The 144,179-nt window shown below is 42.0% G+C and overlaps 1 protein-coding gene and 1 long non-coding RNA gene across 8 annotated transcripts; one reads left to right on the forward strand and one right to left on the reverse strand.

Annotated features, from left to right (window-relative positions):
- Window positions 1-4,827: 4,827 nt before the first annotated feature.
- On the reverse strand, window positions 4,828-96,259 carry ARHGAP25 (Rho GTPase activating protein 25). Of its 7 annotated transcripts, none has more exon segments than NM_001266047.1 (11): window positions 4,828-5,674; window positions 8,165-8,697; window positions 11,709-11,905; window positions 13,025-13,146; window positions 14,668-14,741; window positions 18,244-18,376; window positions 24,189-24,396; window positions 43,779-43,895; window positions 49,705-49,792; window positions 56,601-56,800; window positions 95,406-95,860. In NM_001266047.1, coding segments are annotated over 11 exon segments (1,941 nt in total). In that variant the 5' UTR covers window positions 95,467-95,860; the 3' UTR covers window positions 4,828-5,466.
- LOC144333759 (uncharacterized) lies at window positions 69,865-95,844 on the forward strand. Its single transcript, XR_013402752.1, has 2 exons — window positions 69,865-86,997; window positions 87,146-95,844. It is a non-coding gene; the product is annotated as an uncharacterized LOC144333759 (long non-coding RNA).
- Window positions 96,260-144,179: the final 47,920 nt, after the last annotated feature.

The raw sequence follows: 144,179 nt of genomic DNA on the forward strand, positions 1-144,179 counted from the left end.
CTTCAGTTCCTAGCTATGCCACATTGAGACCTCAATAAAAGAGGTTTGATTGCAATCAGAAAAGAGTTGATTTGAGATTTAAAGGAAATGATATGGGTACAGTGCTCACCAGAAAGTATTAAAACGGCATTTGTTGCTTATTATTGGTAGTTATTGTCGTGATATTGCTACTGATGCTGAACGAGGACTCAAGACCCAGGGTGAGGTTTAGCATGGGCTGGCCTCAGCAGAACTGAGAGGACATCAATAAAGGGGAGAACAGAGAGAAGGAAGGAGGACAAGTGCCAATTTTGAGCAGGTATCAGGTGTGTGTGTGGGGGGCAGACCATTTCTCCATCCACCCTGAGAATGAGTCCCCCTTTCCCTTTTTAAGGCCTGATTTTTGTACCCTCCCCTATCATAGGCGACCAGGGCCCCACACTGCAATACTCCTAGGCGACATCCATACTGTTTTTTTGTTTGTTTGTTTGTTTTTTGAGATGGAGTCTCGCACTATCACCCAGGCTGGAGTGCAATGGCAAGATCTCGGCTCACTGCAACCTCCGGCTCCTAGGTTCACGAGATTCTCCTGCCTCAGTCTCCCGAGTAACTGGGATTACAGGCACACACCACCACACCCGGCTAATTTTTTGTATTTTTAGTAGAGACAGGGTTTCATTATATTGGCCAGACTGGCCTCGAACTCCTGACCTCGTGATCCGCCCACCTTGGCGTCCCAAAGTGCTGGGATTACAGGTGTGAGCCACCGTACCTGGCTGACATCCATACTCTTCATCTGTTCTTCCACCCACAGTACAACTTATCTGGCCAGGCTCTCATTCCTTCATTACACAGCTTTCTGCTAGGAATCAGATAACTACTATAAGGATGATACTAATGATTAATGGAAGCTTCATGGAGCCTCCCAGAAAGATCACGTTTGTGGTTAATATTCCAAAGGCTACTGGTAGGGATTTCTCAATCTAACGTGAGTCTGAAAGGGAGATGATTTTCATCAGAGCTATTCTCAGGACTCTTTAAATCAGGCCCTCAAGCTCTTATCTTCTTCGCCTGTGTATAGAGTCAACCCTTAAAGCAAGTAAACAGTGTCCCCATATATTTAGGAATTCTCAAAATCCTTGGATTTGTTCATACTAAGCTACCATTAAATACTGATTTTTTAAAAACATCTTTGGGCTCACTTTTCACCATCTGCAAAATGGATATATAACATAAATCCATTCTGTATCTTTAATCGTGTCTTATCCTAGATGAATAAACATATGAAAAATCAGCCTGTAAATCAGAGAATGTAGCTATGTTAACTGGAGATGGGAAAGGGGAACAGGTAGAATTTATATTATCATTAGTCATGACTAAAGCCAAACTTAGCAGTTTTAAAATTATTTAACCATCCTGACTGCATATGGGAATCAAATGGGAATTTTTCTTTTCTGTACCAATTCTTAGGCCCATCCCCAAAGATTCTGATTCAATCGTCATGATGTAAGATCTGAGCATCAGAATTTGTTTAAAGTTCCTAAGGTAATTCTCTCGTGCCACCAAGACTGAGAACCAGTGTTTTACACTAGTATTGGGAATACACAGTAGCTGAAAAACTGGCATCATATTAGATGGGTCTTGGTTGTGATCATGAGCTGAGGAGAGCTCTATATTCTGGAAGTACTCAGCAAGGGGGTTCAATGGGGTTCACACCATGGTTGCAGTTTAGGGGAAAGAACCCTTAGAGAGAAAGCAAGAATCACAAGAATCACTGAATCATGGGTTAGAGGAGCCCTCCAAAATCACCTCCTTCAATCCCCTTCCTAATTTCTGTGTGAGCACTGGCCATTTAATTTATGTTTCTGGCCCTCGGTTCCCCTGTCCATTAAATAAACAGGTTGAATTAAATACAATCGGAGCGTTTTCCAGTTTTTATCCTGTGATTCTAAGAGAGTTTCCAGCATCAGAAGGAAAACAAGCTACAGTTACACAGCTGTGTTGATATTCTCTGCTTATTCCCAGTTGCCCTGGGACATCGTCTGAGCCACAAGCCCCCTGGCTTCAGCTTCTCCGCCGCCACGGCCAGATGCCAGCCTGAGCTTCTGAGTGGCAGCTGGAGCTCCACCCTCAGGTCCTCCCTCCCAGCCTTCTCTGGCAGGATGAAAGGTTTTGTGTAATTCTTGTAAATGCAGCCTATTTTAATTGCAGAAGCAGCCTCCAAGTGTTTTTTCTGCTCTCCAGCAAGCACGTGACCTGACCACTGCTGCTATCTGGAAAGGAAGTGGTGGAATGTGGAAGTTTACAGGGCGTTCGTGTACACACATCTTCTGGTCCAGAGCCTGTGGAATCCAGCCAGCTGTTGCTGTGCCACTGTGTTCTCTGGCCTCCTCTCAGCGGTCTTGGGCAGCCTGGGAGTCTCCTGCTTCGTGCTTTTCTGAAGGGACAGGCCTTTGAGCAGAGTTTTAGGAAGTTGGTCAAAACAGCAACAACAACAAAATGTTTATAGTTTACATCCTATGCAGCTGTCTCTGCACTAAAAGTGCCACACGTGGTCTCTCCAGACTGCAGGCTCTGACCAGAATCCACTGGAAGGGGAATCATCCCAGCCAATAGCCTAGTACAAATTGTCCTATCCAGTATACAGACTTACTGGAAAAGCATCACATCTGCCCCAAACTTAAGATAAGAGTACCCTGATAAGGGACAGGCTTGAGGTTCTGACAGAAAAGGAGTTTGGGAGGGAAGAGGGCAACAGGTTTTCAAATGCACATTGAAGACCTTTCTAGGTTCTCAGCCCATGAGCAAAGAGGAGAGTGGGTAACATAGAGGTGAGGGTGTGGCTGGGAAAAAGGCAGATTTGATGGAGTCCTTTCCATGGAAGGGCTCTGAAAGTACAGGTAGCTGCTGCAGAGTCCAACAGCACACCCGACACAGGTCAGTCTCCAGGTATTGCCTTCTAGAACCTGGCCCTTTGGTCCAGCTGAGGCCTGGAGCTACCCGGTCACGCAATCACATGCATGCCTTTTGAGGGCATTAAAACAGACTCCAGATCTTCTTTTCTGGCCCTCAGGGGTTCCCTCCTCCCAGCCTTTTCCAGCAGGATGAAGGGGTTTGTGTGACCCTTGCACTCATAAGGTCCCAGGGTCCTAGAAAACCCCGTTTCTCGTCTTCTCCTTGTATGCAAGGTGGCACAGGAGCAAATAGTGGCAACTGAAGCGAGCCAGACTCTGCTCTTGATCGTGAAGAGGGATTGACACTTGCAGGTTGTCTAGCGCTTCTGAGGCCAACATCTGCTTTGTCGCCTCATAATACTGGTGGAAAAAAATAGAAAGAGAGACATTGCCAGATCAGTAGGTAGTTGGAATTCAAACATGGCACTTCCACTCAGCATGAACTCTGGCTTCCGGACCCAGCAAGGTCCAATGACATGGGCCTCAAAACAGACTTGAGAGCCTCCTCTTTGTACCTTCAGACAAATGTTTCCTTTGGAAATTGTGACAGCAGCCGCTTCCATATCCAACTCTGTTTTAGCTCCCAAAGAGTCAGTGTGAGGAATCCAGTGGGAGAACACAAGGAGATGTGCCTGGCAGAAATGCAGGCACTCACTAACGTCAATCAGGTGGTCAGTAAGTGCTTCCGTGCTTGCTATTCTGTAATTTAAAAACACCTACAGCTCAGGAATCCCAACACTTTATTGCTTTTCTTACGAATGTTGTAGATGAATTTCCCCTCAATCTTCTGCAAGCAAGCCTAGATGGGAATGCTGTAAGAGTTGCCCACCCTCTCCATCAATCTGGTCCTCAAAGGGGCTGGCGTTGGTGGAGCAGGCCTTGAGTAGTGGGACCAAGAAACACTGATGCTCCTGTCTGTACTTTCCCTCTGTGGGTAATAAGTCATGGCCACAGGAAGGCAGGACTAACCAGAATGAAGAAGACAGAAAAAGGAATGACAGAGGAGGCCCACGTGCTGGGGAAGGCTAAACTCTCACTGAGGCAACCATAGATTCCAAACCACTAATTAAGCCATGGGGCTTCAAGAGTTCAAGCACATTTATGGGAGCAATGGGATGAAAGACGTAAATTTGATACAGGTAATACCTGCTGGGCAACTGGGTCAGGGGTCTCCAGAGCTGAAAGCACACTTAGGAATATCTATTGATCTTTGTTTTTATCTCATTATTATTCAATTCCTGTTCTGTGTGTTTTATAATATACATTATGGAGTACTATAGTAGTACATGTATATAATTTATAAATAAATATATTGGGGGGGTGTATGCTCAAACATTTTCTGTTGATGAGGTACCCAGTCAAAAGAGCTTGGAGACCATCTAATTAGAATGGTAACAACAAAAAAGGACTCAACCAACCTACTTATAGGTCCGGGGCCTGACCAGGGCCTCTGCCAGGCTGGCTTGACATAGAAGGGGAAGAATCAACTGTCCACTGGGAAAGCCCCTCTCCCACCTATCATCCAGTGCCTGTTGTCCCTTGAAGGGTAAAATCATTTGCATTTTGGTGAAACAGGAAAAAAGAAACTATTTTAATGACAATTCATGTCCAAACCCACAACAAATCGTATCATAGTAGGAAGCCTTTGTTCCCAGGCCCTCCATCCACAATTAAAAAGCAAGTAGGGACTAGATTGTATCTTCTCATGTAATCCCCACAGCAATTGTGTGAAATACAGAAGAAATGGGGGCTCAGGAAGTATAGAAACACCTGTCCCTGAAAGGCAAGTCGGGACTGAAATGCAGCCCATGCCCTGCTCAGCAAGCCATCTGCCTCAGGGGAGCAGTGTCTTGTGCTAATTCTCACAAAGGTGCTGTATGGATTAGCAATAGCCTTGCTTTTTAATTTTTGCTTTATTTGAATATAATTTTCTCATCAATTTTGCTTGCATAAATACAGTTTGTTGCTTGTTCTGGTTTAGCCTAATAATAAGTTGGAGAAGACCTGGAGAACGGGCATCATGGTGGGGTGGAAAAATGGGGTTCTCACTTCAGCAGATGTAGCCCCCCAAACACAGCACTCCATGGATGAGGACTCAAAAGATGAATGTCATTTTCTGTCCCTGTGTCTCAGAGATACCCTGAGGCTGTCTGACAAGGTGAGCTGTTCCACACAAAAAACAAAGAATTAATCACACCTCAGCTCAGCCTGTGTTGGGGCCAGTCTATTGCCTGGGTCCTGAGATGTGCTGCCTTGAATGTCTTCGTTGGACATGGTCATGCCTGAGACTGGAGTGGAATAACAAAATCCATTTGAATACAGCGATGGACGGTCAGAGATGTCCACACACATCTCTGTTCACCCTCACCTTCCTGCAAACTCTATTCATTTATTTATGGAGAAATTTAATGTTTCCCTCAAAATATCCTTTCCCTCTCAGAGAGTAATTTTGTATCCCCGTCATCAGGTAGCACTGAGAAAGGGGTCAGACTTAGGCCTCTCTCGGGCTGTCCTTGCAGTACTCCTGGGATCCTTAAGCCTCGGTCTTGGGTTCCTTCATGGATTTGACAAATTCCTTGACTTCTTCTTCCAAGGCCTTGTTCCTCTTCTCAACATCCTCCCGGGAGCGCTCCATGTTGCGGAGGCTGATCTCTAGGGCTGCAAACTTCTTCTTTTCATTCTCCAGCTCTTCATTGAGCCTCACCACCTTAGCCCAAACGTCATAATTCTCCTTCTCAAGGCTACAGGGAAGGAAAGAAAAGAATGAAAGAATATGGCAATTCATTCTAGGCTCTTCCTTCCCCCTTGCTCACAACCTGCTGTTCATTTTACTTTTCAAATCACAAGACCCTTATCCAATCTCTCAGCTATGTCCCGATGATGAAGATGTCCCAGGAAAACTGAATCCCCACAGCACTTCTGAGCCCCTCCTTTGTCATTTAACACCATCTTGTGACATCTATTGTGTTTTGTTTTTTTTTTCCATGTCATTTTGTTTTGTATCTTCAACCGTATAACAAAGTCTTTGAAAGAAGAGATCAGCTCTAATAGATCTACATATTCACTCCCATAGCACCTTGTATCAATCCTGGAAGCCCCATCCAAATTCCAGATTTCTCATACCTCTTTTTCATGAGTGCCTCCTCATCCTGTGTCAATGGAGAGCACAGACCAGCACCCTGTCTTATTAAGGATCTCCTGGGGACCAAGATTTGGAGAAACAGAGAGAACTGCCCTTTGGGGAGCCATGATCCTGGCAGTCTCACCCTCTCTTCTGAATCCCATGCCAGGTGAAAAATCTGCGGGATTCCTGAATTGCCAGGATTTTCATCGTTACTGGCCAAAATCCTAATGTAGTGGCCCCCTGCCAGGCTGTGCTGAATTAACTCTTAGCAATGAGTATACATATGCTGATTGTGTGACTGGAAATCTATTTCAGAATTTCATTCTGTAGAGTGTGCCTCCCTTCTCTCCAAATGGCCTGCCCATTTGCACAAGGGAGACTTGAGCTCCCATGTGAGCCCAAAACTTGGGTTCTACCTTCAAGGGCTTTGGTCTATTCTGTGGGTAACAATCCATCTTCACAACTTTGCCTACCCCGCCTATCTCTTCTTAAAGCTAAATTGGTCTCATTCCTTCTGACCCTCTCATTACAAATCTACTTTTCTTCTCCAAGTTCTCTGTACCCCTCTGGTTCTGGAAGAAATTCCAAGTAAGGCACTGTGCTAGATCCTGACCATGGGTTCCAGTGGGAGGTGGAATCTGTGTGGGCTCAGGAGCCTGGGATGGGAGGCTTCCTCGACTGGTGGATTCAGAGGACTCTGTTCCATTCAGAAGGAGCAGCCACCTCTGTGGCAGCCAGTTCTTTTCCTACCCTGTTGAAGATACTCATGTTTGAGTGCAGCATGAGTTTTCTATGGGACTGCTTTGATCACTGCCGAGATGTCACAGAAGTCTTTAATTCTACAAATGATTGGTTTCAGGTTCTTAGATAAACAAGCTACATTTTGCTTCTGGATGGCAGCTCTCTGTGTGGAACAATGAATGAAGGCTCACAGAAGCCTTCCCTTCAGATACCTGAGTCTGCACGGACTAAGACGTAGCCATAAATCTAAGAGCCCATGAATTCACATTTCACTGCCTCATGACTAGTGCCGATATGGGCACAACTGGATCAAGGTTTTCTCTCCTGAAAACGAATTTGCTGGCCAATCAGTAGTGTGAAAAATATTTCAAGAAAATACTCTACTTACCCAAGAGAACAAATTGTGTGCACGGATCTTGGGAATTTGCATGTGACAGAGGCAATAGCTGCCTAACTGGCCTCCCACCTCTGTTTGCCCCCTGCGGGCGGTGCTCAGTGGGAAGCCAGTGAGCCAATGAAGCATAAACCAGGTTGAAACCACCCAGACTCAGGCTTTCCAGTGGCTGACAAATCCCTACGGCATCCTGGCCTCCTGTACTTCTCCACCCTCATCTGCTAATCACTCTCCCTGACCTCAGGCGGCTTCCATTCTTGCTGGGTGGGGCCATGGGGGACTGCTCCTTTCTCACAGCCTCAGCAGTGGCCATAGTCATCTCCCATCTACGCACCTGACTTGCTCCTCATCTCCTTCAGGCCTTTACTCACCTGCTGCCTTCTCAGGGAGGCCTTCCCTGATCCCCCTATTTTACATCGGAACCCGTTCCTTGAACTTTCCAACCTCCTGACCCACTTTATTTTTCTCCACAGCACTTGCCATCAGCTGACATAACATATATTTTATTATATATTTGTATTGTCCATCTGTCCCCACCAGAAGAAGTTCTGTAAGTGCAGGGACTTTTGTCTCTTGTTCAGTGCTATACCCTAACAACTAGAATGTGCCTGGCACAGAGGAGGGGCTCGAGGAATGTTTGCAGAATCCACGAATGACCTTAACATAAAAAAAATTATTTCCTTTAAATTAATTAAAGCATGTTGATTCTTAAAGAACCACTGTTTGGAGATTATTGATTAAGCTACTTAAGCTAGATATTGACATTTCCTAAATCTAGTCTAAAGTTTAGAGTGTTCACCAATTTAGTCATCTCATTGTTCCCTTTACTCTTTCCTTCCTAGACCTGCTATAGATTACTGTCTTCCCCAAACTGAAGCTCTATGATGTGATTTCTCTGGCGGGTGGGAACAATCCCTCTTATCTCCAAAGATGGAAGCCAAGTGCCTCTCAGTGCCCCTCTGTCTGACTTACTTTTTAATCTGTTCCTCATACATTTGCTTCTGTGTTTCTATTTCCTTTCGTAGCTCTTGGACCGTCCTCTGCAAAGAATCAAGTTCTTCTTCTCCAGAGTTCTTTTTTCCAGGCCCAGTTTCAGAGTTCGGACTGGCAAGAGTATCTCCCTTGGAGTCACAGGCTTGTGAAGAGAGAGCACTGGCTTCCTCCCGAGGGGACCCTGGCAGGGAAGGGACATTATCGTAGGTGGAAGTCCGCTGGGAGTCAGAAAGTTGGTGCAAGTCTTGAGACATCGTTCTCCTGTGCCCTTCCCCTGCCTTAGCCTCTGAGGAAGGCGACCAGAATTCATTTTTAAAGATCTCCATTTTGCTGCTGTTGGCACCTTGAAAAGCTGATGTCAAGAAACATTTCCGGTTAGGGAGTGTTTGAGTCCTTTTACGAGGCTGCATCTTCCAATCTCCTGGCTTCTCCCTGGGTACTTTGCTGCTGTCCTCCAGAAATCCATCGCTTGGCTGCTGTCCGGTGGGGCTGGTTGTATCAGAGTCGCTTGTCTAGAAAAGAAACAGACATGGATGTCACACGGGTTTTCACCTCTGTGTGTCATGCTCCCAAGGTAAGGATTAGAGACCCCAAAACAAATGTTCCCTGGGAGCATACCTATGAAATTCTTAATGTATCACATTAGTTGATTATCTGCACTGGCATTTTTTTCCAAAAGGATATTGCACTAAAGGAACTATGTTCTAGAGAGGAAGTGCTCACCAAAATCAAGTGTTTGTTTGTGGTTAAAGAGTCCTAAAGTAGGATCCTTATGTAATCTTAGAATGGGTGGTCTCTGTAACTATGACTAAAAACCCGGAAGCCATAAAAGATTGATAAATTTGACCTTTTGATTTCCATAACTTAAAAAATTAAAAAGAACAAAAATAAAAACAAAGTAACAAATCACCACATACCAAACCAAAAAAAAAAAAAAAAAAACTGGCAAAAAATATTTGCTATGCATATCAGACAATTGGTTACTCTCCTTAATAGATAAACTTCATAAAAGTTGTGACGGAAGAGATCAACAAGCAATATAATTATGGGCAAAGGGCAAGATCAGGCCGTTCACAGAGGAAAAAATGAAGCTAGTCCTTGTACATAAGAAAAGATGTTCAGCCTCTCTAATAATAAGAGAAACTCAAATTAAAATTAAAATTACTGAAATGCCAGTTCTCACTTATTAGATGAGCAAACCCCCAAAATTTGACAACACACTCTGTTGGTGAAACTGTAGGAAAACAGCTCTTTCATGCATTGCTTCTGGAAGTGTAAAAAGACACAAACTCCAATAATTTGTTTCAAAATCACACAATCAAATCTATTTACCTTCTGACCCATCAAGCCCACTTCTGAAAATTTATTTGAGAAATACATCTACCTGAGTACAAAAGGAGGTCCCAAGGTTATTTATTACAGCTTTGTTTGTAATATGAAGAACTGAAAGGCTGGGTGCAGTGGCTGACGCCTGTAATCCCAGCACTTTGGGAGGCTGAGGAGGGTGGATCGCTTGAGCTCAGGAGTTTGAGGCCAGTTTGGGCTACATGGTGAAACCCTGTCTCTACAAAAAATATGCCAAAAAAATTAGCCCAGCATGGTAGTATGCACCTGTAGTCCCAGCTACTTGGGAAACTAAGGCCGAAGGATTGCCTCAGCAGGAGGTCAAAGCTGCAGTAAATTGTGATCATACCACTGCACTCCAGCTTAGGCAGTAAAGTGAGACCCTGTCTCAAAAAAAAAAAAAAAAAAAAGAAAAAAGAAAAAGAAAAGAAAAGAACCGAAGGCAGTCTGTTCATCTATAGGGACTGGTACATCTACAGAATGGGACACAATACACCTCCCGAAAACATGAGGTCATATGAGGTAGCTGTCTATGTATTGACATGAAAAAGTCTCCAGGATACACTGCTAAGTACAAAAATGCAAGATACAGAGTTGTGTGTAAGAGTGTGTGTATGACTGTATGTGTATGTGTGTGACTGTAGAGAGAGAGAGAATTATAATACATTTTGTGTAAAAAAAGAGGTAAATAATTTATACTCATGTCTTCTTATATTTTCATAAAGGAACATTGGAAGGATAAATAAGAAACTAAGGCAGAGAGGGATGGGGTGGGTGGGAGGGAGCAGAACTTCTCAACGTATACCTTTTCCTATCTTTTTGATTACTTGAACTATGTGCTTATATATATTTTTAATGAAATTATAAAGAAAAAGGAGACAGAATATGAGACCTAAACATAAAATCAATCACTTGTTGGCCTTTTGGCTAAGATCAAGTGAGACCTAAACATAAAATCAGACAATCGGGTTCAAGCCCTCCCTTTACCTTTGTAGCCAATCACTTGCTTCAGAAACCCCACCTGGAGTTAGAGGCACCTGGGTCCTGAAGGGAGAACTGGATCTGAGTCCTCCTCTATAACAAGCTAGTGCTACTACACTGGGCCAGCTTCTCAACCTCTCTGAGTTTCTGCTCCTCAGTAACACAATACGAATGACAAATTCTGCCTTACAATGTTATGTAACATGAGGACTCTAGAGGTGAGCAGTGTAAATTTCCCAGCATAGTGCCTACCCACAGAAATCAATAAATGGCAGAAGCCTATTAAATGAGTACAATAATAGCTATTCTCAAGGACTGTGGGATGATCTTGTTACATGAAGTATGAGCGTTTTTAAATTTTATTTTAGTTTTAGAGTGTTAGTAGAATGCATTGCATCCAGAAAGACCTATCCTAAGAAAAATCACAACTACCACCCACTACCTGCCTTTTAAACAAATCTTCAGGGTTAACAGTACTGTAGGTAACTTGAATCATCTGGTCAACTAGAAATCTGAAATCCATTTTTTGGCCACACATAAAGATCAAGCTACTATATAAAGTCCACATGTTCTTTGTAAAACTATTTGTTCCTATAAATATATAAAAATATTTGACCTTTGTAAATTATTGCCCTCACATAGTCTACATTTCAGAGTCAGCAGAGCTTTTGGACATTGGGAACGTGAGTTTCAACCCTTCAGCACAAACGTGGGGGCTGACATGGCTGAGACTGCTTATCGAGGAATGAGAAATATTACACAAACACATGACATACTCTGAGAAAGGAATCACGTTTCATGGGTTAGCAGGAAACCAGTTTTCTCTGGACATTCACCCGGAATTTTCAACAATTCCCACCAAAACATTTACAATGTGGTATACATTTTTTCCCATTGAACTTCTCTGGACTGTATTTGAGCCTTTCTTTTAGAGTGGGCTTCAGTGAGGACCCTCATTGCTCAGTTATTGGGCGACTGGCACACTTGTCACTCACCCCCCTCAAAGATGCCAGTAGAAACTAGATTTGGAAAGAGGCCAGGCTTTCAAGGTATGTTCAGATGAGTCTGTACCAGCTGTGCCCACTGACACTGCATCACCTAAAACTCCCCAAATTGCCATCCCAGAGCGGACCTTACGTGGGATGGCCTGGACTAAAGGAAGAACCCAATGGAAGCAGAAAGGTTCTCTGTGCCTTACCATGCTACTGAAGCTGTCTGTCCTAGAAATTCGGAGGTCTTCAGTGGCATCCCAGCCCACAGAGCTTCGGGCCACTGGAGCTTTCTTGGGGTCGTTTTTCTGGGCAGGAGGTGATAGGGGTATATCCTTGGACTTGGGGAAGAGGACTTCATGGTCTCTGATCATCATAGTCATCACTCTTTGGATCTGAGGAGTCCCTGAAAGAAAGAAGAAAAAGATCTATAGTGTAGTGTAGGAGGCAGGTAGTTAGTCCTCAAGGATTCCCACCCGTGGATGTCTCCAAACTCAGTTCTAAAACTACGAGGCCCAGAAGGGCCTCATTTTTCTTCTCAAAAGACCCTTTTTAATTGCTTGGAGTTGGAGATTATGTTGAAAGGGATGGAATAGAAGGACATGGGAGTAGAATGAAAGAGGGAGCTGTTTCAGAGGGAGCCAATAGTCCACTGGATTAGTTTTTGATCAGGAAAGTAGGCAATAAAACAGCAGAGAAAATAAAGACATCTTTCTCTCCTGATGTGGTCCTCAATATGATCTATGGTTTCTTATCAGACACACAGCAAATATGTGCCAGGCTTTCTGCCCCCACGCCCATGGCAGATATCAGTACTCTGTGTCAGGACACAGCTTCAGAAGCCTGCACAGCACAGCTTTATAAGCAGCCTTTTTGTGGGCTGGCTCATAAAATGAAACCTGGCTGGGCACGGTGGCTCACACCTGTAATCTCAGCACTTTGGGAGGCCAAGGCGGGAAGATCACTTGAGGTCAGGAGCTTGAGACCAGCCTGGCCAACATGGTGAAACTCTGTCTCTACTAAAATTACAAAAATTATCTGGGTGTGGGGGTGTATGCCTGTAGTCCCAGCTACTTGAGAGGCTGAGGCAGGAGAATCACTTGAACCCGGGAGGCAGAGGTTACAGTGGGCTAAGGTCGCACCACTGCACTCCAGCCTAGGCAACAGAGTGAGGCTCCAACTCAATAAATAAATAAAAATAAAATAAAATGAAACCTGCTTGCTCAATCTGGCTTAGGGTATGTAAAAGTAATAAAAGACTAAGAAACACTGGCTGGCTATTTTTGTGCTAGTCTACTGTACTGTGGGACCATTGGGCAAACCCTTGACCTCTGTCCTTTGTTGTGATCTGAAAAATAGACACAATTCCTGCCCTGCCTACCTCACAAGGCTATTGTATGATTCAGATGAGATAGATAACCAGCTGAAAATGCTTGGCAAACTGCAGAGCAGTGCACAAATATCAGGGGGAGTGTTGTAATTGTTACTTCCGGTGTACCTGCTTTCACTATGCGACCAGCCATACCTCTCATGATCACGGCAGGGTCTTCGACCTTCGACCTGATGAGATTCACACCAATCACAGTAGCCAGGTTGTCCACACTCATCTTGTTAACAGCACAGTTCAGCTGTATTTCATGTAGGAACCTGCAGGCAGCCAAGAAATCCCATGGTAGAAAGCAGGAAGTAGCCAGGAGGAAGCACTACAGGGTTCCAGCGAGAACTCAGGGATGGATCTAACGCTTTCCTCCCAGTCTCAGGAATGAGACCAGCCTGCTCTGCCCACAAGAATTTAGCCTCTTCCTGAAAGACCCAAGACCAAGGAAGGAAGAGAAACCAGGGGGTTCCTGCCCAGCTGCTGGGGTGGGGGTTGTGGGAGGTGGGTGGAATCACATAAGCAAGAGACAAGATCCACTTCCAGGACCTCAGAATGGACTAAAAAAGGTAAAATGGGTATCTGACCATACCCATGTCTTGCCCTGATAGGCTTATCTCCCAGCTCTCAGCACCCATCCCACCCAAGTCTCCAGAGAGGAAAACTTTATTGGTAAGAAGATTTCAGGGCCAGGGAATCCATGATGCCTCCTTGTTCTCATCCTCTGATTAGAGCACAAGCATTGCTAATTCTCAGCAGGTGCTCCATAACCGATACTGAATTTTTGCTAAAATTCTACCCCTTTTGAGGCACAAAGCTCTCAGATTCACTGTAAAAATAGGGAATTTCTAAATACACTCTCTAAAAACCATTTAAAAATGGATAGAATGAAGCAACACAATTTCAAATACAGAGCAATTATTAAATAAATGGTGATGTGTCCAAATGATGAAACATTATGAAATATTACGAAGTTATTCATAATCCAATTTTATGACATAGAGAAATGCTCATAATAAAACATTAAACCAAAAAAGCAGGATATAATCCTTTATATAATTTTGATTTAGAATAAAATATTATTCCCCTATATTTATATTAAGGTGTGAAAAGATCTATCATGGAGAGAAAACACCCAGATGGGAAAATGCCTGAGTGTTAACAGTACTTATTGCTGGTGAAGGGATTGTGGGTCCTTTTTATTTCTCGTTTACCGTTTGCTGTATCTTCCTCGTTTCCAAGTCAAGCAAGTATGACTTTTATTATCTAGGAACTACAACAAATTACTTTTTAAAAATAAAAGACAAAATTCAGATCAGTCTGGGATGAAGATCCCAGTTCCCAGCCCAGCCCAGCCAGATCTGGGTCAATCCACAGCTAGAGTTGCCACAGGGGTGGTGCACAGCAGATCCCCAGAAAGGCCTGAAGGAAAATAACCAGCGTGGCCCAGAATGAATGTCTCCCTGGAGCTAAGCTATGGCTCAAAGTCACAAAGATGGGAGATCATTCTAGAATCATTATAGGGATTCTGGGTTCTCTTGCATGTCCCAGGACTCTGAGCAGTGCTTAGGCAGGCCTAAAGGGGGGAGCACGTTCATTTTTTGGGTCAACCAGGTTTTCAGAATCCTTGAAATTATACAGGAAGCTACTTCGGTGCTACGTGAATACAGCTGATCTTCCAAAGTGCTGGACCAGAATCTCTGTGTTCACAGAGGTGGTCCCTCCTCTTCTAACTAGGAGCTTCTTTCCGATGGGGTTGAAAACTGTAGAGTTGATACCAGGGGGCCTCTCACCTGCAGATGTAGCTCAGGAGACTATAGTTGTCACGAGGAAGGATGGAGAGCTGCTTCATCAACTCCTGCTGAGCCTGGGAAGAGATTTACACCAGTAAATCATTTACCAGTAAATGAGCCTGCCCACATGCCAGCAAGGAGACCCTGGAACAGAATTGGTGTATCTGTGAAGAAACAACACTTTGGCAGTCATTCCTGTCCCTGTAGTTTTGTGGGTTTAAAAAAAAATTGGAAATAACTCTAAATTCTCTTACAATTTTTTAAAAAGGGTCATAGTTTTTTTTGTTTTTTTGTTTTTTGTTTTTTTTTTGACAAGGAGTCTCCCACTGTCGCCCAGGCTGGAGTGCAGTGGCCGGATCTCAGCTCACTCTGACCTCCGCCCCCCGGATTCACTCCATTCTCCTGCCTCAGCCTCCCGAGTAGTTGGGACTACAGGCGCCCGCCACCTCGCCCAGCTAGTTTTTTGTATTTTTTAGTAGAGACAGGGTTTCACCGTGTTAGCCAGGATGGTCTCGATCTCCTGACCTCGTGATCCTCCCGTCTTGGCCTCCCAAAGTGCTGGGATTACAGGCTTGAGCCACCGCGCCCGGCCAGTTTTTGTTATGTATACTTTTTATTTATCTGTAACTATGACACTGCACCCCACCTTTGACTGTGAGCTACTCTAAGGAAGGACTGTTGAACAACTCATACGTTAATTGTTTGCTTAAGAATGCTTGAGATGTAACAATCCAATAAAGAATAAGACCACAATAAGATATCTCAGAATCACTTTAAGACTGGTGAGAAATGGAGGATTCTTCTGAGAAGGATTTCAAGCACTATGGCCTAGCTGAGACCTGCTGGCTCACAGAGACAGGCAGACCAGGCTGGAGGACGGTGCAAGGTTAGACTGTTCAAGCTCTGCAATGAATGACCATGGATGTCTGACAAGGTCTACCAGGAATGCACGAGCCAAAGAGAAGAGGGACAGCGAGCTTTTCCGTGTTCTTTTCAACCACAGCTGCCTGTAGGGTCTGTAGTCACCATATGCAACATGGTGCTTGTGAGAGTACACAATTCACTAGCCGGACATGGTGACGTGCACCTGTAATCTAAGCTACTCGGGAGGCTGAGGCAGGAGAATTGCTTGAAACCAGAAGGCAGAGATTGCAGTGACCAGAGAACGCGCCACTGCACTCCAACCTGAGTGAAAGAGCAAAACTCCATCTCAAAAAAAAAAAAAAAATAGAGAGAGTACACAATTCACATGTGGTATGCAGGCACTCCTCAAACCTGAGCGGCTCTCCTGCAGAAAACGCACCCTCCAGCCTTGTCAGCCTACACGGAGCAGCTTCTGTAGATGTTGACCTTCTTAGCGTAGCGTCAGCTTCATGCTAAGATCCTTTTGTCAGTTGAGTCAAGTAAATTCATTGCAAAGGTTGCTACAGACTCACCCCTCCTAGCTGCCACCTCTGCCATGTTTTCACCAGTGAGAAGGACGTTGGTCCCTGTGTGTAGACATGCATTGCCACAGATGTGGAAACTCTCAGAGATGCTGAGGTTGAGAAAAGCTGGGAGATGCAAGTCTAAAGTGAGTGCAGGGGTGGGAATCTTACTGTCAGAACGGCATCTAGGTGCTTCCTTTGCTTTCCCCAGAACCCAGGGGTGAGATGCAATCTGAAACATTTATCTTTTTAGCTGCCTTTTAAACATTATTCCATAAAATTTTATTACTTTCACAATAGTGAGCAGACACACCAGTATAAGTTAAGACTTTTCATATCCCCTTCTCCCTCCCCCAATAAAATTCTTAAGTTATGCACAAAATATCGTGCCTCAGATCCATGCAATCTAATTTTTGTCTGGAAAAGAGCTATAAAACCTGTATCATGTTAGCCACATCATTATTGTTCTCTTCCTTTCCTGAAATATAAAGTCAGCTTTTCTCTTATGTCAGGATCTATTCAAATCATGATGCTCCCCCCATCCTCAGTCAGGGATGGAAGTTCTCACAGCTGTGTTTTCTTACAGGGCTAGGGTGCTATTTCTTCATTCATTTTAAATAAATATATTCTATGAAGCAGGCTATCTCATACATTCTGAAGTATGGAAGATAATAAACCTTCCCTTATATTGAAAAAAATGTTAAAGTCACCCACCAGTATCATATCCCTGGGTCCTCAAAACAATCCTAGGCAGGCCGGGCGCGGTGGCTCAAGCCTGTAATCCCAGCACTTTGGGAGGCCGAGACGGTCGGATCACGAGGTCAGGAGATTGAGACCATCCTGGCTAACACGGTGAAACCCCGTCTCTACTAAAAATACAAAAAAAAAATAAGCCGGGCGAGGTGGCGGGCGCCTGTAGTCCCAGCTGCTCGGGAGGCTGAGGCAGGAGAATTGCGCGAACCCGGGAGGCGGAGCTTGCAGTGAGCAGAGATCTGGCCACTGCACTCCAGCCTGGGCGACAGAGCCAGACTCCGTCTCAAAAAAAAAAAAAAAAAAAAAATCCTAGGCATGGTATGATATTATCATGAAAATTATCTAAGTTTGTGCTGTTCAATATAGCAGTTACTTGCCACATGTAGTTACTTAAATTTAAATCAAAATTAAATAAAATTAGGAATTTGGCTTCCCAGGTGCAGTAGCCACATTTTAGATGCTCAATAGCCATGTGTGGCTGGTGGTTACCATATTGAAAGGTGCAGATATATAAAAGTTCCATTACCATAGAAAGGTCTATCGGTCTAAGTAAATAAACTGAGTCTTATAAAAGATGTATAATCTGTATAATGGAAAAATCAAAGTTAAATCTAGGTCTTCATTATAGATTTTTCTGTGCACCACTTTGCCAGAGAGGGCTTTTAACATAGTCATTGATAGAAACATAAACTTCTTCATGGATCACTTGGATTTGAAAATCTTGTTTAAAAATCATCGAGGTTTATTGTTGTTGGTTGGGTTTCATCAGTTTCTTTGGTTGGTTGGTTGATTACAATAACATGAATACAGTGTGATCCCTGTTGACTACAAGGCCTCTCTAGAAATAACTTACACAGGATCAAAAATCCTGCTGGTGAACTTGTGCACTCTCACAAGCATATTACAGATGGTGGTTACAGACCCTACAGGCAGCTATGGCTAAAAAGAACAACAATCAAAAAACCTTCCCTATCCTTCTTCTCCCTGGGACATGCATTCCTTGGATGACCACACTTGACACTCAAGTTGCTGTGGAGCTTGAACTATGTGACCTCGCACCTGCCTTCCAGCCTGTGGTTGTGTCCCAGCAAGTCTCAGCAAGGCCATCGGGCTTAAAACCCTCCTCCGATGTATCCTCCTTTTCTCCCTACTTTTAATGTGACCCAGCAGTATTTGATTATGGTCCAATTCTTTACTGGATTATTACATCTCATGAAGGCTGTGGTTTGCCAGTCATCATGATTGAGTTCATATGCCTTTTGTTGCTGAGGAAGTTGCATTTTGACTATCTTACCAAAAAGTATGGGCCCCTTGACCCACTGTTGTCTACTGGAATAGTGTCCAGAAAACCAATCACTTTCTTCTAAAGCAGGACAACTAACTCTAAGATGCAAACCTTTGCCTCGTCCGCATTCGTGAGCTGTCCACAGAGCAGGAACCCTTCGTACTGGCTCCAGGGAACCACGGGCTCTGGGAGGTCTCGTAGGTAGAGCTTTAGCAGGGAAGCCACAGTGTGCACATCTGTGTCTCTGGAATAAAAGAAGCAATGCTCTTTGAAACCTCTTTGAAAGAAAAACCTTAGGATGTTCGTCACTTCCATCCTGATGATTCAGTGACTAGAACCATAAATTACAAAGGGAAATTTTGCAGAGGAGTAGAGTCTGATAAAGAAGAATCAGACCAAAACATTGTTGCTAATTCACCCTTCTGGAACAACAATGCTGAACACATGTTCCTCCATCTCTTCCACCCAACTACCTCAAAGGTAAGTTCAAGGTCTACATTTTTACCAAACCTTCCTTAATGATTTTCGTCTTTATTGCTTTCTTCTTTCTTCAAGTCATTTTAATGCCTCTCAATTAGCATTGTCTAATTAGTCTCTAATATTGCTTATGTTAACTCCTTTATATCCTTGGTCCATTCATCTCTTTAATCTTCCAGAGTGCTTAAAATAGTTCTGAGGTTCACTCACGTATTTGCTCAATAATTCACTCAATCAATAAGCATTGAGAAAACCTATTAGGTGCAAGATACTGCAAGATACTTGTCAAGCACTGGGATTTCAGTCGCCAATCCCAAAGACATCAGTAGCCATCCAGTCCAGGGATGGAGCCCTGGCCCCATCGAGTCACAAAGCTGTGGAGACTCAAGCATTATAAGGTCCTTACAATACTGTGTGGTTAATGCCATGATATGGGAAGCCCAAGACTCAGGATCCTATGGAAGTGTGGAAAAAGAACACCCAAAGCAGAGATGGGAACACGTAGATGACTTCTCAGATGAAAGAGTACCTCAGATGAGCTCTGAAAGGCAGTGAGGAGTTAAGGCATGAGGCAGGCAGCCTGTGTGTCAGCCTGGAGCATGAGGAGAGGAGGCCTCGCCATGGGCCTGACTGACTGAAAGAGGCATGGCTCTTCAGTTCGGCTTCTCCATTTACAGGAGGGCTTAGTAAGTCATGGGCCAGGAGCCAAATCTGTCCCACTACCTCTGTTTGTACAGCCTGGGAGCTAAGAATTATTTTTACATTTTTAAATAGCTGGGGGAAAAAAACACTCACAAGAAGAAGAGTGTGTCATGATGTAAAAATTGTAGGAAATTCAGATGTCAGCATCCGTAAGTAAAATTATAGAATAACACCACCACACTTGTTAATTTATGTGCTGAGCAGAGTATTATAGTTGCGGTAAAGATCATCTGGCCTGCAAAGCCTAAATATTTAATATGTGGCCCATTAAGAAAAGTTTGTTGACCCCTGGCTTACAAGGCAGTTGCATTGATTCTGCAATGCTGCAAGAGAAAATAAGATTCGCTACCATATTCCTGAAGTGGATTATTGAAGAAATGTTTGTTTATTTCATATTGATAAAACCTGGCATTCTTAGGTAGCAGCCTCAGTAGCACTGTGAAAAGCTGTGATGTGGCAAGAGGTCCAGAATAACCTTGGAATGTCCTTGATTTCAGTGATGAGAAATATAGAATAGGCTGGAGGACATGTCTCCTGGTCCTAGGAGGGAGGGGAGGGGTGGATCTGGACAAGAGGAGGAGAAGGGAGGCATCTGAGGCAACACTGGGCTTGATTGTAAAGCTCTGTATTGGTGCTCTGTGTGCATTTTATTTTGGTTTTGACAACCAGTTTGTGGAGCTGTCTTCTGAAAAGGCTCCCCTCTTTGCAGCCTGTGAACTGTACCTCAGTAGGAGAACACGGGCTGGCACAGAGCCCGCTCTATGCTCCATGGCTGACCTCCGGAAATCTGGGGTAGGAACCGTTCATTTAACATGGGGATTCTGGAGAATCCTTCCCTGCTGAGTCACTGCCCAAAAATACCCGAGGCAAAGCCAGGCTAGGAAAAGTACTTTTGTCAAAATATGTTATGAGACGTTCCTGAGAAAGTGGCAGCAAGACAGTCAGCTGACAATTTGCAGGAGCAGAATTCTCCCAAAGTCCAAAAGTTGCATCCTCCTAAAGTCCCTACACTGCAATCCATCCATTTGTCTCTATCAGCATCCTGGGACTCCCATTTGATTGGGACCTCTCCTTCACCCCCATCCAACCAGTCTTCCAAATCCCTTCAAACCTATTCTCCTAAAGTCACGCTGATGCTTGTAAGCCCCTCCCCTCCTTTCACTGCCCTATGTCTCCAGATTCTATGCTCTGCCCACTCTAGGGCACAGCCCTGAACACCAAAACACACCAACGGAATGAGTGAAGAAAACAGAGTTTGAAATGGAAAAAACAGCATAAATGGTAAGTCAAGAAACTGGATCCTGGCTGGGAACAGTGGCTTACGTCTGTAGTCCCAGCACTTTGGGAGGCCGAGGTGGGTGGATCACTTGAGGTCGGGAGTTCAAGACTAGCCTGGCCAACATGGCAAAACGCTGTCTCTACTAAAAATACAAAAATTAGCTGGGCCTGGTGGCAGGTGCCTGTAATCCCAGCTACTCAGGAGGCTGAGGCAGGAGAATAACTTGAACCAAGGAGGCGGAGGTTGCAGTGAGCCAAGATCACACCACTGCACTCTAGCCTGGGTGACAAAGTGAGACTTGGTCTCGGGCAAAAAAAAAAAAAAAAAGAAACTGAATCTTTTGAAGAGTGACAACAACAATAAAAAAGACACCTAGACAGTTTAATCAGGAGAAATTTAGACAGCAAAAACATCCATCATTAGAAAAGAGAAAGGGGTTATAAATATAGCTACAGCATGGATACTTCAAAGTAATAATAAAAGAACACAATTAGCTATATAAATCATCTTACAACACTGAAACTTATAGAAAGCTTCCCAGTTCATTTCACCAAAAATAAACCTGACAAGCCATGCCCACTGCTGGGCCTAGCTAATTCCTCATTCTTGTTTATTGGGTCTCAGCTTAAATGTCATTTTCTTGGGGACCTCCCTAAATACACCAGACCATGTGAAAAGCCCCTGTTCTAAGTTTTCATAGTATTGAGTTTCCTTTTTAGCACGCAACACCATGGAACTTATACAATTATTTCTATAAATTTTTGTTTTACTGTGGGCACCCCATTGTACTAGGGCTAACTCAGACGTCTATTTTATGGTCTAAATTTGTAACATTATTTTTTTCGGAGTTTGCTGTTCCTCTAACCCAACAGAACACCTTAAATGATTCTTTTTTTTTTTTTTTTAAATCAAGGGCTAAGAGCAGGTCAGGAGCCAGGTGGCTTCTGGGTTCAACAACTGATGCACTAGGCATTACCCAAGACTCCTCAGATGGTTCTGCCAGCCCTTCCCTGGAGGCATTGATGCTTGTAATGTGGCATGTCTGTAGGTGCATTTCTCACAGACACATAGGGGTGAGAAGTGTGTTGGCTTTGTAGCAAGGCAGTGTCCATCCTGGTAGAAACTTGGCAAGGAGATTTTAAAGTTCACATTTTTGTGTCTAAGGAGACCAGATAGACCTGCACTAGTCTCACCAAACAGCTCCTTTGCTCACCTTCATTCTAGGAGGTAATGGGGGCATCTTGGGGCATCACCTTCATTCTAGTGAGGTAATGGAGCATCTCAGCACACAACCAATGCAGAGGATCTGGGTGAGTTCCCACAGCCGTGAAGTTGGGGACACCAGGAGGGGGCTCCTTGCTCTCCAAATACCCCTTCTTCCACCCACTGACTCCTACAATTCCTTTTATAGGAGGCAGAAAAAGTTACAACCGTAGCTTCTGTCTCCTGGTCTGCTCGTGACTCTGAAAACCCTCCCTTTCCCCCTTTCCTGCCCTCTTTCCACCCCCTTTCACACCGCCCCTCTTCTCAACTCCCACACACAATTCAGGTCAACACTGTCTCAAGGCTGGTCTCTTCCTCTCCCACTCCCAGGCCAGATTCACTCTCAGGAAATCATCTAACACTGGTCACTTTCACTTCAGAGTTAATTTGCCAGTTTTGTTGACCTCTCTTGAGTTACTGGCTTTGTCAATTCTATGATTCCAAAGTCAAGCTGATCCCTGTAAGCCCTCCCCTCCTTTCCCTGTCCTATGCGTCCGGCATTCTATGCTCTGTCCCTTGCAGGGCACAGCCCTCAACACCAAAACACACCACGGAATGAGAAGTGGGGGAGTATAAAAGGAGGTGGAGAGAGGGCAGGAAAAGGGGAAAAAGAGGGTTTTCAGAATCATGAGTGGAATAGGAGAGAGAAGACCTGGTCTCTCCTAAATATGCTCAAATGTAACTAAATAATAAGAATCAAATAAGAGCCAGTCACACCTCCCAAATCAGACTTGTCCTCTCAAGGGTTTTGTGGACCTAAGAGTTGCCCCTGCGAAGCCCCTGAAAAGCCCCCAATGACCCTTCCTATTTCTGGATGTGTAAACTCTACCCCTCACTTCTAGGTGTGGAGATGTCACAAGGTAAGGTAATTTTCCTCCTTCCAGTCCCAAATATTTCAAAATAATCAAAAATTCCCACACCAACACCCACGCCTACTCTATAGTGCATAGGCTAGAGCCTAAGGCAGTTATTTGGCAAATCCTAGCAATCACCTCTATTCCTTTTGGCACATTGTATGGCATTGCTCTAGCAACAACCCCCCTGTATCTTTCACCAGGCCAAGGCTAACCCAAAACATAAAAAGAAACTGAATATAAAGGTGGTGAGCACAATGGAACAAGCGCCTGATATCAAAACGCAGTTGATGGTGCTGCTGAAAGTCCCCGTGTTTGATGCCCATAATGGGCTGTTGTTCCAGTAAGAACCCCATCTCTTGCTTCCTAGGGTGCTAAAATATAGCACCTGTGGGAAATTAGCTTATTACGTATTAAGGGTAGGAAAGACACCCCTGTGGTCGTCCAAACTACAACCGTGGCCATAAGCATGGAGAGAAACAAATAGATCCCAGAGAAGCTTTGGAGGAAAAACAGGCAGCGCTGGTGATTAGAGTGAGGGGTGAGGGAGCTTCTACACAAGATGACACTTAGGTCTTCACAATTTTCTCAGAATCAACCCAACCCCATTGTCCAAAATAAGCTTGGCAACTTTCGTTTTTGGAAACTGGATAGAGTTCAGGCCCATCTTACTAAACCTTGGTTTATGGGCTCCTAATTTGGAAATAGCAGTCAAACTTACGCCAGCAGGACAAGTTCACGCAGGCAACTGGGGAAGAGACTGCACAACATCAGGTGGGGATTTTACTAGCTGAGTGTGGCAGAGAAGGAAACCTCAGCTGAGTGACTGGAGAAGGTGGGGAGGAAGCGGGTGGTGGGAGGAAATGTCACTATGCCTCATATGCCCCAAACAGGGCTGGGAGACCTCCACACAGAAGACTTAGGAACGCCAGGCTGCCAAGATATCAGGATATGCTCCTGCAAAAGGGCTCAGAACTGACTCAGAATCACGTGGTATTGTGATCTTGGAAACTAACAAGAAGTCCTGGTTATAGCCACTTCTGGAATGCTAACGAAAGTCGCTGGTGCCCTTGGATATGGATCTGGTGCATTCTCCACCACACCAAGTGTTTGTACAGCCAGCTCCACTCTTCCATGTTCCTCATCTGTCCTGAAGGGTGGGCCTCAGGTTAGGTCCCATCTTTCTCCCCTCCTCTGCACGACCCCTTCTCCTGTGCCCTAAACATCACCTGAATCTGCCCAGCAGGATTCCAGTTGTGGTTCACATGATCTGTCACATAAACTATCTGCATACTCTCCTAACTGTGCTCCAGTCTCCCAAAATCCCAATCATGAGCAAAACAAAGGCTCTTTCTGTTGCAAGCCAGGGCTCTTAGAAGTGTCTATGCAAGTCCCATAGCTCAACTGGAATGGAGAGGCCCTCCCAGCCAAGCGAGGCAGAGGGGAGGGCAGAGGTGGGACACTGCAGCAGGGCAATGTACCTGTCAAAGGAGGGCCGCTCCCCAGCATCAAAGGCATCTCTCAGCTGCTTCACCAGGTTGTCCTGCCCAGGCAGACGGAAGATGCCCTCTTCATTCCGGCCATGCTCCAGGATGAACTCTGCACATTTCTCCACCAGGATGGGCACCAGATGGGGGCCGAATTTCTGTTCATAGGCCACAGTCTCATCCAAGCGCTGGCCAAACACCGCTGAGGAGAGAGCAAACAGAACCAGCCCGTCATTCTGTGCTTCCTTGGATGAACTATTTCTTGACTTTCTGTGTCACCTGTGACTTCACAGGTTTTATTGCAATGATACTAGACAAAATGTGGGAGACAAATCACTCATAATATTTCCTGAAACTATAAATACGGGCCTGTAAATTTGAGGCAGTCTTTGTCAGTCTTTTTATATTGACCCACATTTCTTACATATTTAAAATAACGACTGGCTTTTACTGAATACTTTTTGCTGGGAATTGCACACTTTTTGTCCTTTAATCTTGACAGCAACTCTATGAGGTGGTATTAATGTCACACTCACCTTACTGTTAAAGACACTGATCCTTAGACACTTGCCAAGGTCAAGCAGCTCACAGCATGGCACAGTTGGGAGTCAGGCCTAGGCAGTGAACTCCCAGCAATGTGCCTTAACCATGGCAGCAAGCAGGCCGTTTTGTGTCCACTTGCGTCAGAGAGTAGTAAAGCATAACACAGTAAGGCATCCCCCCTTAGCCACCGTCAACTGTAGTCTGAAAATATTACATGCAAAATTCCAGAAACAAACAATTCATAAGTTTTAAATTGCATGTCATTCTGAGTAGCATGATGAAATTTCTCATGGTCCCGCTCAGTCCAGCCTGAGATGTGAATCATCTCTTTGTTTAGTGTATCCACTTTGCATACACTGCTTGCCCAGAGTCACATAGTAGTTGTCTCAGTTATACTTAGTAGTTGTCTCAGTTATAAGACTGAAAAGACACAGCGTATATAGGGCTCAGGACTATCTGAGATCTCAGGCATCCACTGCGGTCTGGAAACATATCCCCCAAGGATAAAGAGGGCCTACTGTAGTCTATCACATAGATGTCTCATAGCACTAAACCACTGTGGAATTTAAAATAATTTAGGTTGTTTACTATGTCCTAATTATAAACATTGCCACAGCAGACATGTTCATTCACCTGGCAGAGATCCTGGAATGTGTGCCGTTCAATGCATAATTTCTAATTAATTAACATTTGGATGCATGAACAAAAGCGTTTCATTCTTTTGAACTATTTCCTCAGGACAAATTCCCATGTGTAGAATTACTGGGTCAAGAGGTTTGAACATTTTTATAACTTGATGGTATGCAAATTGCTTTCCAAAAATATTTTCCCAAATTACCCTGCCTCCAGCAAAGCAAGTGTGGGCCAGTTCCATCCCAGCTCTGTCCGAGTGGAGAAACTTTGCTCCACAGTCTCCCCGCCCCAGCAGTGTGAGGACACGAGTTTACAAATCAGGACCACCACTGCCTACCCATTCTCCCACCAGGCTTCCAGGCCCTGGAGGTTCAGAAGACAGGCCGTGGCTTCTGTCCTGTCCTGCTTGACTTTCCCTCTGCCATAATCAGGGCTCTGCTGCACCCGGCACTTCAATCCCTAGGACATCCGTTTGCAAAGTCACTTGACTCTCCCCATGATTCTCTCTCTCAGGTTGGTCCTCTCCATCCCATCTCAAGTTCCTGTGGATTCCACCCGTATAGAGCTGTACCAGGCTCTTGACTTGCATGTTCTTTTCTGCTCCCACCCACTACCCAGGCTAGGCCAGCCTCCTCTCTCACCTGTAACTGCTGCAGTCTCCTCTCTATCATGTTCGAAACCCTCCTGCTGCTTGCCTTTCTAGAGCACCGCTCTGCTTGAGTGCCCTTCTCTTGGTTTTCAGTAGTCATCTGCTTCTCCCCCAATTGCCTCCGTGATGTTTTTCAAATAGACACGTAAAGCCCTGGCAGTTTGTCAGGGCCTCCTCTTTCATCACATCAGGTGTTGGGAGGCGAGAGTGGAATCTAGACGGAGCTGAATAGGGGGCCTCTGTGTTCCCCACTACCACCAAATCTGCTTGGCTGTTGTTCGTTTCACTTATTGCACTGCAGTGAGACTGTGATTAAATACTTCTGTGGCTAAAGTTTGAGAATCAAGGCTGGCATTCCTCAAGGCTTGGCACCCACCTGCTTTCCTGGCCTGATGTCCTGCCATGCCCCGAGAGGCATTTCACCCTGACGTTTCCAAAACATAATGCTCTGCAGTCTCCATGTCCTTGAACAGTCTCTTCTCCCTGTCCAGTCTGCTCTCCCCCTTCCCTGGCGGCGCCAATTCTCTTTGTCCTCCTTGGCCCCTCTCAAATACCATCATATCTGCCATGCCTTACTGACACCCAGATGGAGAGACTACATCCTACTCTGTGCACCAGATTGCTTCTTGAATATCCCAATCCTTTCCATACTCTGTGATCATGATTTGCATGTACCTGTGTCGTCTGCATGATTGTAAGCCCCCTACTACTGGGAATAGGAGGAAGGGCTGTTTTCATCCCCAATGTCTAGCATAACCCCTGGCAAAAGGTAGACAGTCAATGACTTTTGCTGAAGGATTTAATGAATCAATGTGTCTTTAAGCAAGTATTTTCCATGACTAATGGTTATTCGGCATTTCTTTAGTTTAAACACTAATAGGAATCTCCTGGTATATGAATTCAGCTTCACGCTAGCATGCATTGAGTGCCCTGCCATGTGCCAGCACCAGGCTCCATGGAATGGGTTGTACATACAAGGGGCATGGAAGACCTGGTTCATGCTTTTAATGAGTTTGCCATCCAGTTATGAAAATAACGTAACAGATGGACTGTCTGCCTTTGAGGGGTCACACAAAACGTAGTGAAAAACAATTAGAAAATTTCAATAGCCATATGGAATTAGGTTTCTATTTGTCTGTAAAAGGAGCTGGACACATCTTTTCACCAAATTGATAGGACATGACTGAAATAATCTGACTTAAAACAGACCACATAGCATCTGGAAAGTTCTCTTTGAGAGGTCCAGAGAGGGGCCCTTCAATGGGAGAGGCAGATGTCTCCTGCAGCAGTTGAAACTCGGGCTCCAGAGGTCCACTGGACTTGATGGGGAAAGATAGCACAAACACAGTGTAAGGATGTGCACAGAGAAGTCAAAGCTTTCAGATTCAAGCTCCATTCCTGAGGTCTTATAGCAGATGCTCCACCTTGCAGGTGATTTGGAGCCAAGCTCCTTCTTACACCTTAATGTGTGTCTAGTCCTCTAGCTTTTCTCCTCATCCCAGTCTATCAGCCTTGTCCTGCCTTCATCCTCTATTCCTCTCACACCTCAAATGCAGCCCTTTTGATATTAATCTCACTCATACTTTTTTTCTTCAACATCCCCACCCTGCTGCTTCCTACTACCCTCTGCATGCCTTCATCAGGCCATTGAGAGCTACAAGAGACCACGCATAACATATTGTGGAAATTTATCCTTCCAATCTCTGCAAGACATTGGTTCCAAATTTTCACCACTCCTCTTGAGCTCCCCACCCATTCCCTCACTTCTCTGTCTCAACAGGTGATCTTGGCTCCTCTTTCCTTCCATTACCAAACGGAGGGTTATGAGTGAACTCCCTCATCTGCAGTCCCTGCCTTTCCCATCCTTTCTCCTCTGTGTTCCTGTTTTCTCCCACAGGAAGAAAAGGGCCCTATCTTTCATCTAGGATGATGCTTTCCTGAACTGTGGGTTCCATTCCTTCCACCTCTTCCAGTACTTACTCTTTCTATCTTAAAATTTTCTCTTTCAATTGAAAGATCCCACGTGAGTCTAGGTCTTTGCCATTTATGAAAGAATAATCTCCCACCTCAGCTCTCATGCAAACAACCAACATTTGCTTTCCTTCTCTTTACCATATACTTGTAAAAAATTGTGTCTACTTCTAGAGAGATGTCTGCCCCACTTCCTCACTTATCACTCACTACTCAGCCTCTCAACCCATCACAATCTTGTTTCATTAGCCTGCACTTCTTCACTAAATCTGCTCACTAAGATTTCTAGTGCTCTCCTAATGTTCATTCCACACCCTACTTACTGATCTTCTCGGAAGACTGATGTTACTTCTCCTTCCTCTTCAATACTTTCTCCCTACATTGCAATAAATCCAACCATTCTTGTTCTATTCTCATGTTACTGATGACTCCTTTCAGTGTCTTTGACTGTGCTCCATCTTCCACCTGCTCCTTTGGTGCATCATTTCCTGGGATTCCAACTCAAGCTTCTTTTCTTCTCACTCTAGTATTCTCCTTAGGAAAGTGCATATGATTTCACACATTTAGATATCACCTATAAACTTATAACTTATTAATCTGCATATCTGGTCCAGATCTCTCTCTCTCTATATGTATACACACACACACACACATAATATACATATGTGTATATATGGATATATGTGTGTATATATATATACACACACACATGGATAGATAGATATAATTTATGAAAGAATAATCCTCCACCTTGGCTCTCATGCAAATGATCAACATTTGCTTTCCTCTCTTTACTATTATACTCATAGAAAAATGTGTTTTATTTTATCTTTATATATGTAGCTATATCATATCTATTTCCATCTTTTCTCTCTCTCTCTCTTTTTCTCTCTCTCTTTCTCCTCTATAACCATAAGTTCAATGACTAATGGCAGTTCTCCCAGTATCTTCTCTAATCTCACTATCATCCCATCCCTAAATCACTGCTTCTCCTGTAGCCTTCCTCAAAGGCAATAGCATTCATTCCATCACTCAAGCACCAGGTACTCTCCTAGGCACTGAAAATGCAAAGCCATTAATACAAGGTACCTGAACTTAACTAATCCAATTAGCAAAATTGTGAGCATTAGAATTATCTGCAACACTCTTCACTCTCTCCAAATAGGTTGGTACATTCTTCTTCTTCTTTTTTTTTTTTTTTTTTTTTTTGAGATGGAGTCTCGCTCTGTTGCCAGGATGGAGTGCACTGGCACGAACTCAGCTCACTGCAACCTCCTTCTCCCGGGTTCAAGCAATTCTCCTGCCTAAGCCTCCCGAGTAGCTGGGACTACAGGCGCCTGCCACCATGCCCAGCTGATTTTTTGTAGTTTTAATACAGACGGGGTTTCACTGTGTTAGCCAGGAAGGTCTCAATTTCCTGACGTCGTGATCCACCCACCTCGGCTTCCCAAAGTGCTGGGATTACAGGCATGAGCCACTGCACCCAGCCTAGAATGGTACATTCTAAATATGCTTTAAACAAGCTCCCTATTCTCACTGCTGTTGCCTATATCATTATAATGGTTTCTTTTGCAACTCCATTTCTTGCAAATTCCTTCCACCAGAATTCACAAAGTCATTCAACAAATGTAGGCTGAGCATTTGCTGTGGGCCAGGCTCTTTGATAGCTAGAGAGTATGATAGGATGAATGAAAAATGGTCTTTGCTTTTAAAAATTCTCAAGAGAATGCCCTTCCTCCTACTCTCCACCTGGAAACCCAGTCTTCTGAATTTGGATGTCTTCTCAGAGAAAACTGGTCACTCTTTCCTCTACTCATAGAGCTCCCTGTGTGTTTCTTGATGTTATCACTTCTCATGTAATTTTATGATGATTCTTTTAAACATCCCTCTCTTCCACTGGACTGTGGACCCCTCAAAGGCAGACAGTCTATCTGGCTCAGCATCTATTTTCAGAACCTGGTATATGATGGACCTCAGAGAGCTGTCACTACCTGCTGCCTACATTCCTCCCATTCTCTGGCCCTTTTCTGCACTCAGTACTTCCCCAAACCTACTCTTGTCAAGGAGACCAATGGCCTTTACATTTTAAAATCTGAGGTGAAATTCTCTGTCTTCATCTTAACTGCTCTATCAGCAGCATGTGACACAGCAAGTCACCCCCTCCTTCTTGGGACACTTTCTCACGTGGCCTTTGGTACACCAGTCTCTCTTGGTTCTCCATGTGTCTCATCAGATGCTTTTAGCCTCCTCTGAGGATTCTTCCTTTTCTTGCTGTCCTCTAAATGTCGGAGGGTCCCAGGGCCTCGCTTCCTCATCTGCACACTTTCTCATAGTCTCACCACTTTAAATATCAACCATATGATGAAGACTTTGAACTTGTCATCTGCAGCCTAGAAATCAGTCAAAGCTATTCTCTCAACAAGAACCAACCACTGGATGCTCTGGGGACATCAGGACCAACAGTGTCACTTCTTACATGAGAGAAAAATCCTTTTTTTTTTTTTTTTTTTTTTAGCTTGGCTAGGTCAGGTTTTGTCACTCTTAATCTCAGATCACATGAGGAGTTTGGAGTCAGAAACATCCCTGGAACTCCAAAGACCTGGTCCTGAGTTCTACCAATGTCTGACCTCTGGGTCCTAATTGTCACCCCTTTGGCCATTAGCAGAGCAGTTCCAACTTAATAGGTATAAATGTTCATGAATTTATTATAATAATTGTATGTAATATAATTACCATAAAGTAATTATAATATATGTAATATGATAATTATAACTATTAACCAATGTAATTAATTACATTAATTTTATGCTGAGAACTGATCCCTGATACTTTCTTTCTTTTTTTTTTTTTTTTTTTTTTTTTTTTGAGACGGAGTCTCGCTCTGTCGCCCAGGCTGGAGTGCAGTGGCCGGATCTCAGCTCACTGCAAGCTCCGCCTTCCGGGTTCCCGCCATTCTCCTGTCTCAGCCTCCTGAGTAGCTGGGACTACAGGCGCCCACCACCTCGCCCGGCTAGTTTTTTTTGTATTTTTTAGTAGAGACGGGGTTTCACCGTGTTAGCCAGGATGGTCTCGATCTCCTGACCTAGTGATCCGCCCGTCTCGGCCTCCCAAAGTGCTGGGATTACAGGCTTGAGCCACCGCGCCGGGCCGATCCCTGATACTTTCACATGTGCTATCTCATTTAGTCCTCATGAGAACTCTACAAAGTAAGTATTACTGTTCCATTTTACAGATAAGAAAACTGAGATTTGAATCAGGAATTTTTCTGAGGTCATATTTACCCTGTGATTCTATATTCAGGGCTTTAATTCCTTTTAAAGTTTAAAGCTAATGGAATAAAAGTTCAGAGATCATAAAGTCTCAAGGGGAGTCCTCTAATGCCAGACTATGCCAGCCCATGCCAGCCCCACCTCCCCTCAGACCGTGTTCACCTCGTCTCCAGTCCCCAGACCTAAAATTTTGGACCCCATCCTGAGCAATCACAGAAGGGTGAGACCTTACTACCACACTAGTAATTGCCCTGGCTCTTCCCACAGTCCATCCTCCACCCCTTACCACTCAACCCCTTCCTTAGATTTGCTGGAAAACTCCAGGAAACTGGGTTGGTTTGGGAAAGTGGAAATAGAAAGAGCAACTGTCACCTCCCTCCCCACGTTGGTCCTCCTTTGTCATCACTCAAACACTCCTAGGATCAAGACAAAAGCCCCTCCCCACCCTGCCTCTAGCCCAGCCCAGGCCTGCGGGAGAGTACCCCACCCCCATACACACTGCGCCTGCCCTCCCGGCACTGATACCTGCTTCCCAGGGGCTCAGTTCCAGAAGTGCTCCCCACCCCTGACAAGAGAGGGAAGAGGCTCTGGGAAATGAGTCTTTTAGTAGAACAAGTGAACCACAAAATAAAAAAGAAATACCTTTCTTTCGGAGCTTGGGGGTTTTCCTCCTGAAATCCCAGCAAAAAAGCAGTGCCAGGGCAGGAAAGCCACAGCCCAGTTCCCACCGCGGCATCCTGGGGATGTGAGGCATGGCAGGCCGAAGACTCACGCCTCCGAGGAGCCAGCCTCAGGCCTTCCCTCCTCCCCAGACTGGAAGAACCCTCTTCTCTCACTTCCAGATCACCACATGCTTGCAAATACTGCTCAGGTTCTGACTCCAAAAAGGAAACCATGGGATCTGTCCGCACCTGCCCCAGCCCTCCCGGCCCTCCTTTCCCCCGCACTTCCCCTCCCCACTCACCTTTACACACAGGACTCTCCAGCTTTTAAACAGTGAACATAAAGCTGTCAAGGCCCGCAATAAAAATAAGTGCCTCCTTTTACTTAGCAGCTAATTGTCAACTGCCATTCAGGGGATACCTCCAAGGTGAGTTAAAAAAAATCCCATGCAGGAACCCTTACCAGCATTGTTCCATATATCAAAGTGTCTGGCAGAAACACAGAATTTCACTTAGCGTTTATGAAGCCAGCCCACCATTCCCTGGAAATGCTTTCAGAGTTGCACATGGCTCCGTGGGGGCCTTCAGAGATAATGATCTTGAAGGTTGGTTGTTGGGTAGACTGAGATGATTTTGTCCTCCTGATGAGTACATATAGTAAATAGTGCAGCAACCCTATCAGACATGCCCAGGAGAAGGCAAATGGGCTCTCAGCATTATGGGGAAATGGTCAAGGTTGTCAGGAAGGGCCCTGGGGCTGTCTCATGCTGCCAACCCAGTGTTTATTCTCCATTCATTCATAGGCCAGGAATCGCAGACTCGTCTGACTCCACATTCTGTCTGCATGTCATATTCACTCCCATATCCTGGCAATGTTACCTCCAAAACATTGTACAAACCTGTTTGCTTTTCTGCATCTCCACTGCCACCACCAGTGTCCAACCCACCATCTGTCCTTTCTGCCTGGACAATGGCTTGAGTTTCATATCTGGTCTCCTGCTTTCATTCTGATCTGCCACCTCCAGCCCAATCCATTTTCCATACAGCAACTAGAATGATCTTTTAAATAGAATCTGATTTTTTTCACCTTCTTGCTTGAAAGCCCCAGTGACTACCTATTAGCTGTTAGGATGAAGACAAACATCCTTAACAAAGCGATCTCCACTTTTATTACCCTCCCCTTACTCCAGAGCCTGTTCTTCTTTCTGTCACAGGACCTTTGCACATGCTATTCCCTGTGACGAAGACACCATTCTGCTTCCCCCTTCTCTGTCTAGTTAGCTACTGCTGGCCTTACAGAGTTAAGCTTAATCATCACTATTTCAAGGAAGCCTTCCCTGACCTACTTGACAAAGATATTTTTTCCCCATATGGCGTCATGTGTTTTTCCCACATGGCTCTTTTCACAGTTGTAACTATGTTTTCCCTTGGCTCTTTAAAAGTAATTGCTGTGTCTTCTCCTAGTTTGTGAGCTCCTTGAGAGAAAAGATTTTGGCTTTTTTTCTCTCCTCTCTCTCTCTCTTTCTCACGGTCGTGCCCCAGTGTTAGCATAGATCTGGGGACATGGCACATATTAAAGAAAGAGTTGTTGACCAAATGAAAAAATAAGTATCTGTCTGTTGCTAGCAGCTGGGGGCAGGGGAGATGAGGGAATTCATGGAAATAAGTAAACATCATCTCTTTTAATATCGAATGTAGCTGGTGAGAAAGACCAGAACACGTGGAATAACAATGACTGCACACCCCTCCAGGCTAAATTGTGCTATGGATTGTGAAATCATGCTCGGAAGGGTGCAGAGAACTTAAAAGAATGAAAGGAGAAAAGAAATCCAAGGTACATAACAATTCAATATTTACATACCGTATACCTCCTGTTGGCAAACACGTAATGATGCTTAAAATACAAGATCTTCTTTTTCAAGATGGCTGACTACAAGCATTTCCAGTAATCTCATCCACTTAGAGGAACCAAGCTAGTGTGCTGTCTCATGCTGCCAACCTAGTGTTTATTCTCCATTCATTCATGGGCCAGGAATCACGGATTCATCTGACTCCACACTTATTTAAATGCAGTGTTCAAGAAGGAACTTGGGAGTTCAGCAAAAAAGTGAGAGGAAGCTTTGAAATCCAGGAAGAAGGAAACAGGAAGGCTGTGTGGCTGAGGCCAGCTGGGAAAGGGGAGTGAATCCCCCAAATGGGAAAGGGTGAGTGAGTGCCTTTCTGCTGTCCACTTTCCCACTGGGGAATTATACAATCCAGGCCGTAGGAGAGCACCTTGACTCTCCCACACCATGAATCTAACTTGGGGAGTGGCAAGAAGACTATGATGAGGAACTGCTCCAGGGAATGTCCTACACCCTTTTTGAAACCTAACTGACTGCTGTGGGACAACATTCTGGATCCGAGCTCTTACAGACTGTGCATGGGGGAACGTGGGTGGTGCTTGCAGGACTGGGGCTTGAGTGGGGGATGAACCCCTGCAGCCAGTTGTGAGAAGCAAGTGTGGAGTGGGCTCCAGTCACTGGCATTGGAACTGGGCACACCACCATCCCAGGTCCTAAGCAAAAGGAGAGTTGTTGTGGAGGCTTGGTCTTCAGCTGAGTGGCATCTCCTATGGCCTAGGGCTGAGTTGTGGACTAGATGCAGCCTGCCAGGACTGACTGGGTGGCCAAGTTGGCTGCCATAGCCAGGATGGAGGAGGGAACTCTGCTGGGACTGGGGTGTGAGACAAACGCAAGTCTCATTCCTGTGGGCCAAACAGTGGCCACTGGGACAGCCCTATCCTCCCTATCCTAAGACTTTAGGACAGCAAAGGTTGCCCCTCACCAAGCATTTCACAAGGGGCCTAAGGACTTCCTCTACCCCCTAATCAAGGCTGGTGCATGCATATGCCATTGGAGGGCCTGAGTACAAGCTTGCTTGGTCCAGTTCTGCCCAACTTTGTCCCCTACTCTAAGACAGAGTGTGGGATCCAGGCTCCTGGATGTTCCACCACCCAACTACCACCTGGGTTACCCAAATACCTCTCCTGGGGAACAGAGGTCAGGCATAAATCTCCATGCTACCCCCACAACTGGTTCTTACCTGCAAATACTATCTACTAGCCTGGAGGCTGGCCCACGCAGCCCATTGAAACAACTGCTAACACAAAAGCACGGAGCTTGAGAACTAGAAGAACACTTCATGACCACTGCTACGCCCACTGCCCCCATCATCCTCACTGCCCAAAAGGTCAAAAGCCCACTCACCTGCCCTGTATACCACTACTACAATCAGCATCCAAAAAAGCCACCCACAGGCCCAAAAATCGGCCTGCCTGGAACTGCCAGTACAGGTGCCAGCATATGCTGCCTGAGGTCACAAGGAAACACACTTGGCCCACCACTGCTACCACTGAAACCTGAAAAAGTAACCAATAACTGCATCCTAACACACTAAGGAATCCAGATACCACTAAGGCTATTTATGACCAAGGAAATCATACAGCATCTTCACCACTGCACACACTAAGAAGCAAAGCCAAACGGCCCTACCCAACCAACATCATAGTCACATCTTCAAGAAAAAATGTCCCCACCCCATAATGAATGTAAATTCAAAAATAAGAGGAAGTGACTATTGCTTCAGATGTGCAGAAATCAGTGTAACAAGGCAGGAAGCACGAAAAAGCAATGTAATACAACACCCTCAAAGGAAGACAATAATTCTCTAGCAATAGCTCCTAACCAAAAAAACTCCTCAAAATGCCAGATAAAGAATTCAAAATATTGATTTTAAGGAAGCCTAATTAGATGCATGAGAAATCTAAAATCAATACAAAGGAATCAGAAAATCAATTCAGGATATGAATGATAAATTTACCAAGAAGATAGATACCTTTTTAAAAATCCAAACAGGAATTCTGGAACAAAAATACATTTATGGAAGGAATTACAGAAAACATTCAAAAGCTACAACAGTAGACTAGACCAAGCAAAAGGCAGAATTTCTGAACTCGAATACAAGTATTTTTAAATAACTCAGCCAGGCAAAAATAAGAAAAAAGAATTAAAATGAATGAACAAAGTGAGTCATTTGGAACTACATAAACCAACTGATATAACAATTCTAAATACATATGCACTCAACACTGGAGCACCCAGATGCATGCAACAAGTATTACTGACCTAAAACTGAAAAACAGATTGACAGCAACACAATAATAGTGGGGACTCAACACCCCATTCTCAGCATTACCCAGATCATCTAGACTGAAAGTCAATTAAAAAGTCTTAAATTAGACTTTACACCAAATGGGACAAATAGACATTTACAGAACATTCTATACGACAATTGCAAAATATACATTCTTCTCAACAACACAGGGAACATTCTCCAAAACGGGCCATATGTCAGGCCACAAAACAAGTCTTGGCAAATTTTTAAAAACTGAAATCAAGAATCTTCTCAGACCACAGTGGAATAAAACTAGAAATCAATACCAAGAGGAACTTCAAAAACTATACAAATACGTGGAAGCTAAACAACATGCTATCGAATGATCATTGGGTCAATGAAGAAATTAAGATAGAAATCTAAAAATTTTTTAAACAAATGAAAATACAAAAACATACCAAAACCTGTAAGCTACAGCAAAAGCAGTGCAAAGAGGGATGTTAATAGCATTAAATGCCTACATCAAAAAGTAGAAAGAGTACAAATTAACAACCTAATTTCAAACCTCAAGAAACTAGAAACTAAACAACAACAGACCAAACTCAAAATTAGCAGAAGAAAAGAAATAACAAAGATCAGAGCAGAACTAAATGAAATAGAAACCAAAGAAACAATACAAAGGATCAACAAAATGAAAAGTTGGCTTTTCAAAAAGATAAACAAAATTGTTAAACTTCTAGTTAGACTAACCAAGAAAAAAAGAGATCCAAACAAACAAAATCAGAAATGAAAAAGGAGACATTACAACTAATACCATCGAAATACAAAAGATCATCAGAGATTATTATTAGCAACCAGATGCCCACAAACTAGAAAACCTAGAGGAAATGAATAAATTCCTAGAAACATATACTTCCCAAGATCGAAGCAGGAAGAAATAGAAAGTCTGAAGAGACCAACAATGAGTAGTGAGATTGAATCAGTAATAATAAATCTTCCAAAAAAGAAAAACCCAGAACCAGATAGATTTACAGTTGAATTCTACCAAACATACAAAGGCAATCTAATACCAACCCTCCTGAAACTGTTCCAAAAAACCGAGAAGGAGAGAATTCTCCCTAACTCACTCTACAGGGTCAGTATCACTCTGATACCAAAACCAGACAAGGACATAACAACAACCAAAAAGAAAACTACAGACCAATATCCCTGATGAATATAGACTCAAAAATCCTCAACAAAATACTAACAAACCAAATCCAACAGCACATCAAAAAAATAATACACCATGATCAAATAAGTTTTATATCAGGAATCTTTGACAAAGTCTGTATGTATACGATTCAATATACACAAATAATAAATGTGATACATCACACAAACAGAATTAAGGTAAAAACCATATGATCATCTCAACAGACACAGAGAAAGCATATGTTAAAATTCAGCATCTGTTCAGAATAAAAACTCTCAACAAACTAGGCATCAGAGGAACATGCCTCAAAATAATATAGGTCACATGCAACAAATGCACAGCCAACATCATACTAAATGGGAGAAAGTCGAAAGTATTCCCTCTAAGAACTGGAACAAAAGAGGGATGCCAACTTTCACCATTCCTACTCAATAGAGTACTGCAAGTGCTACCCAGAGTAATTAGGCAAGAGAAAGGAATAAGAGGCAACCAGATTGAAGAAGAGGAGGTAAAATTATCCCTACTTGCTGATGATGTGATCTTATATCTAGAAAAACCTAAAGACTCCACCAAAAAAACTCTTAGATTTGATAAATGCATTCAGTAAAGTTTCAGGATACAAAATCAACATACAAAAATCAGTAGCATTTCTATACAGCAATAATGATCTAGCTGAAAACAAAATCTAGAAGGCATTCTGATTTACAATAGCTATAAAAAATAAAATACCTAGGAATATATTTAACCAAGGAGATGAAAGATCTCTACAAGGAAAACTGCAAAATACTAACAAAAGAAATTGTAAATGACACAAACAAATAAAAAAATTCCATGCTCATGCATTGGAAAAATCAATATCATTAAAATAATCATACTACCCAAAGCAATCTACAGATTCAATGCAATTCCTATCAAAATACCAATGCCATTTCTTCACAGAACTAGAAAAAAAAATTCTAAAATTTATATTTAACCAAAAAAGGGCTCAAATAGCCAAAGCAACCCTAAGCAAAAAGAACAAGGCTGGAGGCATCATATAACTTGACTTCAAATTATACTACAAGGCTGTGGTAACCAAAACAGCATGTCACTGGTATAAAAACAGACACATAGATCAATGGAACAGAATAGAGAACCCAGAAGTAAAGCCACATATGTATAGTCAACTGATCTTTGACAAAGTCTATAAGAACACACCCTGGAGAAAAGACACCCTTTTCAATAAGTGGTGCCGCGAAAATCTGATTGCCAAACGCTGAAGACTGAAACTGGAGCCCTGTCTCTCACCATATACAAAAATAAATTCAAGATGATGAAAAACTTAAGTGTAAGATCTGAAACTATAAAAATGCTAGAATAAAACCAAGGGAAAACTCTTCTGGACATTGGTCTAGGCAAAGAATTCATGACTAAGGCCTCAAAAGCACAGGCCACAAAAATAAAAATAGACAGATAGGACTTAATTAAGCTAAAAAGCTTCTGTACAGCAAAAGAATCAACAGAGTGAACAGACAATCTACTAAATGGGAGAAAATAGCTGCAAAGTATGCATATGATAAAGGACTAATATCTAGAATTTACAAGGAGCTCAAATAACTCAACAATAATAAAACCAAATAATCCCATTAAAAAGTGGGTGAAGGACATGAGCAGACATTTTGCAAAAGAAGACATACAAATGGCCAACATGCATATGAAAAAATCCTCAACATTAATAATCATCAGAGAAATGCAAATAAAACCCACAATGAGGTAGCATCTTACACCAGTCTGAATGGCAATTATCAAAAAGTAAAAAAATAACAGATGTCGGTCAAGATACAGAGAAAAGGGAACATATACACTGTTGGTGGGAATGTAAATTAGTTCAACCTCTATGGAAAACAGTATGGAGATTTCTCAGAAAACTAAAAATAAAACTATCATTTGATCCAGCAATCCCACTACTGGATATATACCTTAAGGAAAGAAAATCATTATAACAAAAAGATACCTTCACTTGTATGTTTCTCACATGATTATTACAATAGCAAAGATATGGAATCAACCTAACTGTCCATCAACAGATGATTGGATAAAGAAAATATGGTATATATACACAATGGAATACTTACTGTTCAGCCAAGTAATAGTAAATATGACATTTCAAAGAATGAAATCATGTCTTCTGCAGTAACATCAATGGAACTAGAAGTCATTTGTAAGTGAAACAAGGCAGACACAAGAAGACAGATATCACAAGTTCTGACTTATAAGTGGGAGCTAAGTAACGTGTACACACAGACATAGAGTATGGAATTACGGACAACAGAAACTCAGAAGGATGAGAGGATGGAAGGGGGTGTATGATGAGAAATTACTTAACAGGTACAATATGAGTTATCTGGTTGATGGGTACCCTAAAAGACCTGGCCACTACTACACAATCTATGCATGTAACAAAATTGCACCTGTACTCCATAAATTTATACTAATAATAATAATTTGAAAAACACAGGACCTGTTTCAGGACCTTAAAATTGGGTTGGGTAAAGGAGAAAATGTAATGCATTGTTTCCTGGCTCAGCAATAGCCTGAGCAAAACCTCAGATGACTCATCTCCGGAGGAACAGGACAAAAGCAGGTCTGGACAGAGTGACGATTTGCAATTTGGACTCCTTGCTCCCTGGAGATGGGACAAGGACCAGGTTTCAGTGTGGAGATCCAGAGAAGGCATGCCTGTCTTACTAAAAGGAGGGAGTAGTTTGGAGGAAATGGGCAAGAGTAAGCTGAGAATGAGTTTTCAGAAGTCACAAACCCTTAGGAAAGGGTGGCAAGAAATTAGCCCACTGATAAGAAAAAGGCTGAAACACCAGTGTGCTGCCCTCTAAGGTGAGAGGAACACTCAGAGCCAGCTACAGGCAGGAGAAGCCCTGAGGAAGAAGTTGGGAATGCCACGAAGACCATGTAGACCATCTCTCCAGTCAAGGGAGAAAAGAAGCCCAAAAGGGGATGCAAGCCAGAAGAGGTATCAGCTCTGCACAACTGTCACCAGAGTAACTTCTAAAATTTAAAATTGGGATTCATTCCCTAGGGTGTACAGATGAGCTACAGGTGTCTGAAAATATTTTGCTGTCAAAAGCAAAATTGTTTGTGTCTAGGTATTTTTCTGGGGAGAGTTTCTATAGCTTTCATCAGATTCTCCAAGGGGGGTCTTTGTACCATAAAGAGCTTCACCAAGACTCACTACTGACATACTTGGAGAAAGATAGTATAATTCTAGAGGGTACAACCCATTTACTGAATAACTTCTCAGATAAGTTGATCATCATCTAACAGAGGAGAGCCTACTGAGGGAGCAGAACATAGTGCTGCTATGGGAAAATGACGTCATTCTTTCACCTATTAGATTAATAAAGCTCTATTGAGCACTGTTTAGATTCTGGTATATGGTACTGTACAAAAAAAGAGAAAAACAATTCCTGCCAAGTAGATTGAAGCTCTCCTTCCAGTGAGGGGAGTCTAGCTAGGGACAAAACAAACGAGTAAAATATTTAGCACATTAGAAGAGGGTATGTGCCAAGGAGCAAAGCAAGGCAGAACTGAGGGGTAAGGAAGGGATTCAGTGTTAAACAGAATGATAGAGGAAGGCTTACTGAGGTGATGTTTGAGCAAAGACTTGAAGACAGTAAGGGACCAAGCCATGCAGCTGCCTGGGGAAAGAGGATTCCAGGCAAAGGAAACAGCAAGTGCAAGGACCTGAAGGCAGGAACACAGGTAGGATGTTTGAGGGGGCTGGTGAAGCTAGAATGAAATGAGCATAAAAGAGGGTTCTAGAAAACAAGGTCAGAGGGGAAATGCGGGAGTGGGGGCGGCGGGCAGACTGTGCACTATAAGATCATTATAAGGCTTTGACTTTTACTCTGAGTGAGAAAGGAAGCTATTGGAGAATGCTGAACTGAGAGGAATCTTGATATGACAGGTTTAACGGGCTCACTCTGGCCACTCTGTTGAAAACATTTTGTAAGAAGGTGGGGGTGAACATGTGGAGATGAGTTTCAAGGCTAGTGCTGTAATTTGACAAGAAAGGATTCCATCTCCGTCGGGTTGGTAGTGATGAAGGTGGTGGGAAGGGAGCAGGCTCTGGGTGGAAAAGGCCATAGATAATTTCACAAAGGGCTAGAAAGAGGTGGCAGCAACATGTCTCAGTGACTTCACAGTATTTGGGAGGCATGACCATCTAGTCAACCCATGTTAGAGGTTCTTTCCAAGTGGCAATGTGCTGTGGCAAAGGAGCGGACCCATGGGACAGGTCGTTTGTCCCTTTAAGACCAACATCCCTGACTTACAAATAGTAAGAACACATTTCTGATTTGCCCAGTGGCCTCAAATGAGACTATATACTGTCTTAAAAATGCCCTCACGTTCTGGGATCTATGATTTTGGATAGTAACTTTAAATACGGCTGGGCACAGTGGCTCATGCCTATAATCCCAGCACTTTGGGAAGCCGAGGCGCGTGGATCGCCTAAGGTCGGGAGTTGGAGGCCAGCCTGGCCAAAACAAGGTGAAACTCCATCTTTACTAAATATACAAAAATTAGCTGAGTGTGGTGGCACGTGCCTGTAATCCCAGCAGCTCAGAAGGCTGAGGTAGGAGAATCGCTCAAACCCGGGAGGCAGGGAGGTTGCAGTGAGCCGAGATCGTGCCACTGCACTCCAGTCTGGGAGACAGAATGAGACTCCATCTCAAAAATAATAATAATAATAATAATAATCTGAGATGCTGCATCAGAGGCAACACTGTTCTTTGAAAAGTAAGTGGTGTTGCACTCTGATTTCCCCTTCTCTGGACTTTCCACCGCCTACAGGACTTATGCTTGACTTGCTCCTCAGGTAGTGGTCTTGGGGTGCGGCGAGGGTGAAATCCCCATGTGTATCATGACAGAGTACAGCAGTTCACTATGGCAAGGCTCAGTCAAGCATCACAGTAGTCACAGAACCTAGTGAAAGTACACGGATACCATTTTGACTCAGAGAGCAGGTGCATGATTAGGCAACATCCACTACCCTTGTCTATGCAGATAGCTTAAAACACTGGACTGGATAAAACAGAAAAGGGTGGCTCACAATCTCATAATCCAGCACAATAAGGATGGTCACAGCTAAGATCTTCCAGCATGTTGGCTAATTACGTACCTGCAGGTCATGTGCTCCCAGAGAAACAGACAGGGTAAAATCAATGCTAATGTCCCCTTTCTTGGTCCCAGACTCTTATAAAACCTCTTGGTAGCTCCTGCTCTTGGTTTCTTTGAGAAGCTAATGTGTTTAACCAGCAAATCTCTCTTGGTTGTTTAACATCATTGGATACAATTTCTATTTGTAACCAAATAAACTCTGACATGTATCAATTAACATTCCATAGCAACTTGGGGAAAATGATTAAGCCATAAAATCAAAGGTACTAAATTGCATATAAATTTTAAGTGTGTCATTCTGAAAAAAGTGTGTAGATGTAAAGAGCAAATGAAAGCAAAACACAAAAATGCCTCTGGTGGAGTATTTTTTCTTTACTCTCCACAAAATTATTGTGGTATTCTTGAAATTTCTGAAATAAGCTGTTGGCCAATGAAATAAATATTTAATATTCAAACTATGAAAGCCTCCCTAAATGATTTCCAAAATAACAGACCACACAGTCAATACATAATTATATACTTAAGGTTATCTGGAGTTGACACAAGTAGGCGTGCTCCTAAAAAGTTGAAGGAAAATGTTAACTTGAGAACTGTCAGTTTTTTTCATATTTTTGTAAAAGGAGGGAAACATACTAGATTCATATGTTTGTTAATTTCAGATGGTTTTTGCATCTGTTTTCTTTAGTCAGGACCCTCCTCAAATGTGGAAACATCACCAGGATTCCCAGAGAGCTCTAATTCTTGAGTTGTGAAACCCAGAAAAGTGTTGAATGCTGAATTCACTGTACACCTGCAAGACTTGAGACACAATTCCTGAACCTTTCCCCAGTCTGATCATCCTTCTTTTGGACAGCAGCTTTATTTTCCTGCACTGACTTACGTAGCCTAACTTATGCTTTCAGCATAGCTCTTGCCATCAGTTCCCAGAACCAGGCCGACTCGTGGTGCTGCGTGAGCCAGTGCTGCTGGGGACGCAGGGTCAGCTCATCCAACCCATTCATTTTACAGATGAGAGTACTTTGACCCAGAGAGGAGAAAGGACTACCTCCGGATATCATACACATTTACTCAGTGCAAAAGACTTGCCTTCTGTCCAGTTAATTTGGAGATGGCTCTTTGAGATGACCCGGGTGGTGCAGGGGGTGGGAAGCTAGAAGCTCTGAGCCCACTTTTCCTCCACATTTGACAGAGGACTTGGCCATGGGCATGCAGATAACTGTTTTCTGGTTGTCTCCCTTGAGCACTGCTCAAGGAGCTATCACATCTGGAGCTACTTCCTACTCCCTGAGATGTCATAGGCACCTGCCCAGGAAAGCCTGCAGGGGTCCTTACCTCCACAGGGTGTGCCAGCAACTCTCCTGAGGAATTTAACCCACTCCTCCATCTCTGCCTGGGAGCTGGCCATGAGGACATAGGAGTCCTGTCCCATGCGATTCTGGTCCCATGAGGCTGGAGGAAGAAGTAGCACTTGTGAAGGTCTTAGAGTGATAAGGGTATGAGAGCAAGGGGAAGGGAAGGGAACAAGATCTCAATTGATTTCTTGGTTCAGTGAATCACTACCAGCCAAACAACACAAATGTGTTGTCTAATTATCCTCAGTGGACCTGGATATCCGGGCACTCTTACTGTTTTTGCTGAAGCTCTAACTCTACAGACAAATCATTGAACACAATGGTTTGCAATTGGCGTAGCTGGGGCTGAGGGCTGCTTTCATTAAGAGGACAGAAGTCATTTCCTGCCAAAAGGAAAAGGAAGTTCGTGGTGCAGTTTCAGCATGGAGGAGACAATTCAGCCCATAAAAGTTAGAAGACCTTAGATCATCACGCCAGTCACGGATACTTTCCTAAGCTAGCCTTGAGCTCAGTTGCGGGGGTAGGGTAGGAGATGACAACCTCAGGTGGGAGTGACAGTGAGTACATGTGTGCTTTTTTCATAAAATTCGTGCTTGGTGTTCATATTTCTGCTCTCCTGACCACACAAGACCTTGCAAATGTAGGTTCTCAATACTCAGTTAATGGATACATGAAACTTGTTAGAACTTTCTTTACCATTTTCACTTCAAACCTAAGATTATAGATAGGTGTAGTGTTTCCTCGGTTGGTGTTCTCAAATGGACAAAAAAGGTGGGAGAAATTGAAGGCAACAGAGAGCAGGGAGAAGGAGATGAAGGGAAAGAATGTGGGAAAGTGAAAACTAGGGAGAAAGAAGCAAGAGAGGGAAAAGAAGAGTATCAAATACAGGTCTTAGACCATGAAGTTAGTCAGATCTGAGACTTGAACTCTAACTTCATCCATGGACCTGCTTGCAAATGGAAATCCTCAAAGTTGGGATTTTCTTTAGTTGGTTAAAATAAAAAGGTCTTAGCAGGGACAAGAAAATAATAGTGATCCCTTTCAATTATGGGATACTATTAAATTTCAAAGTGCCTTTGTAAGCATCAACCCATTCTTCTCACAATGGCAGGCCATCTCCCTCAGAGAGCTTGTTCTAGCTGAGTAGTTGTGCCTAAACCTGTATTTCCCTGCAGGGCAGGAAAAGACTTTCAAATCACCTTTGGTTCTGGTCTCTTGGACCTATCTTAACATCACTGAGCCTCACCTTCCTTCACCCTTTGGGATAACCTGATTCTGAATCCATCTTGTCATTGGGTCATCAGCTTTTCTGACTGGAAGGCTCAGTCCATTAAAACCCTAGGCATTGAGAGTATCCTGAGAACTGGATGTTTTCAGAAGTAAAATGATAAGTTAAAAATACTCAGGGAAGAATGAAAAGACCCTCCAGGAATTGCAATATCCCTTTGAAATAGAATAAGGAGTTAGTATTATTTCCATTTTATAGATAATAGAACTGAATCCCAGGGATGCAAAAGCACCAGTCCATCAGTATCCAGTGAGTTGCTGCCAAATGCAGGGCAGGTCTGTCGGTCTCCTTACTCCCATGAAAGATTCCACTGGCCCATATTGCTTCTAAATGTGACCTTGGACAAAATTTATCTGGTGTCTTTTCCCCCTCTCTCTCCACCATGCCTCAACTCCAGTCAATATGTTGTTAAAACATGCCTTCTCAGTTTACCCTGAGTCCTGGGAGGTCCTTTTGTTCTGTCATGAGCAACCCCACTGGGAAACACCCAGGTCTCAAGATGTTCCTGAATGAAGAGGACTTCCATGGACTAATTCTTCTGGTTAGGAGAGCTGATGACCTGATGACAGGATGATTGAGAATCAGATTGTAGCAAAGAGTGAAATAATGTGAAGCTTGATGATATTAAGATAGGTCCAAGAGACAAGAACCAAAGGGGGTTGGAAAGGTTTCTGTTGTATTTGGGCATAATTGGGGTGCTAGGACAGACTTTCATTAAGAGGAATTGACTGACATTAATACAAAGCTCATGAACAGCAACTCTGACCTCAGGCACAATTTATCTGACTTAAACACAGCTTGTTCGACATGTGTTACCCATTGGGCTGTTTCTCTTGTTGGAAATGGACATCTCTTCTTTTCTTAATCTGCCTGAGGAACTCCTGTCCATTCTTTAAAACCCAACTCAAATGTTACCTTTTTTAGGGACCTTTCTTCCCCCTACTCCAAGTTGAGTGGAGAGTCCTTATTCTATTATCCCTTAATATCTTGTTCTTACCTCCATCACTGCAGTAGCTAAATTGTCTTGAGCAATAGTTTCCTTACAGGTGCAATGGAGATATTATTTAATATGTCCAAAACTGATGCCCTTACCCCCCATACCCTGAAAAAACTTGCTACATGCACAAATCTCAGCAAATCCATATTTTCCACTGTTTAGGCCAAAACTTTGGAGTCAATGTTGATTTCCTTTTCCCACATCCAATTAATTAGCAAATGAAGCCCTCCCTACCTTCAAAATGTGATCAGAAATTGCCTACTTCACAGCCCTTCATCATTGCTATCTCTGACTTGGATTCTTGCAAAAGCCTCCTCACTAACCTCCTTGCTCTGCCCTTGCCCCCACTACTTACTTTTATTTTCAATTCAAAAGAATTTTAAAACATGAGTTATGTCATGTCACACCTCTGCTCAAAACATTCCAGTGGCTTCCCATCCTTCTAGCAGAAAAGCTAAAGTTCTCACATTGCCTACAACTGTCTATGAAATCTGTGCCCACCCCTGAGCAAATGTCCTATTTTTGTCTCCTGCCATCACTTCACTCTAACCACACTGGCCTCCTTGACCTTCCTTGAACATATGAAATAGACTCAGAGACTTTGCACTGGCAATTTCCACTTCCTGGAATGCTCTTCCTCCAGCTGTGCTCTTAGCCGACTCCCTCATTGCCTTCAGATCTGTGCCCAAAGGTTACCTTCTTAATGACACAAACTCTGCCGGCTCTGTTCACAATAACCAGTCAACCGTCTCAGCCAGCACCTTCTCTCTCTTTGGTTTAATTTTCCCCATAATTGTTATCCTATCAGAAAAACTACATAATTTGCCCATATATTTGGTTTGCTGCTAGTCTCTTCCCACATAAGGTGCATGCAGGCTGCTTAGTTCTTTGCCACATTCCCAGTCCTGCAATAGTACTTGGCTCATAGGAGATGCTCAATGAAGTTGTTGTATAAATGAGTGACAACAGATCATAAAGTGGTATGAGAACTAAATGAGATAGCATATGCAACAGAAGGAACAACCTCTTATCCCTAGTGATTCCCTGGGGTGGGAGGAGAATAGATAGTTATTCTATGAAAGGTCAGTAGCGAGAGGGAAGCCTACCCTAAATTGTTGCCTGCCCTCAATTAAAAAAAAAAAAAAACTAGCATGACTACAATTAAAAGTTTCTGTGTGGTGTTTGTGCAAATAAAACTGGTGATCACAGAGAGAGGATCCTATCTAGGAAGCCCATTTCTTATACCAGCATTAGCTGCGGAGAATCATCTTGCAAAAGAAGATGATAAAAAGAGGAACTCAAAATTCTCTGTTATAACATGAAGGATGTCTCACTTTAGGGTTGGGTGGAACCTTGGAAGATGATGGTATCTTTATGAAAATGGTTTCCTATCTTATTATTACTTTAGAATTATTTGTCCTTATGAGATGTGTGTGAGGTGTGTGTGTGTGTGTAAGAGAGAGAGAGAGGCCGGGTGTGGTGGCTCACGCTTGTAATCCCAACACTCTGGGAGGCTGAGGCAGGTGGATCACAAGGTCAGGAGATGGAGACCATCCTGGCTAACACGGCGAAACCCCGTATCTACTAAAAATACAAAAATTTATCCTGGCGTGGCAGTGTGCACCTGTAGTCCCAGCTGCTGGGGAGGCTGAGGCAGGAGCATGGCATGAACCCGGGAGGCGGAGCTTGCAGTGAGCCAAGATTGCACCACTGCACTCCAGCCTGGGCGACAGAGCAATACTCTGTTTAAAAAAAAAAAAAAAGAGAGAGAGAGAGAGAGAGAAAAAGAATCTGAGAATTCCTCTAGCAGGCCAGGAGACTGTTGCGAACATGAATGATAATGAGAGAACAAATCTTCCTCCTGCACTGGTATAGCAATTTGAAGAGTAGGTATTTTTGGTGCAAAGCCCACAGTGAATCTTCAGCTGGATCTCTCAGTAGGGTTACTCTAGATTGAAAACCCAGGCTTTAGGACACACATGTTACCATGGATGGTTGTGTCCCATGAATTGCACTGGGAGAGGCATCCTAAGAACAGAATAACCTTTGTGGAAAGGGAGAGAGCTATTCCTAGTGAGGAGAGACTGAAAAAGCAGGCTTTCCTGCTTTTCCTCTGAAGAGAAAGAGAGGAAGATAGACCTTCAGATTAAAAAGCAAGGGAGGATGGGAACAGTGTCTCACATCTGTAATCCCAGCACTTCAGGAGGCTGAAGCAGGTGGATTGCCTGAGGTCAGGAGTTTGAGAGCAGCCTGGCCAACACATGAATCCCTGTCTCTACTAAAAATACAAAAATTAACTGGGCATAATGGCATGCACCTCTAGTTCCAGCTACTCGGGAGGCTGAGGCAGGAGAATTGCTTGAACTGGGGAGGCAGAGGCTGCAGTGAGCCCAGATCGCACCACTGCCCTCCAGCCAGGGCAACAGAGCAAGACTCTGTCCCCACTTCAAAAAAACAAAAACAAAAACAAAACAAAACAAAAAAAAACAAGCAAGACAGTGCCCATGAGGGGACCATCTAGGAACTTAAAAATTTTTTTATTTGTATTCTATAAATGGTCATAGCCAAGTTTAGGATTTTTTTTCTGCATTATAATTATCTCTAGATTATTCCCAAATATCAAACACTGATATGACATGCACTGTATCAAATGCTTCATATTGATTTCCTTATTTAATCCTCACTATCATCATTATTATCCCCATTTTATAGACAAAAAATCAGAGGCAAGGAGAAATTAAGTAACCTCTTACACAAATAGTGCCAGGGTCAGGGCAGGCTGGCTCCAGACCGGACACTTCTAACCTCTATGCTATGCTGCCTTCTCCATCAACTTTCTTAAGCACACAGTCACCTTGTGTGAGTGGGAAGGAGAGGGGGAAGAAAAGAGGCACTCAGGGGCCACGTGGCCTCCCCTGCTGTGGTCAGTACAACAGTAGCAGCAAGGCTACACAGTCAGACTAACCTCTAGTCCCAGAGCCCCTGGCAGGGCTAGGGCTAGCATAGGAGCAAGAGACAGGGAGAAGGGTGGAAGCATCTCAGCATGGCAGATTCAGGAGCATGACCCAAACTCCCCTTGTTCCAAATGCATTCGAGGAAGGAAACTCTTGATTTGAAAGAGGCACCCTCCAATGTGCCAATCATGTGTGCAATGGTGAGATGCAATGGGTGGAACCATCTGAGGCTGTTGACTTTTTATAATTTTTGACCCTTCGAAATGGCAATTTCACATGGTTCCATTTACATTTTAACTGTTAAATTTAATGACCTACTCACCTTCTAGACTGAGTTCATTTTAGTGAGTAGAGAAGGTGCACTTTTCATGTCAGTGGCTCAGTGCCTTGTACAGTACCTGGCTCCTAGCACACACTCATGAAATGCTTACAGAGTTGAACAAAATGCTTACCTACTTATTTCATGGGCATTATTCAAGCACTTGATACTAGTTAATAAACTGCAATAGCTTCATTAACTGTATACAGAACCACTGTGGGTTCTCAATAGGCTGGTTGGTTAGTTAGTTGAATGAGTCTCCAAATATAGCTTTGACTTCTAGAATCCAAAAGTAAAATGGGAATTTTACTTCTGCATTGCACCTCTGTCCTACCTGTTGTGGCCTACCTGGAATGATTTCAAAGACAAACTTCCCAGCTTCTTCTGGGTTTGTGGCGATCTCCTTGATTGTACTTCCTGGTAGATGCATGCAGCCCTGAAAGATGAAAAGTCAGGCCTTAAGGATAAGCAGCAATTTAACGCCTATAAACTAAAATTGAGTTGGAGAACAGATAGGATAATGATGGGATGGGGTGGAGAGTAGGAGGGTAGGGACACGGGAAGCTAGCCTCCCAGTTTTAATGGGGCCCCTTCAGCTGCTCAGGCCTCGGGCAAATTAAAGGGCAGCTATTCCAGAGCAAACCAGATGCCCAGAGAAAGACAAGGTTCTGATATAAGAATAAGCTAAGAGAGTTCCATCACCAGTACTTGCCTCTTCCCACTTTTCCAAGGACCCAACTGCATGGTCAAACGAGACACTTGGTCTTTGTGAAGGCAATGCTGAGGCTGGGGAGACCATACTGCCTGCCAGGCTGCCAGAGGGGTTCAGGGAGGACTGAACCACTCAGGTCACCATTTGAGGGGATGGGGTATTGAGTAGCAGGTGCCTGCATCTTCACTAACCACCTCGAATGTATTATTCATTTAGTCCTTCCAGCAGGCCTCCAAGCAAAGTATCATTATGCACATTTTATAGGTGAGGAAAAGAGATCAGAAAGCTTCTGTAATCTACCCAAAGTTATAGAGCTAGTAAGTGCCAGAATAGTAGTTGATCTCAGAAGTCAGTCCAAAGCCAGCGCTCTTCACCATCAAAGCTGAGGTGGTGGGAAATGGTCCCACCACCAAGCCCAGATCTATGAAGGGTGACTGAGGGTTTAATAGGATTTGTGACCTCTTATACACGGATATATTATCAGAAAAACAAGCCACTTCCACCATGTGTGTGCATGGTGCTTTATCACTTACAGTGCATTTCACTTGGGATAATTTTTTTTTTTTTTGAGATAGAGTCTCGCTCTGTTGCCCAGGCTGGAGTGCAGTGGCATGATCTCAGCTCACTGCAACCTCTGCCTCCTGGTTCAAGTGATTCTCCTGTCTCAGTCTCTCGAGTATCTGGCACTACAGGCGCCCGCCACCATGTCTGGCTAATTTTTTGTATTTTTTTTAGTGGAGATGGGGTTTCACAGTGTTAGCCAGGATGGTCTCGATCTCCTGACCTCGTGATCCGCCCACCTCAGCCTCCCAAAGTTCTGGGATTACAGGCATGAGCCACCTCGCCTGGCCCACTTGAGATAATTCATTAGACCCCCACAACAGCTCCATATCCAGAGCACAGCAAGATTTATCACTGCCACTTTGCAGATGAGGAAATTGACACTTTGAACGTCTAAATGACTGCACAAAGTGAGATAGTTAAATGTGCACTGGATCTAGTTATTCAAAATTTATACCTCACTGGCTGTTGAAGGTAGCAGGCCTGGTTCTGAGTTGAGTAAACACACATGTCTTTATTTCAAAACAAAGTACGGGTGGAGACGATTGGTGGCAGAGAACACTATAAAGGCAAAAGAGTCTTAAGGATATCTCAGAAGTAAGATCCACTCAGGAGCCTAAGAGAATAAATGTGTCTTGAGGATCTAGAAATAAAAATGCCTAAGACTGAGAAAGAACAAGACAAAAAGGAAGAGGAGGAGGAGGGGAAGGAACAGAAAGGGCAGGAGAAGGAAGAAGAGAAAGAACAAATGGGAGGAGAATGAGGATGAAAGACAAGGAAGGGGAGAAGGGGGAAGGGGAAGGAGGAGAAGAAAAAGCAAATCGGTCTAGAAAATGGAATTCTGCAATTCCTCTACATTCCTCTAATTTTATTATTTAAAAATAACCTCCACCTACATGGTCCTCACCATCTTTAATAAATCACATCAATGCCTTCAGAAAAAACGACCCTGAGGTTGTGCTGCTGAGCTACTTTGGATGAGTTATGGTGCCAGAATAAAAGGCCTTGTTGCTTTAAGACAGGACAGAGCACTGTCTGGTAAGGAGAGAAGGAAAGGGCAATCGCAGAGGTGTCTGCCTCCCCTAAGTACCCCTCTGAACTGTCATTTGGTACCCAAAATCATTTCATTAGAAATCGTAACAATAAAATACTAAAAATATACATGCCATGTATTGAGCAGTCCTAAAGTGTCTAACTCTATGCTAATTGCCCTGAATATATCAGCACATCTAATCTTCATAAGAAGTCTAGGAGGGAAGGACTCTTATTCTCCCCCATTGGAGAAAGGAAGAAGCAAAGCTCAAAGAAGTTAATTAGCTGACCCAGGATCACAAAAGCTAGATAATACGAAATCTATGATTCTAGCCTCAGTCAGTGTGATTCCAGAATTACAAATAAGGCTTCACTTACAAGTCCCACTTGCTGAGAGAAGTAACAATCAGAGTTAAACATGTTCACACCAAGGTGTAAATGACTAATTCCTCGCACTCAGCATGAGAGCCTTGAACTTCATAAATGGCAAGAGGAAGGCAAGTAAGAGGAAGAGACACCAGTAGGGGTGAAGATGGGGACACTAATGGGGAAGGAAGAATTGTTCGAGGAAGGGAAGGGCCCAAGTTGCCCAGAGCCACTTTCATGTACTTAGCAAGTTGACTGGGGTGAACTCTGTATAAAGATGGAAGGACAGAAAGGTTTATGCAGGAGGCCACAAGTCCTTCAGCAGTAAAGCAATGGAGACAGCTATGGCAGTGAGGTGCCAGAATATCTAGAATTCTCTAGCTATAACTTTTAAATCTATTATAAATTCAGGTAGAACTACATTTTAGCCCAACTCCTTGTTAAAGCATTTTTCAAAATGTTTATATTGGCTCATGAGAACTTAACTGTTACATTTTAAGCCACTTAAATACAGCTATTACTAAAATTTAAATTCTATAAGCTTACAATGAAATATTTTCTACTAAAAAGGTGAAGATACTTAAATTTTACAACTTTCTGATTCTTTACTATATTTTGCTATCATTTCTGCCGTTGTGGTTACTTCCATCTATTCTATCTGTGTGGTGGAAATGCTATACAATGTGGTTCTATAGTATGTCTCTTCTCAACTCTGAGTTCAGTGATATCACGTTGGTAGCTTGCATCAGTCATGATGGGAGCATCTGCTGCACAGAAATTAGCAAATGTTGCACTTCAATCAACTCTCCCATCAGAGGGCCCATTGTTAACTATTTACCGGCACGCCGCTGATAGACAACCACTTGTGGCGATGCCTCGGAAAACAGACAGATGAGACAATGGGACCACGGGTCTACCCTACTACTAGGATTGTCTGAGGCCATCATTGTAACAGAAACTTGAGGGCAATAAGCTGAGATTCTGTTCGAAACAATTTCCCTGACAAAGAACTTTCTAGAATGGTTTATATAAAGCTAGTTGATGGACTTACACAGCCTTATACTGTTAAAACCGGACAGGATCTTTCTGAGAACTCAAAGAAAAAATGCACAGACTGCCTTCTATAGGGCCACAGGATTCCCCAAAAGCACATACAGGAAAGTCTATCATACACAGTTCCGTAATTTATTTACATTCTCCTTTGTCAGACGCTAGGTCCAATGTTTCTCATTATAAATAGCATTTAATATTCTTATTATTTCTTTTGGAACTTCACAGACCCAGAATCACTGTGTCTAAGGGTATGACAATTTTTTGTGTTTAGTAAATCTGGCCAAATGACTTTCTAGAAAGGTTGTACCAGCCGACCCACACATCACCAGTGTAAGTGAGTGCCCTTACGCCTGATGCTTCCAAGATTCTTGTGATGTTTCTGTTTTTTGGTATCTTGGGGGATAGGATGTTTGTGTGCATTCTTTTTAAATTTACAACTATTACACTTAAATTTTAAAAATATTTTTAAAGAAACTTTAAAAATTGTATGTGTAACCCCAGTATTCAGAGATAACCACCGTTAACACTTCGGTGTATGTCTTTCTAGACCTTTTTCTATAAATACAGATTCATGATATTTTTTCCAAGAATGGGATTAGTATACACATCACCTTCTGTTGTAAAGTGCTTTTCAAAGACAATATTATGGACATCTTTCTATTTCAAAAAGTATTAATTAGGAGCATCAATGTCTGAATTGTATTTTATTGTATAGACATGTAAATGTAGCCTAATATAAGTTAGCCCCTACCACTGGGCATTGTTGTCATATCACTAATATAAACAATGCTGTGGGGAATCTACTTAATTATTGCTTGTGATAATAGTACAGACATCAGCCCAAATTCCTAACAGTGGACAATTAATTAAATAAATTATAGAGCATTCATATAATAGATTGTTTTGACATAACTAAGAATTATATTATAGAGTCATATTTAGTGTTGGGGCCAATATTCATGAAGTATTTTTAATTTTTTCATCAAATAATATTTATTATACTAATTTTGCATTTATAATAGATGAGTTCCTAAATACATACGTATAGGGAAGGTTGAAAGTAGAGGGGATGTAGGTGGCTATTTCTTACTGATGGGATTGTGAATAATTTTTAAAGCTTTTGTAATGAAACTATACATATCAACATGCAGTAAAATATACTATTCTTTCTAAGAAATTATTATTTTATTCCTAAAGGTTTTATTTTTCTATTTTTCATATCTGAAATGAGTGTTGGATTTTATCAATGCATTTTTCAGCCATCTGTTGAAGGGTTGTGTGGTTTTGCTTACTTGACCTATTGATCTGATGTATTACATCAATAGATCTCCTCAAAATAAATTATCCTTGTCATCCTAGAAGTGTTACCTAATTATCTCAGGCTAATTTAGTCCTGAGAAGGCTTTGGGTTTCTTCCTCCCAGAAGTAAAGAGGAGAAGCAAGAGCCTTCAGATATTTATTTTACCCTTTGACATGAGTTTATGTTTTTACAAAACAGTTTTTTACACCTGCTTTATATCATTTGATCCTGTGACAAATGCAGGCCAGGTAGTATTGTCTGATTTTATAAAAGAATAAAGAGGGGTTCCGAAAAATTAAATAATTACAGGGCCAAACAGTGGTGGAGCCAGGAAAGAACACGTCCTTTGATATAAAGTGCGTCTCGCCCTCTACACTTCATGGAAACACACTCAGCTGCCCCTTTCATTGATGTGGGGTGGCCACACCTTACTGCCGTCTCCCTTACACTCTGCAGACAGGAAGGCTTCCTCCATCGCCTTAAGACATCAACTATCTTAGCCTGGAATTGCTTGGCTTTAATAAGGTCTGGGGTGTTTATAAAGAGAAGGAAGGCTGGTTACCATGGACAGAACACTAGGCAAGAGCCCAGTCTGTGGTGGGATCCCTGTGATCCTCCTCTGGCCTCTGCAGTGACAGACACTCAGAATTCAGAGCCCTTAAATGGAGGAACTGGTTAACCGAGTCCTGCTGATGTGTAATGGATTCTCAAGCCTGCCCTTAAAGAAAACTGTCCTCTTCCAAAATGACCTTTTCACTTTGGTCCCATCCACCCCCAATATCTACACACTTCTTGTCCTCACCTTTCTCGGGATTTTGTTCTGACTCCAGAAGGTTCTAGAGTCAGTCTTCCCGAATAAGCTCCTTCTGGCCAAGCCCATACTTCCATCTCCACAGACATGAGTTCTAGGTGGGTGACCAGCTGTGCTGGATGTCCTGAGACATCCAGTTTGCACCTGGGATCCTGGGGTAATTGTTCAGAGCATCCTCTTTTATTCTCGCACACCACAATGGCCAGAAAAGCAATGAGGTTGGCCGAAGAGACCTAGGCCCAAGATTTAGGATTAAAGCCCATTCTCACAGCCTTATCCACTGCATCAGGAAATCCTGTTTGCTCTACTTTCAAAGTATATCCAGAAGCTGACCATTTTCCTCCAGCCCACAACTCCCACTGAGCCCCTAAACATCATAACCCCTTACCTAGATTACTTGAGTCTTCCCCCTGCTCTATTTTTGAGCACAGTAGCTAGAGCTGTCTTTTTACAACTTAAACCAAAAACTGTCACTCTCTGCTCAGAGCCCTGCAATGCCTCCCTGTGGCCCTCAGTGTGAATGCTCAGGTCCTTACAGTGGCTTGCAGTGCCCCAGCAGTCTGTGCCCCTGACCCCTGACTGCCCTCTGGCTTCTCAGACCTCATCCCCTCTGATTCCTACCTGCTAGTTCTGCTCCTACCACAGTGCCCTCCTTGCAATTCCCCATCCAGGCCAGACATGCTCCCTTTGGGGCCTTGGCACCAGCTGTTCTCTCTCCGCCTGGAACACTCTTTCCCCCAGAGATCTACCCAGCTTATTCCCTCTCCTCTGTAGTTTTGATCCCAGTGTCACCTGCTTCATGAGGTCATTTGACCATCCTTTTAAAAATTACATCTTCCCTTAACTATTGACACCTGCTAGCTCATCCTATTTTTTCCTCACAGAACTAATCTTTTTCCTAACAAATTACATACTTTTCTTATTTGTTATGCTTATGTGTCTTTTCCTCCATATTCTAAGTTGTGTGTGGTAGAGATTTTTTTCTGTTTTGCTCATAGTTTATTTCAAGTACCTAGAACAGTGTCTGGCATATAATAAATGCTCAGTAAATACTTACTGAACAAACAAATCAATGAGTCCCACAATCGGTTTTCCTGAACCCAAATCCACTTTCTCTGAACCCTTGACTGAGTGTCACCACCATCACCACCCTGTTGCCGGTCTTGACTTAGAGCCACGTGTAGGAAACTCCACAATGCCCATCCTGGGACTTCCTAGAGGACCACTCTGTCATCTTTGCAACTCAGTTTATGTATCTAGAAAATGGTATAAAGGAAAAAGCAATTTCCTTTCCAACGGGTGTGTCTGGTCCTATTAAGAAGGCCCCTGTGAGTTTAAATGCAATCCCAGCGGACTCCAGGCCCGCCTCCTCCGTGCCTTATGAACGGGACAAACAGCCTGGCTGGTACCTGGGGCTTCGTGTCCTCTTCATCCTTGTAGTAGTAGAGCTGCTGTGCCCTCAGCACAAAGTACCTCTGCTGCCAGTTCTTCACGATGGACCTCTGCTTCTTCAGCCAGCCCATCTTGATGGGCCTCTCCAGCGGGTTGGGGGTGGACGATGGATGGAAGGCCGCCATCTGCTCGCCAGTCATCACACTCCTTGACCGAGCTATAGAGAGGAAAAGACAGGCCGACTGACTGAGGGACATGGGGCAGTGAGCAAAGAGTGGGCGGAGAGGAGGGAGGAACCCCAGAGGGGCTGAGAAGCGAAGGGGGCACGACAGCCAGGTCCAGTTCAGGGGTCCGGATCTGAGCCAGAGAAAGTTCCCCCTGAGCCAGAGAAGCAGCCGAGGGGCCAGCTCCCAGTCAGGGCCAGGCCAAGAACAAAACCCAGGCGGCGGCCAGTGGCCTGGTACACAGGCAGTCCGGCACCGCGGCGGGCCCCGTCATTCTGCAAAGCGAAAGGTTGGCTGGAGCCTTCTGAAGAGGAAGTGGCCACAGCATCTGACAAAAGGTGCTTCCTTTTTCCTGCGTGGGAGTCAGTATCTGACAAGAGAGAGGAGAAAATAATGCCTCACTCTGAAGGCTCGGGGTGAGTCCCACGCAGCTGCAGAGGCCGCCGGAAGCTGCCCCGGGCACTCTTCCACAGCGGCCGGCTAGAGGAGGGGCCACACGCCACAAGCTGTGCTAGCTCCGACCTCGCTGTCGAATGCGGGCCTCCTCCAGCGGACCCCACTCAAACCCCAGCCCCCGGCCACAGGGCCAGCCTGCAGAGAGTTGGCACCTTCTGAATTCTCCTGCCCAGTGCCATTCTGTCCCCTGTCCACGGAGAGTATCCCAGCCCTTTATGCTGTACAAGCAGCTCGCTGCTGCTGCCTTCCCATTACCTTTAGTTAGGTTGTCACTGCCAATAGAACTCAGAAGCAGGATTTGAAGCCAGAGCCCCTTGAACCTACTGCATGGTATAATTGGCTTTTATTTTCACACAGGAAGTCTGCTTGTCATTTGATTAAGTGCAGCCTGTACCTCCACATCTTGTCTCCATGGTAACTCCCACCCAGGGCCACTCTCTCCTTTCCTTCCCTACCCAGCGATCCATCGATCATCCTGGTCCCCATTCAACACTTCCTTCTGAGCCCCACCTTCCTTCTTTCCCAGCCAGTTCAAGGATGCCCTTGTCTCCTTGGACTGTGCTGCCCTCCACACTTGCTAATACCCAGTGTCTGCACCCCTCTACTTCTGCCAAGTGTTGCTGGAGGAAGGCCTCATCTTCCAACCCCCTTTTTCAGGTTTTGTCCCTCCCTGGACCACTCACGACACAGCTAAACTAAGCCATCAACTCTACTCTCACCCCATTTCATTTCACCTGATTGGAGACTAGTTCTACCTTTCCTGACTTTTTGACAGTGGATAAATTATGCTTCTCTGAGCCTCGGCTTCCTCACTTGCTAAATTAGGATAATAATACTTCCTAGTTTATGGAATTGTTGTAGAGATTAAACAAACATATGCAAACCACTTAGCACAGTCCCTGGTCAAAGGTAAGTATATGCTACTCTTACTATTTTTATCAACAGATGACTTTACTTCCTACTAAAAGGATGGGGGTCATCACTGAGAGCTTCTTCAACTTCCCTCTTCACTTGAAAATGTCATTCCATCATCAAGCTTCCTTTCTTTCTTCTTTCCTATCTTTAATGCATTAAATTGCCAACACCTCCTCATTGATTTTGAAAAATATATTCAGCGGGTACATATGCTGGTTTGTTACATGACTCCATTGCATAATGGTGGGGACTGGGTTTCTAGTGTACCCATCGCCCAAATATTGAACATTGTAACCAACAGGTAATTTTTCAGTCCTCACCTCCCTCCTGCCTTCCCCACTTTTGGAGTCCTCAGTGCCTATTATTCCCATCTTTATGTCCATGTATACCTATTGTTTAGCTCCCACTTATAAATAAGAACATGGGATATTTGATTTTCTGTTTCTGAGTTAGTTAGGATAAAAAGCCTCCAGCTCCATCCATGTTGCTGCAAAGGACGGAATTTCATTCTTTCTGATTCCATTATTTCTATCTCTTTCTACGTCTGTGATTCTCAGTCTTTATAGTCATGGCATACTTTCAAACACTGGAGTTTTATATGGTATTACAGAGTCTTTCTGTAGCTATCTCCAATTGTATCTAGAGTTATCACCCTATTTCCACATTTCGCCCTTCTGTCCAATATTGCTGTCTGAAGAGGACTCCACTGTAACTGGGCTCCCTTGACCCTCACAAGGGGTCTGAGTTCCCGTAATATACCCTTATACCTGTTTCCATCTGGCAGTCACTTCTTACCTCCCACCAGCGACCTGGTGAGGTCATACTAGGTTGTATCCCAGGTTGCAAGAAGTATTTGATTCAGCATCCCACTGGACAGACATCGTCATAAGAGTGCTTATACTCAGATGTAGAAAAGGTAATTTGATATTTTGATGACAATTTGGTAGCTTGCTTACAAAGGATTTGCTTTATATCAGGGTGTCTTAGCAGCCCAGTTAAGAACTTTATCTGAGATCTTGCTCCTCAGTTACTTGCGATCTTCAAGGCCTTCTATCTGTAATTAAAGAGCAGCCACTGTGGGCTGATCACTTGCTCTAAGGCTGTGGAAATGATCCCAAGGGAACTACAGAAAGATTTTGGCAGATTACAATGTGGAGGAGGAAATTTGATGGACTGTATACAGCTCTGTATCTCTGTAAGTCAGAGACTGTACCTTGCAAGGACTCTTATCTGTCCTAGAAAGAGGGCAGACAGTAGGTAAAAATGAAAAAGGTAGTTTACACGCAAAACTTTTGGAGAAAATCAAAGAGTGATTTATTCCAGCAGATGCAGAGGCATTCTCCCCCACCTCAATAACCTCAGTGAAGTCCATCCCAGTGTGGCTTTTGTGATCATCCAACTGAAGCAACATCAGATATGAGAGGGAGGACCCCCCTCTAGCAGTGGCATATGAGGAACCTTTACTTGGCTTCTGGGGTGATGCTATCAAATGGAGCCAACTCAGGAGTGGGGGAAAACAGGGAGGTGCCACATGGTGGCTAGAAGGACTCAGGCCCCTTGGGCCACCCCCAGAGGCCCACAGACATCGTTAGGACCACAGTGGGGGTTAGGTGAAACTGAAAGTCTCCAACAGCATTGAAGAAGTGGGAGGGGGTTAGGAGAAGAAAAAAAGATACTACAGATTGGAGAGAATTCACTCAGCATAGAAGAAATTAGTTGCTGGTATTTTGTTCATAGTTTTGTGAAATGTTTCATGCTTTGTTGTGGCAAAAACAGCTATAACAAAAACAAACAAACAAAAAACCCTCCTAGGAGCACGTGTGCATTGCAAGAATGACCTGGCAAAGGCAGGAATAAGTGCGAGGATCTTATGTTCCCAGACCTGGCCAAGAAAACCTTTGATGCCCTTGTGGCAGAAGGCAACCACCTTGTCTGCCTAAATCTGATCAAGGCTCTGCCTGGTCATGTTTTATATCCATAAATGATACCACTCACTCTACATCCAACCAGTGTTTCTTCAGTGCCTGTTAACATCCCACCATACTTGATATAACTATGGGCAATGGGCCACCTGTTACAAGTTAGAGAGTGGGGATAGCTCAGTACAAACTTCCACACTGCTGGAATTAGGCCCAAACCCTGGGGGTAGGGAGACAGCTGGGGTCTCAGATGAGCTAGGGATTAAGCAGGGGCACTTTCCATCCCATGTGCAGAGCCATCTCCCTCCTTAGCCCACAGTGTTGCTCACCAGCCAGGCCTAGCATGAGATGATTAAAATAGCTGAGAAGAAAGTCTGGGGGCCTTGAGTTTGTCTTGGTTGTGATTAACTTTTCTTGTTAGGTTCTTTGAACAGTCTCTCTTCCTTGTGGGTGTGACTCGTTCCGGATAAAGTAAACAAAGAGATCTGTTACTATTAATGGAGCTGTTTCTCATAATGAAAATAATAACCATGATAAGCTTCACTTGTGAGCCAGTCATTGTACCCCGAGTGCACGTTCCCAGCCCTTCAGGAAGGAGGCCTGAACCAGGCTGAGGGTTGGAGAGGGGGCTGCAGGCAGACCAGGGCGGCAGGGGGGAAGGTGGGAAGGCAGTTGCTCAGTGTTTACTGAACACCCCGGGGCGAGTGAGAAATGAGGACCTCAATGAGGTTAGAAACCTCACCTTACTCTAGTAGAGAGAGGATGAGAAAGCCCCTAGCACTGCACTGTCTAGTATAGTAGCCACTAATCATGAGTGGCTGTGTACATTTAAATGAATTAAATAGGTTACATTAAGTTAAAATTGACTTTCTCTGTCATACTAACCATGTTTTAAATACTTGGTAAGCCTGTGTGTTTTTTGGCTACAGTACTGGACACACAGATAGAGAATATTTCCATTATCACAGACAGTTCTGCCGGTCAGCACTTGCCAGAACCTGAGTGCTATCATTACAAAGCGTGGGGTGGAAATGCGCCATAAACGTGAGGCAGCATTTTATCAAATAGAGAAATCAAGCTGGAGGGCCCAGAGAAGAAGATGCTTTAGGTGACAGAGTGAGGCATTCAACCTTGATTAGAGAGGTGGTAGGGAGCTATTTCATATTCCTGAGCAAGGGACGCCCATGATAAAATATAGTTGTATGACTGGACTGTTCGTGTTGAATTTTAGTCTGCAGGTGAGAGACAGTACTGGAAAGGAAAGAAGAGAAATAGAAGAAGTGCCACATGCCTAGGGATGTTGTTTCTGCAGTAGAAGTTAGCTGCTTTTTGCCCCAAGATGGGGCAAGGGAAAATTAAAGAAGGAAGTATGAACAGAGAAGTCAGCTGAGAAACGTTATTACTTCCTTTCTTCATCTTCTGCCACTGAACCCTCAAAATAATCTGCTCTCAATTCTGACTCAGTCTAGATTCTACTTTGGATGGCTGTAAATGTATGGGCGAGGTGTGAATAGTTCTTTCAGAGCTGGGGAAACAATTTCAGGTATTTTCTCAGTATGTTGATATGAGCCGTGCATTAGTTTGGGAACCATGTTTAAATGGATTTGAAAAGGGAGTAGAATTTGCATGGCTTCCCCCAGCCCTCTCTTCTGAGCTGTAGACCCATCCATCCAGCTTCTTAACCCACCTCCATGAGAATGTCAAGCTCATCATGCTTACCACCTCATCAAACTTACTACCTTTCCCCTTCTCACCTCTACCATTCCTCTTGCTAACACTGACACACACGCCCAAACCTGCTTTACCTCCGCTGGTCTCTCTGATGTACTTGAGTGACATTCTCCCAGCCAACCAATCAGCACAGAAGGCTGCCTGTTCCTTATATTCAACACAGACAGCATTGCTTATGACGTGAGCCTTCTAAAACAGAATTCTAATCATGTTACTTTCCTGCCTAAAAGCCTCTGATGACCCCCAACACCTCCCTCCTAAAAGATGAAGGCTAAACTACCATGGAGTTGGAGTCCTTTGTGGCTTTTTCTGCTACATTTCCTGCTCTTTCTCCATACCCATCCTGCACTTCATCCAGGACAGCATGCTATTCTCTCTGCTGGAATGTCCTGCCCCCTGCCCCCACCTACATCCAATTTGACCTCTTGGAAAACTCTTACTTGTCCTTCAAGAATCCCTTCAGGCCCCACTTGCTGTGAGAAGCCTTCCCGGCCCTGCCAGACTTAGTTGCTCCCTGGCTCTGGACCCTTGTCACTGGGGACACATGTGCATCGTAGCCTTCATCACCTTGCTTGGTACTTTTTTCTTTCCCTGTCTTTCCTCTCCACTCGCACTCTAAGAAGACAGGGGTACTGCCTTGATGTTTGGCCTTGCTCATCCTTGTATCCTGCACCTAGCACAGTGCCTAACAGAGAGAAGGAAGGAGAAAGTAGCAGAAGTGCACAGGCTTCTACATACACAGCCTTGGGTAAGCCATATTCTATCTCTGAGGGCCAGTTTCCTCCTCTGTTAAACTGTGATAATAACATGTATCTCGTGAGGTGATAAATCCATAGGGATTAGTAAGGATAAGTGGACAGGTCCCAGCCAGTGCCTGCTTCTTAAAACATGGACATTAAATGAAAGCTATTATTATTAACATTATTATTATAGTATGGACTCAATTTTATTCTAAATGAGAGAAAAGAAATAAAATATTAAGGAAGGGAGGGATGAAAAGAGGGAGAGAGACTGAATAGAGGGAGATTAGCTGGACATAGCACAATATCCCAGATGCAAAGTCAGAAGCCTGGATTAGGATGGAAGAGGAAACAATATGAGAGGCTAATACTGAGAGGACTCAGCCACCTGCTGAACAAGGAGGAGCAGGAGACAAAGATATTTGTGAGGTTTGGGGTTTGAGTGGCTCAGGTAAGGCAGCTTTCCCCATTCATTCATTCAAGATTGAGGACTTGACATGCACCAGAACCATTTCGGGTCCTGAGGATATGACATTAATCAGACATGGCCCTGATGGATCTAGGAGACCCATTCATGGAAGCAAGGAAGGAAATCAGAGAACAAGGCCAGTTTGAACAGTCGGGTGAGCCCAGGTCTGGACATGATAAAGTGTGAGCGGGGACTGAGAGCTTCAAGCTTCCCAAGAGTTTTGGTTTTGATAAGTAAGGCTTATGAATTAAGAAAGAGATTAGGGGGAGAAAAGAGGTGCAAGTGAAAGCCAGGAGATTTGAGTGACATGAAGATCTCAGACCAGAAAAGTTATATGCACAGATGTTCAGAAACCAAAGAAAAGATGGCATAGAGGAAACCAGCACAGAGGGAAGCATTTCTAACTTGAGGCTATGGGGATAAACCGAGATGCAAGACAGAAAAGGGTACTGTTTTCCTCGGGATTTTTAGTAAAACTCCACACCTCCTAGAAAAGCATCTGGCAATTGAAGCATCTTGATAAATATTTGCTGAGTTAATAAAATAAATGTTTTAGAACGAAATGTGAGCCACCATGCAGGCATTTTGTATTTGCAAGAAATATTGGCCAATTTACCTATTGGTGGGATTTCTGGATATATTCACTGTACTTACTTGAGCAGAGTAGCTGATGGAAGATATAATCCCTGATCTAACAATAATGAATATCAATAGTTACTTATGTGTTGAGTACTTACCATGAGCCAGTCACAGTGCAAGCACTTTATACAGCTGTGTCATTTAATGCTCATGCTCTTTAGGGTAAACACCATATTTTCACCCTCATTTTTCAGACAAGGAACCAAAGCTCGCAGAGGTGAAATGATCTGTTCCAGTTAACAACTAGAAATCTGATTTCAAAGCCCGAGATCCATACCTAAGCCACAGCCCAGAAAGGAGCATGTATTCTTGTGGTAAAGAGAGGCATCCACATTGGAGATGGAATCCATGTCTAGTGATTCACAGGGTTAAAGAACCCAAAGTGAAGTGGACAGGAGAGACCATGCCACCCTTCACTGAACTGGGAACAAAGCCACTGTTCCTAACCTATCATGTGAAGCAGCTGCCTCAGCCCCACCCATTTTGCCTGTAGATTGTGCACAGTTTTGTGCTATTTCCGCCAGTGTATGCTCTGCAAGGCTCAGTAGGCCTTGAAAAAACAGTGACAGATAAATGGTACTGAAACCTCAAGCCCACCACTGAGGCTGTGCTGACACTCCAACAGGAAAATGGACATATTAGGTAATCCTACCAGCTGCTACTCAAGCTCATGTGAAGAGACCTAGGGATTCTGAGCAAGGCCCGGTGTGGCCGAAGCATGGGAGGGAGAGAGACTGAGCTAAGCTACTGTGGGCTGGCAGTCAGGCCCACACCACAGCTGAGGAGGGAGCCTGCTGGGGAGCTCTCTGAAACAGCAGACCTGGCATCACTACCACCTGAAAATGATAAACAGATTCATACGTTCCTGCCAACACCCTGCACACATACACACATGCAAAGCCCCTACCACATTCACACACACATACATGCAGACCCCCCACCTGTCCTGTTGTCAGACTGTGGGATGGTGGCCCTCAGTTTCCGTCCAGAAGGAAATTAGGATGTTTGACTTCAGAAACTTCAGGCTCATTTTCTGTATCCCTTTTCTGTCTTCAAAGCCAACGGCCCCCCATCGAAAAGCGCCCATCATTCTTTTGAGTTTCATTGTTAACTTTAGTATGAAAAGCACTGCCCCTTCAAAAGGCATCTTAATGTGAGACTGATAACAGCAAAGGAGCCTTCTCTCTGTACCCTGAAATTAAATCACATGGGTATTCCCAGGGCACTCACCCTTGAGACAAATTTGTATAACCTAATTCATAGAAATATCTAAAAGTCATTCCCTAAATGCCTGCCTCAATACTCTGGAATGGGGCAGATTTAATTTTCCCATGTTCTATGGATTCTAGAAATGCCCTTTATTGTTTGACAAGTGACTATGTCAACCTAAAGGAAAAAACTCTGCTTTGGAAAGTGGCTTGGCACCAATAGCTATGTCTTCTGCAGGAAGAGGTAAAAAATGCTGTCTTGGTAGCAATATGAGACAGAGAGAGTTACATTATCTTTGTGTGTGTGAGAGAGAGAGAAAGAGAGAGGGAGAGAGAATGACAGGGAGTGAGAACGAGAGAGAGAGAAAGAAAGAGAGAGGGAGAGAGGAAAGAGAATGACAGAGAGTGAGAGAAAGGGACAGAGAGAGGAGTACTGGCTTTCTGTTTCTTCTTTCTCATCAGCAGCTCTGGAAACCTGAGCCAGGAACAAATATTGCAAGGTTTTTCTGCACTCCAGCAAATTTGTTTGACCTAGGATGCCTCTCCAGGGCCACCCCTCCAGTGTTCATGTTTTGTGGCTTTCATGTTTCTTAGGAATTTAGAGTGCAGTTGCCTCTTGTGGGTCTGCGTGTCTCCATCAGTTGCAACACCTTACCCGGCCCTCTCTGCCTATCTCTGCATAACAGGAAGCCACGTGTAAAAACAAGAAGCTTGCGGAATCATGAACGTTTCCTACTGAACACTGCCCCAGAGCTGCCTCTTCCTCAGCACAAGGCAAAGTGGAGATTTGGCAATCAGAGGGCAGATTTCTCTGGGGTGACACTGTAGCTGCTTAACTGCATATGCAAGCTACCTGCTTTCCCAGGCATGAGTGTAAAGGAAGAACAATTCTCATCAGGTAAGATTGCAGGATAATTAGTGCAGTAAGCTCTGCCCAGCACCCTGCTGGTGTGTTAAATTAGGAATAGCAATCGAAGTACGGACCCCTCCATTGTCAAAGCTAGTCATTTATTTTAGGTAAGAGGTTTTGGTTCACTGGTCACTAGCATTCATAAATAAATAAGTGCGTTAGGATGCTTGAAATATTTGTATTGCATAAGCATGGATGAATTACACGGCCTGAGTAATTCACAGGAAGGACCCTTCCAGGACAATGCTCAACTACTGGCAACTACCATCAAGCACTGGCCCTCGAGGAGGCCACAAGCCCTTACATCCTAACAGGAGTCACTCCAGTCAGTTTCTGGGGCCTCTACAGCTCTTAGGGAACAGTGATTTTAAACTTTAACTCTACTGAGAGTTAAAGTGATCAATGAACAATACTAGCAGTGGGGTGGGCCCAGGAAACAAGCCATAATGTGTTTCTCCTATTCTACAACCTGATAAAAAGATTCCATTAAAAATGGAGACAATTTGATCATGGATAGAGGATAGATGATATCAACGAATTATTGATTAGTTTTGTTAGGCGTGATCAGGACAATGTGGTTAGAAAATAAAATTTCCATAATTTTTAAGGATGCATACTTAAGCATGGGGAAAATGTGTCTAGGATTCGTTTTAAAATATCTTAGCATAAAAGGGAATAAAAGAAAAAGAAAAGGATAGATAAAACAATGTGACAAAATCTTGTGTTGCATTTCAGTAGTGGTTCTCCATGGGGGTTCATTATATTTGCTCTGTTGATGTTTGGAATGTTGATATAATAAATGGCTTTTTTCAAGATTCTATTAGGCTTAAAAATAAATTCACTAGGCTTGTTTTTTTTTTTTTTTTTTTACACGTCAACTATTGCTCTAAACTTCAACTTGTCCATTTTCCAAGGTTTGCATTTCAGACCTGTTACTCCTCAGAGCACAGCAGAATGACACTGCACAGATGTTACACCACTCACATACACATTCCCTCCCAGACAGATCCGCCTCCATCCCCCTGCACTGTCACTTTATCAGCTGATGAATGGGAAGAACCGAGGAACTTACTGAGGCAGCCAGTATGGATAGTATCTCCTGTAAAGTCAGCTATTACCCCAACACTTACTGGCAGAGAGGGAGAAAGGGCAGTAGAAACCGGAGGGAGCCCGAGGGTGGTCTGCAAGGGAACTTAGGAAGGAATGACCACCTAGAATTCTAGGTGACCTCATGGCAAGAGCTTCCATTTCCAAATTTCCATTAAAATGACAAAGGGACTAGTTCAGTAATAATAAGGGGAAATCTAAAATGAAAGTAAAAGTAAAGAAGGATGCTATCTGCATGTCATTTGGGGGGAAGAGGGATTTCTGCAAGATGTAGAATAGGCAAGACTAAACTGAAGACAGCTGTTGTCCCACAACTCAATGCATATGGAACAGCCTGCCCCAGAGGCTGTGGAAGGGGCCCAAGAAAAACCTGCACTAACAACGCCTGGAGAGGAACAGCAGCAGCATGGAAGCAGGGAACAGAGGGAGACCTGAGAGCTACTTCCAAGTGTACACAGAGACCTGGCTGGGGCATGTTATTTCCAGTTTACCCTGGGTGCCCAAAGTCAGGCCAGACAAAAAGTAACAGCTCTATCCTGTTGGCTCCTCAACCAGGTCACAATATCAGTGAGAACAGAGGGTGCCTTTCCAACTAACCTGGAGCTACACAAGAAGAAAAACAAGAAGAAAATGAACTTTTCCTTCAACAGAGAGGGGAGCTTTTTTAACCCCTTAACTAGATGCATCTTAAAAATTACACATAAGCTTGCCATAGCACCCAGCAATTCCACTGCTGGGAATCTATTCAGGGGATGTGAAGGCACATGTCCATAACAGTTTTTGTATGTGAATGTTTCTAGCAGTATTATAGATGATGGTCAAAACTGAAAACAATCCGGAAGCCATCAACAGGTAACTGGATAAACAAAATGTGGGAAAGCCAAATAAAGCAATACTACTCAGCAACACCAAGGAGCAAAAGACTGATTCATGCCGCACAATGAACCTCGAAAACATTCAGCTAAGTGAAAGAACCCAAATGCAACAGACAACAAATTATATGAGTCCACGCACAAGAAATATCCAGAAAAGGCAATTCTATAGAGTCAGTGGTTGCCAGGACTGAAGGTGAGAGCAGGGATTGATTGCAAAACAGCTGGAGAGAACATTTTGGGGTAATAAAAATGTCCTAAAACTGGATTGTGACAATGATCACACAACTTTATAAATTTACTAAAAATCATTGAATCATACACTTACAATGAAGGAATTTTATGGCATATAAATTATACCTCAATAAAGTTTTTAAAAGAAAGATTAGAAACTAAATAATATATATAACTGCCATACACACAAAAAAAACCCACCATGGAAACAGTGACAAGTAGAACAGTCTCTGCATAGAAAAAATGAGAATAATTTTCTACACCTTTTATGCAGTGAAACATGCCAGAAACATGCCAATTAGAGATTTTTGCCTGTTTTGCCACTCAAATGTCTAGAATATTCCAGGAATGCAAGAATACCTCAATATTTAAAAAACTAATAAATGGTTCAGCCCATCAATAATTTAAAAAGTTGTATGTTTTCAAAGATTATGAACTTGCTTTTGATAAATTCAACATTAGTTTATATTAAATGTTAGCTATAAAGAACAAAAGATCACATTCTTAGGTGTTAAAGAGTATTTCAAACCAAAAAAAGGGGAGGGGAGAATTGAAGGAATGCTCTATACTGCTGAAAATTCAACTACAGAAAATTAGAAGAATTAAACATTTTTAGGATTCAGGCCAAATATTTGCTTGGTGTTTTAACTGTATATGGAAAAATGATGAAATACAAAGGAGAATCTTCAAAGAAACAGAAAATGACACAGCAGAACATTTCTGATGCTTCTACTGTGTCATATAATTAGGAGCTGTGAAGTTTATGAAAATTTTCACTGCTGTGACACTTTGCAATTTTGTTAAAGATGTTTTAGAGTTTGATAAAGAAAGCATTCTAAAATTCATGAAAGATGAAAAAATACAAAACAACCAACATCACTGTCTTGGTTACAGCTAGTGACTCGTGAAAAAGTATCGAGATTTTACTTTTTCATAAAATTGTATTATTTACCAGCATTTCTATCAACTTTGGGCTACACTTCATGGTACTTGAGTAAGGCTTTGCAGAATGCAGTATTTTCCCCGTGATTCAGCCACTGACATCTGGCAGTTCTGTTTCCTCTTCAAAGCTGTCAAACATTATCAGCTGCCTGAAAAATGCTTTAGGGGGTTTCCCTTTTATCACCCAAGGTCCTCACAAAAATGTCAGGACTTATTTTGTATGTATCTGTGAGCAACTGTAGTGTTTCTGTCTGACCTGGGCTTTCTTGGCCCACACACTAGCCTCTGCTTGACATTTCTTTTTGGCTGGCCACTCCTTCACAGTTCTTATGGAAGAACTAGAAGAATACCACTTTTGTTTCTTTTTGCTTTTTCTGTTTGTTTTTAGCCAATAGTCACTGAAGAATCAACTAAGCTTTTGTGCAGAGGGTAAAGAAGCAGGTACCAGAGATGCACAAACAGGAGGTAAAAGAAGAAGAACCATGAGGGGGTGACTCAACAGGCTAACACCAGGACCCCAGGATGCAGTCCCAATTCCAAATCCCTCTGGCTTAGCACATCTAATAGCATACGAGATCTTTTGAAGGTGAAAACTGAGTTGTAAGATTTGACTTGGGCTATTTTTCTCCAATTATAACTTGTGCGATTTGATTTATTTTTTCCCAATTATTGTTATTGCAGTAAAACACACATAAAATTTGCTATCTTAACTATTTTTAAGTGTATAGTTCAGTAGTATTAAGTAGATTCACATTATTGCGCAACCATCACCATCCATTTTCAGAACTCTTTTCATCTTGAAAAACTGAAATTCTGTACCCATTAAAGAGTTAACTCCCTTTTCCTTCTTCCCCTATCCCCTGGTAACCACCATTCTATTTTCTGTCTGTAAGAATTTGTCTACTCTAAGCACCTCATATAAGTGGAATTATACAGTATTTGTCTTTTTTGAAGCGGCTTATTTCACTTAGCATAATGTCCTCAAGATTCATCCATGTTATAGCATATTGCAGAATGTCCTTCTTTTTAAGGCTGAATAATATTCTATTGAATGTATATACAATAGACATTTTGTTTGTCAATTCATTTGTCAATGGACACCTAGGTTGCCTCCATGTTTTAGTTATTACAGATGATGCTGCTATGAACGTGATGTACAAATATCTCTTCAAGACTCTGTTTTCAATTCTTTGAGTATATATTTAGATGTGGAATTGTGGGATCAGGTAGTAATTCTATTTTTAATTTTTTGAGGAACTGCTATACTGTTTTCCGTAGTAGCTGTAACATTTAACATTTCCACCAACAGTGCAAAAGCGTTTCGATATCTCCACATCCTTACCAACATTTGTTATCTTTCAGTTTTTTAACAGCAGCCATCATAATGGGTGTGAGTTGCTGTCTCACTGTAGTTTGGGTTGCATTTCCCTAATGATTACTAATATTGATAGCATTATTTCATTTATTGTCCATTTGCATATCTTCTTTGGAGAAAGGTCTATTCGAGTCCTTTGCCCATTTTTTAACTGAGTTTTTTTGTGAGGTTTTTTTTTTTTTTTTTTTTTTGGTAGAGTTTAGGAACTCCTTATATATTCTGGATATTAATTCCTTGTTAGATATATGATTTGCAAATATTTTCTCCTACTCTGTTGATTTTTTACTCTGTTTGTAGTATCTTTTGATACATAATTTTTTAAATTTTCAGAAGTCTAATTTGACTATTTTTTCTTCTGTTACCTGTGCCTTTTGTGTTGAAGCCAAGAAATAATTGCCAAATTCAATGTTGTGAAGTTTTTGCCCTATGTCTTCTTCTAAGAGTTTTACAGTTTTGGGTCTTGAATTTAGTTCATGGGTCCACTTTGAGTTAATTTTTGTATATGGTATGAGTTAAAGGCCTAATTTTATTATTTTGCATGTGGATATCCAGTTTTCCTAGCACCATTTTTGAAAAGATAATATTTTCCCCATTAAATTATCTTGGCACCCTTGTTGAAAATTATTTGACTATACACATATATGTGAGGGTTTATTTCTAGACACTCTATTCTATTCCATTCATCTGTTTCTGTCTTTATGCCATTACTACACTGTTTTGGTTTACTCTAAGTTTTATAAGTAATCATATAATTTTTGAAATCAGGAAATGTGAGTTATCCAGCAATGTTCTTTTTCAAATTTTTTTTGCTATTCAGGATTCCTTGAGATTCCATATGAACTTTAGGATGAGTTTTTCTATTTCTACAAAAAAAAGTCATTGGGGTTTTGATAGGAATTGCATTAAATCTGTAGGTTGGTTTGGATACTATTAAGTCTTCCCACCTAGGGAGCCTGGGATGTCTTCCCATTATTCTATTCTTTAATTTCTTTCAGAAATGTTTTGTAGTTTTTGCAGTTTTGTAGTGCAAGTATTTCACCTCCTGGTTAAGTTAATTCCTGGTATTGTAAATGAAACTGTTCTCTTAATTTTCTTTTCAGATTGATCACTGTTAGTGTATAGAAGTGCAACTGATTTTTGAGCTTTGACTTTGTATCCTGCTACTTTGCTGGGTTTATTAGTTCTAACAGCTTTTTGGTCGAATCCTTAGGATTTTCTACATATAAGATTATATTATCTCTAAACAGAGGTAAGTGTACTTTTTCATTTCTAATATGGATGCTTTTTATTTCTCTCCCTTACCTAGTTGCTCTGTCTAGGGCTTCAAGTATTACATTGCATAGAAGTTGCAAAAGTGGTCATCCTTGCCCTGTTCCTGATCTCAGAGTAAAAGCTTCGAGTCTTTCAACATTGAGTATGATGTTCACTGTGGGTTATTTAAATATGACTTTTATTATATTGAGGTAGAGTCCTTCTATTCTTGGTTTAGTGAGCGTTTTTATCATGAAAGAATGTTGAATCTTGTCAAACACATGACTATCATTTGAGATGATCATATGTTTTCCCCTTCATTCTGTTAATGAGATGTATTAATGAAATTGATTGATTTTTCTATGTTGGATCACCCTTGCATTCCAAGAATAAATCCCATTTGGTCTTGATGTATAATCTTTAAACGTGCAGTTGCAGTCAGTTTTCTATTGTAGCATTTTGTGGAGGGTTTTTGCATCAATGTTATAAGGGATATTGGTCTGCAGTTTTCTTGTAATATTGTCTGGCTTTAATATCACGGTAATGTAGAATGAGTTAGGAAATTTCCCCTGTTTTTCAATTATTTTGAAAAGTTTCAAAGAGACTGGTGTTAGTTCTTCTTTAGAAATGTTGTTGTCTGGCTTTAATATCAAGGTAATGTAGAATGAGTTAGGAAGTTTCCCGTGTGTTTCAATTCTTTTGAGAAGTTTCAAAGAGACTGGTATTAGTTCTTCTTTAGATGTTTGGTAGAACACACTGGTGAAGACATCAGGTCTTTACTTCATTAGGAGATTTTTTATTATTGACTGAATTGCCATGGTTAAAGGTATACTCAGATTTTATTCTTTTCTAAATGAAAACTATTATTTTACTTTAGGCTTGATAGGTTTTGACTTTCTAAGAATTTTTCCATTGAATCTAGGTTATCAAACTTGGTGTACAATTGCTTATAGTACTTTTATAATTCTTTTTATTTCTGTAGAATAGGTGGCAATACCCTCATTTTCATTTCTGAATTTAGTAATTTGAATCTTCTTTTTTTTTTCATTATCTATCTACCTAAAGCTTTGTAAATTTTGTTGACTTTTTTGAAGAGGCAAGTTTTGATTTTGTTAACTTTCTCTATTATTTTTATATTCTACATTTCATTTATCTCTGTTCTGATCTTTATTATTTCCTTCCTTCTGCTAGCTCTGGGTTAGTTTTTCCTGTCTTTTTCTAGTTTCTTAAATTATGAAGTTCATTGTTGATTTGGGATCTTTCTTCTTTTTAATGTATTTAAATCTATCAATTTCCCTCTTATTCCTGCTTTCTCTGTTTTCCATAGTTTTGACATGTAGTGTTTTTTTTTTTATTCACCTCTAAGTATTTTCTAACCATCCTTGTGATTTCTTCCTTGATCTATTGTTTAATAGTGTATTGTTTAACTTCCACAATTTTGAGAATTTTCTAGTTCTCCTTCTCTTATTAATTTCTAACTTTATCCCATTGTGGCTGGAGAAGATACTCTGTATGATACCTACCTTTTAAAATCTATTGAGACTTAAACTGTGTCCTAATATATGGTCTATCCTAGAAAATATTCATGTGCACTTGACAAGAATGTGTATTTTGTTGTTGGATGGAGTGTTCTGTATACGTCTCTTAAATCTAGTTGGTTTATTGTGTTGTTCAAGTCCTCTATTTCTTCACTTATCTTCTGTCTGGTTGTTCTATTCATCATTGGAGTGGAGTATTGATGTCTCCAACATTATTATAGAACTGTCAATTTCTCCCTTCAATTTTATCAGTGCTTGCTTTATATATTTGTATGGTCTGTTATCAGATGTGTAAATGTTTATTATTGTTATATCTTCCCACTGTACTGAGCAATCTATGAATGTATAATGTTTTTCTTTGTTTCTTGTAGCATTTTTTAAATTTAAAATTCATTTTGCTTGATATTAGTATAGTCACTCATTCTCTTTTGGTTACTATTTGCATGAAATATCCTTTTCTATCTTCACTTTCAATCTATTTGTATCTTTGGATCTAAAGTGAGTCTCTTGTAGACAGCATATAGTTGGGCTGTTTTCTTATCCATTCTGCCAATCTTTGTCTTTTTAATGGTGAGCTTAGTCTAAATTACATTTAATGTAATTACTGACAAAGAGCAACTTACTTCTGTAATTTGCTATTTATTTTCTACATACCTTACAGCTTTTTTGGCCTCCATTCCCTGCATTACTATCTTCTTTTGTCTTAGTTGATTTTTTTGTAGTGAAAGGTTTAGCTTTCTTCCTTCGTGTGTGTGTACATATATATTATTTAGCTATTTTCTTTTGTTTACAATTGTGATTACATTTAATATCCTAAAGTGATGATATTCTACTTTAAATTTATATAAACTTAACTTTAATAACATACAAATACTCTGCTCCTTTAACATCTCTGCACCCCACACCTTTAAGTTGTAAATGTCTCAAAATTACACCTTTATACACTAATAATTTTTCATGTCTCCACAATTGTATAGTAAGCAAAATGTGAAATTACAAACCAGACTGACAATCATGCTAGCTTCTAGACTAATAATTGTTTTTAAAATGATTTGACCCTTAAATCATGCAGAAAACCAAAGGTGGAGTTAAATACCATCATTATAGTAATTCTGACTTTTATAATTGTAGATGTATTTACCTTTGCTGAGATGTTTTTTTTTCCTTCATATGGCATCAATTTATTGTTTAGTGCCCTTGTGTATCAACCTGCAGGAAGGACTCCATTTAGCATTTACTGCAAAGACAGGTAAAAACTCCTTCAGCTTCTGTTTATCTGAGAATGTCTTAATTTCTCCCTCACTTTTGGAGAATATTTTTTCTGGGTATAAAATTTCTAGTTGACAGCCAAAAAAACAGCACTTTAAGTATATCAGATCACTACCTTCTGGCCTTCAAAGTTTCTGATGATAAATTTGCTCATAATCTTATTGAAAATCCTTTGTATGAGACAAATCAGCTTTCCTTCACTGCTTTCAAAATTCCCTCTTTGTCTTTGACTTGTGATGGTTTGATTATAATGTGTCTCGATGTGGGTCTCTTTGAGTTCATCAGCTGTCATTGAACTTCTTGGATGTTTATATTCATGTCTTTCATCAAATTTGGGAAGTTTTCCATCATTATTTCTTCAAATATTCTCTTTTTGGTTTCTTTCTTATATTTTTTATCTCTTTTTTGATATTTTCATTTAATGCATACATCATTTTCTTGACTTTCTCCATATTTTCCTTCAGTTTTTTAAGCATCTTTAAGATTTTTTAAAAAGTGTTTGTCTAGTAGATGTGCCACCAGGTCTTTGTCAGGAACAGTTTCTGTTGGTCTTTGTTTTTTTCCCTTGAGAGGGCCATACTTTTTGGTTTCTTTTTATGCCTCATAATTTTTTTGCTAAAAACTGGATATCTGAATCTAATGATATGGTAACTCTGGAAATCAGATTGTCTCCCTTCCTCAAGGATTTGCTGGATTTTGTTTGTTTGTTGTAATTGTTGTAGATTGCCAAGGATCAGCCCGAGCTGCAAACTTGGAGTCTTCTTAGGTCTTTTCTGAGCCTGCACCTTCCCCTGGGCAAGTACAATGTCTTTCTAACTTACCCCATATATGTGGTTGCTTTTGAATGTCTTAGTCTTCAATGTCTGGCTCCCAAAAAGGGAAAAGGAGAAAAATGAAGGAGACACGGGAAAAGGCACATGCTCTTTAAATCCCCTGGAAGTTACCATGCGTTGCCATTTCTTTGTCTGTACCTCTGTTATCAGAGGCAGGAATCAGTGATCACAACATAGATCCCTGTTATTTGTAGGACAGGGTTCATTTTTCCCATTCTGGCTCCTGCACGTTGAGCACAAGCTGCTACTGGAATGTATGCACATCTGGAAAGCCTGCCACAAGGCTGGGGTAGATGATGTGTAGCCACTATTGTGTTAAGAGCTGAAACTCACTGAAATTAAGTACAACTCACTGTCCAAGCCTCCTTCTGGAAGCTGCCAGTTTTGATTAGACACCAGGGTTCCAAAATAGATACATCAGACAGACTTGGAAAGAGTAATTGTTGTCTAGGTAGGGGGACAGATTCAGCCATCTTCACATAATTCTCTATGGGCTATGTTTTAAGGGTATAATTTCATTAAATTTAATGCATATACCAAATAGTGATTCATCAAACATAAAATAACATGTTTTATAATAAGCTGGTTTAGGGCACATTAAGAAAAGAAATAGTAAATATCTTAATGTATAATTGTAGAAACTAAAGAAAGAGAGTTGCTCTGTGTGCTCAAGAATGAAATCAAATTTTTCCCTTTCAACTTTTTAACTCAACCATTACCCCTACTCCTCTTTCTTGGCATTTTCTTATTGTATCAACTGTGAAACGAGCCTACTTAAAATCAGACCCAAGAGAGGTAGGTAGAAGTTGTACTCAGACTCAAGAAAAAGCATGCAAAAATTTCTGTTCCTTTTAATATATGAAAAGAGGTTTCAAAATACAAATAGATAAATGTAGCTAACTAATTGACTTTAACATTAAATTCAACTGATACATAGCATTTATTATGTTATACCTGGAATTGATGGATTGGCGGGGGGTGAGTTTTCAGAATGCTATTTTGAAATAACTTGCATAAATTTGAAAAAGAGAATCCAGTATGATACTTTTTTTTTTTTTATTTTGGAGTGTTCTGCCATAAAAATAGCACTGGTTATTACAATCTTCCAGCACTTTTCTCTGAGTGATAAAAGATATTTTGGAAAATGTGGCTTTTATGATCTTTGGGAGGAGGCCTGGAAAAGGAGGGTTGAGAGTTCAGAGTAACACAGGAAATCTGTGTTTATAATGCTTAAGTGTGTGGGTGTGTTCCTGTGGGCAGTGCTGGAGAGAAAAAATAAAAGAAAACGCATGCAAACCATTGCAGGCAGGACTTGAACAAAAGACTCAAAGAGTCTGTAATATTTATGAAATGTATTCAATATTTACAGAATATACTGGATTGAGGTTATCAAAAACAACTCTTGACACCAAAAGCACAATCCATAAAAGAAAAATGTGATATTTGATTTCATCAAAATTAAAACTAAGATAATGAAAAGCAAGCCCTAAGAGAGTGAAAAGCAAGCCATAGGTTGGGAGAAAATATTTGCAGATCATGTGTCTGAAAAGGGACAAAACTCAACAATAAGAAAAAAAGAAAATTTTTTAATGAGCAAAATATTTGATCTGAGACTTTACCAAGTGAGATGATGCCAAACAGCATTAGTCATTAAGAAAATGTAAATTGAAATCACAATGAGATACTACTACAAATATATTAGAATAATTAACATACATTTTAAAAAAACTAACAATATCAAGGATCAGTGAGAATTAGAAACAGCTGAAATTTCTGTAAGTGGCCAGTAGGAACAAAAAATGACATAGCCCCTCTGGGAAACAATTTGGTAGCTTCTCATAAAGTTAAATATATACCTATCATATGATCCAGCAGTAGCACTCCTCAATATTTACCCAAAAGAGATAAAACATTATGCTCACACAAACTTATAAGCAAATATTTACAGCAGTTTATTCATAATGTCTAAAAATTAGAGACAATCCCAATATCTTTCAAGTGATGAATAGATACATTCATACAATAGAATACCACTGAAAAACAAAAAAGGACAAAACTATCTATACAAGTAATAATATGGATGAATCTCAAATGCATTATGTTGAATAAAAGCAACTAGGTTTCAAAAAACACACATTATAGTTTCATTTATATGACATTTCGAAAAAAGCAAAAGCATGGAAATAACAGATGAGTGGCTGTCCAAGGTTTGGAATGGGTGAGAGGGCTGATTAGAAATAGATGGGAGGAGGAAATTTTTTACAGTGATGGAACTCTTGATTGTGGTGGTTGTTACCTGGCTGTATGTATTTAACAAAACCCATCTAATTGCAGATCAAAATGAATACATTTTACTGGATGACAATTTAGAAACATTGTTTTCATTTGCTCACATTTGTTGCACATTTGTTACACAGAGCTGACATTCTCACCTTCTCCTGACCTTCAAATGTTTCCACAGATAAGGCAAGTTCTGAATGAAAAAAATAAAGTGATGTTTACTATTCTATAGTGACTTGTTGAGGTAAGTAACCTGAAAAAACATGGGAATGTGGGAAAGACTACATTCAAGAGCAACATCAAGCTAAATCTACCCCAGCGATCAGGGAGTAACATTTCAGAGTGGACTGATAGCACCCCTTCATTTAGCTTGCTCTTTTCGCAGGTGCTAGGGAAAGCCATGCGATGCCAACAAGCCCACACTGCTTCAACTTCCTGTGAAGAAAGCCCTACCATGATCCCCACCCACATTATTTATTTTGGTGTCCTGAACAAATAAGAAAATGTAGCCAGTAGTGTTTTCCTTCCATAATTCAAGTAGCACTGGGTTTTGATATAAAGGAAAGCAAGATGCTGGGCAAGTTGGTGTGGTTAAAGAGCCTGCACAGGAGTTCTCTTGTGGAAAGTAGCAGAAAGTCCACTCATGTTCAGGAGCTCTGGGATCTAGTCTTGATTCTGCCATACAGTAACTTGCTGTGTTACTATATGAGCATTTCACATAATTTCTCTAGGTCTTTATTTTCCTATTGTCTTAGTTAATATCGTGGTTGCAAGAAACAGATACCAAGTCAAGTTGGTTTAATCTAGATACAGATAAATAGAAAGATAGATAGCCAATAGTTCTCAACTGGGCGGTGGTTTTATCACCCACCCATCCACCCCAAGTGGACATTTGGCTATGTCTGGAGGTATTTTTGGTTTTCATGTCTGGGAGGATTGATACTGTCATCAGTTGGGTAAAGTCCAGGGACTACCCTACAATGCATAGGATGGCCCCCAACAATAAAGAATTATCTGGATCAAAATAGTGATGAGGTTGGGAAACCCTGATATCTATGTATGTATATATGTATGTATGTATGTATGTATCTATCTATCTATCTATCTATCTATCTATCTATCTATCTCTTTGTATCTATACTATGTATATAATATTTATGTGTCTGTAATTTTTAAAGCATAGTATATTATTTCACAAAATCTAGGGAAATTTGGGGGGTTGGAACTCATCGCACAGGAAGAGTAGAAATCAAGGCAGATTTTGCAGGTTTTGAGTTCTCAACAGAGTTCAAAGGCCTTCTTCTTAGTACCCTCTGATTTCCAGGACTCACTTACAAATGCCTATTCTCTGTGAACCTCAGACTGAGGGGAAATGAGAAAGACACAGCTTGAGGCAGCTGTTCATTCTACTCTAGTTGGCTATGTCCAAGAGGGAGTGTTCAAGCCAAAGTTCAAGCCAGTGGCCATCCTTGGAGATTGGGTCAGGAGCCCTTAGGTGGAGTTGGGAAAACAGCCCTAAAGAGGCCCATTACATTTATCTGTAAGGTACCAATAATGCCACTGCTCCTCTGGAAGCCTACTATCAAATAAAAGGCTGTGGGCCCCAGGGGAACTTGGAAACAGAAATGGCAGGTGTCTCCTTTAAATGAAATTCATAATATTTCTCTCTTTTTTTTTCTATCTTGAAGAACAGATTTCATTTTTTACACTTCTATAGAACAAATGGAACCATGACTTATGTTCCACAATTTCCATAGCTGATTTCATGAACTTTAACAAGTTTTCTTTATTTATAGCAGTCCCAAACTTTATTCCCTTAGAGACGTCAGGACGTGGAGGGTAATTTTGCTGCCTGCCCTCTACGCTTTAAAGACCAAGTGAATTCAAAGAACAGTAAATCCCTGCTCCAGCACAATAAGTGGGGTCCAAAAGGATTTTACGTGGGGTCTATAATTCAATCAACTATTCATGGTCGCGTTATTTTGAAGCTAATGAAATGGCTGCCAGGAACCTGCACTGCTTGCCAGTGGGTAGCGCCAAACGAAGCCCATCCCAAACTTGGCTAAGTTTGCCGCCATCTAGTGGCCACTCCCAGCGTTAGTTTACACCTCGCAATGAACAGGATGCGGGCCTGTGGCTGGCCAGGACGAGCGGGCCATTCTAGGAATTTCCCGGTTAGTTGTCGCTCTTGGATTGGTCCAGACCAGGAAGACTAATTATTACAGGATTACTTAATAAGGAGCTTTTCTGTACTTGGAAACATAAAGCAATGGTTTTAATCTTTGTGAGATTACAGGCCCCTTTGAGAATCTGCCTATATGCATATAATTTTTCATACAATTTCTAGAGGGTTATGGGCTTACTAAAGCCAATCCATGGACACAAAGGGAAAGACACTGAATATAAACCTGATACATATGTTAGCTTGGTGTACTTGTAAGCCATTCTGAAGTCGTTTGGAACAGAAAGGGAAAATGGCAAGGGCAGGTGTGAGAAAAGGAGGAAATCTACTGCTAACTGGAGGATAGTAAGAGTCTTACTGTCCTCTAAAATGTGGCAAATGTCCATGGCTCTTTAGTTGTATTTATACATGCCATGTATCTCCACCTTAGCTTTCCACCCTTAAAATTGGTTCCTTTTTTACATGCCTGAGTTTTTCCTGGGGCTTCCTATTCTCCTCTGGTTTCCATCCAAAGTTGCTGGTGGACCAACAATAGGTTTGGGTTGGGAGTGAGAAGACTTCCTGGGATTAGGCTAGCACCCCCTATTGGCTGGTTGAGTTAGCAAGTCTTGCACCCTCCCCGGCTCAGCGTGAGGACGAGCATCCTTTAACCCCTCTTAGGATGGAATGAGACACTGTGTACAAGTGAAAGACACTGAAACAGTCAGAAGCAGTACACAATTTTTGGAGTCTGCAATGTCATTCCAAAAACAAGTCCTTCTAAGATAGTCCATAGGTAATTCAGGCTTAAAGCGGGTGAAATAAATGTCAGCTGGAATTGCTGGGAAAGAAAGGATGTATTGTTCTATTTTCCATGGGCCTGTTGACAAGCGGCATTAATAACTATTACTAGCGCCTCCTCCCCACTACTCACATTATAAGCAAGAAGCTTTCACTTTTGGTTTCAGTAACCCCCTAACACATCACTTTACCTCATGGACTGTTACTTTACTCAAAGCTGAACTCTGGAATATTAAATAATGTCTTAATGTATATTTTTAGAAAAGAAAATTTTGCAAAACTCAAAACCACTACAATAAAGTAACACAACTGCAAACATTTTGTGAATGTGTTGCCATTGTGCTGTTTCTCTGGGTCTTAGCAACACTTATGGCAGCAGATCACAAACTTTGCTGCATATCCAGTCACTTGGGAGCTTAGAAAAGTTCGAATACCTAGACCACAGCCCTTGTTACTTAAATCAGTGTCTCTGGAGTGGAACCTGGGTCTGGAGAATTTTTTAAACCTCCCCAGGACAGCCACATTTGGTAACCACTAACTTAGTGGAGGAGTTGAGAATGTTCAGCTGAAGCACTGAGGCTGCCTTTGCATGATTCCCTTTGGCCCCAGGGTGACTGCTCTGATCAATAAAACTATCGACACTCGCAAGCACTGGGGTGCTCACAGAGAAGAAATTAAAGGCCATGAAAACTGCAAGATGGGAAATGGTTAAGAGGCTTATAGTGGAATCTGGGCTTGAAAGGGAGATAAGAGAAGTGGATGAATGTGAAATCCAGGTAGGAGGTGGACAGGACTGACGGTGCGGTCAGTTGGGGTAGGGGGAAGTCATGAGGCCACGGGACGGCTCAAAGGTGACCTAGTTCCTGGGAAACAAGGTGGCAGAATGTCAGTCAGCTACGTACTTTGCAGAGCCCAGTGCAAAATGAAAATGTAGAGCCCCTTGTTCAAAAATCATTAAGAATTTTAGGATGGTCACAACAAAACATCAGATTCAGCATGGAGCCCTTCTAAGCATAGGGCCCAATGCAATTGGTCCTCTTTTCCACCCACACCATCTTCCGCTTGTTCCTCCTCCTTCTTCCATCTGCCTCTCCCTCACCCCTGTATGCTGGTGTCTCTCCCTTTCTCTCTAAGCTTCTCTGTCTTTCTTTCTTCCTCTCCTTTGCCCATCCTCACCTCTAATCACAGTTACCCACTTAACCTAACTGCCCACACTACAAAACTGAGGTTTAACTTTCATGTTTGGATTCCTGAGTAGGGCTGCTTTTCCTGGGGCCGCTGAGTCTGAAGGATTTCTTTGCCCACACTTGAGTTTCAGTCATCAAGAAGACTTTGATTATAGGAGCAAGACATACCCCTTGTAGCTCTGTTCAGCAGTCTAAGCCTTAATGACTTAAGCCCTGACCGCCCTCGGGGATAGCTAAATGCTCAGTTACCCACATGCTGTTCCAAATTAGCTTCAGAAACCGAAAGCCCCACTTCCCTCTCCATAAAAAAGTCAGAAATATCTCTCTGGACCAAACTGTTGTTCAATCACTAATAAGGACAGGAAAAAAGAAATGCTTCGGACTCATTTTAAGTTAGTTAATTTCACTGGGCTGGAGAAAAGTTAACAGGCCACAGACAGGCTATTTCACAAAAATCTCTTTGATACCTGTAATGTGCTGGAAACCGTCCTTGGCAGTGATTATCTAAAAGTGCATGAGACAGGCAAAGTCTTGCCTTCAGAAGCTTACGATCTAGTGCAAACATGCAAAGGAATGAGATTGTTTCAGGCACAAATAACAGTATAAAGAAAAAATGTAAGATAATGGGATAAAGAGAGCTTGGAGTTGCAGGGGCTAATTATAGCTAATTATACTAGATGCTAGGGTCAGGAAAGACGTCTTTGAAGAGATAATGTTTGAACTAAAACTGGATGGAGTAGAGGAAAGGCCCTGGTAAGATCTGGGAAGCATATTTCAGGAAGAACAGCAGACAGGCCTTGAGATGGTGTCTATGAGCACTGGGTGTTCAAAAAACTGTTAACAGAAGGAGAGTGTGGCTGGGACACAGAGTGGGAGGAGCAGAGGACTAAAGGTGGGTGGACAGAGAGAGGCAGGGGCCTGATCCCATGGGCAGGGATCATGAGTCTGAATTTAATCCTAAGTATACTGAAAATTTTAATGAGGAACTGACATATATGATTTCCACTTTTAAAAGATGTCGAGTCTGGCCACCATGCAGAAAATACATGGTCCAGGACAAGAGTGGAGGCAGGAAGCCAAGTCAGCTAACTATTTCCTAGACCAGGCAAGTAATGGTGGTGTTTACAGCATTGGAGATAATGGAAATAGTCAGATTAAGGACATAAATTGGTGGTGAATCCAAAAGTCTTTTCTGGTAGATTAGATCTGGAGTGGAAGGGGAAAACATGAGTGGAAGATGACTCTAGGTTTTTAGCCTGAGCAACTCTGTGAATAGTAGAGCCTTTTGCAAAGGGCAGGTGAAATGGGTGTGGAGGGGTGGGAAGAGGGATGATTCAGCATTCTGTGCTGGACACACTGGGGGAGCGAAGCCTGTGAGATATTCAGGTGGAGATGTGGGGCCATCCAGAATCCAGAAAAGAAGTTGGAGCTAATGTATGAAAGTTAGGGTAGGATTTAAAGCCATGGAAAGAGCTTTAAAGGTTTTAAGGTTGGATAAGAGGACAGGTGGACTGAGCCCTGGGACCGGGGCCAGTTTCACAGAAAACCTGTACAGTCATAAAGGGCTCCATGCTTAGATGGTCCCTGCACATGGTTTAATGATTTGCTGTCACTATCTTGAAAGTCTTAATAATTTTTGATCAAGGGATCCCACGCTTTCATTTTGTACTGGGCTCCACAAATGATGTGGCCAGTCCTGCTTGGGATACTTCATTGTTGAGAGATCTGGTAGAGAAGAAGACCTCATGAAAGCAGACTCAGAAAGAATAACTAACGAGGTAAGGGAGAGCCAGGGGGCATGGTGTCAAGGAAGTCTAAAAATTTTTTTTCAAGGAGAAAATGCCTGATGGTGTCAAATGCTGCAGGACAGTTGAGTAAGACGAGGACAGAGGATTCACTCTTGGCTTAGCAAGGTGTGGATTATTAGGGACTTTGATTGGAACCTTCCTAGTGGAGTAGCATGCACCAGTGCTTAACTGGGCTGAGTGCTGAGGAAGAAGGAATCAGATCTATCACTTATATTTGAAAGCCTATGTCAAGAAGATGTCTACATGGGGGTACCTGTCTTTTTTTTTTTTTTTTTTTTGAGATGGAGTTTTGCTCTTGTTGCCCAGGCTGGAGTACAGTGGCCCAATCTCAGCTCACCACAACCTCTGCCTCCCAGGTTCAAACAATTCTCCTGCCTCAGCCTCCTGAGTAGCTGGGATTACAGGTATGCATCACCATGTCCAGGTAACTTTTGTATTTTTAGTAGAGACAGGGTTTCTCTGTGTTGCTCAGTCTGGTCTCGAACTCCCAACCTCAGGTGATCCGCCTGCCTTGGCCTCCCAAAGTGCTAGGATTACAGGCGTGCGTCACCGCGTCCGGCCCTGGGGAGGTCCCTGTCTTTAAACCTATGCCCCTTCTCCCTCCATCTCCAGCTCCATTTTTCATAGTCAGGGGCCTCACACACATGGATGTGGACACCCCAGCCCAGACATCCGAACTTTGTTCTGGGCCTCGCTGCAATCAACCATCTGCAGAAAAACCACTGGGAGGACCTAGGAAAACATTCTTGCAGCTCCTGGCCATCTGCGTAGGTAATTTCACAATCTCAGATGGTCTAGAAGGCAGGCAGGGCTCAGGGTCTAGGTGTGCATGTCCCCTTAACCAGACTCTTTGCACTGTGGGGAGGAAGGAGTACAGATGGTGCAAGAAAAGAGCAGGACCCTCTAAAATACATGTCTCCAATGGAGGCCCCTGTTGTCCAGGCCTATGGGCTATACTGGAGATGAAGATGTGGGTAGACGAAAGCTTTTCGTGGTAGGAAAATTGAGTAATTCTCACTTAGTTGTATATATTTTTCTCTATGAATGTTATCAGCGAGAGTGACGGCAGAAGGAAGTGTTAAGGCCTTGAGGGGAAAATTTAAAAGTAGGCATAAACGTTTTGGGGAAAATGAAAGTGAATTTACTAGGTATGTGCTATAGTTTAAATGATGGCGTCTCCTCCAAAATTCATGATGAAACTTCATCTCCAATGCAACAGTAGTAAGAGCTGTGGCCCTTGGGAGGTGATTAGGTCATAGCAGCTCTGCTCTGATGGATGGCATTAGGATCCTCATAAAAGGGCTTGAATGAGTGCGTTCACCCTCTTCTGCCCTTCCCTCATGTGAGGTCACAGCACTCCTCCCTTTTGCCCTTCCATCCCTTTCTGCCATGTGAGACCACCGAGACAGCATCATCTACAAGGAATGAGCCTTCACCAGACACTGCTCTTGAAAGCACCTTGATCTTGGACTTGCCAGCCTCCAGAACTGTGATAAATAAAGGTCTGTTCTGTATAAATTATCCAGTCTCAGGCATTTAGTTACAGCAGCACTAGTGGACTAAGACAGTAGGTGTGGTAAGTTGGCCTGGCTATGTCGAGTGCCCACCTCAGATGACTGGTCATAAATTCAAAGTGAATCCAGGCAGCTCAGGGGTGATTTTCTCCAGTGATGTTCAGCTGTCCAGGTACAGGCACTGAGAAGGTGGATTATTGGGTTTAAATAGGGTTAGGGGTTATGATGAGGAGAAATGGCCAGATCATTTAAGGCTGCATGTTCAGTAGTAGATTTCATGCTAGTTATGAATCTGTGGTAAGGAGGACCTAATGCGGTGACTGATAGTGAAAAAATGGGACCAATGGAATGGTGGCTTACTGAGGTAATGTCAGAGAATTGCTAGAGTGGGTGAGCTGGGCACATAGGATGTGGTGGGCACAGAGTGGGAAGTCTGAAAGTGAGATTTCAGAGGTGGTACAATTACGGGGGTGACGTGGTTTATTTATGACTACGAGTGGCTGAGCTGGTTGGAGGAAGTATTATCTAACAACTCTGCAAAGGAGGTGGAACTACCGGCCCCATTTTTCAGATGAGAAAACTGAGACACGGAGACATTAAAGTGACTTGCCCACAGTCAAAGAAGTGAGGAAAGGTTGAGCTGGAAATCAAACCCAGGCTCATCTGCCTTTAGAGGCCTCATTCTCAAAGACTGCCTCCTACACTCAGGTATGGCTTCGTGGTTAAGTCAAGTGTCCTTTTTTGTTTTTCTTTCAGGAAATGATTTTTATCTGGAATCTTACTTTTTATCTGTGAAGACACAAAGTTACTACAGTATCAATCACTTTCATTACCATGCTGGGCATTTCAGGCCACAGAAGAATGAGATTGGGATAATTTTGTGCTGGCCAGAAAACCGGTTAAATTTGGGGTTTTCTGGGGAGAAATAATGAAAATAGACCACATTTATTGGTGGAAATGCAACTGTATTGTCTGCGGGCACTCTCTACTGGCTCTAAACCAGAAATGACAATGTGGGATTAGAAGCTTGATTTGTGGCTTTTTGGAAGGAGCATACAGACTTGAATGAACATGTAATAACTTGCCCCTTGTAGATATCTAGGGGCTATGGCTCAAGTGGGGCAAGAAAAGCTTTTGTTACAGAACAAACCCTGTGTCAGCTTTTTAAATGTCACAGTCACAGTCACGCTGCATATGTCTAATTCCCTTTAGTGGGCCAGCCCTGCTTCCTCAGAGTGTCTCTAATGAGACTGTCAGAATCCTAATCTTTTCCATCTTCTTACATTCTGAGCCTAGTAAAGTGTCCAGCACATAGTAAGTGTCCAATAAATATGTGTCAATCAGAATAGAAGAAAAATGAGCAAAACAGTACAGTGTCACAGAAGGGAGAGGGACTAATTACACCTGGGTAATTCAGGGAGCCTTCCCAGGAGGAGCTGGGTGCTGGCCATGGTAATGGGGAGGGAGGAGTAGAGTTGGAAAAAAAAAATCCAGAAAGCAGAATAGCAAACTTAGGGGCCCGACATAGAACCCACAAAGGTAGGAATTTTTGTGTGATTCTAGAAAGAAGTACCTTACAATACACTGACAGATGTGGCTCCTGATCTTTCTGGAGAAAATGTGAGCAAGACTAACAGATTTCATAAAAACAGATGGAGGAAGCTAGCATGACAGTTTCAAGGAGGCTGAAAAATGAATTTGGAAGGACTTCTAACCATGAGTACTAAAAAGAAAGAACAATGACTCCAGGTTTAAAGATATTTTCTCCTAAATCAATTTTTGCCATAAATTGTGTGGCTTCTCAGGAAATTCAGTTCAAGAAACATACAGAGCACCTATCACAATCACAGCTTTGTTTCCCTGGGCCTAGAGAGCTGATTCTAGCATTACTTTCCTGGTTTTCACACTGAGTTCCATGTCCCAGGAACAGCCTGAGTCCCAGACAAATCAGGCCAGCTGTCACTCTACCTGGGAAGGAGAATGCGGACCGCTCAGAGGAAGAAGATCAGTGCCAAAATCAAGATCAAACAGGTTGGTCTCAGGACAGAGCACAAGGGCTGGGCTGAGAATGGACTGGAGGTGACAGCTCTCTATCTGCTATCATCTTTACTCTGAGTTGTCTGCATAAGAAAATTCCTTACCCACTAGTAAAGTGGATTTCTGGTTTCTGAATGACCAGGTGCATGGAATCAAATGCAGAATGACCGTCAAAGGGGAAGAATGCATGCACAAGAATCTTTGGGTAGCATCAGCAGAATTGAGGACAAGAAAGACGGGAGCCTCATTTTGAAGGTCCTGCTCTTCCCCCCACAATTATATCTACAAATAATGATCTGAAAGAGACTGGTACGACAGGTACAGGCCTCTTACAGCTAATAGGAAAAACTGCTCTGCCACTGCTGTAACCCACATGTAAGTGATCACAAGCAGTTAAACACTGAGCCCCTGAAGCCCAAACAAACAACTTCCAACCTCACTTCAGTGGCCAGAGGTACACGTGACAGTAGGAGACGGTCGACAGCTCTGGAGGAGGAAGCACTAGGTCATGAAGGAGGGTCTTCCACAGCAAACAACCTAGAGTCCCTTTGCCTGCCCAAAGCAAGGAAAGTTTGAGGAACTGCTCCTGTCATAGCACAGAGACAATGACACTTCTATAGCAGGCATTCTGCAGGAAACTTACCAGAAGCTATCATTATCTTTATTAGAAAGTCACAACTCAGGCATTTTACTGATTTGGAAAAGAACTGGCAAAAACAGACAAACAAAATAAAGCAAAAAGGAAGAAAACAAGAACAGCCATGCAGACAAAATTGACACAAGTCATGCAAATTGAGAAGGAAGTGAATATGTGGTATTTGGAAGCATAAAGAGTAAGAAACAGAACATGCCAGTCAACTGCAGATCAGTATGTGTGCTGTGAGCCAGGAACAGACACTGGGCAGGAAAGGAGATATCTGAAGATGTTGTAAAGACCGTATGTCTAAAGAAAAGAATGAAGAACTAAACTTAACCAAGACAGACAACACGCTGGCACTGCTGGCTGTGCTTTTCACCAATGACTTAATTCAAAGGAGTTGATATCAGATCTCCATTATAGCTGATGTCCATTACAATAATGATAAAATGATAATTACTAGTGTTTATAATGCACTTACTAGATACCAGCTCTTATGCTAAAGTTTGACATAGATCATCTTCTCTTATCCTCACAATAACTGCATGAGTTAGTACTAGGATTGCATTCATTTTACAGTTGGAAAACCTGAGGACCAACGTCACACAGTGACCGACTGATGATACTGGGATTCAAATTCAGACAATCTGGCCCCCAAGCCAGCTTTTTAACCACTGTGTGATAGCTGGCTCATTCCATTATGGTAGTTTACACTTTGCCAGAAAATTCTTTTTGTAAACTTTATAAAATTATTTTAAAATATTAAAAAGTATTCACATCAGACTCAGGAACTCTATATCGTACTGCTTCCTCTTTCACTTTGAAACTCCAAACCAACAAGGAAGCAAATGGTTCAGCCACCATAGGCCAAAATTCCAGCAGTGGGGTATGGCCAGCCCCATCCAGAGCTGAGATCCATGTGTGCATGTTTTGGGGGTGGATGGGTAGTATGGTGTGGAAAGTAGACAGTGCAGCAGCTGTCACCTTAGTTAGTCACAGCTTAAGGAGAATAGATGGTGGTAGCAAAGTTGAGCATCACTTTTAGAAAGGTGGAGGGGTGGTGAGGGGTGCTCACAGCATGACAGGCACAGCAGGGCAATGCTGCTTAAGTACCTATCACATACAGGTGAGCAAACACATGTTTTATGATGAGTAAATCAATGAGTGAACGAAATGAAATGACTGGTCTGAATGTACTGAAGATTCCATAGTTTTATGTAACTCTAGGGAAAGAACATGAGTGGTTATGGGATTGCGTTTTACTTTATGAACTAAAAGAAATAACTTTTAACATTTTAATATTCCTTGAACCCTTCTTAGATAAATTGCAATGCTCAGTCACTACTAAAAAGTATAAAATCTGAAGCTGAGTGTGGTGGCTCATGCCTGTAATCCCAGCACTTTGGGAGGCTGAGGCAGGAGGACTGCTTGGGCCCAGGAGTTCGAGACCAGCCTGGGCAACATAGTGAGACTCCCCCATCTGTATTTTTAAATAATAAAATTTTTTTAAGTATGGAAATTATTTGTAATGAACACATAAACTCTGATCAAAGGCAAAGTCGAAAAGTATGCTAATCAAATGGGCGTTAGAAGTTGTGACTGAGCTTCTTGGCAGCCAAGACAAAGAGGAGAACACAGCAAGTAGCACTCCTGTCTTACTAGAAAGGAGGAAGCACTGCAGTCCCTCAAAGAAGATAAAGTTATTTTCTGAGCACTGAATTCCCAAGCAACTTTCTCACATAGAGTTATACATAGAAGCCGCTGGCATTGTCCATTCTTCCTTCTCATGTTTCCAGTACAATTAGGAGCAGATTTCATGAAATCATTACTTGCAGGAAAGCTATAAACTGAGGATCTAACATTAAAAGACAACTCAGTGAACCCTATTCTGTGAGCATAGCAAGATAATGTAATCCAAGTACAGCTTCTAGTCTGATCTGAGGTTGGAAATGAGACTGTCTATAAAGAAAGGAAACAGATGTTTGCTGAGCACCTAACATATGTCATATGCATGAAATATTTTCTTCCTCTCAGCATATGTGTTACTAGTCTCATTTGTAGAAGCTAAGCAACTTGCCCCAGATTCACTGCTGTTTAAAGCAGAGTCCCAAGTTCATGCACACTTTCCTATATCATACGTTCTCCTTTCTTTCACAATTTTATCAGGAAGAGTCAATGGACAATTTAGCCCCTTTCTTTGGGCAATTTGAGGTTATTCTCCCCAGTGAGGGCCTAGAGTGCTGGTGTTACATACCTTATTAAGAATAACTCATTTTGTTCAAAAGCCAAAGGATCAGTTAGTTGTGGGGTTGACTCATATCTCCATGTTCAGAAATGTTCATGGCTCTTATCTCAAAGGAAGTCCATAGTATTGAAAGCTGTAAACTTCTCTGTTTAAATGGCCTGGGAAATGATTATTATACTCTCTTTTTAGTGATCAGAAGAACTAGAGACTCCCCGTGGACAAGATGTTTACACTGCGACCACAGCATGGGTAGGAACTGGGTGGCGGTAAGAGAGACCCGGATGGAGAGAGGGCTCCAGGCAGATGAGAAAGAGCTGGAAGCTGCAGAAGGGAGGACATGGCTGAAGTCTCCGGTATGCAGCAGGGGAAGGGAAGGTGACAAGAGAGAGGTGGGCGGGTAAGCAGGGCCAGATCATAAAGACTCCATTTAATTCCTTCATGCAGAGGGTCTGTACATAGTATAAAGCCTTCTGCTTCTCCAAAAAAGCAGACACGATGTGCAGGAAAATCACTGTGAGAAAGACGGCAAGTCTGGGGCGCCCTCAAGAACATCTGCACCCAGATCTCAAGGAAGGTGAATGGCAGTGATGGGAACAGGGGTGTGGGGTCAGAATTCCTCTTAGGCACTATCTGGGGCTCCCATAGTTGTTCTCATCACAGCACCTCTCTCACCACTTTGCAGTTGTCTCTGCCCCCACTGAACAGTACGCCCTGCAGGACTATCTTCATATTTCATATTTAGCTCAGCTTCCTGGCAGCCAAGACAAAGAGAACACAGTAAGTTGCACTCCTGTCTTACTAGAAATGAGGAAGCACTGCAGTCCCTCAAAGAAGACAAAGTTATATTCTAGATCTGGCAGGCCTATGGGTATCATTTTTTTTTTCTTTGCAAAGTGACTTTTGGTTTTTAAACAAGCTTTCAAAGAGAAAAAGGATGATGAGTAAAGCCTAACACACGAAATGTCAATTATTTTCTCTCTTTGTAACTTTTGTATCTCAGTTCCTGTCTGGGGACTCTACAAAATTTCCATGCCATCCTCTGAGACAGAATCCCCACAATCTGCCTGTGCCTCACTGTGGCTCTCCGTCATGCTCTTCCAGGTACTATTTGGTCTCATTTGCTGTGACCACAAGTGGGACTTTGCTTCTACTCTTTCCTCCCTCCCATCTCTTGTATCTTAATACAAGTTCAGACCACTCGACCTGGGTACACCTTCATGCAAGATTCTTTCCTCAAGCTGCCTTGTGTGTGATAGGACCATTTTCATCAACTTATTTCTCTCAGTTGGTCCGAGCATCTTTCCAACACCTCCACAGTGGGCCTTACTCAAAAGGACCACATTCCAGCTGGTGGAGTCCCCATAGAGTTCTCCCATTGGATGCTATATGAAGATGCTGCATAACTGTGAGGTGTGAGACAGGGAGATGGCAGCACTACCATTAATGAAGTGACTTATAGTGATGTACACCCACGCCAGGGCCATTGGGCATCTTAACCCTGGCCTAGTTTCAGACACATAGGCACCAAGAACCACCGAGTTAGCCTCTGCCAATCCAAGTGCACAGTCTCAGACAAAGTACAGAATCTAAGTTGACCTCGTCTGGCATGTATAGAGAGAATTTTGTGCATGAGTGGGTATAAAACCAGGTCCTATCGTCCCATCACCACTTAGGTTGGTCCCCACTCTGCTGCTGCTGCAGAAGGCCCAGAGGTGACATCAGTCCATTTTCTTCAAATGGCCAGAAGGCTGTTGGCCTGGGCAGCAGGAAGCATGCACTTGGTGGAGAGAATTTAATTTATGCCTAAATGTTAAGTCAACAGCAACATATGGATAGACATTTTTACTTAAACAACCAATAGCAATATAACTTCTGCATAAAAACAGAGTGGGCCCTGGAAGGAGCAGCTCCCTTGTGTAGCTGTTCAGTGTCTAAGGAAGGCCGTGTTCATATTCTTTTTTTTTTTTTTTCTTGAGACGGAGTCTTGCTCTGTCGCCCAAGATGGAGTGCAGTGGCATGATCGTGGCTCACTACAACCTCCGCCTCCCAGGTTCAAGCAATTCTCCTGCCTCAGCCTCCTAAGTAGCTGGGATTACAGGTGCCCACTACCATGCCCAGCTAATTGTTTGTATTTGTAGCAGCGACTCTACTTGCATGTGTGGGGATCTTTACCAGTTGGAGGCTACTCATGGAAAGCAAAGACTTTGGGCACAGCAAACAGACCACATTCAGTCCATAACCCAGGCTGGTCTGCTTAGCATATGGTAAGTTTGGTAATGAATTGTAAAGAAAGCTCTCACCACTTTCTGATGTTCAGAAAGCTGAACGTCAAACAAGCACAAATCGGTTCACCATGGGCTATATAGTTTCAGGATTCCCCAACCTGGGGAACCTGCATTTCAGTGTTCAAATAAGGCACAAAATGTGCTCAAGTAGACTGGCCTGGTCATTGGGAAGCCATGTAACTCTTTCAAGAAAGCCCTGTAACCTGGGACTGGAGGTCCAGAAAGTCTGGACCTGTCCTCCAGTGATGACAATTCAGTTAAAAAGTTACATAAATTAACAAGCAAAATATTTGAGTAACTGCGTGAAGGCAGTGAAAAGCTGTCATAATTCTAAAATTGAAGATGACAAAGGATCAAAGGAAGAAGTGTGTGCTCTTGGTTCCACCTCAAGTCAAGACTGTTTTGCTCTGCATTTTCCTTTTTCTTCCAACCCCTATTCCCACCAGGATCAATAGGTCAGATGCAGGAAGGTCTGTGACTTTTTTTCATCACTGCATGAATATCTGTCAGACTCATGGTAGTAGACTCAGGTGAGTCTGCCATCCAGCAAGACCCTCTTCAGCTCTGAGATGGAAGTACAGTGGAGAGTCCCGCCCCTCGCTCTCAGAGACTTTCACTTTCACTCCAGCTCACAAGATTCTGGAAACTGGAAGCATAGCTCATCAAAAAAAGCTAGGGCCCCTTTCCTGGGTCACATTCTGTGGCAGTGTCTTCTATTTCACCAAGTGCCCATTCTAGTGTCCTTCCTAAGCTATGGCCTGGCTCCCTGAGGACAGATCTCAATAACAGCCTCCAAAAAATTGAGCTACAGAGTGAATCATGAGTTAATATTTGGGTTCTAGTCCCAAGTGACCTTATATTCCACCCTTTTGGTGATCATCTACTCCAGGAGTTCTCAATTAGAGAAGATATTACCCTCATCCCCATCCCCAAGGAACACTTGGCTATATGTAAAGACAGTTTTATTTGTCACAACTGGTAGTGGTAGGGGGGTGTTACCATCTCCCAGTAGGTAGAGGCCAAGGATTCTGCTAAATATCCTATAATCCACAGGACAGGCCCCACAACAAAAAACGATCCAACCCAAAATGTTAATCGTATCTAGGTTGAGAAAACACTAAAACCACAGATTGTCAGCTTTCCTGACATAACTCCCAGTTCCACAGGTCTTCCCAACAGAGGTAAGTTTCTTTGATATATTGGTAAGCCAGTTCCTATAGTTACATCTGGACACAGGATACTGGAGAGGGGATTGGAAGTCCTGTGACTGAGTCAGGGGCTCTCCCCCATCAGAGGACTCAGCTTATGATCTGAATTCTAGTTCATGTGACACTTATAAATGCATCCTACCGTAGCCCAGTCCTTCAGGGTAACAAACTTGTAGATAGCATGGATAATGACAAGGGCTCCTCTGTATTTCATTATGTCCTTATTATTATTTTTTCATTAAGTAATACTAAATAACACCATCTCCTTGTTTTTGTTGGCTGAAACATTCATTCAGGCAACAAATATTTATTGTGTGTCCAGTTAAGTCCAAGCACTGTGCTCTGTACTAAATGGGTGATAACTGTCTGCTGGGGCTAGTGAACACAGACCACAGTACCTACAGCAGGAGTTCTTCCTTGGGTGAGGATGAAAGTGGGGGGTGCTTGTTGAAATGCAGGATCCTGGGCCTTCCTCCAGAGATTCTGATTTTGTAAGGATGGTGCCAAGAAATCTGCATTTTTAGCCAGCACTTGATGTGAGTCTGATATAGGTTATCTATGGGACCATGCTTTAAGAAACATTGGTAAAAATCATGAAATTCATTCAATCAAATCCCAGACCTGAGTATACACAGTCTTGAGCTGTAGTGTGGTAATTTCCTATATCTGTGAAAAAAAAATCATTTAACTATTAATTGTCTCAACTGTCTCATTTTTTAAAACAAAAGAGTGTAAGACCCTAATAACCTGTGTTCAAACACAGGTGGAGAGAGGGCAGAATGACCTTATTTATGTAGAAGTAGGACACTTTCAAAGGAACAGAACCGTATAATTTGTATGACATACATTGAGCATTAGCCAAATACATTGGTATCAATGATAGTTAGGAGGAAAATCTCTTGCTTATGTAAGAGGTACGAACACTATTTTTTCTCTGAACTGACCTCAGCATACAATCATTCATAGCTTGATTAGGGAACACTAGTCTCCCCTGGTTATCAAGATAAATGGCTTCTCTGATTACTCTGTTTTCTTTCAAATCCTTTCTCACACCTACATCATTAATGCTCCGCTTGTGACTTTTCAATGAAGCACTTATTTTAGTAGCACACTTAATCCCTTTAGAGGTTCAAATCTAAAACTTGTTCAAGCAGAATTCCTCCAAGCTGTTAGAAACACCTTAATACTTATCTATGTCTAATATCAAGGAAGTTATCTCATATATGGCCGAGATACATAAATGTAGGCAATCGTTTTCAGCCCAGTTGCTCTACCGTGAATTACTGTGACCAATTTAGCAATAGAAGAAATCAATGTAAAGAACTTCACAACGAATATATAGATTAAACTTAATGTATCACTATCATCATTAGAAGGACAGGGTAAGGATTAAAGGACAGACTATCTCAGAAAATATGCAGTCTCCCTTAAAATAATAATAAATACATCTCTTTTCCAACTCATCTAAGAATTCCCTCCCATTCTGTTCCTTTAATTGTATCTTTATTACATAAGGTCTTCATTATACTTTAGTACTTTTTTATGTTCCTGTCTTGTTTTTGTTGTCTACCTTTTGCTACAAATAATACACCTTGACTCCTGGGCTCACAAAACAGAACACCCATTGAATTTACTTACAGATTGAGCACCTCAAAAGACTCTAGTCTTTGTGCTCCTGTTCAGAACCATTCAAAATATGGATGAGTTTCCAAACAGGAAGGAAATGGAATATGCTAAAAACTCACAGTTTGGTGTGTAATCTGTAGCCTTAAATCATCTGAAGTACCCCAGATCCTGTACACCAAGAAGTTCCATCCCACTGTTTTGTCCAAATGAAAGAGAACCCCCTCCCAGCATTTTAGAACTTGGACCTGGCATGCCAACTTAAATGCAAATGGTCCCTCAAACTCAGATTTGCTGCGATATCCATTTTTAAGTAGACTATGCTCCCTGCAGACCAACATGCAAATGGTGCTCGAGTATACGTAAGAATCACAGAGGCAACAAAGACAAGACACCAACCATACCTATTTTCGCAGCCTCCACTTTCAGGTTGAAATCCCAGTTCCTTGGCAATTTTAGGGACATTTTGCTTCCAGTTTAAGTGAGTAGTTAGTGAAGCGGTGAGTCTGTCACTGTTTGCGCCCTTCTTGTCTTTTCGCTCTTTCCCTCTGTTTTTGTGTCTGTTTTTGTTCCTCCTTATGATTGCTTCACAAGCAATCTTAGGCTTGAGATTGATTTGCCAACGTGTCTCCTCCTTTCTCTTAGATGAAAGGTCCATCCATCTGTCACTGGAGGATGGCACCCAAACTCCCCCAGCCTCCACCCTCAGTCCCACAGGGGCTGGCACCCTGCTTTTCTTGCTTTCAGTTTTACCAGAAATATCCCAATTGACACTTCCCTCTGCGTCATGGGAAGCAAAACTCCTTTTCGAAAGAATCTCAGGCCTCACTGAGTTGAGGTCCTGATAAACAACTGCTGCCTCTCGGTTTTGTGTGTGTGTGTGTGTGTGTGTGTGTGTGTGTGTGTGTGTGTGTGTTTTTAACTGTCTGCTTCCTTGCATTTGAGGAAGTGGGTGGCCGTTCAGTAAAGATGATACATTATGAGCACTCTTTCTTGAGAAAATGGTTTTTGGAAATGCTTGAAAAACCAGAATGGTTGCTTCTGTTATAAAAGGCTACAGTTTTAATTAAAAGAAAATGTTCAAACTCCCATCTTCTACTTCAACTCTAAGCTCTCCTCTTCCTCACCTAATGGATCAAGCATCCAAAAATGGTCAGAAAAACAACCAACATTCCCCAAAGTTATCTTCTTTTAAATTCTTCCTGCTCTAAGGACCATGTCGCAAGCTCTCCAGCTGCTCAGGATAAAGTTTGCAAGTGATCTCAGCCTGATGTAGGGAGGGTTTTGATGTATTTGGCTTTAATGAATCAACTGAAGCTAGGTCGACCCACTCACATATCATAAGGGTTCTTTGGCATTGTACACAGGGTGTGGGCTTTAGAATCAGGTGTGTGGGCTTCCATTTGCTAGCTCTTCAACTTTTTAACAAGCAACTGAATCTTTCCAGACCTTAATGTCCTCATCAGTAAAATGGGGTTGATAATAACCACAGCTCAAAGGGTTTTTGCAAAGGCATCTAGTGCAGAGCTTGACACAGAGTGGTTTCACCACAAACATTAGTTCAACCTTTATTCTCTTCTATTTAGTTCAGTTACGTGACAAGCTTTCATGTTTAACTGGGTCAGCCTAACCTAGTGATTAAGCATTTGGGCCCTGGAAACACATCACTGGTAGTCAAATCCTGGCTTTCTTGCTGTGGGACTATGGACAAGTTTCTTGACCACTTTGTGCTTCAATTCTTATCTGTAGATGGGGCAAATAATAGGGCTTACTTCACAGGCTGTTGTGAAGCTTTAGTAGAAAAGCCAGTACAAAGTGCTCAGAATAGTCACTGTTAGCCAGCATCTAAGCTGCACACCTTGCTCCATTCATTCTCCAACTCTCCTAGATGACTCTGTTATACTTTCTTCTTCACCTGCCACTTGCTTACTCTTGCTGACGACCTGGGTTCCCGTTTCATTGAGAAAATCAATGTAACTGCGAGAGAATGTCCCCAAGTTTCCCTCACTCTATCTGCTCACCTACCTGCATGCAAGCTGTATCCCTAATCTTATTCTTGGTACAATGGGTGAACTGGCTGTTACCGCTCTCCCATCCCTGTTGCATCATCAATTTCTTCTTTCTCTTGGATCCTTCTTGTCAGCGTTCAAATTTATTATTTTTTATCCCACATGAAAACTCTCTGGATGCCACCACCCCCTTGGGCTAGAGTCCCATTTCTCTCCTTCATTTCTGAACCAAGCTTTAGTAAGAACTGTCTAACTTGCAAATATCTCTCCTCTTATTCTCTCCTGAATCCCTTAGCTGATGTTTTTGCCCCATGACCCCAAAAAATATATTCTTATCAAGGATACCTACGACATCCCTGTCACTAAACTCACAGGTCAGTGCTTCATATTCATCTCGCAGGCCCATCCGCCATGACGGACACATTTGATAGCTCTCTCCAACTCTGAGGCCTCTGTCCTTGGGGCTCCCACGGCCCACGGTTGGCCTGCGTGTCTGCCTGCCTTTCTGGCTTTTCCGTGTCTGTTTTCTTGCTGATTCCTTCTCATCTCTCTGACCTCTGAATATTGGAGGAAACCAACACTCGACTGGACTCCTTTTCCATCCACACTCACACCTTAGTGAGCTCGTCTGTCTCAAGGCTTTAAATGCCACATATTTGCAGATGATTCCAAAGTGTATTTCCAGCTCAGACCCCCTGAACTCCGAATCGCATGGATCTCTGCTTAGATCTATAGTAGCCATCTCAAACTAAATATGTCCAAACTGTATATCCAGAGAAGGAGGCTGAAGAAACAGTAGTGACCTGGGATGTACTCCTCTTTTCAAGAATGAAAGGAGCACGAAAGGAGCGTAAGAAAGAAGAACGTGTAAGTGCATTTAACGCCTCTGCGCACATCCTGTCTGCTGGCATTCCATTGGCCAACACAGGTCACATGGCCAAGCTCAAAGTCAGTGAGGCCGGAAGTACACCCAGTCCTCAGCGGGAGTAGGGAAGGAGAAGGGCGGAGGGGTGGGAAAAGGGCCGGAGTGTTTGCTGATCAAGACTTCACCACACCCACCCAGTCTACCCAGCTACCCTCCAGCCTCCCCGGGGAGCTGGATTCCACTGAACTTGACTCAGCCACTTGGAGACTTTGCGCTAGCCTGCCTAACCCAAACACCACTGCTCTTTTTCGTATCCCGACTTCATGAAGCGGGTGTGGGAGGGGCAGCTGTCCGACCAGGCCCAGCAGCATCTCCACGGGGGTATTCGACACCATCTAAAATTTCAGTCCTGGGACCTTTAAACCCAGGAACTTTGAAAATATTTTGAAGTTGGCATTAAGAAACACGCAGGGAACTTCCTTTACTTTTCAGGGTAGGTTCCTGTCAGTCTTGGAAAAACTCGTGACCCATGGGGGAAGTTAGTTGTGCATATGCGGAAAGGCAATCAGATGAAAAGCACACTCCCTGCAAGGGCCCAGCACAGCAGCCTTCCCCCACCACAGAGCTCTCTCTCGGTCAGTCGACTAGGTACTGTTGCTGCCTCTCTTTGATCTTCACAAAAAGAAGAGCCAGATAGATGCCTTGCCTGGTCCCAAAGTTTGAATTAGCTTCTGCAGTAGCACAAGCAAACATTCATCCATCTATTGTATTGGTTTGTTGAATGCTGAGCGGTTTTATTAAGGACCAAATTTTTGCTGGACATTGGAGGAATGTTCATGAACAAGCAGACCTGGTTTCTGCTTCCCCGCCTCACTGCCCTGCCACCGGCTGTTGTCTCTTACAGTCTGTTGGAGGAGAAGAACAATTAAGTGAACAATTAAATACAATGTGAGAGAGCTATGCTGGGGAAAGTGTAGGGAGCTAGGGGGGTGCATATGGGAGGGGCCTAACTGGACTTGGGGAGTGAAGGAAGGCTTCCTGGAAGAAGTGTCTTTTAAAGTAAGGCTTGACAAATGAGTTAGGGAGGCAAGAGGGTTGGAAAAAGGATTTCAGACAAAACAAACAATATGAATGAGGCACGGAGACAACAAAGCTCTTCAGGTTGCTCCTAAGAAGGATGAAAGGGGTGGGGTTGAGGAGAAGCAAAGCTGGAGAGATAGTCAGGGCTGAGCGGGGCTGGATCACACAGGGCAGGTAAACCTTGACACAGAGTTCTGACTTTACCCTGGGGAAAACAGAGGTCACTGGGGAGTTTGCAGCAGGGTAGGGATTGAGGAGGCTGTGGCAGATATCTAAGGCAGAGGGAGAGTGAGGGAGAGAGGTCGGCAGCATGGGCATGGAAAAAATGGAAAACAACACAGGAGTCATGTCAATGGCAGAATTGATAGCCAAAGGAGAATTATTATGCCAGAGAAAAGAGACACCCACGATCCTGGCTTGTCACTGGAAGGGTGTAGTTCCAATCACAGAGATGGTGCACGCACAAAAATAGTGAGGATTAGTACTGAGGAACTGGGAGAAAATGTTGGGCTTAGTTTGGGGCATGTTGATTTAGGGATCCAAGGGGCACTTGAGTGCAGGTCTTCTGCACTCAAGGCTCATGTGAACCTAGAGCTCAGACAGACTCATTCATTCATTCACTCGTTTACTCCGTAAACATTTATACAGGCCGGTGTTGGATGCTGATTGAACAAGAAGGATGATTAAGAACCTGGCCTTATCCTCAAATGAGCCATGACAGAGAAGTGTAAACATAATAGGAATGCCGTGCAAGATACGAAAATAGTGTATACACAGGGTAAAGTGAGAGCAGGAGATGGTTAGCTCTGCTTGGGCGGCTTCCCAGGAAAGGTGACCCATGAGAGAATAGCCAGGAAGCCAGGCGGGGGAGTGAGAGGAGAACACTCCAGGCAAATGAAATGGCAGATCGTTGTTAAAACACAAATACGGCCCCCATTTAGGGAAGTATCACAAATGATGTATGGCCCCCAAAGAAGCCCCATACCTGCTAGTAGAAGTTGCAGGGGCTGCTGGGGCCAGGGTCTCATGCACTTGCTGAAGGGTTGGACTCTAGCCTGAGGAGAACTTTTTTTTTTTTTTGAGACAGGGTCTCACTCTGTCAACCAGGCTGGAGTGCAGTGGCACAATCATGGCTCACTGCAGCCTCAACCTCCTGGGCTTAAACCATCCTCCCGCCTTGGCCTATGGAGCAGGTGGGACTACAAGCGCTCACTACCATGCCTGGCTAATTTTTTAAAAACTCATTTTGTAGAGATAGGGGTCTCACTATGTTGCCCAAGCTGGTCTCAAACCCCTGGGTTCAAGTGATCCTTCTACCTTGGCCTCCAAAGTGCTGAGATGACAGACATGATCCACTGTGTCCGGCCTGGAGAACTCTTGAAACGTCTTTCATTATTATTTTTACCATTACAGAAGTCCGTGCAAAATCACCATACAAGTTTTTTAAAAGCAAAAAGAAAATAAAAATCATTGTTACCACTTAATGTGTGATAAGAACTTTTCCCATTCTTGGTTTCCTACTTCTCTCTCACTTTCTACTCATCTGTACATGTAATGTATGTATGCATGTATTGTAAATATTTTAAATGGTGCATCTGCTGTTTTATAAACTGTTATCGTCCCTTGACAAAAAAAAAAAAGCCATGAAAAAGAATCTATCATTAAGCATTTTTCCAAAACATCATCAGTAGCCTCATGATTTTTAATTATATGATGAGAGCAAAATTAATTTAACAAATGCCTGTGTCATTGAGCATTGGAGATATGTATAAATTTTCGTAATATTCTTATAGCTAAATATCTGGATAAATGTAGTCCTTTTCTCCCCTCAGGGGGAATTCTTAGAGATATAAATGCTGGGAAAGTGAATAAGACTCTACTAAGGTTTGCTATGTGCTCTCAAATTGCTAAATCACTGAATTGTACACTTTGATGGGTGAATTGCATGGTATGTGAATTATGTATCAATAAAGCTCGTAAAAAACCAAGCAGTCAGGTGAAGAACAAACACGAGAAAGTTCTACGATTCATGTTTCCATTAACAATATATGTAGAGCCCAGTTCCCTCAGCACCTCACTCACAGTTAGCATTATCATTGCTTTTATTATAAATCATTTTCAGCTGAATAAGCAAATCTTTTTTTATTAAATAGTGAAACTAAAGTTATTTTTTAATGTGCTTTATTGGTCATTTGTAAGGGTCGAATGTGTCTAGGTGTCGATGTGTCTGAGTGATTTTGCAAGGAGTCAGTGCAGGGGGAGTTTCTTCTATCTTTGTTTCTGATTTTCAGCCCACTGGCTCTAGGATCTTCTTCAGGAGCGTCAGTTATCTGCATGTTAGCTCTCCACTTTGTCACTTCCTTGTCTTTCATTTTGTCATCTCTGTTACTGTCATCTTCATTTGAAGATAGTTTCTCATGTTTGTACTTCACCTGACTGCTTGTTTTTTACTAGCTTTTTTGATACATAATTCACATACTATGCAATTCATCCATCAAAGTGTACAATTCAGTGATTTAGTATATTCACAGAGTTGTGCAATGATTTCCATAATCAACTGTAGAACATTTTCATTTTCCACAAAAGAAACTCCATACCCATTAGCAGACCCTCCTTATTTTCCCCTGCGCTGGGCAACCACTTTATGTCTCTACAGATTCATCTATAGACAAAAGTGTCTATTCTGGACATATCACATAATGAAATCATATACTGTAATTCGCGGTCTTTTGTGAAGGGCTTCTTTCCCTTTGAATGTTTTGAAGTTTCATTCATATTGCAGCATGTATCAGAACTTTATTTCTTTTCATGACCAAATAATATTCCATTGTGTGGATAGATCAAATGTTGTTTATCTGTTCATTTAATTGATGGACATTTGCATTGTTTCCACCTTTTGGCTATTAAGAAAAATGATGCTATGAACATTTGTGCTCAAGTTTTTAAAATTTTGTGTATTCATTTATTTATTTATTTACTTGTTTTTATAAAGATGGGAGTCTCACTATGTTGCCCAGGTTAGTCTCAAACTTCTGGGCTCAAGTGATTCTCCTGCCTCAGCCTCTCAAAGTGCTGGAATTACAGGTGTGAGCCACCATGCCTGGCCTTGTGCACAAGTTTTATAAACTGTTTTATAAACTGTTATCTTTTCCTGACAAAATGGCATTATCATTGTTTTTATTGAAAATTATTTTCAATTGAACAAGCAAATAATTTTTTTATTAAAAAATCACCTCTCTTGGGTATGGGCACAGCAGTGGAATTTCTGGGTTATATGGTGACTTTATGAATTTAAACTTTTGAGGAACTCCCAAAATGTTTTACGAAGTAGCTGCACCATTTTACATTTCCACCAGAAATGTATGAGGGTTTCGTTTTTTCCACGTATTCCCCGACACTTGTTATCATCAGTCTTTTTTATTTTAGCCATTCTAGTGAATGCTTAGGATGAAATGTTATTATCTCATTGGGGTTTTGACTTGCATTTTCCTGATGACTAATGATGTTAAGCATCTTTTCATTTGCTTATTGGCTGGTTTGGTTTTCCAAAGCAGAATTCCTGCTTCGTGAAACATCCAATGATGTAGTCCCACTGAACCTGCATTTCCTCAAGACCGCATCCAGCTAGAACTCAAGCCTTCAACTTTGACTGAAACTCTCCTACTTTTGTCTTATTTCCATTTAATCCTGCTAATGTACATTGTACTCAGTATCATTTCAAATTTCCAGCAGACTTTTTTCTATGTACTTCAGCTGCATTTCTCCTACCCCTTGCCTAGTTCTCTAGAACTTTTAGGCGATGCTGTGCATGAAAAGGCAGTCACATCTTTCTGGGAGTGATTAGATCTTCTGGAGAGCGTCACTTGTCACCAGATCTCTCCCTCTCCTTCTCCATCGAGCACTCCAGGTTGTGGTTGTCACCGTCATCCCTCATCACCATGATGGTTGTAGCTGTTGTTTTCTGCAGGGATTTAAAATGATGCCTGGGCAGGGGATGGAGCAATCCTATTCCAGCTGCCTCACTGATGAGCATCAGAGAAATGGATGGAGGGAGAAGCAAGGATCAGTTTTCTGAACTTGACACAGTTTGGGTCAGAGTGAAGAACAGACTCCAGGAGAGTCAGAATGTGAGGGTCGACCTTTGTCAGGAGGTCCCTGGCCATGGCACAAAGCTGGGGAAGGTTTCTGTGAACATAGTTCTTTGTGCAGTAGGGGCGATGCCCTGTTCATCAGCAGATGGAAGCTCCGCAGAGGCAGACCCTCTGAGGCAGATCAAATGCTCTAAATTGGCACAAACCTTTACATTCCTGGGGGACTGTGCCAGGTGCTATTGTAGTCCCACTTGTATTGTTATTTTCCTTCTAATAGATGTAAGAAGAAAAGCATAATACTTTTTGTACCCACATCTTATCCAAAAGTCAGGAGAAAAAAAGGTGGCCTGAAGTCAAGCAGGTTGGGAGGAAACACATTTCTTTGTGGCCGTGAGTCAGCCAGTTTCACTCGCTTGTATTTCCCACCTGGCTCGTGCAGGCATTTGAATGTGGGCCCCCGTGTTGCAGGTGCACTCAACCAGTAACCACGCTTTTAGCAAATACTAAGTGCATAGGCCGGATGGCTGCATCTTGTGGTCTTGACTGACAGATGCCTCAGCATGAGTATCCTGGCATGTAGCATTTGGAGACACCAAATGTAAAGTTCTTTTTCATTTGGATTTTAAGTCTGTATCTTTTTAAAAGCTGTATTTACAAGGCACAAAATCAAGGTTTCATTCCCATTCTCTTGGGTATATGGGAAAAAAAAACAGAAAGAAAAAGAAAAAAGAGAAAGATTTGTGCAATGGGACTATGCCTTGCTGCAAGCTCGGCAGAGGCAGACCTGGCAGAGGAAGAGATTTCTGGGCTCTGAACACTCTGTGTGAGCCCAGTCGATGCAGTGCAAGCTCCTGGGCTCAGACCACAGAGCCTTGTTCCTCCCAGCCCTGAGCAGTGAGTTGGACGCACCCCCTCTCGTCACTGATGTCACCTTTGCCAAGGTCCCTGGCATTGGATCTGATGTCTGGCCACAGTTTGATAGTCTATTGATCTTTATTTTTTCTAAGTGTCCCATAGCCAAAAAAAATTGTCCCACAGCCAAAAAATTTATATCTGGAGGCCTGAAGGCCAAGACTGGCATTATTGCTGCTGGGGCTCCACCTGGAAGAAGGCTGCTCTGTGAATCAGGAGGTCAGGAAGGGAAATGTCTATTTAAACGGGAAATTCGTTACCAAGGGATTATAAAAGAACCTCATGTTTTCCAGTAGGAAGGAGCACACTGAGCAAATCAGGAGCAAATGTCCCTCACATAACACCTCCTTTTGGCCATTGTTCTGGATTACATTACATTAGTTTGAGCCACGTGAAGCTGCCAATATTTGACAGCTTTTGACTGGCCAGAACAATTTCATATATTTCCACATAATAGGCCCACTCTGCCTCCTGCCACTCATTCATTCAACAAGTACAAAATGAACCGCTCACCTCTTAGGGATCAGGCAGTGCTCTAGGTGCTGAGAACACAGCCAACAACAAGACAGATGAAAATGCCTGCTTTTGCGGAGCTTGTTCTAATGAGGAAAGAGACAAGAAAATAAATAAGTGAAATAAATGTAATGTGTTAGATGGTGTTAAGTGCTGTGGAGAAAAAGAAAACATGCTATGGGAAGGGGTGAAAGAAATGTCAGGTTGAGGGGAGAGGGGAGGGAGATTGCAGTTTTAAGTAGTTGGACAGAGAAGGTGACATTTCACAGAGTAAGTGACATTTGAATAAAGACCTGAGCCAGGTTGAGAATGAGCCAGGTAAACCTATGTGGAAGAACCTTCCAGCAGAGGGAGGTGTGAGTGAAAAAGCTCTACCAGAGGTGAGAGCAAGCCTAGGAATTCAAGAGACAGCAGGGAGGTCCTGTGTTCATAGCAAAGGGAGGAAGGGGAAGATAACAAGAGACGGGTCAACAAGGTAATAGGGAACGAATTGTATGGGGCTTCATAGGACCTTGCTGGGACCTTGGCTTTTGCTTAGAGTGAGATTTATAGCAGAGGAGTGCCTTGATTTGATGTATACTTTTAAATAATCAGGCTGGGCATGGTGGCTTATGCCTGTAATCCCAGCACTTTAGGAGACTGAGGCAGGAGGAACACTTGAGCCCAGGAATTCTAAACAGCTTTGTCAACATAGTTGAGGCCCCATCTCTAAAAGAAACGAAAAGAAAAATATTGGCCAGGTAGGATGGCACACACCTGTAATCACAGCTACTCAGGAGGCTGAGATGGGAGGAATGCGTGAGTCCAAGAGTTTGAGGCTTCAGTGAGCCACATTGCACCACTGCACTCCAGCCTGGGTGGCAGACAAAGACTCTGTTTCAATAATAATAAGAAGAATTATAAACTAATAAAAGATCACTGTGGCCTCTGCATTGAGAATAGACTGAGAGGTGGTAGGGCAAGGGCAAAAGCAGAGGCCTTAGAGCTGACTGCAATGTTTCAAGGTGAGGGAGACAGCAGGTCTGCACCAGCATGGCCTGCTCAGCTCACTGTGCATGGTTGTGCAGGTGATGCAGTGAGCAAGTCACCAGCCTCATGGATAGGTGGAGCTGGAGTCTAGTCAGGGCACCGAGCACCAGCCCAAAGTCTAACTGTGGAGCTTCAGCCATCCAAGGAAGGAGTATTGTTCTCTACTCAAAGGCTCTGCCACCCATTCAGCCATGGGGGTGGTGTTTTTCTAAATTTTACAAAAGAAACACAATATAGACCAGCAAAGGCTCTGCTGGTAGCCAGGGAGGTGGTGAGAAGTGGCTGATATTTTGTGTATATCTTGGATCAATCCTGTCTGCTCTCCCAACGGGTTGGATGACGGACATGACAGAATGAGAGAAGTCAAGGGAAATGACAAGGTCGAGCATGGCCTGAGAAAATAGAAGGGAGAATGTCCCATTTACTGAGATGGGAAAGACAGGGAAGGAGCGGGCTGGACAGAGGCTGGAGACTGGCCCACATTAGGCCAAAGATGCCCAGTAAACATCTCCAAATGGAGATCCTACTGCCACCCAGTAGGCAGCTGGATCTGAGTCTGGTGTTTAGGGCAGAGGTCCATTGGAGCGTAGTTAAATAATGTCAAAAGACTTCTTTCCTTGAACTTAAGTATTTTTTGTCACTCAGAGTGGCTCAGGAAGAACATCAGTAAATGCAATTGGTAATGGCCTGAGGGTCAGCAGGTGGCTATGGCCCCATCCTCTTAGCATCCCACAGAGGTCATGCACTGCAGAGCTTCCCCAGTGAGGCAGCTGCCTGCTGTTGCAGGAGGGGCTACTTTGAGAGAGGTTTTGCTCAGGATAAATAAACGTTATAGATTTGGGTGTCAGGTAGTCTAAGCTTAGGGACCAGATGTTTAGAGAGTTGGAGGAAAATGTCAACTCCCTAACACCAGGAGAATTCGGGGCCCAGTCCAGTGTGAAGTGCGGAGAGTTCAGGGCCCATTCCAGGAGGGACTGAGCCTTTCTCCCTGGAAGAAAGGAAGCCACCCTTCCAGGTCAGAAATATACAATATGATCATTAAAATAAAGTATAAAATTCAAAATAAAACGAGGAATTAATTTTCAATGGCTAGTTCTGATGAGTTTGGACCAATTTCATAAAAGACATCACCAACCTTTATCTCTTATGCAAAAAAGCCTTGTTTAGAAAATTTGAAGTAGCCAGTGCAATTAAAACTTGTGACCATTTTTATTTGAAACACAACTATTTCCAATGTTAATCAAGTTGGCATTAGTTGAAGTTACCCCAAGAAGTTTCATGTGTAGCTCCAGGTACATAAGGAGGGAAAAAGCAATGAGGATATTATACCACAGTAAGGCTTTGGAGTCTGGGGGTGCCTTGAGTGTTTCTGCATTCAGCCACATCTGTGAGTACAGATGGATTTCAGTCCACAAAGCACTGCATGGTGACATGCTGAGGGTGGTGACCAATTCTGGACCACAAACGTCTGGTGTGGTTTAAGGAGCCCCTCCTTGCCTGCCCAGTGGCCCAGTACCTGTGCAAACAATGGCACACCCACTTTGATCAGCTTAGACACACCAGGTGAAAGGAAGTTGTGTTGTGGGAAGGGGCAGGTAGGAAAGGGGAGAGTTATAATCCTGACACCCAGATGAAAATCTATTTCACTTTTGAAAGATAATTTTGGTCAGGCAGAGGAATCTACTGGGATCACCTTCAAATGTCCCAAAACATCTAGGGTAGAGAAAGTCTATTAGAAAAGAGCCTACAAATTTTAAAAGTACACAGACTTTTGCCCACCTTGCTGTAGGACTTTGGGAATCAGGGAGGTGAAGAAAAGGCAAAACACAGACAGTGGCCATTATGCATCCAGTACTTGTGCTTTTGGATGATACCAACAACAAAATGATTATGCTACATAATAGCTCCATAATTAAGAGGAAGTTAATCTTCGAACAGAGTAAAGTTTCCAGAGCAAATATAGGAGCTTTTTTTTTTTCCCCCTGACTGAAATGTTTCTATATCTGCGATTCCTGTTTTTTCCCAGTTTCATCCCTCGGCTCCACTAAACCCTTAAACCCTTAAGGCACAGTTTATCATGGAAGCCCATTAGAGCGGCATCTCTCAAGCCACTTCCTGCCATGGGACAGCATTTCTGTCTAACTCCTGTAATTTTAAAGATGGAGACCTTCCCTAACTGGGTGTGTGATTTCTAGAAAAGAACCCTGATCAGTCAGCTGATAGCGCACAGGAAGTTGCTCTGGCTTTTTACCGAAACCATCAATTTGGTCTTTATATAACACTAAAGATTCCTTTTCAAAACAAGCATGGACTTTAAATCAGTGAACATGACAGGTCACTGGACAAACCTGGACATAGACATACCTCATTCTGAGTTTGGGAATAAAGCAGGTGATTATGATGGTGGCATGAGCCAGGTACCAAGAGAAGGTCAGAGGCTGGGACCCATGGGGTTCTGGGTGCCAACGCCTGCTCTGTCATTACTCACTGTGATTTCTGAACCCCAGACTTCTCATCTACATGGATAGGGTGATCATATCTACTGTGAGGTATTCTTATAAAAAGTAGGTTTCGTGTATATGTAAAGTGCCTGGGTCATAGCAGGCACTTGTTAAACAGTAGTGTTAATAATCATTAAGTTACCTTAAAACAGTATCTAATGACAAAGTTGTGGTAGACTGAATAATGGCCCCCGAGGATATCCACATCCTAATCCCAAGAACATGAGAATGGGTTCCTTTACATGTATATAGGGAAAAAAAAGCTATTTTTTTCCTCTACATTTTCAACACTTTGCAGCTGGTCACCAAAATGGTGGGGGGATGGGGGTGGTTGAGGGCGTTGTTCTTGTTTTTGTTGTTTGTTCATTTGTTTTGTGTGTGTGTGTGTGTGTGTGTGTGGTTGGTTTTTTGTTTGTTTGTTTTTTTGTTTTGGGGTTTTTTTGGGCCATATTGACCAATTCCCTGACACCAGCTGGGTGTCCTACAATTCGATTTGTTTCTGACACTATCTACCTGGAGTTAGCGTCAGGTCCCACAGGCAAAGGGCTCAGTCTTTCAAGACTGCCCCGACTTCAGACACCAGTCAAAAGTCCAGGGTTCTCACTTGTGCTTCTAACAGACCGGCCATAAACTGGGGCTCCTATGACCCTCTCCTTGGGGTTGATAATTTTCTAGAATAGTTTTAAAAACTCAGGGAGACACGTATTGTGTTTGCCATTTTCTTTTATAATTAAGGACATAAAGAGGTACGTAGGATGAGGTCTGGAAGGGCTCTGAGTGCAGGAGCTTCTATCCCTGTGGAGCTGGGGTGCACTACACTTCTGCTACATGGATGTGTTTACCAACCCCAGAGCTCTCCAAATCCCATACTTCAGGGATTTTTTTTTTTTTTTGAAGGCTTCATCATGTAGGCTTCATCTATTACTAACTCAATCTCTAGCTCCTCTGTCCTGCCCAGAGAATGAGGGTTGGGAATTAAAAGTGCTAAGCTTCTTATCAAGGCTTTGTCTTTCTAATGATAAGCCCCCATCCTAAAGCTATCCAAGGCCTCATCAAGAGTTACTTCATTTGAATAAAAGACACTCTTATCACCCAGAAAATACCAAGAAATTTAGGAGCTCTGTGTCAGGAACTGGACTCAAAGACCAAATGTTAGAACAAATGATGCTGCTAGTACCCGTACCTCTTAGGGAATCACAAAAGTTTAGGAGCTCTATGTCAGGAACCAGGGTCAGAGACAAACATCTCTATCTATCTATGTATCTATATATGTATCTATGTATCTACCTATCTGTCTAGGCATCTATCTATCTATACACACATACACTACACACATACACACACAGACATATATATATTTCTTATTATTTCACAACATGGTAAAAGTACTTTGCAGATGGGATTAAGTCAAGGATATTGAGACGGGGAAGCCATGCTGGATTATCCAAGTGTGCCCTTATAAGAGGGAGGTAAGAAGAGATTTGACCGTAGAAGTAGAAAAAGTGAGTACAAAACAAAGGTCAGAAAGGTGCAAGAAAGGGGCCATGAGGCAAGGAATGCTGGAAGCCTCTAGGAGCTGGGAAAGGTAAGAAAGTGATTCTCCCCTTAGATCCTCCAGAAAAAGAAAATGTGATGTGATACTGCTGGTCGCTGGATCAGACTTTGAGTAGCCAGGCTCTAGAGGTCCATTTTGAGGGGACACATTTGATTGGCAAAGAAGAGACTTTTTTTTTTTTAAACAAATCCGCCCTTAACTAAGTTCCCAATTCTCTGTAACCCTTCATAACACTCTTTGATGAGTGCATAGTAGCTGCTGAGTGTTCACAGCTGGTGGCACACCATTTACTTCTACTCCCACCAAGTGAATTATCTGTTGCCCAGCTAATGCATTCCAAGGTGATATGAACTGTACTTACTATTCTAATTATATGATAAAGTGGGTTACTTAACCCAATGAAATATGAGCACAAAAGAAAAAACAGAGCTCTATGAATATTAAGTTAATGGCTTTGGAAAGGAAGAATAAATTTATATTGGCATAAAATACGTCAATTCACATGTGGGTAAGTGGAAGGGGGACTCATAAAAACCTCTACACTTGGAACACCTTAAAATATGTCTTAGCTTTCACTCCCACTTTAAAGAAACCAGAACTTTTCTGCCACTGCTTTATGGATGGTGTTTATACAAAGAAAAGCCATAGGAATATGCATCTGCTTTTTAAGTTGGAATGTGAAAGGCCCAGTGACTGCTGTCACTCAATAGCAGTGATGATAGATTTGCTCGCAGCTCAGACCTTTGGCTTCACATAGGCAAGACTGCAGTTTTTACCTAACACTCTTGTCAAGCCTCAACTCCACAAACCTGTCAGAGGCTGTGATTAATTTATCGTCTTTTGCAGAGGAAGTGTCTAAAGCTTAAAAAGAAAAGAGTGAATTGACTCAGTTCAAGAGCCAGTAAAAGCCTCAACATCCTGACCCTGGGCCAGATCATGATGCTCCTGCCATACTTGCCTTTTAACATAGGGGTCCCTGAATCACACAGCAATGAACCTAAGGTTTAATGTATTCAGTCACATGCCACATAATGACATTTCTGTTGATGACAGATCCCATATACAATAGTGGTTTCATAAGATTATAATACTGTATTTTACTGTACCTTTCCTATGTTTAGATATGTTTAGATGCACAAATACTTACCATTGTGTTACAATTGCCTACAGTACAGTAACATGCTATACAGATTTGTAGTCTAGGAGCAACAGCCTGTACCATATGGCCTAGGTGTGTACCACCTAGTTTTGTGTAAGTATATTCTATGATGTTTGCACAACAACGAAATCACCTAACAACCTATTTCTCAGAACATATCTCCATTGTTAAATGATGTGTGACTGTATTTAACTAAAACAGAAACATTAAAGAATACACATAAAACAAATACTGCCAAAAATATTGAATGTCACATTCTGACATTTAAAGAGAGAGAATCTACATGAATCGTTCAACCAGGATCAAAGAGAAAGACCAGCTGTGGCAAAACCACGTCACAATGAAGGAAGTTTGGTTGAGAAAACTTACACAGTAGAATAAGGAGGCCTATCTGAGATGACCCTAAGATCCCACGGTGGTTTCTCACCAGTGTAAGTGCTACCTCAAGGTAACATCATGTGGTTGAAGGTTTGAATAAAACTGTGTATGTACATTCTCAATCTGCTTGTGCTGGACAACTGAAATTTCAGTTTCACAGACTTATGAAGGCAAAGGGACCCATATTCTTCATCTTCTTAGAGGGAAAGATGTCCACCCAAGCTCCAGGGAAGGATAGACGTAATCTAGGGCAAACTCAGGAGCTCTGAGAGCCCTCCCCATCAAGTGGACTCACCGCAGTGTCCCCACCTACCTTGAATGGTCTGCATTTTGGAAGGAGTCACAAAATGGAGAGTTAAGAATCATTTCCATAGCATTAGCGTATGTTCCAAGAGGGTTACATGGATGTCCCAAAGGTAATCTTGCTGGGCAGCTCTCCTCTTCCAGTATTTCATTTCTTTCTTTCTTCTTTTGAAAAGGGACAATGATAACCAAGTCTCAGTAAAAGCAAACAATGAAACAATCTGGGCCTTCCAATTCAAGTCGACAAGCCAAACACTCCTTTATCTCTCTGCTCTCCCCAAATCCCACCTACATGGCAGTAAGGAAGATAGGAGGAAAGGTGGGCACAGGAAAGGATGGGCAGGCCAAGGATTTTCATTAACTTCTGGAAGCCCGTCACTGGGTGGAATTACACTCAGGAAGTAACATTAGCAGAAGGAACAACAGCTCAGAACATGGCCCAGAGAAGAGTGAGGGCAGGGCGCCGGAAAGGCTCCGGACTCAGAAATGGCAGGTGTGAAAACTACTGAAAATACCCATGGAATAAAGAGTGAGGTAGGTTCATTTCTCCTCCCGTCCCCGCTCACCTGTTCTTGTAATAGTGGCTTTTATGGCCCAGCCTACCCAGAGAGTTGTTCTTGACAGCCACTTATCTGTATGTCTGGGAGGAGGTACAGTTCCAGAATGGACCTGTTTCCGGGTGCCTGACTGCTAAACCAAATTCAACATGTTCTGAACTTTAAAAAATAATACATATCATACAAGAAGTCCACAGTAGGATGGCTCCAAGATGGTTACTCTTGGGGCTCTGGCATTCATTCATCAGGCATCCAGGGTCTTCCCTCGGTTCACCTCCTTAGTGTGTCCACAAGATGGCAGTAGCAGCCCCATGCCTCTCTCCTACACGGGAAAGCACCCAGTGCAAGGCCTCTTACCCTTCCCAAGCATCTTTTTCAAGAGCACGACCTCCTCCCAGAATCCCCTAAACAAGCCTCGCATTGCACTAGGTTAACCAGAGCGGGGTCACGTGCCCACCCCAAACCAACCACTGGAAGAAGAAATGAGTTTTGTCTCTTCGTTGTTGGTGGTGATGGTGTTTGGTTGTTTGATTGGCTGTCTTAGAACGGGGCTTCTCAAACTTGAGCAGGCATCAAAATCGCCTGGAGTATTTGTTAAAATAGCACAGGAGTTGCTGGGCGCCACTTCCAAAGGTTCTGATTCCATAAGTCCGGGGCAGGGCCCAAGAATTTGCATTTCTACCAACTTTTCAGGCAATGCTGAGGGTTCCAGTTCGAGAACCACTGGATTTGAGGAAGCAACCAACAGTGAAAAGGCCCATCCTCCCCAGGCACTTTAGGAGTGGTTCTAGCCTAACTTCCTGCTCACAAGGTTCAAGATAAGCCTTCCAGCGCACAAGCCCCACCCTCATGCTCAGGGCTAGTCATGCCTCTCAGTCAGGGAAGTCATGACTCTAACCACCAGAAGAGCTAAAAGCAGAAATGCCCAAAAGTGGCAACCTCAGGGGAGTGCTGGGAGAGAAGAAGGGGAGGAAGGGAAGTGAGACATTTTATTATTGGCATATGCCCATCTGAACCCATTGTATTTTTCTCTTCTTCTGTATTACTGCTTTAATAAAAAATACTTTTTAGTGCACATTGTTTTTTCTACTAAAGAATATTCTCGACTTTTTGCCCTTCTCCAATCAGGCATTTCTGTGTATCAAGATGAAGGTTGTGCCTGCTCCTGAATGACTACTGGGTAAATAACGAAATTAAGGCAGAAATAAATAAGTTCTCTGAAACCAAAGAGAACAAAGACACAACATACCAGAATATCTGGGACACGGATAAAGTAGTGTTTAGAGGGAAATTTATAGCACTAAATGCCCACAGGAGAAAGCAGGAAAGATCTGAAATTGACACCCTAACATCACAATTAAAAGAATAGAGAAGCAAGAACAAACAAATTCAAAAGCTAGCAGAATACAAGAAATAACTAAGATCAGAGCAGAAGAGAGAGAGAGAGATACATGAAAAACCCTTCAAAAAAATCAGTGAATCCAGGAGCTGGTTTTTTGAAAAGATTAACAAAATAGGTAGACCACTAGCCAGACAAATAAAGAATAAAAGAGAGAAGAATAAAATAGATGCAATAGAAAATGATGAAGGGGATATCACCACTGATCCCACAGAAATACAAACTACCATCAGAGAATACTATAAACACCTCTACGCAAATAAACTACAAAATTTAGAAGAAATGGATAAATTCCTGGAGACATACACCATCCCAAGACTAAACCAGGAAGAAGTCAAATCCCTGAATAGACCAATAAGATCTGAAATTGAGGCAGTAATTAATAGCCTACCTAACAAAAAAAAAAGCCAAGGACCAGACGGATTCACAGCCAAATTCTACCAGAGGTACGAAGAGGAGCGGTACCATTCCTTCTGAAATTATTTCAAACAATACAAAAAGAGGGACTCCTCCCTAACTCATTTGATGAGACCAGCATCATCCTGATACCAAAACCTGGCAGAAACACAACAAAAAAAGAAAATTTCAGGCCAATATCCCTGATGAACATCAGTGCAAAAATCCTCAGTAAAATACTGGCAAACCGAATCCAGCAGCACATCAAAAAACTTATCCACCACGATCAAGTTGGCTTCATCCCTGGGATGCAAGGCTGGTTCAACATAAACAAATCAATAAACTTAATCCCTCACTTAAACAGAACCAATGACAAAAACCACATGACTATCTCAATAGATGCAGAAAAGGCCTTCAATAAAATTCAACAGCGCTTCATGCTAAAAACTCTCAATAAACTAGGTATTGATAGAATGTATCTCAAAATAATAAGAACTATTTATGACAAACCCACAGCCAATATCATACTGAATGGGCAAAAACTGGAAAAATGCCCTTTGAAAACTGGCACAAGACAGGGATGCCCTCTCTCACCACTCCTATTCAACATAGTGTTGGAAGTTCTGGCTAGGGCAATCAGGCAAGAGAAAAAAATAAAACGTATTCAAATAGGAAGAAAGGAAGTCAAATTGTCTTTGTTTGCAAATGACATGATTGTATATTTAGAAAACCCCATCATCTCAGCCCCAAATCTCCTTAAGCTGATAAGCAACTTCAGCAAAGTCTCAGGATATAAAATCCATGTGCAAAAATCACAAGCATTCCTATACACCAATGACAGACAGAGGACCAAATCATGAGTGAACTCCCATTCACAATTGCTACAAAGAGAATAAAATACCTGGGAATACAACTTACAAGGGACGTGAAAGACCTCTTCAAGGAAAACTACAAAACACTGCTCAAGGAAATAAAAGAGGACACAAACAAATGGAAGAACATTCTGTGCTCATGGATAGGAAGAATCAATATCGTGAAAATGGCCATACTGTCCAAAGTAATTTGTAGATTCAATGCCATCCCCATCAAGCTACCATTGCCTTTCTTTACAGAATTAGAAAAAACTCATTTAAATTTCATATGGAACCAAAAAAGAGCCTGTATAGCCCAGACAATCCTAAGCAAAAAGAACAAAGCTGAAGGCATCGCACTACCTGGCTTTAAATTATACTACAAGGCTACAGTAACCAAAACAGCATGGTACTAGTGCCAAAACAGACCAATGCAACAGAACAGAGGCCTCAGGAATAAGGCTACACATCTACAACCATCTGATCTTTGACAAACCTAACCAAAACAAGAAATGGGGAAAGGATTCCCTATTTGATAAATGGTGTTGGGAAAACTGGCCAGCCATATGCAGAAAACTGAAACTGGACCCCTTCCTTACACTTTATACAAAAATTAACTCAAGATGGATTAAAAACTTAAACATAAGAACTAAAACCATAAAAACCCTACTAGAAAACCTAGGCAATACCATTCAGGACATAGGCATGGGCAAAGACTTCATGACTAAAATACCAAAAGCAATGGTAACAAAAGCCAAAATAGACAGATGGGATCTAATTAAACTAAAGAGCTTCTGTACAGAGAAATAAACTATCATCAGACTGATTAGGCAACATACAAAATGGGAGAAAATTTTTGCAATCTATCCATCTGACAAAGCGATAATATCCAAAATCTATGAAGAACTTAAACAAATTTATAAGGAAAGAAACCCATCAAAAAGTGGATGAAGAATATGAACAGACATTTCTCCAAAGAAGGCATTTATGCGGCCAACAAACATATGAAAAGAAGCTCATCATCACTGGCCGTTAGATAAATAAAAATCAAAACCACATCTCATGCCAGTTAGAATGGTGATCATTAAAAAGTCAGGAAACAACAGGTGCTGGAGAGGATGTGGAGAAATAGGAATGCTTTTACACTGTTGGTGGAAGTGTAAATTAGTTCAATCATTGTGGAAGATAGTGTGGAAATTCCTCAAGCATCTAGAACCAGAAATACCATTTGACCCAGCAATCCCATTACTAGGTATATACCCAAAGGATTATAAATCATTCTACTGTAAAGACACATGCACACATGTGTTTATTGCAGCACTATTCACAATACCAAAGACTTGGAACCAACCCAAATGCACAATGATAGACTGGATAAAGAAATGTGGCACATATATAGCATGGAATACTATTCATCCATGAAAAAGGATGAGTTCATATCCTTTGAAGAGACATGGATGAAGCTGGAAACCATCATTCTCAGCAAACTAACACAGTAACAGAAAACCAAACACTGCATGTTCTCACTCATAAATGGGAGTTGAACAATGAGAACACATGGACACAGGGAGGGGAACATCACATACAGGGGCTTGTTGGGGGTGGAGGGCTAGGGGAGGGATAGCATTAGGAGAAATACCTAATGTAAATGACGGGTTGGTGGGTGCAGCAAACCACCATGGCACATGTATACCTATGTAACAAACCTGCACGTTCTGCACATGTATCCCAGAAATTAAAGTATTAAAAAAAAAAAAAAGATAGAGGTTGTGAATGAAGCTTAATGGAGGTGGGAATAGCTATTCTTTCAAGAATACTAATAATTCATGCCATTGCACTCCAGCCTGGGTGATAGAGCGAGACTCCATCTCAAAATAAAAATAAATACTAATAATTGAGTTAAAATCATCATAATGAGGTTGGCAAAATATCAACCTGTGGCTTGCACCAAAATTTATCTTAGCAAAGTCACTCTTCCCCTTTGGAAATATTTTGAGAAGGACTTAGGGGAAAAGTTCACCTATATGCCTCCCCCATCCACCACAACCAGCACCATGGATGTTCATGAAGGTCAGTACCGAGGCTGAAGAGAAAGGAGCTGAATGTACTACAAATAAAAGGAGAAGACGTTGGATTTCCTCAGCAAATCCAGCAGAGAAAAGAAGGCAAGTTAAATGTGTGCCATTGAGAGGGACGGGGCTGCATTCTGTAGGAATGGTTTTGTTGTGGTGGAAACTAAAAAGGCCAAGTTCAAGTTTGACATAGGATGACCTAGACAACCAGGGAGGAAGTGGAAATCCAAGGAGGCAGAAAAGACTCTGAGAACCATTTAAGGTGAGTCCACACTAGAGAGACGTAGCAGAAATCTTGGTTTTCACTTTCCATAGGCCCACTTATTAGAGGGTTGAAGCCAATTTTACCTCCATCCCAAGTGGCAGGCAGCCCCCTAGCTGACTCCCAGTTATATAGGAACTAGAAAAAGCCACCAAGTTTATGTCAGGGATCAAATATTTGAGCCCTGTGAAATTGCCAGATGACTGAGGACTCTGACCTTCTGAGAAGGGGCTGTCACTCGTCTGCTACAGAGACATATTTATAGAGGGAGATGGAGCAGGGGGGTTCCAGCAGTGTCCAGAGCCACTTAGGCTGGAAGTCACTGTAGACCAAAAGCTGAGTGTGTCCTTCAGCTGGAACAACTTTGAGAGCTCCTAGGCTAGTGTTTACCTATGGAAGAAGTCAGAAAAGCCAAGTCTGAATCATTGCAGGAGACTCTGTAAGTAAATAAATAAAAGCTCTATAGTTATTTTTAGCCCGATTCAGTCCATAATCATTATTTCATTCACATCTGAAGAATAAAAACTGATTCAAATAATACTTATGTTCCATTTGCTTCTAGTTATCATTCCCCACTAATGCCCAGGAAATAATATGAAGGTCTTCCATTAGTGCAAAATTATTGTTATTAGTCCATTTGCTTGGAGATTTAATGGATTCTGTTCATGGATGAATTTCTTCGAGAATTCAAATTTATGTTCTTTTTAAAAAGCATTTCTTTTTCTCTTTACAATTGCAATTCTGGGTTGAAGTATCATTTTTTTCCTTCCTTTTTTGCCATTTTTTTTTAAATTTGTAAATTACCTAATTGGTCCATTTGCTGACCTAACATAAAATCAACCTTATGCTATCTGCCCTGGGTAATTGGCTGCTTCCTTTATGAAGAGCTTGCCATAAGACTCTTCTATAAAGCATCTCTCTGAAGGGTTAACACTATTACCTTAAGGAAAGCCATTCTTTATCAGAACAAAAAAATTGAGGAGAAATGTATTGGCAAAATAGTCTCAAAATCCAAAATACGATTGGGTTCTGCCCTCTTTGCCTGCACCCCAGGAGGATCATAAAGCAGTGCAGATGTCCACATGGGCTGGCCTATGTTGCATTTGTCCTCTTAGCACTCAGAGACAAAGACCACATGGCTGGCTCGGGGAGGCACGGTGGGACTGAGACACAAGGCACACTCACTTGCCAAATTATGAGGTGTTTGGATCTTGGTTTAATATGTTCCAGATCATAATCTGGTAGAGAAAAGTCTGTTTTTCCACATCGGGTAACCACTGGGACTAGTTGACAAGAGGAAAAAACTCTTGTTTCTTAGCTCCCTCTGCTGGCCTTTCAGAAAACCACCTGTCCCCTCAGGATCCCATCCTGAGCTTTGCGCACATCCAGGGCCAGCTTCCGGCCAAATATGAGCTGATAGGAAAGTCCGGTCCACATCAACTAGGAAGACAGGTCTTAGCTTCTCAAGGAACCTGGTGATCCAAAAGATGAGAATGGAAGAGGGGCCTCCCCGTGGCAAGTCCAAATTCAAATACAGATTCTCCAGCCCACCCCACAAAGAAATAAGACTGAGGTGACACCCAGACATGTTTACTCTGGTCCTGAAGCTATGTGTTATGTTTAATGCAAACTCTGACTGCCATCGTTTAAACCTATATCACTTATTCGAGCTTGGTAGGGAAAGAAATGGAGAACAGTTGATCAACCTGACCCAATATACTTGGCTATTTAAATGGCACCTATAGCTTTGCTTCCTTTAGCGAACAACAACAAAAATGTTATTAATTATATTATCTTTTCTTCATGGTTCCTATCCTCCTGAAAGATTTTCAGGAACCAATAACAGCAGTTCCGAGAGATTTTTCAGCAATATGCCCAAATTTCCAAAGACCTTGCACCTTTTTCATCTTGAGCTTTCTTATTTCTTGTCCTTAAAGATTTTCCTAGTTTCACTGCATTCTTTCTGAAGCTGGTGAGCAGCCAGCTACCCAGTCACCCAGTGACAAAATCGCATCTGAACTTTGTACACATCGAGGGCCACCTTCTTGCCAAATGTGAGCTGGTAGGAAAGTCCGGTCCACATCAACTGGGAAGACAGGTCTTAGCCTTTCCCAACAACTCCCAACCTGTCCCAACAACTCCCAATCTGTTCACAGCCATTCACTGTGCATGATGGCCGGGAAGCCAGGGCACAGTGCTGAGTGACACACAGAGCACACTGAGCCCATAGTCCTGAGGCCTATGGATCAAACCTACCCCTGGCAAAAGAAGAGATTTTGTCATGTTGATTCAGAGACTAAAATGTTGGTTGTCATTGGCCAGGGCATTATTTACACCCAAATTCTATTTACCCTAGTTAGAGTTCCCCAAGAAAAATGATTTCAAGGCTCTCGGCTATGTCCATGACCTTGGCCAGGTAGATGCCTTACAAATGTATGGTCTCGGTTATTTCCTACCAAGGGAAACTGTTCAAAATTTGTCCAAATAGTCATGGGTCAGTCAAAGCACACATAGAACAAGGGAACAAAAGATTTATATGGTTTTTTTCTATCTAGGAAAATATTATAGACACATAATATAATACCTTCCTACAACCCTTCATTCTTTAGAAAGCATGTTAATACTGTTTTACAATCAACTGTCACACTACAAAACCATGCTGATGTGTTACACTGGTTTGTTATAATTTGTTACTATGTGTCTGTGTCTACATATGGACACATATACATATGTTTATACATATGCCTATCATTTTTAAATAGGGGAGTTTTTTGAAAAATGAGTTTGCATTTGTATTAGTCTGTTCTCACAGACTAATAAAGACATACCTGAGACTGGGTAATTTAAACAGGAAAGAGGTTTAATGGACTCACAGTTCCACATGGCTAGGGAGGCCTCACAATCGTGGCAGAAGGTGAAAGAGGAGCAAAGACATGTCCTACATGGCAACAGGCAAGAGGGCATGTGCAGGGGAACGGCCCTTTATAAAACCATCAGATCTCATGAAGGAGAACAGCATGGGGAAAACCTGCCCCCATGATTTCATTACCTCCCACAGGGTCCCTCTCATGACACGTGGGGATTATGGGAGCCACAATTCAAGATGAGATTTGGATGGGGCCACAGTCAAACCATATCAGCATTTTTAAGGTAAGTTCCTTGATTATTGAAAATAATGTTTCATTTTTGGTAAATATTCAAAATATCTGTAAGGATTCAATTGATGACACAATGCACAAACACAAATTTAATCCCCATCTGAAAAATACCAATGGCAACATATTGAGATGATCTAGCTTCATTAAGTGGAAGAAGGCTAGGTGTGGTGGCTCACGCCTATAATCCCAGCACTTTGGGAGGCTGAGGCGGTCAGATCATTTGAGGTCAGGAGTTGAACACCAGCCTGGCCAACATGGTGAAACCCTGTCTCTACTAAAAATACAAAAATTAGCTGAGTGTGGTGGTGCACACCTGTAGTCCCAGCTACTCAGGAGGCTAAGGCAGAAAAACAGCTTGAGTCTGGAAGGCAGAGGTCACAGTGAGCCAAGATCACGCCACTGCACTCCAGACTGGGTGACAGAGCAAGACTCCATCTAAAAACAAAACAAACAAACAAAAAAATAAGTGGAAGACAGAATCCTAAGCTAAATATAAGTAAAGCTCTCTGGGATTTTCAGAAGCATGCCTCTTTTTAAAAAATACTTTTATTGCCAGGTGCAGTGGCTGACACCTATAATCCCAGCACTTTGGGAGGCCGAGACAGGTGGATTTCTTGAGCCCATGAGTTTGAAACCAGCCTGAGCAATATGGCAAAACTCTGTCTCTACAAAAAAGAAATACAAAAATTAGCCAGGCATGGTGGCACACACCTGCAGTCCCAGCTGATTGGGAGGCTGAGACGGGAGAATTGCTTGAGCCAGGGAGGCGGAGGCTGCAATGAGCCAATATCACAGCACTGCACTCCAGCCTGGGTGACAGAGAAAGACTCTGTCTCACTAAATAAATTATCACAGATATAACAAATGTTCACCATGCACCAGAGGTAGGAGACTCTCCTTTATAATGTCAACAATGCTTGGCACATCATCTGTGACTCTCCCAGGTGAAAATTGATACATACCCTCAAGTATGCACTGGTGATGCTCTATATTTGCTCATTTGAATGCCCATTCTTGCACTCACTTCATATCGCACTCACAACAGCTAAAAAAGGCAATGCAAAGGATGCAACATACAAAGCTGTTAAAATACAAACACACTGGATACTAAGAAGGAGTTCAGGAGAGACACTATGGATCATTTCCTTTGCCCTTCCTGTAGCACAGAGCGGGAGCTGGGTAAGCAAAGAGGCTAAATCCCCAAATGTTTAGGGCTTAATTGGCAATTAATGCAAACTTATTTTCTAGTCTTCTTCACAGCAATTTCATTTTGGATTTTAACATTACCTTCCCTGGCTTTCTACATTCATTCATTCAACAAGTGTTTGTGAAGTATCACTATGTTCTAAGTGCTACTTTCAGTGTTGGAGATAAAGCAATGAACAAAGCCACTGCCTTCATGGAGCTCAAGTTCCTTAGGGGAATATATAAAATAGTTCACATAATGAAGGCTTACCTAAGGGTAAAGAGAGCTATGGGTGAGTGTGACGGAAAGGTCTCTTGGAAGAGGTGACTGGGCAGAGGAGCCCAGGGAACTGATATGAAGGAGCAAGTGGTGTGAAGATGTGGAGGAAGGGTACTTCAGAGCAGAAAACACTGACGTGAAGACCTTGAGGTCCTTATTGAACACCTTCTAGGTTTCAGGTATTGTATTAGAACTAGATATATAATGGTAGAAAACACAGGCATGAACTCCCACTGTCATGCACTTATAAACTTTGTGGGGGAGAGTCCAACAGGTGGATCTGAGGGTGGGAATGGAGCTGACTTAGTTAAAATGGCAAAGAGAAGGGTATGCTCAGAGTTCTTGGAAGATCAGTTGATGTGCTCTAGGAAGAGAGAAGAAGGTGGATATGGTTTGGCTCAGTGTCCCCACCCAAATCTCATGTCGAATTGTAATCCCCGTACGTCAGGGTAGGGATGTGGTGGGAGCCAATTGGATCATGGGATCGGATTTCCCCCTTGCTGTTCTCATGATAGTGAGTGAGTTTTCTCAATATCTGATAGTTTAAAAGTGTGTGGCTTTTTTCGCTCTCTCTCTCTCTCTCCTGCCACCTTGTGAAGAAGGTGCTTGCTTCTCCTTTGCCTTCCACCATGATGGTAAGTTTCCTGAGGCCTCCCCAGCCATGCAGAACTGTGAGTCAATTAAACCTCTTTTCTTTATAAATTACCCACACTTATCGCAGTGTGAAAATGGACCAATAGAAAAGGCCAGCAATGCTAGACTTCAGCTGGCTAAAGGGAATACAGGTTGAGATGGATTTGTAGGGATGGGCAAATGTCAGATCATTTAGGGCTTCCTAGGTGATTAGGAGTTTGAAGTTTATTTAAAGTGTATTGTATAGCCAGAAGGGGATTTAAGCAGAGAGTAGCATTACCTAATTTGTATGTTTGAAAGATTACCCTGATTGGTGTGAAGGGAATACACTGGAAGAAGAGAAGAAGAGGTATGAAAAGTCCACTGAGGAAGCTACTGCAGTAACTCAGGGGAGAGATCCTGGAGGCTGGAACCACAGTGGCAGCAATAGGAATGGAGGGACAGATTCCAGATCTATTTTTGGAAATAGGAGTCATGGGTCTTGCTGTTGGACTAAAAGATAAAGATGAGGAAGAAGGAGAATAAGATGCTTGCCCCTTTCTTACAGTGGGCAGTAAGTGTTTAACGCCATTTACTGAGAGGATGAAGACTGGGAAGAGGAACACATTTGTGGGGGAGGGGTGGAGGTCCAGAGTTGCATCCTGGACTTTTCAGTTTGAAAAGTCCATAAGGTCATTGATGGAATATCAAGTAGGCAAATTGTACATGTCGCTTCTTTAAAAGCAAGTTGTTAAGTTTGGATGTTTGGTAACTTCTAAAGCTATCTACTTCATATGAGCATTCAGGACTATCCTTCAGGTTGATCAAGAGGCTAAGCTTCACCAGTGTCTGACTTTGCTTGGCCGGTATCGTGCAGGGATGCTGATACTAAATGGATTGGCACACAGAGAAAAGGAATAGCCTTCCAACAACTAAATTAGTTGCACTTGGTGTGACAGGTCCCTTAGACACAGAATCTGAAAGAAGATTAGTGACAAAATGAAACATCTATGAAAGTCTACTTACAATAGATACATATAAATCAGAGTCTAGGTGATTCTGTGCCTATTCACAGCATCAAGACAATTAACATGTGTAAACAATAATACAAGTGGAAAAATGGATAAATAGGTGGATGGATAAATGGATGGATGGATGGATGGATGGATGGTTTATATTGAAGTCAAGAAGATTTAAGAAGAAAAATGTTCCAGGTTTTCTACTGAAAATAGAATACAGGCATAATCCATGTGATCTTCAAACTTTGCCTTAAAATCTATGGCAGATGCTGTGTGTTCACTATCTAAACTCTTAATCCTCCTTTCTTCTTTCCTAACAGAACCCTAATTATATGCAGTTTACCATCCCTTCTACAGCCTATCATGCATTTCAGGGAAAACTGCTCCTACCACAAACCTCAGGGAATATACCCTGGTTCTAGTAATTCATTTACAGTAATCTCATTTCTTGGACTTGTTGTTGGTTTAGAGACAGGCATGTGACTCAATTCTGGCCAAGGGTACCCAATTAGAAGCCTTCTGGAAATATTTTGAAAGCATTTCCTCAACCTTAGGAAGACAATGCAGAAAGAAACCATCTAGATACAATCCCTGGAACTGCTGCAGCCTCTTGCAAGCATGAAAGGTCTGGTCTGAGAAAATCTGACACAATGAGAGTGAGGAAAGCAGAGTGAAAAGATGGTCTGCCAACTCAGCGTGGGGCCAAAACAACTCCATGGAGGCACAACTCAAAACCGTCTTGCCTTGTGACCACAGACTTCTTCAGGTGTCCCAGAGCTTGCCTGTTGGCAGTAAGTCAAGAGAGACAGTGTGACTGGTCTCGTATTTATGCATGTGCAACTCAGACAGACGGGTGAATTAATACCCTGTGGGGCAGAAATTTTCGCAGAGGGAGACAGAAATCAGCTAATAAATTATTCCTTTCTACCTCAACTCGAAAGTTCTGAGAAATAATCATGTGTATGGCTTCTTGAAAGAGAGTTTCATGTTATCAAGCAATCAGTCAGCTTGATTGCAAGTAATGGCTACCGAGGTAATGCACCCTCATTTTGACTCTCCTTTCCTCTCTCGCTAGCTTCATTCTTATTCCCTGGAATCCCTAGTAAAACACTGACACATAAGTCTCTGCCAAAGGCTCCTCTTTAGGGAAACCAGGCTAAGACATGAGTCAGTTTCTTTCCTCTGACTTGTAGCTACCTTGACTAATTTATCATCTTTCTATTCATCAATCACAACTACTTAGCCTCCATCTGCAGGCTTATCTCTGACACTGGACTTGGCTTTCTTTAAGAGACAGCTCTAAGTCAGTACTCAGGGACTTGCTCTCTTAATACAGGACTTCTTTAATTTCTGTTAGCAATGTTTTACAGATTTCTTTACACAGGTCTTACGCATTTTAAAATATTTTATGTTTTAGGCTATTATAAGTGGTATTTTTTTTTTTTTTGAGTTTCAATTCCCAATTTTTTTTTTTTTTTTTTGAGATGGAGTCTCGCTCTGTTGCCAGGATGGAGTGCAGTGGCGCGATCTCGGCTCACTGCACCCTCTGCCCCCCAGGTTCTACAATTCTCCTGCCTCGGCCTCCAGAGTAGCTGGGACTACAGGCACGTCCACCACGCCCAGCTAATGTTTTGTATTTTTTTAGTAGAGACGGGGTTTCACCATGTTAGCCAGGATGGTCTCGATCTCCTGACCTCGTGATCCACCCGCCTTGGTCTCCCAAAGTGCTGGGATTACAGGTGTGAGTCACCGCACCTGGCCCTGTTTCTTTTTTTTAAATGTTTTTCTTTTTTGAGACAGCGTCTGGCTCTGCTGCCCAGACTGGATTACAGTGGTACCACCTCAGCTCACTGCAACTTCTGCATCCCAGGCTCAAGAGATCCTTTCACCCCAGCCTCCCGTGTAGCTGGGACTACAGGCATGTGCTACCACACCCAGCTAATTTTTGTATTTTTTTGTAGAGACAGGGTTTCACCATGTTGCCCAGGCTACTGGGCTCAAGCGATCTGCCTGCCTTGGCCTGCCAAAGTGCTGGAATTACAGGCATGAGCCACTGTGCCCAGCCAATTTCCAATTTTTCATTGCTGGACTTGGCTATGCAAGTATAACTTTTATATATTATGTGATATATATGCAATATCTATGCAAGTATAACTTTTATATATTAACCACGTATCCTGAGACCTTGCTAAACTCATTTATTAATTCTGCTAACATTTTGTAGGTTCCTTAGGATTTTCTACACAGATGATCGCATCTGAGAATAAAAATGCCTTTTGCCTTCCCCTTTCTAAACTTTACACTTTTTATTTCTTTTCTTTGACTATTGCACTGGCTCAGACCTCCAGGACAATGTGAAATTGTGGCAAAATTCACTGGGCAGCCGTGGTTCACACCTGTAATCCCAGCGCTTTGGGAGATTAAGCCAGGAGGATCACTTGAGTTCAGGAGTCTGAGAATAGCCTGGGCAGCATAGTGAGACTCTGTCTCTTTCTACATATATTTTTAAAAAGTGGTGAAATTGGACATCCCTGCCTTCTTCCCAGTCATAAGGGAAAAACATTCGAATTTTCACCACAATTTAGATACAGTTTTTGTTTGTTTGTTTTTGCAAATGTCTTATATCAAGTTGAGAAACTTTCCTTCTGGCCTGGTTTTCTTACATCTTTGATCATGAATGAACGTTGAATTTTGTCAAATGCCTTTTTGGCATCTATCGAGATGATCATGCAATTTTTCTTTTCTATTCCGTCGACAGAGTTAGTTGTATTGATTTAGTTTTGAATGCTAAACCAACTTTGTGCTCTTGAGATAAACTCCATTTGATTATGATATATTTTCCTTATTATTTATTGTTGGATTTGATTTGCTAATATTTTATTAAAGATTTTGTGTCTGACTTCATGAGGGTTATAGTCTGTACTGTATACTGGCCTCATATAACTTGGGAACTATTTGCTTCTCTAATACTTTCAGGAAAAGTTTGTACAAGATTTGTATTATTTTTCCCTTAGATGCTTGATAGAATTTGCCAATAAACTTACCTATGCCTGGAGTTTGCTTTGTGAGAAAGTGTTTAACCACAGATTTAGTTTATTTAATAGATATATATGGGCTAATCAGATGACCTATGTCTTCTTAAGTGAACTTTGCTAGTTTACCTAGTCTCTCTTTTTTTTTTTTGATCAGTCTAGCTAGAGTTTTTTAATTTTATTGATCTTTTCAGATAATGAACTTTTTATTACATTTTTGTTGATTTTTCTTCTTTTGTGCTTCTGTTTTCTGCTCTTATTTTTATCATTTCCTACTCTTCATTATTTTTACTATTATTACATTTACTCTTCTTTTTCTGGTTTCTTATAATGGAGAATTAAATAAGTGACTTAAGACTTTTTATTCTTTTTCTGATATAAGATTTTAATGCTATAAGTTTCCCTCTAAGCACTACTTGAAATCTAGCTTGCAAATTTTGATATGTTGCATTTTCGTTTCCATGTCATTCAAAACATGTTCTAATTTCACTTTTGATTTCTTCTTTGACCCATAATTAAAGTGTGTTGTTTCATCTTCAATTATTTGAGGATGTTTCAGACACATTTCTATTTTTAAAAAATAATTTCGAACTTGTAGATTTAGTAGATACATGTGCACATTTGTTCCATAAGTATAGTGCATGATGCTGAGGTTTGGGATATGAATAATCCCTTCATCCAAGCAGTAAGCATAGTATCCAACACTTAGTTTTTCACCGCTTGCCCCTCCCACTCCCTGCCCCTTCTAGTAGTCCCCAGGGTCTGTTGCTGCCATCTTCATGTCCATGAATACTCAATGTTTAGCTCCCACTTATAAGCACAGACATGTAGTATTTGATTTTCTGTTCCTGCGTTAATTCATTTAGGATAATGGCCTCCAGCTGTATCCATATTGCTGCAGAAGACATGATTTCATTCTTTTTCATGGCTGGGCAGTGTTCTGTGGTATATATGTACCACATTTTCTTTATCCAATTCACCATTGACGGATACCTAGGTTGATTCCATATCTTTGCCACTGTGAATAGTGCTGCAGTGAACATAAGAGTATGTGTGTCTTTTTGGTAGAACAATTTATTTTCTTTTGAATACGTACTCAGTAATGGGATTGCTGGGTTGAATGGTAGTTCTGTTTTAAGTTATTTGAGATATCTCCAAACTGCTTTCCATAGTGGCTGAGCTAAATTTACATTTCCGCCAGCAGTGTATAAATGTTCCCTTTTCTCTGCAGCCTCACCAGCATCTGTTGTGACTTTTAAGTAATAGCCATTGTGATTTGTGTGAGATTGTATCTCACTGTGGTTTTGGTTTGCATTTCTCTGATGATTAGTGATGTTGAGCATTTTGTCATGTTTATCGGCCGCTTGTCCATCTTCTTTGGAGAAATGTCTGTTTATACATTTTGCCCATTTTTTAATGGGGTTGTCTTTTATTTGTTCAATTGTTTAAGTTCCTTATAAATTTTGGATATTAAAACTTTAATGGATGCATATGTTCGAGGAGTATACGTTATATAATTTGAATCATTTAAAAATTATTGTGAATATTGCCTATTTCTTGATAAATGATGTATGTGCATTTGAAAGGAATATGTATTCTACTGTTGTAAGTGGATTTTTCTATAATTGTAAATTAGATAAAACTGGTTGATGGCTTTGTTCAGATTTCTATATCCTCACTTACTTTTCCTCTACTGGTGTTACTTATTTCTAAGGGTAAAGTATTAAAACCTTTAACTATAATTTTGAATTGGCCTTTATCTGTTTTCTGTTTTATCAGGTTGGGTTTTTAAAAATTATATTTTGAAATTCTGTTATTAGGGTATTTGTTCCTTTTTTCCTGTATTTTAAAATTAGTTTGCTATTTTTATAAATCTATTTTATTTTATTTATTGGATTATTAGCTATAACTTTTGTTTATTGATTGATTGATTGGTTGATTGATGAGTAGTTGTTATAGGACTACAGTACTTATTCTTAAACTTATCACTGTCTACCTTCAAGTAATATTATGGCACTTTACATGTAGCATAAACTCCTTTCAACAGTATACTCTTATTTTCCCTTGCTCTGTCACTGTGCTATCACTGTCATACATTTTAATTTATATATATTATAAACACAACAAAAAGTTATGATTTTTGCTTTAAACAGTCCATTATCTTTTCAAGAAATTTAGAAGAATAAAAGTCATTTACTATTTCCTATCATTTTTGCCATTTCTATCACCCTTCAATCCTCTGTGTATATCCAAATTTTATTACCATCTAGTATTAGATTCTGCTACTCCCCCCCAAAATTTTTTTTAACCTCTCTCATAGTGCTGATGTGCTGGCAATGAGTTTTCTCTATTTTAATTTTGAAAAAATTTTGACCACTATCTCTTCCAATAGTTCTCCTGCTGTATTGTCTTTCTCTTCTCCTTAGCAGACTGCCTTTGTTAGATGTTTGATATTGTTCAGAAATCTTGAGTTCTTTAATTGTTTATTTTCTGTTGCTTTATTTTGTTTGTGTTTTAGTTTGAGTAATTTCTAATGACTTATCTTCAAATTTACTGGTTATTTTCTCTCCTGCTTCTCTATGATAGTCTAACCAAAAGAATGATATTTCTTTAGCCTCACATGGATTTTAAAATCTATAACATTTGATGTGACACCTCTATTTTGAGACAGGGTCTTGCTTGGTCACCCAGGCTGGAGTGCAGTGGTGTGAGCACAACTCACTGCAGCCTCAATCTCCTGGGCTCAATCAATCCTCCGGCCTCAGCTTCCTGATTAGCTGGGACTATAGGCACATGCCACTATGCCTGGCTAATTTTTTAAAAAAATTTTTTGTAGAAATGGGGTTTTGCCATGTCGCTCAGGCTTCTCTCAAGCTCCAAGGCTCAAGCGATCCTCCTGCCTCATCCTCCCAACGTGTTGGAATTACAGGCGTGAGCTACTGTACCCAGCTGACACTTTTTTATAGTTTTATTTTTTTCTGCTGAAATTTCTCATCTGTTTATACAAGTTGACCACCTTTTTTACTATATTGTTTATTATATTAATCATAGTTATTTTAAATTCTTTGGCTGATAGTTTCAACATCTTGGCCATTTCTGAGTCTTGTTCTGTTCTCTTTATCTCTTGATAATATGTTTTTGCTTTTTTTCTCTGTCTTACAATATTTAATTGAATGCCAAACAACGAATGTAAAAGAACGGTAGAGAGTAAATTAAATAATGTTTATGTTGGAAAATTGACACAGTTATTTTTTCAGACCAAGTGTGTTTGTGTGTATGTGTGTGTGCATGTGTGCAAAGGAGTGAGTTGATCTAGCCAATAATTGAGCTTAGTTTGGGTTTTCTTTTTCTTTTCCTTTTTCATACTATAGTTTTAGTGTACCACTGCACTGGCTTCTTATTACTTCATTGGTAGGTTGTTGCTACCTTGTGGTAAACAGTCTTGAGTTCCAGATGGTTTTTGTTAATAATGCCACTCTGCCTTCAGTTTTTAGCCAGGCCTGGCCTCTTGTGTCACAGAGGTGGTCTCTGTACTCACTTTTATTCAGTGGTAGTTGCTGGTTCCTCAGTTGAGGCTCATGCAGGCAGCAGGGGAGGTTTCTCTGTTCTGCTTCAGCCTAGTTTTAGGCGGTCTCTGTCTTCCTGAATCACAGAATATGGTTGTTTCTTTGTTTCTGTCCTCCTCCAGTGCCAGATAACCTTTGTCTTCTACGAAGTGCAGCGCCTAACACACAGGTAGGTTTCCTGCTACTCCTCCTTATAGTAACAAAACTCTGGTTTGTATTGGCAGGAAGGTTTTGGGCAAATCAGTTTCTTGCCTCTCCTTCAGTGGCAGCATACTTCAGTTTTTATATCAGTGCATGATGTCATGCCAAGCAAATTTTCTGTTCCTTCCCCAGGAGGAGAAAGATTTTCTTCCTAGTGTCCAGGCAAGGTGGAAGAGCAGGAGCTTTTTTTATCCTCTTCAGCAACAGCCAACTTGGGCCCGGGACGAGATAGCAAGTCAGGAGATGTGGGGAACAAGAGGAAAGTAGGTGGGAGTAATAGGGATAGGGGAGATGCAACTCTGGTAGCTGATGACTTCACCTCACATCAAATAAAGTGAAGTCCAGGATGTAGGCAGTTTTCTTTCCCTCCCTATTCCCAGATGCAGATGGGTTTTTTTCTTACTGTGAAAGCATACAGGTATCTTGACTCTGAGTGGCAGATAATTACCACCTTGTACTCATACAGGGCCAAGAGCTTAGATAACCTTCACTAGGTACTCTTGCCTTACCCTCAAGCCTTGGCAAACTCTACACACCTGCATCATTAAAATAGGCTGTCTCACTAAGGTTAAATAAAGCAATGCTCTGCCTTCTTTTCTCAGCTCTCATGTCCTTTCCACCATCTGTTTAACGCTATGTTTTTGCATTTTTATTGGTGGTATCATTTTTTTAAACGATCCCCAAGTGTAGTTCTGAAATGCTACCTATCATTCCTAAGAACAAGAAGACTGTAATTGTGAGAAAATATTTCAAATGGTCCATTTTCAAAGCATGATAAATCTAAGGACTGGCAGCCAGCCTGTGGATAACAAATTGCATGGCTCAAGCTCCTAGAAAGTCATGATAAGTGAATAGAATGTAGAGGAGTGGTCAGCCCATAAAAGGGAAGAAAGTTTCGTTATTGGGAAGTTGAAACTCAAGTGGGGAAGGGGACCAGGGTATAATCTCATAAGAGGAATCATAAAACTTAGGTGGCATCCAGGAAGATTGTAACCCCATATTACTCAACCAGTGAGGAACTGGTGGAGGGACTTGTGTGCTAGGAGATAAATTACCTGCTGTAGCTGCCCCCAGTGTGTCTGCCTACCAGACACTCCATCTTGCAAGACCGCTATTAAAAGTCTCACTTTCGCTGTTCTTCGTGCCTCTGGGTCCATTCTCTACGTTTGGACGGGTGAACATGTTTCTCACAGTAATGAAACCACCTTGGCAAAAATTATAACAGAACATTTTGACAGTGAGAGAACTCTGACATATCTGATTCCATCTTGCTTCTAACCTGCAAGATGTCCTTGTTCATTCCTGAGCATAGGCTGAACTAATTTAGGAGAAACTTAGCTTATAGTTTAACTTTGAATCAAAGATGATAATAGCCATTTCCCAAAACAAACCCCTTTCTTGCTAGGGGACCAGACTGCCTTTGTGGGGACTGACAAATTAGCCACAAGATTAGAAATTATGGTTTAGTAGTCATACAGCAGGAGGTGCCAAGATCCTGAATCTCCCCATGTTGCTCCTGGGGATAACCTCCCTCTTGTTAAACCTAAGACCAGTGCTTGAAGGGTTTTATGGACCCATACTCTATGGTTCAGCTTAGCACCACCCAGATCCATAAGCCGGTTCATCTGGTCTTGTGGCCCCACCCGGGAACTGATTCAGTGCAAGAGGACAGCTCCAACTCCATGTGGTTCATCTCTGACCCAACCGATCAGCGCTCTCCCCTTTCTGACCCCTACCACCAAATTGTTCTTACAAACTCCTATTCCCGAGTTTTCAGGGAGACTTGTTTGAGTGATAATACAACTCCAGTTTTCCGTACGGCCAACTCTGTGTGAATTAAATGCTCTTTCTATTGCAATTCCTCTATCTTGATAAATCAGCTCTGTCTAGGCAGCAGGCAAGGACCCACTGGGTAGTTACAGTAATGTGCCTTGTGGAGAAAATATGTGTTAAATAAGCTTTGTTTGAGCATGAGTTACAGTGCTGTTGACCATGAATTTAATGTTAAAATCAACAATATATATTAAATAAGATGCCTTTAAGTAGAAACATATATAAAATAAGGTTATATATTGATCAGTTGACAAACATGTTATAGCCAGAGACTCATAGGAACCTAACTCTATATTTTCTCTAGGACCAATGGTCCTTTATTCACTAATTCAGTGTTTACAGTGACTTTATAGAACATAATTACCATGAATAATGAGAATTGTCTATATATGTGTATGTATATTGAAGGAAATTAAAATATTGTACCTCAAAATATATTTCTTTGACTTGTTTTGAAATGGCTGCCACTTGGCCATCCTGACAGGAGTGGCCTTGCAAAGCTATCTCAAAAGGGGAAGGTCTGCATCTGTAAAGAATCTTCATTAAGGCAGCCACGCCCCTCCCCTTTCTATTTCTTTCCCCATACCCAGCAGAGATTGAGAGTCTGACACCATTTACCAGCTATTCTCTCTGAGACAGCCTTCATCTACATAACAAGGCCACCTTTGCTAGCCAAGCTCCTTCCCCCGCCTCTCAAAATCTGTTTTAGCAGAATCTAAGCCCGCATTCTTTCTGTAGCCTCAAAATGGGTTCTCCTTGCCTACTGTCCAGATAAAGCCAATTTATCAAGACAGGAGAATTGCAATAGCAAAAGAGTTTAATTCATGCAGAGCCAGCAGAATGAGAGACCAGAGTTTTATTACTCAAATCAGTCTCCTCAAAAATTTGGAGACTGGAATTTTTTAAATAATAACTTGGTGTTTAGAGGGCCAGGGAATGGAGAGTGCTGATTAGCCAGGTCAAAGATTAAATTGTAGGGGGTCAATAAGGGTTCTTCTGGCTGTCTTCTGTTTCTAAGTGGTATAACAGAACTGACTGAGCCAGATAACCAGTCTGGGTGGAACCAGCTATTGCATCAGAATGCGGGGTCTGAAAAATATCTCAAACACCAATGTTAGGTTTTATAATAGCTATGTTATCCTTAGGAGCAATTTGGGGAGTTTCAGAATCTTGTGACCTCTAGCTGCATGACTCCTAGCATGACAGTTTAGTATTCTGGGAGCCCAGGCACAAAAGAGTATGTATTCATTCATGCTGGGTGGAAGGAAGTGGTAGGAAACCTTTGGCCTTTAAGAATTCCTTAAAGTTCAGTTTTCTTTTTATTTGCCTTCAAGGTTCCTATCACTTCCTTCCATGCTCTCCCCATGCTAAAACCCAATTTGTGTATCTTATCTCTCCTCACTAGGGCCTGTAACCCTTTCAAATTCATGTCACCTAATCATTTTACAACGTTTGCTCTTGATGGACTCAAAAATTCTGTAGATTATCTGACTTTTTCTCACTATTAGTAAACTGACATTCCCTTTCTGCTTTCTATATTCTAAACAGAAGAAAAACTTTTATGCTGATGTTTTACTGTTATTGGATTCTGAATTCCCCAAGGACCTCAATCAAGGTGACCTGCTACCTAAAAATAAAACCCAGTAACCAATATTCTAAATGTGTTCATACTTCTAATATCCTGTATCTTCACATTTTAGCTTTAAGCTATTCTATTATTAATTTCAGTTAAATTGTATATAAAAAACAAATAGCCTGGCTCTTACCTGCCTACACTGTTACTCTAAGTATTTCTGGAGTAATAGTGTGAGCAGGTAAGAGCAGGTAGTATTCATGGTCTGTGTACATAGGGAAGTTTCAATCTCATGGTATCTGCATAGTTCCATAGACACTGCTATTGGCTGTGTCTTCCTTCACATCTCCACTGCACACAGTGTAACTGCCCAGTGGGGTTCTCCTTGCCCGCTGTCCAGATGCAACCAAGTTATCAAGATGGGGGAGGGAATTGCAGAAGAGAAACAGTTTAATTTCTGAACAGGAGACTGGAGTTTTGTAACTCAAATCAGTGTCTCTGAAAATTCTGAGGCTAGGGTTTCTCAAGGAGAGTTTGGTGGGCAGGGAAATGTGTGCCGCTGATTGGTTGAGGATGCAATCTTAAGGGTGTGAAAAACAGTCCCTGTGCACTGAGTCAGGTTCTGTGTGGGGCCACAGACCCGTTGAGTCAAGAGTATCTGGTTTGGATGGGGCCATCTGGTCATCAGAAATGCAAAACCCTGAAAAGACATCTCAAAAGGCCAGTAGGTTCTATAACAATGATGTTATCTGCAGGAGTGATTAGAGACGCTGCAAATCTTGTGACTTGTGGAAAAATGGCTGGTAATCATTTATGCCTACATCTTAGCAGAATTCAGCCTCGTCTCATTCTCCTAACCTGGTGGTCTTTCATTAGTTTTGCTCTGGTGGTTTAGTTTTGGGGAAGGGCAGTTATCATTTGAACTATAAACTAAATTTCTCCCAAAGTTAGCCCAAGCCCAGGAATGACCAAGGGAAGTTTGGAGATTAAAGGCAAGATGGGGATTGGTTAGATCAGATCTATTTCACTGTCATAGTTTTCTCACTGATATAATGTCTGCAAAGGCAATTTCGACAGCAGTTTCCTGACTTGTGGTCACCATCACACTGCCAAGAAGATCCTGCCTCTGCTCCGGCACAGCTCATCCAGGTTGGCCATGTCTGCTGCCCTGGGCTATCCTACTGCAAACAGTGAACGAGCCACAGGGCACCCATTTGCGCAATGTTCTGAAGAGGGATGACTGAGAATGGCTCACTCATAACATTTTGTGTTATGTGCTGAGTGAGGAATCCCAAAGCAGGATTGCTGGATCCTGGTGTATTACAGAATTTCCAGTTTTCCCTTCAATCCTATCCCCCCATAGACATGTGGGGATCTAAGCTGAGGGAAGATTTAAGGAATAATCATTATTTTCTCGAATCCCTAATCCTCCTGGGACATACATCTTTTTGCTGGTTCAGACTCTATGCTTGGCTCCTTCTTGCCTCAGGCTATGACTTCACACAGCAGAGTGAAGCAGGCCATCTCATCAGCCCACCAGAAATACCAAGTTACGTCGGAACTCCAGCCGTGTGCACAGCTTGAATCCCACACAGGGACACACAGCACAAATTAGAAGACTCCTTTGTCCCCAGTGCAAATAGCCATCTGTCAAATCTGTTCACCAATTAACCAAATATGTCTGAACTCTTCGCAGTAGGCTGTGCCTCCAGTTGCAATTTCCATATTGAAAATATGTTTTTCATTAGCAAAGGTGCTTTTCCCCCAAAGGAACTTAGAAAAATGCAAAGCAGCTTCAAACATTCACAGTGCCATTGGAATTGTTGCATTTTAATCATACAAACTGACATTTATAGGTTCTTAACTTCGGGAGCAGTGAGATGGTGGAGAGCCATATGTATCCAATGTCAAGAACAGAAAAGGTCCAACAATTTAACTAAGAAATCATTTTTTTGGAAGTAATTTAATGAACCTGGAGAGAAAATAAAAACATTTTTACAACATATATTATTTTTATGGGTACAATGTTAAACATGAAAACTAAAGAAACAACAAAGACACTCAAATGTGAAAATGAGTATGAGCTTCATAATGTGCATATTGTAACAAATTTCACAAGATTTCAAGTTCTCACACCTGATTGCTTTTATAGGTCATGAAAAAGAAAAGATGTAGTGATATGTATGTTATCTCATGTCACTGAGATTGAGGATCAGAATTTAAAACCCTTTTATAATGCCTCCCTTAAGTTTACAACTTAGCAATACAGAAAATTAATACTTGTTATTCATTTGATTATTCCCCCACCTCCTGTATACGCTGCACATTTTAATTGGCCCAGTTGCAGATATGCCTCCCTTCTCACCACCTCCCTTCCCATACCAGCATCTCTTCTCTTCTTCTCTTCTACTTCAGATTCCTGCTACCGTCCCACATATACATTTGAATGAGCCTTTTGAATGACATGAGTTATTTATATCTCAGTGTGCATTTTTGCCAGAGTCATCTCCCTCAGGGATACTTGGATTCTAAAGCTTTATTTCCAACTGGGTACCAAAACATCTTCTTTTAAATGAATATCCAATATCAGCTGTCCTGGAGATACATGTAAACTTGATTCAAAACTTCCAATCCCACAGCCTTAAAATCCAAAGCCCTCCTTATGATTTTTGTGCATTTCCAGGAGTTATTCTCCTGGTATTCCCCACTAATGGCTCCTGAATCTGCATGTGCTGTCTCTGTCGTGCATTCACTTGGAATCAGAAGTCAGCACCATTTGTTTTTTTAGTTTAATAGGATTTTCTGAATATGTGGAGTTACATTGAACAGCGCATGTCCCTCTACCATCTCACACGTTCCATTCTACCTTTTTCCTTCTTTCAACAGGAGTTGGGAAAGCTGTTAGAAGACAGCCAATTTTAATAGCTGAGTGAGGACTAGAGTTTCAGCCATCTTCAAAGCCCCACCAGGAGAGGAGTTGAGTGAGGGGGGGTACCAGTGGCAATGGCATGGTGGTGGTTCTTGGAAAAGGACTATACCTCTGAAGTGCTGTCAGCAGCAAAAAGGGTAGTGTTACTGCAGCAGGAAGGAGCAACTAAAATAGCCAATTCACCCAGCTCCCAAAGATGAGAGACTTGGAAGGATGAGATGAAGTCAGCCCACACTGGCACTGGTCACACATCTCACTGTTTATTGGAAGAAGTGCACCTTCTCTCTTACTGCAGGATTTTGGCATAGGTGCAAAGATAGTTTCACTGTTTTTATTTTTGAAGAACATGAATATTATAATTGCCTCTCCTCTATGGCATAAACTCTAAATAATGCCTCCTGACTTAAAGAAAAACAGACAACTTAATAGTTATTAAAAACAATTTAAGATGATTCAAATATGTTCCATCTCTTAAGGACTCACCTACTCAACCCATAGTCAAATGTCTTCTCCTGTCTTCTAGCTCATCCCTTCTCAATATATTCTATGTAGATGGAAGTGACTTGTGACTATTCTCTTTTGCATTCTCAACTCCCAACTTAAAACTCCCTGAAACCTATCCTACTGGGTTCTTCTGGACTCCATCTCATTCCTAGATTTATTGTAATTTTTCTTTCATTTCCAGTATAAATTCTCTAGCTAACACTTCTCCTCTTGTCCAATAAAACTAGACCTCATAATAATAAAAACGACCACCAGAGAGAGGAGAATAGAGGAGAGAGAAGGAAGGTAGGAAGGATAGGATGGTGTAAGGGAAGTACCAAGTTAACAATGCTAGAATTTCCAGAATGTTCTTTATGGGCAAAGGGAGGGTCGGAGATTATGAGTGCTTATGCATTATTTGATTGTGTCTGTATTGTTCAAGGGAAATGAAATTTCTTAGAAAAATTCGAAATATTTTTTGATAGAGAAGAAACTTTTCCATCACCTTTAATCTAGGTAAGGAGCTTCACTGAAAAAATAAAAATATAACAGGAACTTACAGTGGGATTTTCTGAGGTTGGCAGTACAGATGTCTGTGGCTTCTGTCCACTAGAGCTATTTGAGCAGACCCTTTCTGCCAGAAGAGACCACTGTAATGAAAGCGTTAGTTAGTCCTCTTGGAATTATGTGGACTAAAGTGAAATTATTGAGCAAGGGGTCTAGGGACTTTGAGTGAACTGATGACTCCAAGGAGGGTCTGGCCTCCTGTCATTTGCTTTTTGACTCTCAAATTTTGGTAGCATATTTATGCAACTGTCTACAGCTACTATTCTCTCCTGGATAGGAATTTTGCATGCCAGGTACCAGTGAAAAATGAGGATGAGACCTCTGGCCCCAGCTATTGGCAGAGAGTCAGGCTCATTGGTGTACTCCTGCTGGCTAGAGCATTACTGAGAGCTCACAGGCCAGGTGCCGAGAGAACATTCCCCTCAGCAGCACGTTTGTCAGAAAGCTGTCCTCACCTGGACACCTGAATCCATTACAGGCTTTCCCCAAACCCAGCAACATTAGAGACCTGGCTTCTCTCTACAAATACTCTACCCTTGGAGATCTCAGTCTAGTGAACAAACCTTTTTCTCCATGCACAGTCCAGGCCAGGTGTGTTGGAACATAAGCCCCTGTTAAACACCTCATTGTACCTCCATCTGCAGAAGAGAAGCATGTTTTCCTGACCTTCCACTGGTAATCACTATGTTTTGGGATGCATGGTTTTTCATTTTAAACATTGATGTCAATTTCAAACAAGTTATATTCCTATCATACTCCTAACAAACCATATTTTAAATTAACGTGCAATATTCAGATTTTAAAGCAAAAGTGCAAGCTAAAACATTAAACTGTTAATTGGTTAATAGGTATAAGACCTAATGACACCTTTGAATCAAAAGTTATCCTGTATTATGCTTCATTTTGCAACGATAGTAGGAGGCAACAAACATTGACTATTTCCTGGGTGTCAGGTACATAGTACATTATTTCATCTAATCCATGGTCAACTCCTCTTTGGCTCTCAGTATTGAGGATGAGTTCTGGCTCCAGTGAAGGGAGACAGCATAGAAGACACAAAGTAACCACAGGCCTTTTTCCAGTTCAGTTGGTAATACCCCTCTTCGTTATGAGAGTTAATGCAAATAAGCACAATCTAAATGAAGCCCCACTGAATTACTCAGAAAGGGGAAGGCAATGCAAGATTTCCAAAGAAGTCTTGCAGAGAGAAACAGGAGAGCCCTGGGTGGTAATAGCTATCTCATTTCCTGCTGGCACTTTCTCGCCACACCACACCACTTCTCTGTTTTTCTGCTTTATCAATCAGTAAAATGAGAGCCTCAAGACAATAAGGCCCATGGCCCAGAGATCATGATTAACTGCAAGATTCAAAATCAGCTGCAAGAGAACTAAGCTGTCACATGGGTTTCTAAAGAATATTTGCCTCTTTCACTAAAAGGAGAATGAAGATTGCTTAACCTCTCTGTGAAATGAGCTTCAGTCCCTCTTCCATGAATGACTGGCTAAACTTCATTTTCTCTAAGACCCTCTAGTATTCAATTCTCTTCCCACCTGCTTGGTCTAATCCTGCATGAGAGGCAATGATTGGCAGCAGGGAAAGAAGATATGTAATTTAGTTTCTGAGGAACAAGGCTTCTGGAAAGCTTTGTAATTAACCTATTTTCCCCATAACTGATTCTCTGTTGCCCTAGGACCCTGACAATAAGCCATACCCATGATTTATACTCTTACCTTCTTTGCAGTAAAGGAAAGAATAATGAACCAAGAGTTGCAAGACCAGATTTTGATCCCAAATCTCAAATAACTCTGTAATATTTGCATAAATGGTTAACCACCCTGGAGTGCTTTCTTAAGTGAAAATTAATGGGGAACCAGGTGTGGTGGTGCATACCTATAGTCTGTAAACCAAAAATAAAATTCTAAGACCCCCAAAACCCCCCAACCATCTGAATGGGCCTCTTCTCTTGGCCAAGGGCATTCCAAAGTTAACCTGAAAAACTAGTTCAGTCCATGATGGGAAGGGGTGTTGGACATGCCCCATTATACCCTCCTCCCTTTTGGAATTACTCATAGAAAAGACTTTTTGAATCTGACAAGAAACATTTGCAATCTATTCTCTCTAAAGCCTGCTACTTAGAGGCTTTGCTTGTGTAATAAAACCTTAATCTCCACAACCCCTTATCTTAACCCCGACGTTCTTTCTAAGTCTTTAGGTAATAACTCTTTCAATCAATTGCCAATCAGAAAATCTTTGCATCTACCTATGACCTGAAAGCCCCCAGCTTCCATGTAACCTGCCTTTCCGAACCAAACCAATGTACATGTTACATGTATTGATTGATGCCTTATGTCTCCCTAAAATGTGTGAAACCAAGTTGTGGCCCAACCACCTTGGACACATATTCTCAGGATCTCCTGAGGGCTGCATGATGGGCTACGGGTCACTCATACCTGACTCAGAATACGTTTTTTTTTTTCTCCAAACATTTTACAGAGCTGGACTCTTTTCATTGACAAGTCCCAGCTGTGCGTGAGGCTGAGGTGGTGGGATCGCTTGAACCAGGAGTTAAAGGCTGCAGTGAGCTGTGATCATGCCATTGCACTCCAGCTTGGGCAATGGAGTGCCCTGTCCAAAAAAAGAAAGAAAGAAAGAAAGAAAGAAAGAAAGAAAGAAAGAAAGAAAGAAAGAAAGAAAGAAAGAAAGAAAGAAAGAAAGAAAGAAAGAAAGAAAGAGAAAATGAAAAGGAAAAGGAAAAGGGGTTGAACCAGGTGGTCTCTAAGGACTCTTCCAACTGAAACTCAGCAGTGCACATAATGTGGAATAAAGGCATTTTCATCATCTAAAGTTCTGAAGCATTGAACTCAGCAGTGACCCAGCATGCACAGCAAATTGCCCTTGGAGTAAAAATTGCTTCCTGGAAGTGTTATTGATAAGCACTTACTTTTCATACCAGGTTTCTATTTCCTACAAGAATAACTCAGTCCCTTATTTAGAATGTGATGCCAATTTCACTACAGTTACAATGTTGATTTGAGTGTAAAATTTCATGGAAAACACATTTATTCTAATTACTGATTTTTGCTCTGCCCAGTAGCTAAGAAATAAATGAATACATGATCTCTCCTTCAATAGCCGCAGGTTTTTTAAATTAAGAAGGAGAAAATAAGAGCTCAAAAATACTTTTGAGTAAATGAATAGTAAAACATGTAATACTTTCCAAACAATTTATTTCCTGCCATTTATGTTCCACACGAAAGCAACTAAATTCATGGTTATTGCACCTCATCATAGTCCAGAAACTATAATAATAGGTTCTGGAGATACGGAAATTAAGAGATTATTATTTAGTTTGAAAAGAGAAAATAGAGTAAATGGTGAAAGGTAAGTGTATTAGTCCGTTTTCATACTGCTGATAAAGACATACCCAAGATTGGGTAATTTATAAAGAAAAAGAGGTTTAATGGACTCACAGTTCCATGTGGCTGGGAAGGCCTCACAATTATGGCAGAAGGCAAAAGACATGTCTTACATGGTGGCAGACAAGAGAGAATTGAGAGCCAAGAGAAAGGGGTTTCCTCTTATAAAATCATCAGATCTCGTGAGACTTAATCACTACTATGAGAATAATATGTGGCAAACCGCCCCCATGATTTAATGAACTCCCACTGGGTCCTTCCCATAACACATGGGAATTACGGGAGCTGCAATTCAAGATGGTATTTGGGTGGGGACACAGCCAAACCATATCAGTAAGGTAGTCATATTCAGCTTCACTTTAAAATTGATGACAAAAATGTGGTTAGGTTTTAATGGAAAGTTCACATTTTTCTAGCAAATCCACAGTAATTAAGATGTTCTTTCCTGCATGTGTGGTGGGCCAGAGGCAGAACACAGATGGACAAATATGTGCCCATTCGTGTTTGACAGCCCAAATGGAACATTGGATCTATTTGGGAGGACTGTTTCAATGGGAGACTATAAAGAAGGACCACAGAAATCAGCATTTTGTGGGAGGGCGGTTGTATCATTTTGTGTTCCCACTAGCAACGCATGAGAGTTGCAGTCTTCTCCACATTCTTGCTAATATAGTATTGCTAATACTTTTTAAATTTTAGACATTCCAGTTGGTGGAAATTGCCATCTCATTGTGGTTTTATTTTGCATTTCTCTAATAACTAATGATGTTGAGAACCTGTTCTTTTTTTTTTCTCTTTTCTTTTTTTAGTGTGAAAACATTGCAATTTATTCCTTCTCCCATGGACCTTTAAACCAACATTTCTGGACTTACTCTTTTCTCCATATCTGGATGAAATATCAGGCATGTCCTGTTGGCTTTCTGAGTACTCTAGAAATAATCACATAGGCCCTTTTGTTTGGCATGTAAAAATCCAGTTCTGTCTAATAGATTCTTAACCAGTCAAGTTCCATCTAAGTGGAATGTTTCTCTCCTACCCCAGCTTGCTCTGTTTCCATTCAGAAGCCTCTCTGTGGGAGGGCCTGCTTCCTTCCCTGGACCTTTGCACTTCCCATACCAGGGGCTGTGGACTGAATGTTTGTGCCCCCAACAAAATTCTTATGTTGAAACCTGAGGCCCAAGGTGATGGCATGAAGAAGTGTGGTCTTTGAGAGGTGGTAGGATTATGAGGGCAGCCTTCATGAACGGCATTAGTTCCCTTATAAAAGAGGCTTGAGGAAGCCTGTTTCCCCTTCTGCCACTTAAGGACACATGGAAGGTGCTATCTATGAGACACAGGTCCTCACCAGACACTGAATCTGACAGTGCATTGGTCTTGAACTTCCCAGTCTTCAGAACTGTGAGTTTCATTTATAAACTACGCAGTCTAAGGTACTTTGTTATAGCAGACTGAATAGACTAAGACACCGGACTAAGTTCTGCTCATCTTTAAGTCATCACACACAGGGGCCTGCTGGGGGATGGGGGGAAAGGGGAGGGAGAGCATTAGGACAAATACCTAATGCAGGCGGGACTTAAAACCTAGATGATGGGTTGATAGGTGCAGCAAACCACAATGGCACATGTATACATATGTAGCAAACCTGCACGTTCAGCACATGTATCCCAGAACTTCAAGTAAAATAAAATTTAAAAAAAAGAATACCAACAAAACAAATATATTCTCTGCCCTTGTGGAGATTATAGTATAATGAGAGAGAACCTTTTCATGTGCTTATTAGCCATTCATACATTTTCTTTTGTGAGATATTTGTTCAAGGCTTTTGCCACTTTTTATTGGGTTGGGATTTCATTGTTAATTTTTAGTAATTCTTTATTCTGGATTAAAGTTCTTGTTAAATATACGTATTACAAATTTTTCCTCCTGGTTTGTGGCTTGCCTACTTATTTTCTTACTGGTGTCTTCATATGAGCCGAAATTTTTCATTTTGATGAATTCTAATCTATAAAATTTTTATTTTATATTATGTGTTTATGTTCTGTCCAATAAATCTATTTCTGCCCCTAAGATTGTGAAGATACACTCCCATGTTTTCTTCTACAAGCCCTTTAGTTCTTGCTTATATTTTTAAATCTTTGATCCATCTGAAATTAATTTTGGTGTATGTATAGAGAGAAGGTTTGAGGTTCTTTTCTTGCCATTTAGCTATTCAGTTGTTCCAGGACCATTTGTTGAAAAACAAACAACAAACAAACAGAAGTTGCTTTTTCTCATTGAATTGTTTTGGTGCCTTTGTCAAAAATTCATTGCCCACATATGGGCGGGTCTGATTCCAGACCTTCGTTTCTGGTCCTTTGATCAAGTTGTCTGTCCTATGCCAATACCACACCATATTGATTAGCATAGTTTTACGGTAAGTTTTGAAATGAAGTAGTAGGTGTCCTCCAGCTCTGTTCTTCTTTTTGTGTTTCTAGATCCTTCACATTTTACATACATCTTAGAGTCAGCACATCAATTTCTACAGAAAAAAGCTTGCTGGAATTTTAATTGGAACTTTGTTAAATCTATAAACTTGGGAAGAATAAGTATCATGACAAAACTGAGTTTTCCAGTCCACAAACACTAGAAGGTTGACTGGATGACCCACTTAATTTTTTAAAAAATAATTCAATGTCTTCTTTAATTTAATAATAACAAGATTTGGAGTTTCAAGTACAGAGGTCTTGCACATCTTTCTTTCCTAAGTAATAAATGGGCTTTGATATTACTGTAAATAGTATTGCTTTAAAATTTTATTTTCCAGCCGGATACAGTGGCTCATGGCTGTAATCCCAGCACTTTCTGAGACCAAGGTGGGAGGATCTTTTGAGGCCAGGAATTCAAGACAAGCCTGGTCAATAGAGTGAGACCTAATAAATTAGCTGGGTGTGGTGGCAGGCACCTATAGTCCCAGCTACTTGGGAGACTGAGACGGGAAGATTGCTTGAACTCAGGAGGTTGAGGCTGCAGTAAGCAGTGATGCAGGTAAGCATTACTGCACTCAAACCTGGGAAACAGAGCAAAACCTGTTCTTAAAAAAACAAAAATTATGGCCGGGCGCGGTGGCTCACGCCTGTAATCCCAGCACTTTGGGAGGCCGAGGCGGGCGGATCACAAGGTCAGCAGATCGAGACCACGGTGAAACCCCGTCTCTACTAAAAATACAAAAAATTAGCCGGGCGTGGTGGCGGGCGCCTGTAGTCCCAGCTACTCGGGAGACTGAGGCAGGAGAATGGCATGATCCCGGGAGGCGGAGCTTGCAGTGAGCCAAGATCGCGCCGCTGCACTCCAGCCTGGGTGACAGAGCGATGGAATCGCAAAAAGATGATAGTTTTACTTCTTCTCCAATCTT

This window comes from Macaca mulatta, chromosome 13 (assembly GCF_049350105.2).
Source record: "Macaca mulatta isolate MMU2019108-1 chromosome 13, T2T-MMU8v2.0, whole genome shotgun sequence".
Lineage (NCBI taxonomy): Eukaryota > Metazoa > Chordata > Mammalia > Primates > Cercopithecidae > Macaca > Macaca mulatta.

What these genes read in the sequence shown, in the direction of transcription:
- ARHGAP25 (XM_077958347.1), bottom strand. Translation starts at nt 56,783, where the DNA reads ATGACTGGCGAGCAGATGGCGGCCTTCCATCCATCGTCCACCCCCAAC. An exon ending in AAGAGGACACGAAGCCCCAG is followed by an intron (nt 49,793 to 56,600) that starts GTACCAGCCAGG and finishes TTCATCTTTCAG; the next exon opens with GGCTGCATGCATCTACCAGG. An exon ending in CAGACAGCTTCAGTAGCATG is followed by an intron (nt 8,698 to 11,708) that starts GTAAGGCACAGA and finishes TTTCTTTTCTAG; the next exon opens with ACAAGCGACTCTGATACAAC.